At 46.7% G+C, this 143557-nt stretch overlaps 7 protein-coding genes and 1 long non-coding RNA gene across 9 annotated transcripts in view; 4 read left to right on the plus strand and 4 right to left on the minus strand.

The window, feature by feature from the left end:
* The first annotated feature begins 889 nt into the window (after window positions 1–889).
* Window positions 890–13460, plus strand: LOC143153645 (uncharacterized). Its single transcript, XM_076325064.1, has 5 exons — window positions 890–898; window positions 1018–1269; window positions 1476–1817; window positions 3248–3385; window positions 13220–13460. The coding sequence occupies exons 1-5, from the start codon at window positions 890–892 to the stop codon at window positions 13379–13381; spliced, it is 903 nt and encodes a 300-aa protein (XP_076181179.1). The 3' UTR covers window positions 13382–13460.
* Window positions 13461–13468: 8 nt separating this feature from the next.
* Dopecr (G-protein coupled receptor DopEcR) lies at window positions 13469–26069 on the plus strand. The gene is made up of 4 exons (XM_076325048.1): window positions 13469–13619; window positions 14251–14470; window positions 15241–15670; window positions 17579–26069. Exons 1-4 carry the CDS (start codon window positions 13508–13510, stop codon window positions 17756–17758), a joined length of 942 nt encoding a protein of 313 aa, XP_076181163.1. The 5' UTR covers window positions 13469–13507; the 3' UTR covers window positions 17759–26069.
* A 9334-nt stretch (window positions 26070–35403) lies between these two features.
* Dhc1 (dynein axonemal heavy chain 1) lies at window positions 35404–57246 on the plus strand. Its single transcript, XM_076325047.1, has 34 exons — window positions 35404–35549; window positions 36249–36488; window positions 37288–37442; window positions 37514–37737; window positions 38011–38288; window positions 38371–38544; window positions 39133–39362; window positions 39447–39646; window positions 39882–40105; window positions 40213–40388; window positions 40456–40638; window positions 40705–41103; window positions 41390–41640; window positions 41942–42187; window positions 42268–42431; window positions 42618–42872; window positions 42944–43172; window positions 43385–44058; window positions 44553–45358; window positions 45702–45909; window positions 46073–46459; window positions 46755–46927; window positions 46997–47363; window positions 47597–47791; window positions 47858–47996; window positions 48231–48507; window positions 48699–49140; window positions 49206–50560; window positions 50908–54485; window positions 54567–54793; window positions 54863–55174; window positions 55545–55996; window positions 56080–56374; window positions 56854–57246. Exons 1-34 carry the CDS (start codon window positions 35457–35459, stop codon window positions 57238–57240), a joined length of 13995 nt encoding a protein of 4664 aa, XP_076181162.1. The 5' UTR covers window positions 35404–35456; the 3' UTR covers window positions 57241–57246.
* Window positions 57247–57995: 749 nt separating this feature from the next.
* On the minus strand, window positions 57996–59579 carry LOC143153833 (RISC-loading complex subunit TARBP2). Its single transcript, XM_076325430.1, has 2 exons — window positions 58978–59579; window positions 57996–58910 (listed from the first exon to the last, which is right to left on the minus strand). Exons 1-2 carry the CDS (start codon window positions 59320–59322, stop codon window positions 58251–58253), a joined length of 1005 nt encoding a protein of 334 aa, XP_076181545.1. The 5' UTR covers window positions 59323–59579; the 3' UTR covers window positions 57996–58250.
* Window positions 59580–60409: 830 nt separating this feature from the next.
* Window positions 60410–62208, plus strand: Mrrf1 (mitochondrial ribosome recycling factor 1). The gene is made up of 2 exons (XM_076325985.1): window positions 60410–61046; window positions 61178–62208. Exons 1-2 carry the CDS (start codon window positions 60559–60561, stop codon window positions 61419–61421), a joined length of 732 nt encoding a protein of 243 aa, XP_076182100.1. The 5' UTR covers window positions 60410–60558; the 3' UTR covers window positions 61422–62208.
* Window positions 61413–64834, minus strand: LOC143154134 (uncharacterized). The gene is made up of 7 exons (XM_076325984.1): window positions 64281–64834; window positions 63684–63960; window positions 62817–62978; window positions 62492–62744; window positions 62248–62362; window positions 61934–62039; window positions 61413–61856 (listed from the first exon to the last, which is right to left on the minus strand). Exons 1-7 carry the CDS (start codon window positions 64440–64442, stop codon window positions 61663–61665), a joined length of 1269 nt encoding a protein of 422 aa, XP_076182099.1. The 5' UTR covers window positions 64443–64834; the 3' UTR covers window positions 61413–61662.
* A 2735-nt stretch (window positions 64835–67569) lies between these two features.
* Egfr (epidermal growth factor receptor) overlaps window positions 67570–143557 on the minus strand; it is a 209480-nt gene continuing 133492 nt past the window's right edge. Inside the window, exons 2-12 of one of the 2 annotated variants that reach the window (XM_076325981.1) lie at window positions 108027–108358; window positions 75133–75468; window positions 74290–74674; window positions 72784–73460; window positions 72514–72643; window positions 71942–72252; window positions 71330–71631; window positions 69806–71002; window positions 69224–69629; window positions 68801–68980; window positions 67570–68291 (exon numbers count right to left, since the gene is read on the minus strand). In XM_076325981.1, the coding sequence (XP_076182096.1) occupies window positions 67984–68291; window positions 68801–68980; window positions 69224–69629; window positions 69806–71002; window positions 71330–71631; window positions 71942–72252; window positions 72514–72643; window positions 72784–73460; window positions 74290–74674; window positions 75133–75468; window positions 108027–108159 (4365 nt within the window). In that variant the 5' untranslated portion in view covers window positions 108160–108358 and the 3' untranslated portion in view covers window positions 67570–67983. The remainder of the gene's footprint in view (window positions 68292–68800; window positions 68981–69223; window positions 69630–69805; window positions 71003–71329; window positions 71632–71941; window positions 72253–72513; window positions 72644–72783; window positions 73461–74289; window positions 74675–75132; window positions 75469–108026; window positions 108359–143557) is intronic. The other variant, XM_076325982.1, reaches the window with a different exon arrangement.
* On the minus strand, window positions 99790–101178 carry LOC143154136 (uncharacterized). The gene is made up of 2 exons (XR_012993999.1): window positions 101070–101178; window positions 99790–100591 (listed from the first exon to the last, which is right to left on the minus strand). It is a non-coding gene; the product is annotated as an uncharacterized LOC143154136 (long non-coding RNA).

Raw genomic sequence — 143557 nt, forward strand, 5'->3', positions numbered from 1 at the left:
CGGTTCCCGCGGAATTTACAAAAGACAAAGATGAGAATTCTCGCGCGACGACACACCGTACGAGCACTCGAAGAATACCGAATACCGAGTCGCGTTACGATTTCGGATTCGAATACAGCACTCGCGGTATCATAGAATTTCTGCCTGTTCACTCTCGTTGGTTACAAAAATAGAGCCGCGTGTAAAAAGTACCCTTCCCGTTCGATACGTGGCGTGTAAACGATTAATTCATCGTTATTTTCGTTACGTAATACTTCGTTCCACACACTCTTACGTTCCATCGTCGAATAAAACTACTACGTACCGGAAACACACGGTTTGTTCTACCCGATGAAACTTCCGAAACGACTACCCTTCTCGCTTGTATCGTTACCCAAAAATGTCAATCAGCTCCGCGAGAACGTTAACTAAACTTCCACCGAGTGAAAAGCTACTTTCCTCCTGAAAAACAAAAAAAAAAAAGACAACAACCGTACGAGTTTTACAGGAACAAAGAAAAGAAAGAAAAGCTTCGATCCCGACTTTTCGAGCCCGATATATCGATGAAATCCCAATTACGCTCGAAGCGGCCGGTAGTCGCGATCAATCTTTCCCGATCGAGTGTCATGCCGCGCCGAAATATCTGGCTCGGTTTCGCGGAAGCCCCCGACTCCCAGTTTCCGGCGTGTCCCCCGAAAAGACGAGAAACGAGCGGCGAGTGACGCAGCTGCGGCACCGGAGCCACCGAATCGAAAGGGTCGAAAAGCGGGGGTCCCTCCGGAGCCATCCTAGCACCCAAACAGCCCCGTTGACCGAGATCCCCGAGAAACCACGTGCCCGGCCGTAACAACCCCGTCCCGGTACCGTTACGATCGCGGGGCAAGGGACGGGGCGGGAAGAAGAGGAGAAGATGGGGGGTGTAAAAGAGGAAATTTCGACGAAGGGGCCATCCGACGCGCGGTGAATTTGCCCGAAAATCGACTGGCGTATCGGGACGACAACGACGACGACGACGACGACGACGACGACGCGGCATAGGAGAGAGCGTTCGTGCAGGGCGCCGTAGCGTCGCGCCGGCAGGCTTCGAGCCAATGCGCTGTGAAAATGCCCGGGTGGGAAAGGGTGGATCGGGGGAGGCGCGCAAGCGTCGTCGCGGTATCGACGCCTCGGCTCCCGGGCCGAGGGAAAGAAGCGGACTCAGGCGGTAGTAGTAAAGCCCAGCTCGGGTCGGCCGAGCGCAAATGCGCGCTCTACGTGCTGACAGCCGCGTCTCGTACGAGTTGCTCGAGCGTCTCGTTCGCGTCGCGAGCGCGTCACCGTGAACCATCGGAGGAGAGACCACAGTGTCTCCAGCGGGAGATGTGCCCGCCGTGACTCTCGTCCCGTGAAAGAAGAACCGTTTTTTTCCTCTGTCTCTCTCAATCTCTCTCTCTTTCTTTCTCTCTCTCTCCCTCTCTGTCTCTCTATCTTTGGTGCTGTTGTCTCGTTAACGCGAGTTCGGTACACCTCATCTCGTACGTGCGTGTGCTCAGCGTCGAGTCGAGTCGAGTCGAGTCGCGCGTCGTGTGTCCTCGCTGTTTTCTCGCGGTCCTCGCGTCAACTCCTCGTGTCGCGTTGCTTTTCTCCGTCCCTTGACACTCTCGCTCTATCCCTACCTGTCTGTCTTTCTCTCTCGCTCTGTTTCGATCGCTCCGTCTCGTTCTCCCTCTTGTCGCGAGCCAACCAGACCGTGGGGGGTTAAAAGTGGCGCGAGCACGGCCAGACCCAGACCGGAGACTGGCGGCGTTCGAAGCGCTGCTGGCGGAGCTGGTGCACGAGATCAGGATGAAATCGAGGAGGTACGTGTCACCGGACTGTTGGCTAGAATCGCCGAATAAAAACGGGCAAAGATGGCAGTAGCTCGTCCTACGATCTAGGGATGCTGCGGACGTTACGCGTAACACGTCTCAACCGCGTCTCGTTCGTTCGTGAGTTTCGCGGTTCGTTGTTTCGTTTGTTCGTTGTCTGGTACGCGACGTGACGTTTCGCACGACCACGAGGCGATTCGGCGTGTTCGTGAAGGGTTCGGTGTCTCGCGCTGGGCCCACGCGACGGGACCGGTGCGCGGTGGGCATCGAACGGCGGGAACCGCGACTCGTTTGCATTCGGGACCGCGACTCGTTTGCATTCGGGACCACGACTCGTTTGCACCGTGCCGCAGGAGGGGAGCACCATACCTTCCTCGGGAACGTTATACGATAGGGAATCCTCCGAATAATGGAATCCTTCCTCCGTTTGTAATCAAACGTGAATGGACATCTCCTAGAGGGGGGGATCACCGTGGACAATGGGCTCCTTTGACGTTCTTTCTCGCTGTTGCTCTTTCACCCCCGTTTTCGCGTCCTGTCTCGCTCGCGCGAGCTCTCGCCAACGTTTCACCGTCTCTCTTCGTACCGGTTCATTCTTCGCCCGTCTCGCTTTGCATTCGTTTCCTTCTCTTTCTACGGCTGAACCCTTTCAGCCCCCTTTTACAGTGTGGCCCACGTTCGGCTTCCTTTGATATATGCGCGCATACACGTACAGACACACGCTCCTCGCTCGTACGCGCGGGGTTATGGAACACGGTTGGCGCTCGCTCGCTCTCGTACACACACACATACACACGTACACGTATATACGCGCACATGTACACACGGCTGCGCCGCGTTCGAAAATTGATGTCACGAGGCGAGGAGAGCGGAAAATACACAGATACACGTACACCGACGCCGGATGTACATTGACTCGCTGGGGCCTGTATGTGTGCTCCCGTCAGCTTATCACGGCATGCGCATCATTGGGCAAATATTCGGTTAACTAAACAAGAGAGGCCGCCCGATATGTGTGCACGTCACCGTGTGCCGCGGTTATACGCGGTGCGACGCGACGCTGGTTACACGGAGACCGCCGGCGTCAGGACGCTACCCGAAGCTACGCTCGCGGACCCGTGGCGTCATCGGGCCTCCTCTTGCCTCGACGATTATCGAAGTGCTGGAAAAAAGCCACCGACCTCGCGTTTCGTTCGTTCTCTACCACCGACCGCCTTCGTTTTCTTCTCCCTCGTGTTTTTCATTTCGCTCCTTTTTTTTCCACTCTACTTTCGTTGCCCGTTATACACGCCGATCGTCGTCGAGCCGCGAAAGGTATTCGCGTTGCTCATCGTTCGACGCGAAATCAACGCGTTGAGCATCGATCACGGTTCGAGGACGCGTCGAGACGAAATTTCGAAAGTGATTCTTCCTGCGGATAGAAGATAGGGGGCACAGGATCGTCCTGTGAAGGGAAATACCAAGAGACGGGAACGCGAGGATTTAACGAGGATTCGAAAGTAGTTAAAGACGGGAGATCTTCGGATCAGATTCTTGTTAGGAGAGTACCGCGAGCAAGGGTGAGTCGTGACGAGTAAGTTTCAGTCGGTTGATTTACCCTACCATCCTTCGAGTTGTCGTTTAGCTACTTTAACGGGATCTCGCGCCGTTTCACGTTGGATCGGTTGCCTTTTTTGGAATTGTTTTGGATCGCGAGCAGGAACGAAAGGTAACGTTGAAGAATGCCTGGCGAAATTATAGCGTGGAACAGAATTTCGAGAAACGTTTCTACGAAAAGTACGTAAATACGCGAGGGACGAAGAGAAACTGAAGTTAGTATCGTTGAAACCTAACCACGAAATAGGAATTGAAAAAGTTGCGATTCAAATGAAGATGTCGAATGAATAAAAGATGAGCAACTCTTTACGCGTTACCCGTTGAATTATAATTTGCGTTATAGCGTCAAATATTTCACAATATTTAATAATTCAAGTTTCACTCATCGAGTAAACCTTGCGAATAAATTGGTGTACGTTGATACGGTCGTCTTTTGTTCGAATCAAATTTTATCCGCGTCTGTCTCAAATATACGTATTCCGTTCTTAATTAAAAGTAAAAGATAATGGTAAATAGTGGATAAAACGAAAAAAAAAGTTACGACTCGACGAAGATAAGATGAAAACGTTTGGAAGAGTAGTGGAGTAAAAGTTTTAAACAAACTGTACTCTTTGTGAACTTTCGGAGTACGAAAAAACCATAATAACAACAACGATAATAATGTGTTTTTATTGCACGAAGATTATATACGTTGAAAAGTAAAGAAATAATAATACGGTCTCGAGTGAATAACTTGAATCTAAAAATTACATTATTCAATGTATACGTTATCTTTTTAATTGCAATGAATCGTGGCTCGCGTATTAAGGAAATAAAATCTCGTTAATTAGTAGCGACGGGTTTGCACGGAATCTCCCGATACGCGTTCAAAATTATTAAAGTATTTTGTCCGTTCGCGAAGCAGAGTCTGTTCGAGTTTTTGTTCGTTAACGCGTAACTAAATTTTCTCTCGTAATTCGAATTCTTATTCTTGCGTAACGAGCAACGAGTGAAAAATCGTTCATCAGTTACTCGTCGTTCGAAATTTTTCATCCTGATACGAATTTCTTTCGCGACCAACCTTTAAGTATCGCTTCGTAGTCGAATTAGGGGAATCGAACGAAATCGAATGTTCTTTGCGCCCGTTTCCGGTGCAGACTCGCGACAGTATCGGTGAGAGCACTCGAAACAGTTCTGTGCCCTCCCCGTTGTACTAATTTTTCATTTTTCGTTCGACGCCCGTGATTGAAATTGAAACGATGAAATTGCCAACGCGCAACAAAGGAACGGGGCTCGATCGTCGAATAACAAGGTGCAATTTTAATCCGGTGCGCGTTTCCACGTTGCTCGTTTCGTCGTTGTTTCCCTTTCCCCTTTTGTTCCTGTTTGTAGACCTGAAAAAATGTTCGGCTGCTCGTCGCATGGCAGTCCGACGCTTAATTATGCGCTTCAGACGCATTCACGGGAACGAAGAATATCGATAAGCGGACCCCTCCGTGCGGAACTTTTCTCATTAATTGAAGCACACAGTGCAAAACCGGCGTGACGGAGGGCGCGATCACTTTTACTATACAGGGCAAAATTCAGAAAGCGGGACGCCAACGGGGCCGTAACGCGATTTAAAGGTTTAATAAAGCCGGCCGTGTGGATTAATACGCTTTTGAACGACGCGCACGAAAATGATTTGTAGCACGATGGATGGAAATCCACGGGGGGAATTGATTACATTTGGCAATTCGCTTTTATACCGAGTTTCTTGCGGCCCGTGTTATCTCGTGTTGTTACGATTGACCCTGAAACTGCGACGATAAAATTATTGCACGTCGAGCCGTATCCGTGGGAGATACGTACGGTAATGTACGCGATGCGAAGTCCATTCATCTCTGTTACAGAGATATAAAAGGGTTTTGCATTTCGATTAACCGGAAAAATGCTAACAAGCGCTAATGGTCTCGTTGCACGTTGTTGGTAAATCCCGATAAGTAAATTTACCAAGCGTTTAAAGGTTGTGGACGTTTCTCGAAGGAAATCGTGTTTCCCGTGAGCACAAATGGACCGGCGTCGCTTTCGAAACGATCGCTTTTCTCGTTTTGAAGAATGGGAATGTTTTTGTTCGTACGCCGACGAATGTAAAATATCGAACCGATTGTGCGACCATAATTATTCGTGTTTACCGTTATCGATAATTTACAACGAACATTCTTCGCGACTCTCTCGTTTCAAGCAGCAATTAAATTTCAATCGACGTTGAAACTTCTTCGTGGACAAATCTTTTTTAAATAATCCTCGCTGAAACTTCGTTCGTTTTTAAACGGATTTATACCACTTTCGTGACGAGCTGCTCGTCCATCGATACGCGATTACTCCGTTCTTCTTTCGACTTCGAGTTTGCAGTAAGAAAGTAGAATGTTTTCAAACAACTCGATCCAGCGGTGAGCAATAAAAGTGTTTCTTCGTAAATTTCTGTTTGGTCGATACTCCCTGCCCCTGAATGAAAGTATCGTTAATGGCACACGTAATTTTCTCGGGTTCTTGTAATCCGGTCGATCGGTTTTCCGACACTACTCGACTTGCATACGCGCGATAAACGCGCAAGATGCAATTGACTGCATATCGTTTCCACGTAACTTAAAAGTTAAAGTAATTATTTTTACCGTAGCACGATACCATTATTGCGTTACGATGTGCAATTAGTGTAATTATTTTAACTACGATATCATTGAAACTAATATTGGTCAGGTAATGCAAATTGTACCGAAAACGTCAACGTGCAAAGGTCACGAATATCGAAAAACCTTTCCAAAGCTTAGTAGTGGTACATCGAACGATAGGTTTTCAGTTTTGTAAATTTTCTAAAACTCTTTCTTTGGTTCGCTAAATTTGTAAAAATACAATAGCGTTAAACAGCGATTTCAGAAAGATTTGTCAAACCGTCTCTTAGCATTTACACGCGACAGTGTAAAGTATGTTGTAGAGGACAGTATTATTCGACTTAACGAGTTCCTCACAGACGTTTGTTTCTTCAACCCTTTGTGGCTTTCAAATTGAGATACTCGTTAGACTTGAATATCTTCTAAAAGAGCAAACACGAAAAATAGTTTGCACTCGGTCGTTTTCTCTTACATCTACCCCATTGTTCGACTACCAATTACGTTAAATCGATGTTCTTTTATGGAATAGTATCGGTCAGTGCAAACAGGTACGGTGTAAATGAAAATTTCAGAATTGGATTATTGATCGATGGTCGTGGAAGCACGTAAATGAAAGTTATAAGCAATCGAATATTCAACTAAAACTATATAGGCCACTGTTCAAACTTTTTAAATTATGCATGGTGGCCCAATTTAGGATTGGATCCTGCAGCAAAAAATAATGGAAAAAGTTCCAGCGAACGTATGATTTTTTTTTTCACCTTATTTTTAAGTTACAACTATTTTTACGCGCGTTATACAATCTCGACGAACTGCGCTTTTTATTACTGGTTACACGGAATTGTTTGTAACTAACTATTTTGCGGCTCGTTTCTCTTTACTTTGTCATTTCGAGCACTCGATGTAGAGCTAAGTAAGTTCGTGACGATCGAACACAAAAATTTCTACAGCTTGTTATTCTGATCGTTCTTCGGTTTTGAATTTAATCGTAAACTAGGTCTCGTTGACGAGAAAACATCCGGTACACGTATTTGTTAACGAAGTTCAAGTTGCGTTCAATAATTACAGAATGTGTAACGGACAAACGTAGAAATCGTGATATAACCTGCCAGAAAAAAAACCACTTCGCGAAAAGAAAAAAATGGGTCGAAATGACAGAATAAATTTTCCTTTCTACGGGGGGGATTCGTTTTCCGGACAATTGACTTTGAAAAGCTGTCGAGTACGCGTGCACTTGACTAAGGCATGATTTAAAGGATCCTGTTATAGACCTGAAAAAGATCTCGTCTCTTTTTTTTTTCAGTTTGCGTACGCCACCTCTAGAAAATGTTATTTCTATTTTCCCGTGCAATTTTATACTCCGTGGTGTTACAGAGACGTTACGGATTTTTCTAAACAAAATCTCCGGGTTTTCACCTCTCTTCAAACGCTTCAATTAAAGTTGTACCTTAATTGAATACAATTCGTACGCTTTCAGCGAAAAGGATTATATTCTTACGAATCAGTGTTCCCGCAATAAAACTGTACGGCGCGATCTAATAAGTGGAGATTAATTTTGAAGTTAAATCCCCGGAAATGTAAATTCTCTTTCTAAAAGAATTTACTTTCGTGGTGCAATTTATGTTTCCACCAGACGATACCACATAATTGCTACGCCGCATCACTGCGAGGAAATAAAAATTCTCAATTATCGGATTTACGTGGCCATTTTACAGAAAATATGAAACATCATCAAGGGGAAAAAGTACGCCAATATTGTTCACAAATTTCTGGATTAGATAACGAATGTAGAAATCAAATATTTTGAATACCGAAGTATCTTCTTATCGCGAGCAATAAAAATGATTTGTTCAATGTAAAGAAAAGTATAATGCTAAATAGTTTTTCTGTCACTCGTTTAAAATTTACATATTTTGCTTTTTACTTTTCTTTGGGACTATGATATATACAGCCGCTCGAAAGTTTTAAGCACCCTTCAATTTTTATAGAAACAAAAACCTTTTTGCACGTACAAGTACTAGCTTCGTTCAAAATTTTACTCTCGTATAATACGTTTCCGTACAATACAAGATACAAATTGCATACAATTCGTAAAAAGAAATACGAAAACTTTCCAAATTACTCTCTCGAAAAAATTAACATTCTAATCGTTTTCTACCGTTGCGCGGACCTCGACACCAGTCTTTCGTTATCGAGCAACAGTTGTATCGATAAATTGTCACGTTTTCGTTTCATGTCACGACGAGAAATAATTCGTCTCGAATGATTAGTACCCACTCGAAGATCGAGACCGAAAATAATATCGAACGTACGAAAAGAACGTTAAACACTCGAATTAAACATTCAAGGCTGTTTCTTCCATTCGAGTGGCAGTGTACGGCCGTGAAAGATACAATTTCAACGACTTCGTGTTCCCTCTGTGTTCGTTCCGTCCGTAATTGCGTCTACGATGGCGTACGATACGGCATGCGACGATCCGAGGAAAAGAATCGGATTCGTAGCGTTTGATTCCGTCCCGGGAGAAACCACTTTGTAGCCACCGTTGGCGACAGTCGTTTGGAAACAAAAGAAGAAGCAAGGAGCCGTTATGGTCGTGTCACGTGCCCTCGAATACCGCCGGCGATAAGACCGTTACAAGGCAACGGAGGAAGCTGCATTGGAGCGTCGACTCTAACGTAATTTCTAAATCCGAGCGTTACCAGACCGGGGCTTCATTAAGCCCACCATTTTTATGTAAGAGACTCGACCGTCGCACGGTGTTGCGTGTCGATCCGGATCGAGATCTCCTTAACGAGTCGTTATCGTATACCCGTTTGATGCTGTTCAGGGTAGCTACCGACGATAACGTTATCGATAGTACCGGCGATACAGCTTTTTCAACGCGATTCGTCGACAAGATGAATATTAACTCGAAACACCAACGGCGCGAAAGATACCGAGAGACCCTTACGGAATAAACGAGAAGACACCTTGCGCTGTAAATTTTCGTACGAACAATCGGACCTCGTGATACTCGGTACACTTCCAAGCCGGTACAACGTGTACGTATCGTTCCAGCGTTGCGTCGCAGATTCTTAGCACGAGCCGCGTAACTATTTGATATCCAACGTGCTTAAACACGATCACCGTGTAGCTAATTTTATACAAAGTTCCCCGTGGACCACTTTACGCTCTTCCATAATTTACGTCACTTCGGTCGTGAAACACCGAACGTTCGGGACGAAAACTTCGTCTACTTTCGACCGCGGATCTCCGATGATTAAAAGTTCATTCGCGCAACGATAACGCACGGAATTAACGTAACGCGCGACGCGCATCTTCGAAATCGTTTCGAGCTTCTTGAATATTTTCGATGGAGAGTGGTCCTCGATTAGGAGCGGAGACAGATATTCGTGGACGTAGACAATTGATGGAAAATTCCCTGTATCGCTTGATACAAAATAAATCGTCTACTTTCGTGTTTAATTACAGAGCTCCTTTTCCACACGATCGTTACCTGCAAGAAATTCTTCCAATCGTCTGCATCACATTTCTATCCTTCGAGTTCACAATCGAAAGAGAAATCGCCAAACAATAGTACCGATTGAACTCGTCTCGATCCGATTCGATCGATGGAAAATTTACGAAAAATTTTCCTTTCGGATCGTTCTCCTCCGCGAGCGCGGTTCTTCCGGCGCGGTTACGTGACGTTCCCCTCCTATCCGGTTGGAAATCTGTAAAAGTGAAATTTGCTTTAATTTCGCGGCATTGTGCTCCCGCGACACTGATTGAAATGTCACGACAACGCGACCGTTACTTTTTCAATGCCGTGGCAATGAAAGCCGTGGTGGCTTTACGTCACGCGAGGACGAACCTTTTGCCCGTAAAGCGTGTGTCCGTGGGTTACACGACGTTAGCCACGGGAACAAGAACGATTTACACGTCGGGGGTTGATTCTAGATCACCCCGCTGAAAGCCAATCCGATAGAAAGCGCGATAACACGAACGTGGGGGCTGAAGGGAAGACGGAGACGGCCGTGTTTGCAATCTATCCGAATATCAACTTTCGTCGTGGGTTACGGAGAGGTTTACGAGACGCACCGCGTCGACTGTCCGCTTCACGAGACTCTCGTAAACGTTACGGGAACGTTGTCTAACGGTGGTTTCCACGAGTCCACGTCGATTCGATCGACTCTGCGAGCCCGTGCTCGAGAATAATTGACTCGTCGAGAAGCAACGTGGCACGTTTCCGCGGTAAACTTCCGTAAGAAGTGTCCGCGGATACGTACCGGACGAGATTTAATGATCGTCGTGCGCGTTAGCGTCGCTTTGAGCGGTTTTTAACGACGTTTACCTTGGGATCGAGAATCGTAGATTTCGCACGACGTCGATCGATGCGAAATCATTTTTCCCCGAGACCGCGGGCAAGGTCTCGCCAATCTCTTCGCGGTCGTCTGTTATTCGACCTCGTCGCAGCGTAATCGGTCCCGAGTACCCTCGATTTCTTTCTCGACGATTAAAAATACACGCGAACCAACGGACAAATCGCACAACGGGAGAAGAATCGCGCGACAGGTGTTTTCCTTAACGGCGAACATTCGGAACGTCGTCCAGTACACTCGATCCGTAGGAGTTAAAATGTTAACGTTAATTACCTTGAGATATTGGGACGGTGTTACTTTGCGCTATAACCCGCGAATTTAGAGTGTACGAACCGTGGTAACGGCTCGAGAAGATCCTTTTTTGCGTTTCATCGTCGATCTCGGTGAGATCGGTCCTTCTCGTTCCGTGATCTATAGTTACGCGGTGAAAGTTAGATTATTCCGGTGAACGATGAGAAAAAGAAGTTGTTAAAAAGTTATCTTACTTTCAGATTGCCGAGTCGCTCATCGAAACGGAAGCGAACGAACGGTTGCGCCCGTAACTCTTCCGTATTGGCCGCGATTCTCTCGGTGGGATCGTACTTTATTTGAGAACGGTCAAGGGAGGAATTGGGTAAACAATTCGATGGGATTCTATTTTTAGGGAACGCGAACGCATCCTCCCGTGCGCCGTGCTACGGTTCATTTGTTTTCACGTTCGCTCGCAGACTTCCACCGACGAAAATTCGCTCACGGTTGCACCGGTTCTAAATACGGATAAAATACAGAAGCTCCGCTTTAATTCGGCGAGCATGATACACGGAGCGACGCGATGCTACACAATATAGCCCTCCATTCAGGATCGACTCGGCTGAATTATGAATGGCGGTCGATAGCCAGATGGAGGACGCGCGTACCGACCATGCGAGTTTCGACTGGCCGTGGACAGAGCTACGTGGCTCTTGCGAGAAACTTTATAAAAAGGGGAAACACTATGGACAACAGGGTGAGTCGCGGTCGTATTCAACGACGCGATGCACACCCTTCGCGTTATCCCGTCTATCTACCCTCCGGGATTCAATTTTCACGCTCCGCCTCTGAAATACGACGATCCTATCTGCGGGTGTCGTCCGCGAAAGATGGCAGCGAGTGAAATTTCACGACGTAAACCCCGCGTATGTCCTACGAAATCCAACGTGACGGCGTTCGTTCCGCATTTCCACCGATACGAATCGAAAACGATAACATCGAGTCGTTACGCTGGCTATTTCCGGCACGGACGATCGATTTTTCCAAACCGTATCGAAACTAACTACCGAACGTTGACCATCGAGGTCCCGTACGCCAATTCGCAACTCGTTGAGAAATCCAATCGCGAAAAACATTGAAAATAATTACGTACAATGCGTGTTTCCAGTATTCTATGTTTTTCTAATTATTCCAAACAACCGATTTCAACTTTCGTTCAATTTGTACGGGTACGGCTATCGAACGAACCGTAGCAACGAAACAGTGGTCTCTTTAAAAGTGCAAAGGTCAATTTTTAAATTTTGGAAATTTTTACAAGACGTAGGAAAATATTGCATATACCGACACGATTCGATTATTTTATACGCGTACGTGGAGAAAGTCGAGCAAACGGATAATTTCGTAGCCGCGATTGTCGATTTAAGAAATAATATTGCGACGAATTTTCAAGTACTCGAACTTTGTACACGATGATTTAAATATCGATTCTTCGAGCCCTCGGTACGGAATACTTTCGATACGTACAATTTCTTAATGGTTTAAGTTACGTACAGATCGATGCCTTCGAAAGCTCTGAAAAGTTCGTATTTTTACAAATAATATCGTTGCTCGAACATACGACGGTATGTAATGCACAATGTTCCTGTTTGTACCTCGCGAAGGAGGATCCCTTTGATCGCAGAATTATTAATGGATCGTTGGAATATGTATGAAGGAGTATCGGAGCCTGGAGAGAACTTTTATCGTCATTGATTAATCTCATCGGTAATTTCCTTTTCTTTTTTCTTTTTTCGAGTGTCCCGGTTACACGATTTTCGATTCCACGGAACCGTTTATACGAAACGAGTTTAATCGAATAGCTACAATTACGTACGAGCTACACTCTTTGGTAAATTTAGTCGAGAACTCTTGATATTAATTTCAATTCGTTTTTAGACGTTGCTCGTACCATTAATTAGAAAAAAATTTATTTAATTGGAAGGAAGGGAGCCACAGCTGCTCGAGTATTTTAACCTTTTCGAACATACTGGCGCATGCAGGCACGTTTTTTAACTTAAAATATTCCAACACCGAAATAACCGCTAAAAAATGAATAAATATTCCAATCTAAACTTTCCAACGAACACAGCAACATTGTCGCAACGAACATTCCGACATACGTTTAGAATTTCCGTTAATTTTGAAAAAATAATTCGACCCTAAAAAAAATTCATTTATATTATTTTTCCTCGTTCGTGAATCGTACAATTTAAATACTATTTCGAGTGCAATCGGATTGCAGCATTAAGCGCAACACGTGTCAGAGATCGAGAAACAATGCATCGACTCTCTGGCGAAATTCGTGTATATTGACATCGTGCCATTTCGTCCCAACGTGTATCAAAAAAATCACGCCGAACGAACTCCTCCACGTCATCGATCACTTTCGTTCTCTTCGTCGTTGCTCGTTTTCGTCGACGCTCGTATCGACCATTGTCGCGATCGTGGTCTTCTTAACGGTCGTTTCCGGTCGGATCCGCGGCTCGTGACGCGGTCGTAAACTAAACGCGACGTCACCGGTTCTGTTCTATGCTTGCAGCAACGTATCTGTATCGATCCTCCATCAAGATCCTCGAAGTTACGACCTCGTTATCGAAGGCGCGTTCGCCTAGGACACCGTGAAAGTTTGTCGTCGGTGGTCGTGCATCGACAGCTTCCGGCAGGACAGGTATACGAGGAAGACGAGAGAACCAGGAGGTGAAGCCGGACCAGGTGCGTGCTACAAGGAGGGCCTAGCACCTGGCTGTTAGAGGGTCTTGACGAGGAGGGTGACGGGTAACAGCACCTAAGGGCGGGTGGGGGGGATGCAGCTCGAAAGGGTGGCGGCATGGAGGAGCCCTCGCTGGAGGCTCTCATGCAGGCGGGCCTCATCTTCGTGGTCGGTGTCGCCATCATCCTCTCGAATCTCCTCATCATCGCCACCTACCTTAATTTCCGTGGTAAGTACTTCACGGTAACACGAATTCTTCTCACGAACGAACGTTGTAAAGTAGTCGACGTTCGAAATTCAATTCGGAGCGGTTCGGTTGAAATATCGCGCGGAATACTTTTCAACCGCGAAGATCGATTTTGTATAGGAGTTTCTCGTAGATTTTGTGCTCTACTTCTTCGAGTATAATAAATATTTAACTGCCATGAGTCCTTGCTAAGAGCTTAAGAACAATATGTATCTTCGTATTCGAGGAATTAACTGACGTACTTTTATTCCATCGAATTTATTCGTATCGAGACATCGAGTTACGGTATATTATTGCGTACGTTATACTGATAAAGAAATGATTGAACAAGTACCTGCTCTGCCCTCTAAATCCAAATTTATATTACCGTAACCAGTATCGGTGAATAAAAGTTTATTTCGCACCTTGCGCAAAATTTTCACGTTCGCGCGGTGGTTGTTGTTCGCGTACTTTGTCGTCGTGGTTTTTTTTTAAACTTTGTTGCAAATCTCATTCGGAGCGAGGTTTCTCCGATCCGTCGCGGCGGAACGGTTGCAAAAATAAAAAAGAGAACGTAACGTTCGGTGGACAGCGAACCTACTCGATAAATACAAATGACTGTCGCATCGTGTAGGTCCCTCCGAGGTGATAAACTATTACTTGCTGTCTCTCGCATCGGCGGACCTTCTTTGCGGTCTGTTGGTGGTTCCGCTCTCGGTGTATCCGGCGCTGGTACGAAGATGGGTCTACGGGGACATCGTGTGTCGTCTCGTTGGTTATTTGGAGGTTACCCTCTGGGCGGTATCCGTCTACACTTTCATGTGGATCTCCGTGGATCGTTACTTGGCCATCAGGTACGTTTAAGTATGATTGAACCTCGTTACTTCCGATTAGAACAGCCTACAAGTTTCTCCACACGTTGGATGGAGTTTCAAAGTCGAATAAAATACAATCGCCCCTCTCCACGATCCGCGACAACGTTCTCCAACGTCGTTCGTAATTTCGCGTCCGTGGAACAACGTACAAAGCGAACACTAGCGAACAGTTTTAGTTTTTTTCATTTCTGATCGAGTCTCGAGAAGCTGAATCAACGACGGAACACTTCACTCCCAGGGAGCCTCGTATAATACATCTCGAACGTTCGATTTCTGCGAGCACCCCTGCATCGAAAGGAATAAAAACAATAATGCGCGAGTAAATAGAAATTACCACTCGAGACGAATATTAAATACCTTCGATTTCACCGTCAGTCTCTACGACCTAATACTTGCGTCGATCGCCCTATCGTCGGGTAATGCCGTTTCAAAACAAAACCGAACGAAAACGAAAGGTTAGTCGTTTTCGAGATTACAGTCGTCCGGACGTCTATTACGATCTGCCTGGGAACTCGCTTTGTCCATTTGACGCATTATCGACGTTTTACGACACGGTGTGCATACGTTCCAACGCTCGAACAACACGGTCTGGTTATCGGAGAGTCACCAACGATGCTTTCGATCTCCTCGCGTGTGATTTTACCAACCGATCGACCTTTCGTACGACGACGAATGAATTCAAAAGCAATTTCGTCTCGTCGGAACTTCGTTAATCTTCCATCGAGTAATCGAACGATTTCGGTCGGCAGAAAACCATTGCGATACGAGACCGTGCAAACGAAGACCCGATGCCAATGCTGGATGGTCTTCACGTGGATCAGCGTGGCGATGATGTGCTGTCCGCCGTTGCTCGGTTTCCAAAAACCCATTTTCGATCGGGAGGCGTTCATCTGTATGCTGGACTGGGGAAACATGGCTGCGTACACCATCACGTTGTCGATCCTCGTGCTAGGCCCGTCGGTCATCACCATCGTCTACACTTACTGTTACATCTTCACGATGATGAGGCGGCTACGATCCGGTGTACTGATTCACGACAAGGAGTACGCGACTGCGCTCTCGGAGAACTTGAGCAATCCGAGTCACATCATGTCTTTTGTCCTGGTGATGGCTTTCTGGGTGTCCTGGGCACCGTATGCCGGTCTCCGGATATACGCTGTCGTTAACGGACCGCCTCAGGTAAATCGAATCGCCACTTATTGACGGTGATGGTTAGAGGAGGACCGATGTCGTAGAAACGTTGAGATTTTTGGAGATCTACGATCACTGTGAATTTTAAGCACGTCGAATCGCGAGATTCGTCAATCTCGTGTCTCGAGACTCGTGTTCTTCGATAGAGAGAGTAAACTCGCGAAAGATCCGAGTTCGGTAAGTTACTCGGTTTTAGGTTTCCACGTTTAACCTAACGTCGAATCGAGCGACGAGGATGGTACGAATAGAGGTGGTATACGGATCGGTTAGGTTCTTAGTTCCAAAATGAAACTCGATTATTGCTGTACAGCACGAAAGACTTTAGTTGAAAATAGAATTTTGCGTTTTAAAATCGAACTGTCTCTCTTAAATTATTGCACCATCCAGGTACATTTTATGATTTGGTTAAGATGTTGGGTGTCAATGACAAAGTAACCGGAGTTACCGCAAAATGCAAATACGGTTGATACGTGCACAGAAACGTTCGTAGAAAAATAGATTCGCGAAAAGTTTACTCCATCGTACCACGCAATAACGATTTTCTCGACAACTTTCTTCCACCTTCGTTCAAAGTACATTTGCGAGCTGTAGGAACCGTAAAGAATCGATAAAGTACCGAATTAAAATAAATTAACGTACATTCGTGAACTTATCGAGCGCAGAATAATAATAATACGATGCACGTTTGTGTGCATTCGAGTGGGTGCATTTTCTAGGTTGATTTTCGCGGTTCGCGTTCCAACGATGCTCGGAAAACGTCCATTGTCGCTTGTATCGCGTAAATGATGCAACGTATTAAACAGGTCCTCCTAGAAACAAATTGAAGCTATAGGCGTCGTAATATAGAACAATACGGGTAACTCGTGGCTTTGAGTGCCCGAGGAAGCTTTAAGATGTACACGTAGTACCCGCTCTAACTGAACAGGTAGTACGGTATAGCGTAGCTCGGTGCTGTCCAACATAAGCTCCAGGGCTTAAGGTGCTTTCCCTACTCTGTCTCTGTCACCATAGTACAGGTATACACGGCCACAAATCAGAGGAGGGCAAACGTTTCTCTCGACTCCGGTTGGCTAATTTGCCTTTGTAGTTTAAAATTCCGACCGTGTAACGATCAAACGCACCGTTAGATTCGAGCCGATGAAATTAATTCTCGATCGAACTTGCGTCGTTTCGTTCGAACAGAGCTATCATAATTTATTCGCGAACTTCGATCGGATTCGAGTTGGAGTGGATTTTTGATCCGTTAACGAATCGATCGACAGTCGAGAATAATTTGAACGGTGATCGATAATAAATCATTTCCATCGTACGAATTTACGTCGAGTTCGTTAACGATTTATTTTCTCATTTTCATTGTAAGTATGCGAAACGGATATACTCGAATCGATGTACGAATTTTTATTCGTTCGTTACACAGGATAACCTATTACCTCGAGTAACTAGATACATTAGAGTACGAAGAAAAAGAATCCCGTCGACTCGATCGATGCGAATTTCGACCAATCTATTACCCGTCGCTGTTCAATTCTCATTTATCGCGGTAACGTTGATATCGAATCGCATTAACGAACCGTATATACACGGTCTTGGAGCGTAGTGGGAGAAAGTCATCCAAGAGGCTCCATCTGACAGCACCGAGGTGAAAGTCACCCAAGAGGCTCCATCTGACGGCACAGCTGAGAAGTAACTCGTGAGGCTTGCTTATAGTCAAAAAAACAACCTTGGGCAGCCAAGCGAATTTACGTCGAGCGTGCACCGATCGCGTGTAGTCGAACCAATCCAACCCGACCTAGAGACGAACCAAAGTCGAGTTTCGAACAATCGAGACCGAGACAGTGCCGTCTCACGTTTCCTGTCAACGTAAATGATTCACGTTGCTTGTTTTTAACGCTTCAGGTACCGTTTCTGCACTTCGCGGTGGTGTGGCTGGGTGTGACGAACAGTTTCTGGAAAGCGGTGGTCCTTGGAACCCTGAGCCCACAGTTTCGGCTGGCGGCTCGCGTCCTCTGTCTGACGTTGTGCTGCCGGCACAGACGACTTCCGCCGGAGCTGCTCGGCCTCGACGACGACGATTAAAAAGCCAAAGCAGCCTACGAGAACAAGAGGGAGACGCTTATCCTTTGCGCGGGAGCGTATCACACGCGCTCCATTCCTAGAGCATCGCTTCTTTTTTCGTCGCGGTCGTTCGAGGTCGTTCTCGCATCCTCCGCCGCCCGTTCTCTCGGGGGATCTTCTTCGAGGGCTGAGACTGAGATTCATCGTTCCGGGCAAGCGCCACGCGGTTTCTCCTACGGCGATCGAATCGACGACGACACACCACCGTTGAAACGTTCGATCGTCGCGGTCGAGACCGGGGTAAATGTAAAATTAATCCGCGGGCACGATCGAAACGATCGCTCGTCGTACGAGACGGATCGGTTCGATTCGGTGGCGTACGATTTTAAACGCTTCGAGATAGTCTCGCTCCTCGATGAGATTCGCTACTCGAGCCTCGAGAGAGAGAAATAGAACACGCGTTCCTAGCCGAGCGAAATCGATCGGGGTAGTGGGCTGCTCGGCCGAGTACAATAAATCAATCTCCTAATCAACGAGATATCGAACGCTATGATAATAAAATCGAGACCTCAAAGACTAAATTTTAGCGATCGTTCTTGATTCCATTTAGACGAGTTCCAAATCGATTTCTTATCGAACCCACGTCGCGCGTACTCGTCTATAATACCTTTGTCGCTGGGACGACGGGAAAAGAAAAAAGAAAAAAAAAAAAAGAAAAACGGTGAAAAAAGGTACGAAACCGAGAAAGGTAGATCGGACGAGACGCGCCCGATGATAAGGGTGCGTTACTCGCTTCTTTAAACTATTCGAGTCACGTAAACGTATTTAAGTGTAAGAGCATTCCCTTTTCTATACGATTTCAAGTTTAAATATAGTCGAATTGAACACACCTACACACGTACACACGTACACACGTACACACGGAAACACACGTACAAAACACACGCGTTTACAGTCTTATATTAATTAAAGAGTATATTACGATGAGAAGTGACGGTGAAACTGGCACGGCGAACGGTCGAAGGAAAGAATCTCGAAGCTCAGCCGGAGCGGGTCGCGCGTATTAGAATTCCGGCGGCGCGGACGGGAAGACGACGACGACGATCTTCCACGACGAGTCGTCGACCAGAACTTTCGAGGAACGACTTCGAGCTCGTTGACGCGGCGTCGGTGGCGTCTGTCTCCGATCTCGCTTCCCTTCGAAACGAGAATCACCGGTTGAACGAAGGGTTAGGGGGACGAGGGTTTAACGGGTCCGGTCGATCGGAAGGCGCGACGACGCTCTTCTTGTTTCCACTTTTGCTGGTTTTTTTCTCTCTCTCTCTCTCTCTCTTTCACTCTTTCTCTCACTATCTCTTTCTCTCTCTCTCTCCTTCGTCGAACGACGAGACACGTCGCTCGTATCTCGGGACGAGCGTTCGCGGCCCGGGCGTACGCCTATCCGCACACGTCGCGAGATCGCGCTCGATAAGTGTGGTGGCGATTCGCGTACGGCGAAGAACGGAAACGGTGCCGAAGACGGGGTAGCTGGTCGTTCGTTCGTTCGTTCGATGATCGCGGCCGCGGTTCCACCGCGAGAGGCGGCCGCTCGAGGAAGGGGAGAGGAGGTACCGGTGAGCCGAATCGATCGCCAGTGAAAACGGCGAAGAAGCCGACGACACCGACCGAGAACCACGGAAAAGGAAAAAAAACAAACAAACAAACAAACAAACAAACGCGAGACAACCGATGAGAAATAAGGTGGGGAAGAAAAATGAAAACGGTGAACAAAAACGGGAAAACGAACAAAAAAAAAAACACAAAAAAAGAAATACAAAAAACGAGAACACTAGGTCAATTAACGGAGATGCCTCTACGAATGCGACGCCGCGTCGATCCGCGCGCGCCCGTGGTAGAACACGCCGATGATACGAGAATTTTTTCGCCGAAGGGGGTCCCGATCGCGAGGGTCTCACGCTTTTTTTAACGCGCTTCCTCCTCTACTCGCCCGACGCGATCGGTGCCCTTTCGCTCTCTTTCGCTCTCTCTCTCTCAATTTCGCGTAATCTTTCTCGCTTTTTTTCTCTCAATTCTTAACCCGCGAGTCGAAACGAGACTATTCAACCCCGTATAGACACCACGAGACCGGAAATCGAAGAACGTCCCCTGGTCCGTGAGAGAAAGGTACCCGACCACGGTCGAGATCCGATCGTTACCCTCGGTTCGAGATCGATCTCGAGGTCCGAGCGGAGCACCGTCGCTTCTGAGAACGATTTATCGACCGAGCGACGAAATCTGGGTCAAACGTAAAATTTAATGAGCACAGGTGTGCCTCCATTGAGCCCGGGAATGGTATTTCGCTTTGAGCGTCGATGAAACTTTAACGATCATTTTTCACGGTGAGAGTTCGCTCGCGTCTCGCCCGAAAAAGCTTCGATAGGAAGCTCGCGACTCCCCGTGACGAAGTTTCGCGTTACAGGGGACGAACCGGGCCGAAGGATACCGTTCGAAGGTGAACCGTGTAACGAGATGTCGTTTCGCGAATTCCCGCCGGTCGTTGTTCCCTCGTGTTGAGAATCTAATTTAAAACACGGCCCGGTTTCGCGTGTACGGACGGGAATCAACCGGCCGGCGACGCGACGCGATACAAGGGGACAAAAAACTTGGCGAAAACGGTTTTCCATGGGCGGAGGAGAAAGCGGTGCTATAAATAAAACCGCGCGGTTCGTTTATACCCCGGCGTTCTATAGCGAATTAAGTGTTCGCGCAGCGCGCTCGAGAGCGCCGCGCGGCTGCGACTCTTCCACAGGGTGTTTCACGAACGGTGGACGGGTGAGTTGAATTTCACAGATGTATCGTTAGGAACGAACCAATTCTTTTGTCTCTCGTTGCGAGCTTTCGAATAGGAACCTTCTAGATATTTTCGTCAACGTTCTCGTTCCATTGGTACCAATAGCGTGATTCTAGTTTTGAGTTAGCCAGGACTCGCGAAACGTTTACATTGGGAAATAATTTCATCATTTCGTTCTTGGAATCTATAAAAGGAAGGAATCGGTTTCTTTGATGATTTACCTCGTTTAAAGTGAAAGGAATTCGCGCGAGGTACGGTCCTGTTTCCGGTTCGCACGTGTTTGTACTATTCGGAGACGGAACCACCACAAGGGTAAGGAACGTTGATAAAATTGGTCGCGATGGATCGGTTCCATCGATGTACAATTTCAATTGGTGCGTACTATTCCCTGGTCGCTTCTATTGGATCGTTCGAACGAGTTGTTTGAGCAACGAAGAGACTTCTCTCGTCCCTGTGCCGCTCCGCTCGTCTACTTTCCGGTTTCGAACAGTACGCACGATCGTTTCAAATCGAGCTAGTAACCAGAACAATTCTTTATACTCGGACACTCGAGTACTCTCGACACTCGTGCACGATCTGCTCGAGTGGTCTGTAAACGCTTCTAATTTCTTTTTCCGTTATTCTTCCGATAACAGCGATACGCGTCGAACGCTGCCGATAACTGTTTCCGTGAAAACAGGTGTACCGTGATCCAAAGCGTCCAGTGTAAACACCTTTACCGTTTCCCGCGAATTATTTTCCTCGATGACACTTTAGAGAACGCTTGCAAGATAACCGTGCAACGCGAAAACGATCGTGGATCTGCGAAGATAGTACACACGACTTTTCAAATTATTTCTACGCGTTGAATACACGCTCGAGGACACCACCGTTTATGTAACGCCCTGTAGAACGTGTGTCGTGTCGCCCTATTTTAATAGCGACACTTGCACACCTCGGATAACGTTTGTACAACGTTCGTATTTGCACAGCTACTCCGTGGAACCGCGTACAACGTTGCGCGACACCATTTGTCCACAGAATTGTAGATTATCGTCGAAGGATGATCGAAGAAACACGAAAATTAAATTTGTCTCGATGTACACGCTCCTGTAAAACTTTCGTTTCCCGAATACGGTCTCTTTCTGTTAACAAACATCGCGCAACGCGATTTCCATGCGGACGTTGTCGCTCGAAAACCGTGAAACGTAGCTGTTGTTAAAGAATTACGAACTGACGCACGTTGAGAGTATATTTAAAAAATATTATTCACTGACGTCAACCAGAATCGATTATTCGATCGTTAGAATTCCTCTTTGGTGAGTCTCTATAATTTTTCTAGACTTCAAAATTGAATTTTCAATCGTAACTCCGTCTTGGGTGAATATTATTCGAGCTTCGACGAGTCGTTGAAAGATCACGAATTCGTCTCGAGATTTGAGATCTTCTCAGAAGCGAACGCATCGACGATTACAATTCGGGGTACGGTATGCGCTTCCGGTGCTTCGTCGGACAGCTTTCGAGGGACTCTGTCGTCGATTTACGCGAAACGTGTCTCGAGAACGAGAGGAGTAGAACCACCGTGGCCGAATACGCGAAAGGAGAAGCTATTTCCGCGCGGTATCGAGCTTTCGTCGGGTCTCTTGACTTACGAGCTCGCGGTGAGAACATTCGCCATCGACATCGAAACATTCCCCCGTCGAGTTCTCGAGATTGGCATCGGTGGTCTGAATTTTACGACCAGCGAGATTTACTCACGTGTACAAGGTGTACGGTGATGTCCACGGAAAGAGAGCACAATTCGAATAGACGTTCCGCGTCGGCGGAGCGCGAGCCTCGCGTTCAATTGTCTACGACGCGGACGACTGGTAACCGGAAAAAAAAAAAAAAAAAAAATCGAACGAAGAAGAGAAACGAACGGACCGTTTGTTCGCGAATCAAAGCGACGAAGAATAAGAGAATCTCGTACGTCAAAGTCCCGAACGAAAAGCCGACGCTTCGATTGTCCACGTAAATAATGAACACCTCCCGATGAATTTACGCGCGGTTCGATCGCCAGCCAGAAGATTCTCGATGCGTTCGATTCGTTTTACATTCCAGCGACGTCGAACCGATTCGTTCGGTGCGAAAACTTCGTTCTCCTTTTTCGTTTAATTTCGTAGCTGTGCTTGCACACCGGACAGACATTCGACGTTGTTTCTTCATCGTCCACGTTCGTGAAACATTTCCACCTTTCGTGTAATTGTACACATTTTTAGTATTATCCTTTCGGGTAAAACATTTCCGACCTTGATGTGCGATAATTTTAGAAAAAAATTTGTTCTCGATGGTACGACAAAAATATTTTAAAGGAAATGGCTCAAAGTGGTGACCGTAGCTCGGTAAATTTCCAATAGCTTCGGGTACAAATCTGTGAGAAAGAATAATTATTCCCTGTGCGAGAGAATCAACAGTGTACTTAAAATCTTGATAAATACTCGGGAGTTTATTGCAACTGCGAGACTGAAAAAGACTCGGAGGTCTTTTTTCTAATCGCAGCGCGGTAATTTAACACCGTGAGCACGGCTACTGTAAACTGCAAAAATTGCTGCACGAAAGAATCGATAAATAAAGAGAGAGAGAGAGAGGGGAAGGGGGAGAAGCATGGCAAAAATTGCTCCCGCTAAACGCTAAAGCGATGCTCGCGCGAGCACGCGGGCGAATCCTGAGATTTCCGGTTGAAGGAACGTCAATCGACCCTTTAAGGAGAAATCTATACGCAAAAAAGAAAAAAAAAAAAAAATCGGTGTCTAGAAAGTCTCAGCTTCTACTCTATTTTTTACTCTAGACTTCGTGTTTTACTAATCTGTAAGGCTCTTCTGATAAATAAATCCGTAAGAGGGCGCTCCGTTCTGGGGCAAGAAATACCATTAGATGCGCGACGGTAATTTATCGTGCCATTTTGATATAACGAGACAATTGAAGAAGGGTTAAGGTGCCCGGAGGTGCTCTGAAAACGCGGATACTATGGCGCGGGGGTGTCAAACGTTCCCTCGATATGCTTCGTGGTAAATATCGTTGCTACGGATCGTGGAAAATCGATCGTGGAAAATCGATCGCGGATCGAATGAATCGATCGACCCGAATCGTCGTCGGAGAGTAACGAGGGAACGGGTTGACGGGTGTTCTCTGGTGTTACGATGTCTTAACTATAGAACTGAATCAAAGAAGAAAAGAGAAAACAAACTTTTCACTATGTTATAGTTGAAACGTTAGCTATGTAAAATATCACCCCGGCTAAAAACGATTAGAAGAGAGCGGGGAGTACGGACGCGACACAGTCTTCTGTCTGTTTGGAAGTTGTATCGAAGTGATCCAACGAGGGTCGCGATGCGTGTACCATGTTAATTGTTTACCACGAACGAACGGTTGATGTCGCACGAGTTACTCGCCGGTTCGACGAGTCACGGTATCGATGCTTTGTCGTTGTTCGACATGGGGGAACACCGATGAATCGTTTGACCCGATATCGAGGTGTCGTTCCTCCGAGAAATCAAAATTAATATTAATAACTTCGCACACCAAACTCGCAACAACGAAGTCTTTCGTTTCGCAACGATTCGCGGGCGAGAACTTTTTTTTCGCGATCTACAACCGAAAAAAAGAAAAAGAAAAAAAAGAAAAATATTTCTAAGCAATAAGAAGTACAATAATGTTTGTCAACGCGGACGAGTTAAACGTGACGAGGTGAAAGCGTCCAAACCACCGTACCGAAAGAGTAAACGATTCCTGGAAGCGTTCGCGTGATTCATCGAAATTATTCGCACGTAAGAAAACAACAAGTTACCGTCGCTCGTCGTATTGTCGATAATTCCATTGAAATTGTTACGAAAAAGAAGAACAAAGAAAAAGAAAAAAAAAAAAACCCCCCGGAGAAGAGCACGAGCTCTCCTCTTTTTTCCAACGTCTGTCACGGTTTCCTTCGTCCTTGTCGCGGGTTAGGTTTTTAGCCGGGGTCGGACGCGACGCATCAAAAATAATAAAAAGGAAAAAAATGCAAAAACGCTATGATTTCACTCCGAACGTCTCTTCGTTGTGTATGTGTACATATTAGATCGCGCGTGACGCGGTTCTTTCGTCCAGATCCGTCGTCGCAAGCTTTAAACTTCTACGAAACGCAATCTCTCGGGTGCACACCGATTTGGGGCTCGCGTCGAACCGGAAGCGAACCCTCGATACGCGTATCTCGCTTTCGCTTTCGTTGTACCGTAACCCGTATTCATCTTCGAGGTATCGACGACGTGCTCGGGTAAACAGAATCTCGCGAGAGCTTTCCAAGCTTTCGACGTTCCCTTTTCGCGATCGTTTCGATGTTTATTTACCGCGAGGATATACACGGAGTAGTTGTTTCGGTGACCGAGAAGTCGTGGCAGCTGTTTAAAATATTTGTTTACGGATATCGTACCGACAGCTTACGAAGATAGCAACGGTGTTCGGAATTATTTCAATTGCAAATTCCTAGGTTATTGTACGATTAGATATGTACCTGGTTTCGATCCGACGTAATGTTCAAGATAGATCCTACTCGATCGAGTTATGCAATCGTGTTTCGGTACGTAAGATTAAATCGTTGTGTATTTTACGGTACAAACGTCTATATACGACGTGTACGATTTCAACGAACGAGATCGATCGATCGAATCGAAGAAATATTTTAAACGAGTCAGATATCTCGAACAGTACGTAACACCTTGTTATAATATCCAGTACGAGAAAAACGCGAAGAAAATCCCGACATCGTTTTCGATTTACAGCCGTTATTGTGCCAACTTCGTCTCGCAGCAAATGCTACGAGAAATATTCGAATAAAATTTTCTATTTTCCAGCAAAAATTTCGTACACCGATCCTACCGAGAGAACGAATCGAAGCGATCCATAGACCGCTACGATCATCTTTGAGAATAGCAAGAATTGTAAATAATAAAATCAGATAGTTCAGCTCGAAACGACAATAACGACGATACTAAAAATGACTGTAACTCGACGACAAAGATCAAATTCTTCGTCCTCCTCCGTTGAAACAACGAGTACGAATGCGTTTAAAATTACTCCATCGATTCGAACGTTTCGATGATATGCCATTGCAAAGTTATCCAACTGAAAAAAAAATTGAATCGAAGCACCTCCAGCTGAAACACCGAACAATTACTCCGTTATTCCACTCGAGAAACACAATAAAAGTGTCGATGCAACATCGAGACACGTGCGCGAAATTACCCCGATTACCTCGCGCTACTCGATATCGATACAACCGTCTACTCCTCTGTAATACGAATACGTTTTCCCAGCACAAGATCTTTCGATACACGCGTATCGTTTACCTCGAGTTTCGTTTAATATACTATATTGTATATCGTAAACGCCCACGTCTCTGTGCACCCGCGAAACCGCCAAACCGAGCAGTATTAAATTCCTCAGCGATAACGAGATTCTAAATACTTTAAAGTCGCTCAAGGGGAAATAAGGAAAGGGAACGGAGTGTTGGACGGGAGGGGGTGGGACGGGGAGGGGCCGAAAAGCGTTTCGAAACTCGCTGAAGAAGAAAAGGAGGGTAATGGTGCCTGTATTACAAAGAAAGGGTCGAGGCGTTGCTATTTTTCTTTTTCTTTTTTTTTTCTTTTTTCCCTCCAGATGCAACGCGGAATGAAAACGACGAGAACTACGTACGACGACGACGACCACGACGACGAAGACGACGACGACGACGACGACGACGACCAAAAGGGGATGAAAGTGAGGAGTCGAGGGGGGTTTGGAAGTAGAATGTGCGGAGCTGGTCCCTGGCAGTTTTCCGGGCGGCCTCCATTATTAACGGTTAATTACATTTTTGTACCTAGCTGCTAGTTTTGTACTAGTTTTGTAACGTACCTCACCACCGGACGTGCTGTTATTGCATATTTTAAGCGGTTGTTAAAATGGAAGGTTGATCGATCACTAGCGGGTGCTCGCTGTTATGCTGTGGTTGTACGATCGATGATCGTCGCGACGCTAGAGGCTACCTTGTGTGGTAAACACGACCGGAACGCCGTAAATATTTCATTTTCGTTCGAAGGTTACGACCTAGAGATTTCGACGGAGTGGTGGTCGATTATACGGGGAGATCTCCGATGCTTTCTCGGTAATTTCGGGACGGATTTCCGGAGACGAAACGCGCGACAAAATTTCGTCGATCGCGATCATACGAAGATACTCTCCTCGAGAGTAGCGTATCGAACGGCAGAAGATCGAGAAACGTACGCGGAACCGTCTCGGCCACCGAGATGACCATAATTTCGTTACGACGGGTATAATAAAATCGGATCGACGAGAATTACTCTCGTCCCGACCCATTCGATCGCGATTACCACGTTCGGTAGATCGTTTCGCGTAAGCAGCGTTCCGAGGCGTCGCCCGAAAGATCGAGGGTGCTTCAAAGAGCCATTTCAGCGATGAAAATAAAACGCAAATCAATATACAGGGTGTACCGTGTTGGATACAGGCGAACATCGTCCAAATTATCGGTGAATTAATTAATCACGTTTCGAAGTACAAGCGTCTCGAACAATTCGACTATCAACGGAAACGTTTACAGATCAATTTTTCTCCCATCGTGGTTTCGAGAGGAACGTAAACAACGATCGGTATTATTCAAGATTGCACGATATCACGCGTAAGTTGAACCTATTGATCGATAAACATTACGTTTAATCGCAAAAGATAACGACTTCGAATAACACGAAACAAGTCGCGTTTGTCCCTGGAAAAGCTACGCGAAATTTCCACCGAGATTCCATACGATTCGTACGACGAGAGTAACCACGACGATTTCGCGAATCGATCGAACACGCGTACACTCTGTACGCTTCACCGTTACGATAATCGGTTACGCGATGTGAGAAAGTGTCTCGTTAGTTTTCAAATTTGTCGCGAACACGCTTGCGAGGAGCCGAGCGCGGCCATCGTTTGATCTCGCTGAAATGTTCGATCGCGCGTAAGCAATCAAAAACAAAAGAAAAACGAAAAAAAAAACAACAAAAAAAAGAACGCGAGAGAAAAATAAAAATATTTAAAAGAAAAAAAATCAAAAAAAGAAAAAAAGAAAAGAAGAAAGAAGAAGGAACGCACGAGTCGATTCGTGAGGCGGATTGTACAGGATGCGAGCATGCGTCGCGAGCAAAGACGAGTTACCTGTTATATTTTACACGGTGGGAATCGGAGTGTGTGTCGCCTTCGACGCGGCGTATCGTTCACGCTTGTCGTTGTAAATTAAGAGATGCGATTCGACACGGCGACGGCGCGCGTGCTATGTAAATAACGCCCGGTGAGTCCGCGCGCGTTGTAAATAAAGGCGGAACCGCGTGCTTTCATCCTTGATACGTTGTTGCGAAAATCATGTAAAAATCGTGGCGAGCGGGGACTCGGCTCGCGATGGACTACGGAGAGCAATTTCTCGCTGTCCGAGCGCAATGACGGCTGTACTAGATACGTCGTGATACGACTTTGACGATAACGGTACAATATTAACGATTATTGTCCTAGAGCATAGAATAGCAAGATGATATTCCAATAATAAACTGCGAGATCGTAGATATCGCAAATTTCACTCGATGTGTCTGAGTCTCGGTGCTATTGTATTCATTTACTCCCCTGTGTATCCTTGGTGAGACACGAGAACACGCATCGTTACGTCCGGTTCTTGATTCTCGTCGCAAATTTCGCGCAAACTGAGATCCTTGGACCCGACGACGATACGTTTCGTCAGGAATTTGTCAGTCACGGTGTGTGAATTGGCGAAATTATTTTCGAAAGAAAGACGAATAATTTTGTAACGATCGAGAGAACGTGACAAGCATAGGGAGACTGCTCTCCACGATCGAAGAAGAACAAACGAAATATTCTCTCGATTATATTCCAAACGAGCATATGTATTTATACGAGAACGTATAAACGGTACATTCCACGGATTATTTATTTATATACGGGCAGGTAAACACGGTATATTTCTCGGGTAATTATACGCTCCTGTACGGGAACGTATAAACGGTATACTCCTTGAAATAAAAGAAATTCTTTCTTATTGCAATTCACCTCGAAATATCTCAACGATCTTACATCGTTCGATTCTTATTACATAAATTTGTTCGTTTCTTTCGTAGATTCGTTCACCGAGGACGATTCGAAATTACGAGCGAAACGTTTACACGTTCTTAAATAAATGTTACGTTACGTGCTCGTACCAATGATATTTATCATTGCTTTGTATTCGCCGATACCGCTCGCGATTGTGTCGTTGTTCCTCGCGAATAATCTCAACCGTGCATATTTGATTCCACATGCGATACCAATGATTTTACATTTCCTCCGACCACCTTGATCCGCGTGTACCTACGTCCACCGATTCTTTTCTGTCTTACATCGTGTCAAGTGAGCGGAAAACGCGATACCGTGTCGTTCGAAATGGAGTATTACATAACCGTTCGTTGAAAAAATGAACCGCCGTGATCCAGCCGTTTAACTGTGCATTCAATTGGAAAAGCGCGATACCATTCGCGCGTTGTACTATTAGTTACAGCCAGAAGTTCTCATTGTGACACAATCTTGCGTGAATTAATATTCCGCTCATGAATAATTCACGAGCACGCGCGAAAAGTACATTTCTCAAGGAAATATCCGTCGGTTGGATTTGATTTATTTCTTCGATCTTGTTGTCGTCGATCAATCTCGTAAATCTTGCCCAACGTTTCGATGGTATTTATTACGAACGTTGCCGATAATAAATATCGTTTGAACTCTCTCCACGGTTCGCGGCGTACCGATTGATCGATGGAAATTCTAAAATTAACCGCGACGCACCTTTCTTCGTTTATTTTTATTCCGCGGCCATTATCGTTCGATTGTAAGGACGTCGACGCGAGCAACGAAAAGAAAAAGTAAATAAACGAGATGCGGGCAACACGTTTCGTTATCAAGGCCTGACCTAACCTCGCGGTACTAGAGAGTTTCGAAATTCCACACACGAAGTCCCCTCTGGTTTCCTCTTGCCCTTGTTTACTCGGCAAAGAGGAATTACTCGACGCCCACGGTAGATGCTCGTCGACTATCTCCAACGCGAATACGAGTGGTGCGCGACCGAAAAGAAAAATCCTCGACCCTCGTGGTACGACATCTTGATTTCGTGTGGCCGTTCCCCCGAAAATAAAGTTTAAAAATCATCGAGCGCCGGTGGTTCCACCGCACACGCTTCGCCTGTAGGCGTGCGCGCGTTCATGACCCCTTTTTCCCCAGACATTGGCCAGGAAATGTAGGTCGTCCGACGAAGGAGTCCTCAAGCTTCGCGTTACATAAATGCACCTTAACCCCCGTCTTTGCACAGACGCACTGTAAATACAACTGCAGGTCTCTTTCACACTAACGTTTCTCCAAACCGATTAATTTTCATACGTAAATCGGATCGACGATATCGGAGGAATATCGATTGAAACGCATTGAAAAAAGAAAAAATGTTTGCGTCGTTCCGTGTCGACGAGAACCAATGTCTTCTCGAAGCTTCGATTACAAGAACGTGGAAATAAACGGTTCGGTTTGTAAATAGCGATCGAAAATCGACGAATCGGATACGTCGAATGATCGTCGAATACTCGTTTATCTTTGCGTTTTGTTTGCGAATCGTTCTTAAAAATTTCTTTTCGAGATAACGTCAGAGGGTCGAAACGTTCAATGGTAGATTTGCTCGTCGAGCTCCAATTACGTAACTAAAAAAAAATACGCGTCCCTGATTTTTGACCGCTCCACAAAACCAATGAAGTTTCATCAAACTCGGCGCTAGATACGCGCGACACAGAAAATTATGCAAATTGGTTCAACCGGAGTAACGATAGATTATACGCTCGACGGTTCCCGCAATTCGTGTTTCAATTAACACGTGAATTTAAAAGGGTGAAAATAATCGTTCCGTGATCCGATCGAACGACGAAATACATTGAAAAAAAATGAACAAATTTTATTCCAGTAAAACGCTCAATGATACATCCGTAACATTTATACCAACGAATTCGTTCACAGTGGAAAGTAATTTTATTCCACGATTCAAATTCGAATCTCCTATTCAACGAGAAACATTCAACTTCTACATCCAGTTCGTGGTCCAATAAATAAATTTCTCTAATATTTTCGACAAATTCTCTTCAATCTCGTACATCGAGAAGGAGGAAGCTTCTAAAATGAATAAAAAATTTCAACCACAGAAGAGAATTCGTTCAAAATTTTGATCAATTATTTTTATTCGTTGAAAATTCGAATTCGAATCGGAGTTGTGGCTCGTTTCGGAGGTGTCGTCGCTTCAAAGCTTGCCGGACCAGCAAAAGAACGTTAGTGTGAAAGAGGCCTTAGTCTCGACTGTGTCCGTCCTGACACGGAGCGGTACTACTTGCTCGGCGCACCAGCCATTAGTCAATACCCCGACATTAGTCGATACCCGGCTCTGGTCCGCCTTGCAGCCGCCGACACGGGGCTGGAATAGGGTCGAAAACCCCTTCCTTCCATCGACCGGCTTCCTGGAAACGGCGATACTCGCTGGCAAACTTTTGAATTCTTGCCAGCCTCCTCCATTGTTCTCATGGAGCTAATCGATACCATTTTATTGCCGGCGTATGCAAATCTCTTTCGTAACGCGGAGATTTCTTTGCGAACTTTCGAAGGGGGACGCGGAGAATTTCCTGATTTTCAACGTTTCGCCGTTTACACCGTTTCCGAGGACAACATCGAGCAAACGTTTCACGATTCCGTAACGTGACACGCTTCCTCGTACACCACCGCGATGCACGAACATTTACATTTTAGCGAGAAGAATCCAACGAGGGGAGATCACCTTCGTGGATTGGAAAAATAATTAAAAAAGAGAAGTAAGAGATCAGACACGAAGAAGATACGAAGAGATTTACGGAACAAGTATAAACTAGTTGCGCGAGAGAATGTTATTTATTTGTGTTATTGTTGTCCCTTTTTTTGGAAAACATTCGAAACTTACTATTAATTTTGATCCAACAGTCTCGATGCCTTTCTAGGAATTTTAAAAACCGAGTTCCACGGTGTGGAAGTAAGTCGATCGTTTTAGAGGGACTTTCTTTTTCATTGTGCAAATACGATCGATAAAACGTGTAGGAGTATTTAGCGAGAGCCGGAGACGGCAGGTTGTTATTATGATAAAAGAATTATGTATCACCGGTGATACTGTACCAAGCGCTGAGTTAACGATGGTATTGATCGAGCCTCTCGGAAGCCAAACTGTTCAACTTTCTGTAAATTTCACGAATCCGATTAAATTTCAAGAAACGACGCGAGAGGGATCCTTGCAATTTCCTCTGCTTGATACTTTCCAAGCTGCGAGTGAAGAAAGTACGGTAATCGCGAAAAATTTCGGAGCAATTGTTTTGCGACGACTTGATGGTATTTTTACATACGTGCACAAATTTTGTTTTCGAATATGATCAACCGAATGGATCTCAATGAGACTTTATTTATATCAGAGTTTGGTATTCCTGTCTTAAAATCCGACTAAATTTTCAACAAGATCGGTCCACAGATAACGATAATTATCTCCAGAATTTTTAAAATTGTTCCTACATGTACTCGTTATTTGTAAAAATTGAAAAGAATATTCCAAAGAAATCTCACAGGGAATTCGATTTTACGCAAACAAGTTAACCGAACGACTTCTTTATCTTCTCTAACGATAACAAAAATTGAACAATATCCTATTCGATGGATCGTGTGATTAATTTCCTTCTATTTAAATACTAGAATATTAAAACGATCTATTAAAAATGATCGTGCACGTATTCGTCTCTTTTCCACGGAGTCGATCGCATTGACTTTCGAGGCATCGGTACCCTATTCAAACTACGAAACCGTGATCCTAAGAAAATGATTTCTCCGTAAAAAACGAGATTCAACGTTCCTCGGTTGATTCCAGCGTGCAGTACGAAATAGGTCGACCAACGACCCTTTGACAACAAGCAGAGTCGAAACAGAATGCGATAGAACGAACGGCTGTAACTCCACCGTACAAATATTTACAGGTAAAGAGAAATCGAGACTGATTAAAGAGCGCGCGATGGAAGCTTTCACGTGGTTTTGTTTACCGATGTCTCGTTCGTGCACAAGTAACTACCTCTGTGCAAATCAATCAGTACTTCTAGCTTTCACTGTGTGATCGTCCCGTCGGTCGATGCTCGCGCGGAACTTTTTTGACTTGACGCCAGGCCAATCAGTGTAGGTATGCATTAGTTATCGGTGCTCCTTTCCTTATCGCGACAATGGTTCCTCGCTCGATAAAATCGCCTCTGATAAATTCACCGGGGCCCTTGTTCGCTGGGTTGTTTCTCAGCGTCGTTTTCTCTTTGGACGTACCTCGGAAACGGTGACGTTTCACCGTGTCCTAGCAGCCAGGAATTCGACGAATCCTTCGTGAGCTCGGTTCGCCCATTAATACATCGTTAGGCTAAACGGCGCGGGGGAGGTAGAGACAAAGGTAAGACGTGCCAGAAAGAGAACGACCGAGAGAGATGGAGAATGATCGCTGGCTAAAAGACTGGGTAACAGAGTTAATGTCGCATTACGACGTGGACTGCACAAGGACGTGGATTGTTCCAGGGTGTGCCAACGTTGAAAGGAGAAGGTTGTCGGAATGACGGAGACCACCGAGGAAGCCAGAGTAAGCGACGAGCGAAACCAGAAGTCCTTTTGCATTTAATTAGTACTCTCTTGCACGGACCACCGCGATTAGACGATTTGCACCCGACGCGACAACCGTGTCCCGATAACCGGCTGAATTGTCACGAAAGATCGACGATAATCGGACGTGTACACCCCTTTCGTGTGAAACGGCTGAAAGAGAATTTTGGCGAGGTTCCTACGGGCCACCTTTAGATTACGATAAGATAACGGGACACGGTACTCGACGATTTCGTACATCTTGAATCGTTTCACGCGAGTCTCGTTACGAAACTGTCGCGATTTCGAATTACGTTCGCTCGGTTAATCCGGTGGGCTCGAATCCTTGATATACGTTTCGAGCGAAGTGACGCGTCGGTTTCGAATGGGAATCGTTTCGCGATCTGTGATTGTATTTTGGAAAATATTCAAAATGGAATACGGCAGCTATTCGACGAGTATCGGAACGATGCGCCATTCGATTCGCGATGCAACGTCGTATAGTGTTCTTCACGTTCGTGATTCGAGTACGTGCAAAGAGTCGCGTGTCTCAGATCAGTGAGTTATTACCGATTTTACGATACGAATCGTATTTATTAACAATTCGAAACGATACGTTTGTTGAACCACGCGACGTTAATTCGAATAATTAGATTGTATATGCTCATCGACGCGGATCGATTCGCTGTTATATGTTCGGTACACGATACACGAACTACACGGTGTATAGTCTCGTACGCGATTGATTTCTCGGTTGCTTTCAAAGCGTACGAGTGAACTCGTAAGAAAGAAATTATTTGTTTCAGGAGGAAGAATACGATACTCTCTTCGGGAGGTACATTTCTTTTCGGAGCTCCAAGGTCGTCGGTATTTGTCGATCGTAATGATATTTTTATTAGATCGAAAACGCGAATTCAATAGTATTGCAAGGATAATCGAGCGTTTCGTAGAACAATACTTTACGATTTAATTTTCCACAGAACTTCTTCAATCGACAAATATATACTGAGTGATTTGTGTGCATTGTATAAGTTTCGACATTTTATTATTCAAATTTGCAGTTTTATTTAAATTAGGAAACAGTGTCCTCCATACCGTGTACGTCTTATTTTAATCATGAAAAATTTGATTTTCTTTATGTATATAGGTAATTAGGTCAGAATTCGTTCTCGTGGTATGAAATACAATTAATATCGTACAGCTAAATAACTACACACTTATCTAAGACAGATTACAAACAACATATACGTCTACTGTACACGTATCGAGACAAAACAACGTCCATTAGCGGAAAGTAAAACAGTGTAACTCTGCGACGATATAATTTCGATATTACGTAATATTGAATAATAACGTAAAATTGATCTCCGTTAAATGAATCTATAATTCACGATAAATTCACTGCTTGCAGGACTACGATAAGTGAAAACGAACCATGGAAAGTAAAATAAACAAAAGCGTGCATCGAATGAAAGATAATGGATACTTTGGTGCGACGCGAAAGCTCGAAGATCCAAAACAACACTACCGAACAAACAAACGAACATCGATCCTCGAAATGTCAAATACTGTCAAAAAGAAATCTTGAAAACTTTGTAAGCGAATCTCGTGCAAAAATATAAATTAAGAGCAAGCGTATTCAAGCAGCACGTTTACGACCAAAAGTGATCACAAAAGTTCCACGTATATTTATCCAATCCGGAAAAATTGGACGATTGCTCGATGCCTTGGCACCGATACAAAATTTTCACCTTTCGACGACAATTAATGGTGCGAAACGCACCGACCACTAATCGTACCTACACGATCGATCACGATCGTTCTCGAAACGAACACTTGTACGACGTATTACCGTCTTATCGGGGCCAATTCTCGAAACTTGTGAACCGTTCGGTCGTTTCGCGACACCTTCACCGTAAAACGTCGTCCTGGAACAGCGAGAAAAGTGTAGACACCGATGTGATATCGACTGCTGTCGGTGGAATCGCGCGGAAATTCCCACACGACACGAACGATACGTAGAAGGGCGGTACCAGACACGAACCCGTGTGGCACTGGGTATTCTCCCCTTGCACCTCATAGAAGCCCTCTCAGTTTGCGAGTGCAACCCTCGGTGAATCCTGCCTTCCTTGGTATCATCGGTGATTCTCTCGTCTGTTCCCTAAGCACGTTGGTTTCGTCATGTTCGTACAAGCACCGCCTCTGTTGGTCCTGCAAAGATCGGAAAATTCGGAGGAGGACAGCGACGAGGAAGGCACGGGCGATGTCCTCCAGGTTGATCGTTTCTTCGTTTCCTTCGCTCGATTTCACGGTTACTTTCTCTTTGTCCAAGTATTAACTTTTGGTCATTTGTGCGATCGTTTAGGAATATTCTGACCTTCGACTCTGACTTTCCAATCGAAAGAATACAATTCCGAACGTGCGAGTAAATAATAGACACTCGGTCTTTCGGTATTTCGGTATTTCGTCCCTTTTGAATCACGATTCGTTTCATTGCGTATAAAATTGTTAAACGAGGTCCGTAAAATTTGTTTCTTCGTGATATTTTGTAGTTGTCGTAAATAAATATTTTGAAGATAGAAATATCGACTTGTGTGGAACCTTCACAGAAAATGGAGGCAATTTCCGTGGTTCTGGTATTATATCGATGGTAAAATAATTTGCTTAGCACTTTAATTAAAATAGATCCGGTAATAAAACGTCGTTAATAGAACACGTGTTTCGATACTTTTCTTAGAATGTAGTTGTTTCGTTATTATAATTGCCGGTTAAAGTGGTAGTGTTACCGCTTGGAATTATTTAGATAATTCGAAAGAAGTGATTTCAGAGCTGCGAAAAAGGAATGGCACGTGTGAACGTATACCGGTGTCCGACCATTGAAAAGGCGCAACCATTTATTCAGCGATCGCTTTTAAAATGCGTGAATGCAATGACGAAGAAAAGATTAATAGCTGTCGTCGTCCTCTTTTTCAGAAACGCCGCGAAGAATGCGAAAGAAAGGCGAGACGAGGGGAAATGGACCCCCGACTGGAATTTGCTTTCCAGCTCTTAATGGATGCGACGCAGTTGTCGCGTCACGAGGTCATGGACCACGTTTTCGAGGGAGACATGCTTGACGAAATCAATCAACTGTTTCTACCGCACATGAGGTCGACCCTAGTATGGTATTATCAAGAAGTGGAGGAGCCGGACGCTGTACGACCTCCGGAAACGGTAATAATTTATCGTAGTTCTCTTGCGCGAAGAAAAATGAGAAACGAACAAATTTTGCCCGATCGAAAATACTCGGAATGAATAATACTGTAGCTGGTAGAAGAGAAATACAGTTCATTCTGTGAAAACAGCGAAGCGAGAAGACTAAATCAATGAAGTGTCGGTCAAGATCTCAAGGACAGTCTGCGCAGTATCTTTTCAGGTACCATAGTCGGAGCAAATTTAAGTGGTCGTTCAAGGTCAATTTTCCAACTGGGAATCATTGTAAATGTAGCTCCTACTTGGACGTCGTGCGAGTTTGCGCGAATAAACGACAGATGGAGTAGTGGAGAATAGTGATTTGGTGGGGGATATAGATTCAGCGACCTTGAGCGACCGATTAATTGTACTCCAACTTGGGAAATTTTGTTCGAGACTTTTCTAATTATTCTCCAGGCTTTTTCTTCCGATTAGCAATTGCAAATATTTTTTTTGCAAGAAAAACCTTCTCTTTTCGAAACGTTACTTTCGCTCGAAAAGAATCGGGAATATGAAAATAGAATTTTCCGTTTTAAAATTGGATCGTTCGTATTCAATTTTCGAACAGTCAATAGGCGCGGAGTTCTGGAGAATCTTTCGGTGGCCTCGAGCAGCCAATTATTTCCGCCCCGACTTTGGCACAAGGAGAAACCTAAACGCGCAGAATATAATAGGCGTTACACAGACCTCTGTTGTTCCACGTAAAGCTCGAACGTTTCTCGGGGACCCCGGTGAATCTCTTTCGTTCATTGTGCCGCGAATATATTCTTTTATTGCGAAGATACAAACGAAAACGACCAGCGCCAGACCGGGTACGAATGCATCGGCGCCGAAAACTAAGGAGCAGAAAGAAACTAAAGAACCGGCGAAGAAAAAACTGTTTTTGACCGATGGATGGCAAACTCCTTGCACCGGAGTGTGCATTTACATGTTTAGGTGAACTTCGCTGGTAAAATAAGGCGATACTCGGTTTCAAATCGTGTATTCAGAAAAGAACTGGTTTTCAGGATCAGCATCTCGAAACAGTTGCCCGAAGAGGGATTCCAGAAGGATCTTTACACGGGTGTGATCGACACGAAGAAAGTCGGAATAATAACAGCGATACAACGGGTGGTCGAGTACGTTTTCATGGACGCTCTCGCGCATCCTGGCCTCGAAGGCGAGGACGACTGCCCGATGATCAAAGGCCTTTTATTGCCCGGCTTGAGATCTTTCTGCAGTGCCTTGAAAGGTGACGATCGATAAATTCCACGTTGTAAATCATTTTGTTTATTCGTTTGGAATTACCACCATCGTGAACGCCATCCATCATTCACCGATTTTTATTCTCGAACGAATCGACAACCTGGACGAAGATGGTTATCTCACTTAATGTATTATCCGTCACGAGTTCTTACCACGAAACGTTTCTCGATTTTGAATTCTACGCAAAAGTGGTTATCTTTTCATCGAATTTCTCGTTTGCAAAGATATTTTCCAGAAACGATCGCAACGTTTTTCACAGTTTGCGAACAGGTAGCCGACGAGGGACGGATATTCGACGACGATAAAACCTTGATGGGAGAGGTGCACAATTTCGAAGAGGCGAAAGCGTTCGTGGCGAAGGAGAACGCAGTGAATATTACGGAGCAACGAGTGGAAACGTGGATCGAAAGGCTGAAGGACTTCATGGTTGAAAGCAAACAAGTGAAACGGGAGAACGACAATTCCGGACCGCAACAGGAACTGGAGTATTGGAAACGGAGGGGGGCACAGTTCAGTCAACTAGTCAATAGACTTCAGGTTCCATTTTTCTGTCCGCGTCGCGATTATTCCGTTTTTAAAACACGAAAACCCAGCGTTTCCATTTAATGCGCGATTCCAGGATCACGAAATACGTATGTCGCTTTTGTGTCTCCAAGTCGCCCGCTCCAAGCTGATAAAGGACTGGGTCGACGCCGAAAACGAAGTCATGTACTGTTACAACGAAGCCAAGGACAACGCAAAGTTCATCCAGGCGCTCGAGAAATGCTGTCATTGTTTGTACTTGGACGACCCGGTGAGATGATCGACGAATGAAAATAGTTGATCGCGATAGATATCGGAAATTAAAGATTCTTATCATCGATAGAAACGGAAATTACAAAGAAGCGTTTCCCTTTCGCTTGTTCGCGAACTTTCTGAAATATTATAGATACCGAAACGAGAGAAATACTTTTGTTCCTCGTGAAATTGGAATTCAATGAACGAAACTGGTTTAAGTAAAAATAATTGAAAATCGAGTACTCGTACTCGTACTCTGGGTAGAGTAATATTGATAATACGCAAGATATCTCTAAAATTGTTGATCAAATTTTGAAAGTTCATTCAACGTGTTTTGAGGAAGACGAAAAGATAGAGAAATAGTTTCTTTTTAACAGAAGCGATCCATTGAAATACGATATAACAATATCTAACGAAAGTTATAGAAATGTCTTCTTGATACAAGTTCTCTTAAATTTGTCTACAACTGTAAGATACGTTTCTATCCTCCAGATAAATATTACAATGCAAGAATAAAGTTTGGTCGACTATCTCAGAGACATCTTGTATTCCTGAAAATGGAAAGAAGAGCCATAAGATACCAGAAGCTTCGTTTATTTTTCAGGTAAAAATGAGGGACTCACTTGTGTCGTTGTTGCAAACAGTTCGTCTGATATACAGTGTTTCGAGATATTACAACACCTCGGAGCGAACCAGTTCCTTGATGATAAAGATTACGAACCAAATGATCGTGGCGTGTAGGGACTACGTCACGAATAGGGGTCGAGAAACTGTCTGGGGCCAGGATCGAGCCGTAGCCAGATCGAAACTGAAGCACTGTTTGAGACTGAACAAGTAATGGTAAAATTTGAATGTCGAGCTTTTATTCGTTTCGTTGTCAGTATCAGAAGACAGTGACAAAGGTCGTTGCGTTCGAAGGGCTTACAGGGAAACCTACAGACTCGTTCGGTGTTCACCAGCTGTGACTGAACAAGAGTTCTCGTTTTCGGAGACCCACGTATTCGGAAGGTTCGATTCCTTTTGCGACAGAATAAGAAAGATACTGAGCATGTTCGAGCTGATACAGGATTACAAAAGCCTCTTCGAAAGACGAATGGAGGGCTTATTGTTGGGAGAAGGTACGAGCGTACGCGCGTTCAATTTTCTACGCGCGTAGATCGAAATTAAATTTCAGAATCGATACGAGTTTCGATATTTCGACTGTAGATTTTTAACAAATAAATCTCTCTCGTCTCGGATACGTATATTGGTCCGTAATAGTTGCGACAAATTTCGTCCACGTCCCGTGTGTAACAGATTTGAACTCTTCGTTTCCTGCGAGAAGATGAAGAACGAATTTCACTTTTCCAATAGCATTGGACGACGCGATAAGAACTTTCGAGGAAGCCGAGAATATTGCTACGACTAAATCGTACGACTATTTGGATCCGAGAAACGCTGACTTCGATACCGATTACGACGATTTCATGACGAAGACCGACGATCTGAAACAAAATATCGGCGGCATCATTGAAAAAAATTATGCCGACGTTTGGGAGACGCCTCAGGGTATACGATTTTTAACTCGATTCGAAAAAGTGAAGTAACGCATTCAATAATTACCCGATTCTCGGATTATATAGAAATCGTTACAGATTTCTCACCAATCTGTGTTTAAATTTAAAATTATTTTCCATCCTTCAAGGTTAGCGAGAACATACCGTTAACGAAATTGGACGAAAAGTACAACATAGTGGTGAAATATTGCGACCGAGAAATAGATAGAATACTAAAATTGTTCAAAAGGCAAAGAGACGATCCACCGTTGCCTAGACACATGCCAGCCATCGCTGGGAGATTAACTTGGGCCAATTCGTTGAAGTAACCGACGATATAAAATATTCCGAAATTAATTGTATTCGCGATTGTATCCTTGTTTTTTCTTTAGAGTACACCTCGACGAGCTGGCGACATCGGTTTCGAGTCATCCAGTGTTGAAGACGTTACCCCTCACCGTAGAATTGGAGAAAAGATACAATCACGCTCTGAGCGTTCTGTGTCAGTACAAGTCGGACATCGCGGAAGTCTGGACTCATCAAAATTCCTGGGTCATCGAAGACTGCTTGAAACGGTAAATCGTTTATCGATATTTCACTGTTGACTACGAATAAACGTTCTGTTTCGTTGTCACGAACAGATCTTTACTGGTGATAGACGAGAGGACGGGAAAGATTAAAGTGAACTTGGAAGGACGCGTTGTCCTTCTTCTTCGCGAGGCTGACTGCTTGGCCAAGCTCGATCTGGAAATTCCGATCGTCGCGCTAACGATTTTAGCGAAAAAAGATCATTTCACTCTGATCACGGACTCCCTTCAGTTAATGATCGAGAATTTCGTTTGCACGGCCAGACGTGTAAAATTGGAGGTCAGGCCACTCCTATTGCCTCATTTGGTTCGCGTTGCATCGTTATTGGAGCCCGGTTTGGTCTCCCTAACCTGGACCAATCCGGAATGGAAAGAATTTTATCAGGGCACCAAGGAGCAAATCAAAGAGTTCGATATTCTGATCACGAGGGTACACGATGTGTACGATAATAGGTGCGTATACAGAACTGACACGAACGTGTCGCAAATTGAGAGTTTATTAATATCTTCGAGGTTATAAAGTATACAATTTTTACACACTCGCAAACTTTCGAATATTTTTATCTGTGAAATTTACGAACTGCTATTGTATCCTCGAAACGTTGACGAACCCTCGATGTTTGTTCGATACTTGACAGAATAAAATCACGATACTTGTAATATTTCGTCATTCTCTCTGGTGAAATTTATTTCAAGAAAATGTTCAAGCCTAGAGGAAAACCAATCTGTTTGTTGCAAGGATACTCCAAGTACTGACAAGTATGCAAAAGATCACCTTACATTCTCTACCAGAATCTGATCAACCTTGGACGATAGAGGAATTCGTGGAGAAGACCGAGGAAATATGCAGACTCGCAGCGGTAGATTTATATCGTAAGAGTATGATGGTAGAAGAGGCGGTGGAGGAAGTACTGGACCTCGTTAAGAATGCCGCGGAGAACTTCAAAAGCGCCGCTAATTCAAGCCAATTCGATTTTTTCAATAACGAAGGTGACACGAAGGCGACTTTATCGCGTTACTTTTTCATTCTTAATAACATTTTTCAACTTGACGGTAGACACGTCGTTGATCGTGATGAAAAACCGGAACACGAATTCGATCGATATATTAATTCTCGATCGACGAGTGTAAAAATCCCAATTGCTTGAAAAAATAAGAAAAGCTTCGAGTTCGAGTTACACGAAACACCCCGTATTGCTTCTACGTTCTGTATTATTTCTGTACCTTAAATTTTTCAATTGTTATTTCCATCTTCTGCGTTCTCGTGTTATAATTTACGACGAACTTAAAGAAACTGACGAAGACGCGGATCAAGCTGCTCAGCAAGACTGGTCGTTGGTGTGGAATTTGTTCGACGATCCTCATCAACTATTGACGACTCCGGGCAGTCTACCGAACGGAATGCACGACATGGTGCGAAATGCAGTCTCCGAGATGCGGAGGTATTATTCCAGAAAGGTTGTAGATGTTCTTATAAAGGTCACCAGGACCTCGTTGGATGCCATTAGGAAACGATTCGTTCGTGACATCGATCCAGGTACCTTGCTTCGCTAGATAAAACGAGAATCTCTGTAAAATTTCGTGAAGAGTCACATCGGTTTCTAATGTTGAAAACAGAGAAAACACCGAGCCCGATTTTTCTGCTGCACGCAACCTTGATGATACCGGTAGTGACCGTGAAACCAAGCTTGGACGATGTCCAGGAAGTTTTAACATTGGTCGGAAAAACGATAGCTGGTGTCGCAAGGGGAGTTTCCCAATGGAATTTCAGAGTCAACAAGGTAAACTTTTAGACGTTAGATTTTTGAAGAAAGAGTGGAAAATATGAATGCAAAGAACCATTGGAAAATTGAGTGCTACGCGAAACGAGACCGAGTAAAATTATTTATAAGTGTTCTCATGAACACCTGAGGATATTTTCATGAACGAGAGAAAGATTTTCATGGTGAAATAATTTGATCGATCAGAATTCTTGGGGGCACGCTTACCCGAGAAGAAGTTTCGCAGACATCGTGCTGCGAGCTCAAATGCAAGTCGCGAAGAAGAAACAAGAGGAACCGGAGGAACCAAAGATTCGAAGGCGACGATTGTTCAAAATCATCTCCGAGGAGAGACCGATATTTCCGGATCAGGAGAGGAATTTTCACGGGATGGTGATGGACAACAAGGAAATAATGAAACTGTTGTCCATACTGAACACGTGCATGCTGGAATTCAAATCGGTAATCAATTGTGTGTTACATTTATAGGAAATTGAACGACACGATTGAAAGAAATAATATTATTGTCGCAGGATCTTACAGAATTTATCGATCGATGGAAACCTTACAAATTTCTCTGGAAGAACGAACGCAGCATGCGGGAATTGTTGCAAATTTCCCTGCCAGAATTCGAGGCCACTCTCCGAAAACATAGCGAACTGGAGGACCTCTTGGCCACCGAGCCCGACATGATCATCTTCGGAACGTCTATTGCCATTTCCACGGAGAAATTGAAATACGGCCTGTACACGGAAATCAAAGGTGATTCGTCAAATTAAAATCTTGTCTACTTAAACACCTCTCTGAAAATTCGTATAAAAAAAGTTCGTTTCTCAAATCCTCTAAATAAGAGAATGGTGCACGATACAAGTAAGCGTATTCTTCACAAAAAGAAACAGATAACACCAAAGGTGAAATTCTTTTCATTTATTTCTCCTTTAATATATATATTTCACGGTGTTTCGTTTCCTCAGCGTGTACTCATAAAATTGGGCAAGCCATGAAGAAGAAATATCGCCGCGAGATGGAGTACGTTTACGCGTTGATGAACGAAATGGCGCGGAAACTGGACCGTCAGGTCCGTGATCTCGACGATGTGCGTCTGATCATGGACACTCTGAAGAAGATACGCGAACAGGAGGTGGACATGGAACTGAAGATCGATCCGATCGAAGAAGCTTTCAACATCGTCACGAGATACGAGGTCCCGGTGGATCAAGAGTGCCTGGAACAAGTGGACAATTTGCGTTACACTTGGCAACAGTTGCTCAGACGAGCCCAAGAGAGTCACGTGTTGTTGTTGAATCTGCAGCCGCAGTTCGAGGAGGATCTGAGAAACAATCTCGAGAAGTTCCGAATCGACAACGAAATGTACTGCGAAGAGTACAGGTCGTCGGGACCGATGCAACCGGGCCTGAGTCCCAGGGAGGCTTCCGACAGGCAGATTCTGTTTCAGAATCGATTCGACGGCATGTGGAGAAAGCTGCAAACGTACCAAAGCGGTGAGGAACTCTTCGGTTTGGCCATCACCGATTACCCCGAATTGTCGCAGATCAGGAAGGAGTTGAATCTACTTCAAAAGTTGTACAAGTTGTACAACGACGTCATCGACAGAGTCAACAGTTACTACGATATTCCATGGGGCGAGGTAAGTTGTTTCTAAAAGAATTAATCGACTAATATCAAAGCTCGGAAATAGAATTCTTATCTTGTGTAATTTTGAGTATTGTTACGTCGTACGTGGACAAACTAGACAGAGTAAAGTATAATAGTGTTAACAGCTACTTCTATACGATATAAGCGAACCTAGATCTTTGCAATCGAGAAAAAACTTTGAAAATTTACCAAAACCGGTCTATTACCTCCGAACAGAAGCAACTCTTCTTCAATTTAATCCGACGAGATATCTTCGATTTAATCGTTGAGAAAAAAAAAGAAAAGAAATTATGCTCCCTAATAACGCGAAGAACCGTAGACCTTGTGTAACGCCGTGAAAATTCCACAATTTTGTCGGAGAACGACAGGCGTAATCGCGCGTCTCGTACTTATCGTAACGAGGAATCGAGGCTACAAAGTTAGGTGGAAACCAGTTCGGTTGCTCGACGCACCCCGTGTAAAAAGAGACATTGACACGACGCGCAGGTCAACATCGAGGACATAAACAACGAGCTAATGGAATTCCAAAACCGGTGCCGCAAGCTGCCAAAGGGCCTCAAGGAGTGGCCCGCGTTCTTCGCCCTGAAGAAGACAATCGACGACTTCAACGACATGTGCCCCCTGCTAGAATTAATGGCGAACAAGGCCATGAAGCCGCGACACTGGCACCGGATCGTGGAGGTGACCGGTTACTCGTTCGATCTGGACAGCGAGGGTTTCTGTTTGAAGAACATCCTCGAGGCGCCGTTGTTGAGGTTCAAGGAGGACATCGAGGACATCTGCATCTCCGCTATGAAGGAGAAGGACATCGAGGCGAAACTGAGAACCGTGGTGAACGAATGGTCGTCTCACGAGTTGACCTTCATGACGTTCAACAACCGAGGAGAATTGTTGCTCAGGGGAGACACCACTGCCGAAACGATCGGTCAGCTCGAGGACAGTTTGATGATCCTTGGCTCTCTGATGTCCAATCGCTACAATGCACCGTTTCGCAAACAGATACAGCAATGGCTCACCGACCTGTCCAACACCAACGAGGTCCTGGAAAGATGGTTACTGGTGCAGAATATGTGGGTTTACCTCGAGGCGGTGTTCGTCGGCGGTGACATTGCGAAACAGCTACCAAAGGAGGCAAAGAGGTTCAGCAAGATCGACAAAAGCTGGCAAAAAATTATGCAAAGGGCACACGAGACACCGGGGGTGGTGCCCTGCTGCGTGGGGGACGATCTGTTGAAGCAACTTCTACCACATTTGCAAGAACAGTTGGAATTGTGCCAGAAATCTCTGAGCGGGTAGGTACGCGATCGAAGTTGCTACCGTTTTAATTTTATATATAAATATCGTTTCTTTAAACTCGTGTCGTGATTAAAAATGTTGGAATAGCTTACGCGTCTGAAGTCGACGATCGAATTAGGTATTTGCTCGAAATTGATTCGATTGGAAATGTTTCGTCGTGTACAAAATGTAGATATTATAACAGATAAGGCAAAGCTACGAGGTAGAGTGGTGGGGATAAGCCCATCGTGGCTTTGAACAGTCAATTGATTTTATACGAACCGTGGAAAGAACCCTTGTCAGAACGAACGAGCATTAAGAACGAAAGCTCGAGTATTTTATGCGTAAATATAATTGCAGATACTTGGAAAAAAAGCGAATGATGTTCCCAAGATTTTTCTTCGTATCGGATCCCGCTTTATTGGAAATACTCGGTCAAGCATCTGACTCTCACACGATACAGAATCACTTGCTTTCTATTTTCGACAACACTCGTTACGTCAAGTTTCACGATATCGAATATAATAAGATGACCGCCATCGTATCTTCGGAAGGTGAAACCATTTTGGTACGTAATAAATACGTTTACAAAAAAAAGAAAAAAAAATGTGTCAACGTACAAATAAAAATGTAATCGCTCGCGAAGTTAATATTTTTGTCGTCGCGACGTTAAAGTCGCGATAGATGCTTTACAGATTTACATTAATCGATGTTGTTTCTAATTGACATAGCTCGAAAAGGCCGTAAGGGCGGAAGGTTCGGTGGAGGCGTGGTTAACGCAACTTTTGCAAACGTCCCAGCAATCTTTGCACTCGATAATACGACAGTGTTACTCCATGATCAACGACGCGAACTTCAATTTCCTCGGTTTCCTGGATAAAATGCCAGCCCAGATCGGTTTGCTCGGAATACAAATGATCTGGACCAGAGACAGCGAGTTGGCATTGGCGCAAGCTCGCGCCGATAAAAAAATTATGACAGAAACGAACAACCGATTCCTCGATCTACTGAACACGTTGATCGATCAAACGACCAGAGATCTCGCGAAAATCGAGCGAACGAAATTCGAAACTTTGATCACTATACACGTGCATCAACGTGACATCTTTGACATACTGGTGAGTTCTTGAAACAAACGTCTCTAGAATATTGTCAATATTAAGTATCGCTCGAATACTTTTCGATGATAAAGCATACAAGGTGTCTCGTGAAATTGAACAAAGTATAATTCTTAGACAGCGATAGATACAGGAAAATTGTACACTTTTCGTTATTTATTAATTCGTTAGTAGACCCCGGAATATTAGAGACTAGTTACAGAAAGTTACCGGATCAAAGTTAACGTAAAACGTAACGTGAAAAGTTAAATTTTCTTTTCGATACAAGTTCACATTTAAATAATTTCTCGCACAGTGTCGTTTGAACGTACGATCGGTGAACGATTTCGAATGGCTGAAACAATGCAGATTTTACTTCAAGGAAGACCTCGATAAAACGTCTATATGCATAACTGATGTAAATTTCACGTACCAAAATGAATACCTAGGATGCACGGAACGACTCGTTATCACTCCGTTAACGGATAGGTGATTCTGATCTTAGAATTTCGTGAAAATTTAATTGGAGTTTCTTTTTCAATTTATTTATATTCTCAGATGTTACATAACCCTTGCGCAAGCGTTGTCGATGTCGATGGGTGGTTCACCCTGTGGACCAGCTGGTACCGGTAAAACGGAAACCGTGAAAGACATGGGCAAAACTTTAGCCAAGTACGTGGTGGTCTTCAACTGTTCCGACCAGATGGATTACAGAGGATTGGGACGAATTTACAAAGGGTTGGCGCAGAGCGGTTCTTGGGGTTGCTTCGACGAATTCAATAGAATCGAGTTGCCGGTTTTGTCCGTGGCTGCTCAGCAAGTCGCAGTCGTTCTTGCCGCCAAGAAGGAGAAGAAGAAGCAATTCGTTTTCACCGACGGTGATCTGATAGACATGTGTCCCGAGCTGGGAATATTCATAACTATGGTAAAGGAAACTATACTAAAACTAACGAAACTAAACTAAGTATCGCGTATTAGACCCAATCAATTCATACGGTGTATCGAAGTTTCGAAAATATTAAACACCTTACCGGACAATAATCGTGTAAGTGATCCTCTAATTATATTTTGAGCAGAGAAGAAAAGAAAGGGAAAAGATTACGATGATAAAATTGAAAAATATTCGTAGTTGTAAATTAAATAAATGCACGTTTATAGAACCCCGGATACGCCGGCAGAAAAGAGCTACCAGAGAATCTGAAAATACAATTTCGCACCGTCGCCATGATGGTACCCGACAGACAAATCATCATTCGAGTGAAGCTGGCCAGCTGCGGTTTCCTAGAAAATATCACACTCGCCCGAAAATTTTACACGCTGTACAAGCTCTGCGAGGAACAACTCACCAAACAGGTGATTCTCTTTGAAACTTACGAATCGTTGTTTCCATATCAGTTAATGTTTCTTTCTTTCGCGAAGGTTCACTACGACTTTGGTCTGAGGAATATACTGTCCGTACTGAGAACCTTGGGAGCATCGAAAAGGGTGAACTCGAAAGACTCCGAGAGCACGATCGTCATGCGCGTTTTGAGGGACATGAATCTTTCGAAACTCATTGGTGAAGTTGCTAGTGTCGTTGGATCGAAATCTACCGGTCGCTCGAAGCTACGGAGAAGGTTTTCGTGTCTGCGGTCACGCGATCTTGGCCACTTAAAAAGAGAGAACTTGACAACCGTGAACGTCACCGATTCCGTGTTGGTCAAGTAGCCCCGAGCGACCAATTGAATTCGATCTGCAATTCCAAAGGAACGTCTCAAAGTGAACCACACGAATCGTGCATTAATAATTTCAGACGAGGACGAACCACTGTTCATCTCTTTGGTGGCGGATTTGTTCCCGAATCAAGCACTCGAAAAGACCGCCTACCCGGAACTAGAAGCTGCGATCGATCAACAAGTGGAAGAGGCTGGATTGATCTATCATCCGCCATGGGTGCTGAAATTGATCCAGTTGTACGAGACCCAGAGAGTGAGACACGGGATAATGACACTGGGACCCACAGGAGCTGGGAAAACAACGTGTATACACACTCTGATGAAAGCCTTAACGGTGTGCGGTGATTTCCACAGGTGATCGAATTTATGAATATTCAACAATTTTTGAAAAGTAATTTTATCTCGAATATATTTTCGAGAAGCTTGAAATCGTGGTAGTTTTCCTAGATCCTGTCCAACTTGGAATCATAAGAAAGAACTAATAGAAAACATAAGAAACAAATTTTCTTCGATTTATCGATCAACGGTCAATAAAAATTTTTCAGAGAAATGAGGATGAATCCAAAAAGCATAACAGCCGCTCAAATGTTCGGTCGACTGGACGTAGCGACCAACGATTGGACAGATGGAATATTCTCGGCCCTGTGGCGTAAAACATTGAAGTTGAAAGAAGGTGAGCACGTATGGATGGTCCTCGATGGGCCCGTCGATAGTATTTGGATCGAAAACTTGAATTCCGTGTTGGACGACAACAAAACCCTAACTCTGGCTAACGGTGATCGTTTACCGATGGCCTCTACGTGTAAGATCATCTTCGAACCCCATAACATCGACAACGCGAGTCCCGCGACGGTGTCTCGTAACGGGATGGTGTACATGAGCTCGTCAGGTCTGGATTGGAATCCTGTGGTGACCGCCTGGTTGAAAACTCGGACACCTTTGGAGCAGGAAGTGTTCGAACGATGTTTCGCAGATTCGTTCGGTCAGGTAAGAACCTGCGTGAATTCGTGTTCGATAGATCTCTGAACCCTGTCGCGCGAACCATTTTACAGATCTACTCGTGGAGTACTCAAACTCTAACGTTGACCATCGAGGTTCTGCAATGCAATACAGTGCGACAAATGTTGTGCCTCCTGGAGGGTTTAGTTCCTCCCGAGATCCCCGTAGAGGACGAAGAGGACGACGAAGCGGAAGAGAAACGGCAACCGATGACGGTGGATCATCTGAAACGTTTTTACATCTTCGCTTTGGTGTGGGGTCTAGGAGCACTGTTAGATACACCCGACAGAGAAAAATACGATTCGTATCTACGTGAAAACTTCGGAAGCCTAGATTTGCCAGTCTCGAACAAGTACCCGGAAGCGAAGGTGTTCGATTTTTATGTAACCGAGAAGGGTAAATGGGACACGTGGACGAGCATGGTGACCAACTACGTTTACCCGGAATACTCGACGCCCGACTACAGCAGCGTGTTGATCCCTATTCCCGATAACGTGAGGATACAGTACTTGATCGATTTGATCGGCCAACAGGACAAAGCCGTTTTACTGATCGGCGAACAAGGCTCCGCGAAAACGGTCATGATGAAATCGTACATGAAGAAGGCGAATCCGGAAACAACGTTGAATCGTTCCTTTAACTTCAGCTCGGCAACGAGCCCCCACCAGTTTCAGAAAACTATCGAAAGTTACGTCGAGAAACGTCTAGGGAACACGTTCGGTCCGCCGGGTGGCAAGAAGATGATGATATTCATCGACGACGTTAACTTGCCGCAAATAAACGAATGGGGGGATCAAGTAACCAACGAGATCGTGCGTCAGACGATGGACATGAAGGGATTCTACTCCCTCGAGAAACCCGGGGATTTCACCAGCATCGTGGACGTCACCTTCCTCGCTGCGATGTGCCAACCCGGTGGTGGAAGAAACGATATCCCGTCGAGATTGAAGAGGCAATTTTGCATCTTCAATTGCACGTTACCCGACGAGTCGTCGATCGATCGTATCTTCGGTACCCTCGGCGAGGGGCATTACAACGTTAAAAGAGGATTTTCGGCGGAAGTTAGGAACCTCGTGAGAAAAATGGTACCGTTGACGAGGATACTCTGGGAGAGAACCAGAGCCAATTTGCTACCCACACCGGCCAAGTTCCATTACATTTTCAGCCTTCGAGATTTGTCGAGAGTCTGGCAGGGCATGGTCGGCACACTGTCGACCGTCATCGATCAGGAAAGCGTTCTGATGTTGTTGTGGAAACACGAATGCAGCCGCGTTTTCAGCGACCGATTCACCTTGCGAGCCGATAAACAATGGTTCGAGGATGAAATAGTACAGGTCACGAGGGACATGCTGGGAGAAAAATACGTGACTATGCTTAATCAGAATCCTGCTTTCGTCGACTTTATGAGGTACGCGATCACGTATTTAAAGAAACATTCGCGTTCTACGATAGAAGCTGTTTTCTAAGGGGAAGGGGAAAAGTAACCAGTGTTTCTATCGTATCGATACACCAGGTACAGGGTACAACACGGTATACCTAACTGCAATGCGATAGATACATCCGTTACTTTTCCCACCCCGTCCGTGCAGCCTTTGCCCCGCTCCTTGCACACTTCCGTATTCAAAAATACATTAATTATATTCGATACTCGCAGCACTGTTCACCGAACGTTTGCGAAAACGAACCCAAGATTCCTAACGCGTTCTCCTTTTGTTTCGCGTCTATCCGGGTCACCATTTTGATTGTAATTCTCAGAGACGCACCGGAACCTACCGGGGAAGAAAGCGAAGACGCGGATGTGGAATTACCGAAAGTATACGAACCGGTTTACGACGATCAAATCCTCCGGGACCGACTGGACATGTTTCTGTCGCAATTCAACGAGATGCAACGGGGCTCCGGCATGGACCTGGTCTTCTTTCCCGATGCGATGCTGCACTTGGTCAAAATATCCAGAGTCATCAGACACCCCAAAGGGAACGTAATGCTGGTGGGTGTCGGCGGATCGGGCAAACAGAGCCTCACGAAACTGTCCTCGTTCATCGCTGGCTACAAAACGTACCAGATCACTTTGACCAGATCTTACAACGTGGCAAACTTCTTGGAAGATCTGAGATACCTCTATCGAACGTGCGGGGCCCAAGGCAAAGGTACCACGTTCATTTTCACCGATCTGGACATCAAGGAGGAAGGTTTCCTGGAATACTTAAACAACATCCTCAGTTCCGGGGTTATCAGCAATTTGTTCACCCGCGACGAACAACAGGAGATCATCTCCGAATTGACGCCAATTTTGAGACGCGAGAATCCGAAACGGTCGATCAATAACGAACTGGTGATGGATTATTTCCTTCAGAGGACCTGTCAGAATCTACACGTGGTGTTCTGCTTCTCCCCGGTGGGGGAAAAGTTCAGAAATCGTGCCCAACGTTTCCCGGCCCTCATATCCGGTTGCACCATCGATTGGTTCCAACCTTGGCCCAAAGACGCTCTGATATTGGTCGCTAAACACTTCCTGCACGACTTCGACATCGCTTGCACCGGCGAGGTGAAGGCCGAGCTGGTCAACGCCCTGGGTTCTATACAAGACATCGTTTCCGTGACGTCCACGGAGTACTTCCAGAGATTTCGTCGAGCTACTCACGTCACGCCAAAGTCCTATCTGAACTTCATCGGCGGCTATAAGAACATTTATCGCAACAAGCAACACGAACTCGCAGAGGGAGCCAAGAGAATGGACACAGGCTTGGCGAAGCTCGAGGAAGCTTCGATATCGGTGGAGATATTGAAGAGGGATCTCGCTGTGATGGAGAAGGAACTGGTTCAAGCTTCCGAGAAAGCGGAAACCGTTCTGTTGGAAGTAACGGAAAGAGCGATGCAGGCGGAAGCGTTCAAAAATCAAGTGCAAAAAGTGAAAGAGAAAGCCGAACAATTGGTGGGCTGTATAGCCGAAGAGAAAGGACTGGCCGAACAAAAACTGGAAGCTGCGAAACCAGCGTTGGAGGAAGCGGAGGCTGCTTTGAACACAATTAAACCGGCTCACATAGCTACCGTTAGAAAGCTGGGCAGACCACCGCACCTGATCATGAGAATCATGGATTGTGTGTTGATTTTGTTTCAACGTAAGATCGGACCGGTCGTTCCGGACACCGCTGCACCCTGTCCGAAACCATCCTGGTCGGAATCGTTGAAACTGATGGCCAGCACCACGTTTCTCCTTCAACTGCAAAATTATCCGAAGGACATTATAAACAACGAGATGGTCGAGCTGCTGCAGCCTTATTTTCGAATGGAAGACTACAACATGGAAACCGCCAGACGGGTCTGCGGTGACGTAGCAGGGCTACTGTCCTGGACGAAGGCAATGGCTTTCTTCCATTCGGTCAATAAAGAGGTTCTACCGCTAAAAGCTAATTTAGCCTTGCAGGAAGCCCGACTGAAGGTGGCGATGGAAGATTTGGCAAACGCCGAAAGGGAATTATCGGAGAGGGAAATGGCTCTGCAAGCGGTGAAAGAGCAATACGATTCGGCAGTTTCGGAGAAACAGAGGCTGACGGATGCTGCGAACGTTTGCTTTAGGAAAATGACAGCCGCGACCGCGTTGATCAACGGACTCGGCGGAGAAAAGATACGCTGGACCGAGCAAAGTAGCGAATTCAAGGTTCAGCTTGGACGTTTGGTCGGCGATGTTCTATTAGCCACGGGCTTTCTGTCGTATTGCGGGCCCTACAATCAACAATACAGAGCCAGTTTGGTGTCCGCCTGGATGAACATTTTGGCGACGAAATTCATTCCCTTCACCGCAAATCTGAACATTACGAACATGCTCGTTGACAGCGCGACCATGTCCGAATGGACGCTCCAAGGTTTACCCAACGATGAGCTCTCCGTGCAGAACGCGCTCATCGTAACGAAATCCTCGTCGTATCCGTTGTTGGTGGATCCTCAAAACCAGGGGAAAATGTGGATCAAGAACAAGGAGTGCATGAACGAGCTGCAGATCACGTCTCTCAATCACAAATACTTCAGGACACATCTCGAGGACAGCCTCTCCTTGGGCAGACCGTTATTGATAGAAGACATAGCGGAGGAGCTGGATCCGGTTCTCGATAACGTGCTCGAGAAAAATTTCATCAAATCCGGCTCGATCGAGAAAGTGATCGTCGGGGACAAGGAGTGCGACGTGATGCCGGGGTTCATGTTGTACATCACCACGAAATTACCAAACCCGGCGTACAGCCCGGAGATATCGGCGAAAACTTCGATAATCGACTTCACCGTGACCATGTTGGGCTTGGAAGATCAGTTGCTGGGCAGAGTGATCCTGATGGAGAAAGCGGACTTGGAGGCCGAAAGGGTGGCTCTCTTCGAATCCGTCATGACGAATCAAAGATCGATGAAGGAACTCGAGAGCACGCTTTTGCACCGGCTCACGTCTTCCGAGGGTTCGTTGGTGGACGACGAGGCGTTGATAAACGTGCTCAGGGAGACCAAGACCACGGCGGAGTCGGTAAACGAGAAGCTGAAAGTGTCCGCCTTGACGGAGAAGAAGATCACCCTGGCACGTGAGGAATTCCGCGCGGTCGCTTCGAGGGGATCCATCTTGTACTTCCTTATCGTCGAGATGAGCAACGTGAACGCGATGTACCAGAACTCGTTGAGGCAATTTCTGACGATATTCGACAACTCGATCACGAAATCCGTGAAGAGCCCCATCACGAACGAGCGAATAAATATAATCCTTCGTCATCTCACCTACGAGGTGTGGGCGTTCACTTTGAGGAGTCTGTACGAGAGGCACAAATCGTTGTTCACGTTGATGCTGGCGATGAAGATTGACTGCCATCGGGGCGTCATTTCTCACGCGGAGTTCAACGCGTTCATAAAAGGTGGCGCGTCTCTCGATCTGAACGCTGTGGCTCCGAAACCGTTCAAATGGATCCTGGACATCACTTGGTTGAATTTGGTCGAGATCAGCAAACTGGAAACGTTCTCGGACGTTTTGGCGAAGATCGAGTTCAGCGAGAAAGAGTGGCAAGCGTGGTACGAGAGAGACAAGCCCGAGGAGGAAGAACTTCCTTGCGGGTATCAAAAGAAACTGGACGTGTTCAGGAAGCTGCTTCTGATCAGGTCGTGGAGTCCCGACAGAACTTTGTCCCAGGCCAGGAGATACGTGATCGAATCGTTGGGAAAGGAGTACGGTGAAGCCAAGATTCTGGATCTGGAGGCCACTTGGTTGGAATCGGAAGTCAGGACTCCGCTCGTATGCATATTATCGATCGGCTCGGACCCCAGCCCTCAAATAACGGCACTGGCGAAGCAAAAATCTATCCGTGAGCATCTTCGCGACGACGTGGATGCATTTCGACGCGTCGAAACGGATGGAAACGATTTATCGTCGTTTGTCTGCGCAGAGTTGAGATCCGTGTCCATGGGTCAGGGTCAAGAGTTTCATGCACGACGGTTGATCTCGGACGCTATGAACGCTGGCGGTTGGGTGTTGCTGCAAAATATTCACTTATCGTTGCCCTTTTGCACGGAAGTGATGGACGCCCTCGTTGAAACGGAAACTATCCACGAGGCGTTCAGACTTTGGATGACCACCGAAGTGCACGCCCAATTCCCAATTGGCTTGCTGCAGGTTCCGTTCGTGCGTTAGTATTATCGAAGAAAAATTCGTGTCAACGGGTAACGTTCGACTTTATCCCAGATGGCGATCAAATTCACCAACGAACCACCGCAAGGTATCAGAGCCAGCTTGAAGAGGACGTATCAAGGTGTGACGCAAGACTTGTTGGATTACAGCACCCAGTCCCAATGGCCCCCTTTGCTCTACGCTGTTGCGTTTCTTCATACCGTGGTCCAAGAGCGTCGAAAATTTGGACCACTCGGCTGGAACATACCGTACGAGTTCAATCAGGCTGACTTTGCCGCGTCGGTTCAATTTATACAGAATCATTTGGACGACATGGACCCAAAGAGAGGGGTGTCGTGGCCAACCGTTTGCTACATGCTTGGAGAGGTTCGAATGTCTCTTGCGTTAAACGATTTACAGTGGTCGTTGTAATCGATATCGAACTTTTAATTTGCATCGAATCGATCACCGATCACCGAATCCTATTTCAAACGATACGTTGCTTGCCATCGACCGAACAACGTACAATCCGAAAGATCGTAAAGTTTGCATCGATTGGTCTCGACTCGTCGTGTTCAAGATCGTTTCAAGGTCGTATTATCGTTTCGATATCGAATACACCGTGCAAAGTATTCAAGTACGTAGTTCATTGGTTCTCACTTTCATTCTTTGTACGACTCGTTCGGTACAAAGTCGAAAGAAGGATGATAAAGATCCACGTTTATCGGTTTTGGTGTTGTCGGTTCGACGAGTACAGGTTCAATACGGCGGCCGTGTCACGGACGACTTCGACAAACGATTGTTAACCACGTTTACACACGTCTGGTTCTGCGACGTATTGCTACGACCCGGCTTCGAGTTTTATCGCGGATACAAGGTACCGCTGACCAGAAACCTTCAAGGATACTTGGACTACATGGACAGCCTGCCTGCCACGGATACACCGGAGGTTTTCGGGCTTCATCCAAACGCGGATATCACCTACCAAATAAACACGGCGAAAGGAATACTCGACACGATCCTAAGCGTGCAACCTAAAGAGGGAGGTGCCCAGGGTGGCGAAACCCGTGAAAACGTAGTGTACAAACTGGCCAACGATATGTTAGCGAAATTACCGAAACAGTACAACTCTTTCGAAGTGAAGGAAGCGCTCCAACGAATGGGAGCATTGCTACCGATGAACATATTCTTGAGACAAGAAGTCGACAGGCACGGTTCTCCGTTCTTTCGTTTTTAAATTTCTTTCATCCTTGCGACGATCGATTTGATCGATCGTAACATTTCTCTTTCAGAATTACGAGAGTCATCAAAGAGGTACGCACCACCTTGACGGACTTGAAGCTGGCTATCGAGGGTACCATTGTGATGAGTCAAGGATTGCGTAAATCATTGGACGCGATGTACGATGCCCGCATACCGGAGAAATGGCTAAAAATATCGTGGGAATCGGCGACACTTGGATTTTGGTACACAGAACTTTTGGAACGGGATCACCAGTTCAGACAATGGTGCACTCATGGCCGGCCCAAGGTTTTCTGGATGACCGGTTTCTTCAATCCTCAAGGATTTTTAACCGCTATGCGTCAAGTTAGTTAAAACAGCATTTTCTAATACCGATCTTAAGTAGCGTTACCACGATCGGGATGAAATTAACCGACTGCTCGAGGTCTTTCTTAATAGTGGATAGTTCCAAGTTCGTAAGTGTACCATGCCAATTGGAGATCTCTGTTCGAGAAACAGAGCGCTCGTAGCTGAATGTTTGAACATAGAGCAATACGAGCTATAATTTCTTTCGGCAACTGTTCTTGAGAATCGCATATTGCTCTTACAACTTATATACTTATTATATGCACTTTTATAAAAAGGCTAAGCGTACTATCGAAAATTGTCATTCGATAAGAGTACCACTTGGTTGAAAGCCTGATATTTAATTTATTTTTCAGAATTTCCTTAAGATACGATTTGTCAATTCCTTTAGCCAGTATACTTAGCAACAGCGTCACTAGTTTAAAAGAATACTATATATGCCTTTCAAATAAAAACCTAAAACGAATCGCATGGTACAGGAGGTAACTCGAGCGCACAAAGGATGGGCCCTTGACTCCGTTGTTTTGCAAAATTTGATCACGAGATTCAATAAGGAAGACATTAAGAACCAGCCTCAGGAAGGAGTCTACGTTCACGGTCTATTCCTGGAAGGTGCTTCGCTTGATCGTAAAACGGGCAAGTTGGTGGAAAGTAAACCGAAGGTCCTATACGAACAGATGCCCGTGATTTACATTTACGCAATAAACACAACTGCGGGCAAGGATCCAAAGCTTTACGAGTGTCCTATATATAGGAAACCACAGAGGACAGATACAAAGTACGTAGGATCGATCGATTTCGAGACCGATCATAATCCTCGACATTGGACGCTGCGTGGTGTAGCACTTTTATGCGACATAAAATAAAATAAAGTAAAATATTTCATAAGCGATATTAATTTTTTCTCGTTTCATTTAATTTCACATTGTCGTTCGTTTTAAATTGGATAACATTTCAATCTATTGTAGAGCAATATCAAAATAAATATACAAAGCAATATATTGAAAGAAAAGTATGCAGTTAAATACATATAAGACGATTAAACGAACCAGTAAAACACTACTTAAAAAAATTCATGTAGTATTATCATTGGCTTTATAAAACTGATTTTATATTACAAGAAAGTGAACTTTGCGGAAGTTGAAAAAGAAAATTGTTGATTGTGCTCTGTATTTTGTTGCATTTTTGAAGGAAACAAAAGATACAAAAATAGATAAATATTTGTTTTCATTCGATACTTTTTAAATTTTATTACAAATTAACAAACATAAAAGTTGCATTAACAATCTTAACATTATATACATTTCTTTACTCTTTGCCCACTATCCATCACGGAACATGAACCATTTAAAATTCTTAAACGAAATAACTATATCACGATCTTAACAAAATAAAATAAAATAAATACTTTCTAATATCGAGAATTCCTACGATATGATTAATAATAGTTAACTTTTACTTATTTAGTTTCCAATTTAGAAATTTATTACAAAAATCAGTGTACATTTAAATCAAAGCCGATAATACTTCAATTACAAAAAAAAAGTAAATTTACAAATAGCTATTATCGCTTATTAATATTTTAACGTATAACATATTTGTGTATGTACAGTGTTGAAGACAATGTCATTTTTTAACATTTATACTTCTTCGTCCATTTATTTAGTTTAAAATTAAAATTATACGAACAGAATGATTTGTTTTATTGACTCTACTTGAAACTTACAATACTATTTTTTGAATCATTTTGTATGATATATGGAAACAATATTTCGGCATAATACGCACAAATCTCTCGACGAAAAGTTTTTTTTAACAAACATTTACATCAAATGTTTTTAGTTTATTTTATAAACTCCAATCACATCTGTTATCTTTACTGCAAAAGAAATATCATAGAATTTATTAATTTTAGCAGTGTGTGAAATTTAGCTTCTGCTTCCGTTTTTCCTGTTGCAATTTGCACAATATCAGGGCAAGTGTTTATTCTCATTGCTGTGATGTGAATATCTTCATTTGTAGATGATAAATACATAAACAAAATATCTAACTCTATGGTTAATAAAAATTTCTTAACTTTAAAAAAAAAATCTTCTACAAATTCGTCAGAAATATTACTATGGTCTTGGGGTATAAAAGATTCTAAGTTTTTGATAATGTCTTTAGATACGTCTGTACTAAAACAATTCTTTACCTTTATATGATAATCCGATAATTTAAAACCCAAGTTAACTTTTTTTGCTGTACTTAATGAAATATAACTTTTTAGAATGTTAGCCTGTTCAATTTTTCTTTTCTTTTCATTGATTTCCAAAGAACACAAATCCTTATCTTTAATATCAGCTACTAAGTCAGTTATTTTATGTAACATCTTTTTGGCAGCATCTTGTTTAGCTTGCTTTTTCGTTTTTGCAACACCAACTTCTTTAAAGGTTGCTACTATACATTGTATGGTAAAAATTTTTGCATGAGGTGGTCCAATGTCACTAATTAATACATATTCAGGTTCGTTTAACTTGTTCTCGACACATACGTCCTACAACAATGTGTATATAATTACTTTTGCTCTAATTCACTGAACAAAGTATAGGAGCATTACTTACTTGTAAAACACCTATGGCATTAACAAAGGGAACATTTGGTGGAAGTTTTTCCGATTCTGGAATTGTAGGAGGTAAGGGTGTTCTTACGGGTGATTGTGTTGGTGTTGCTGTCAATTGTGGATAACCTTTATCCACTGCAATAGCTTCCAACATTGCTTTCGCAGCTTCGTGCTTTGCATCTTTCTTAGAACGTCCAGTACCATTTGCACTAAGCCCATCGCATGTAACTTTGTAGGTAAAGGTATTTATATGTGTTCCACCTCCATCATGTACAAGTTCATAGTCAGGCACTATTTGTTTTTTTACCATCATTTCTTGCAGAATAGATACAGGTGTTTTATTCATATTGTATTACAATATTACGTAAAATTCCTGCTTTTGTGTGAATTTAACTAGTGAATTTCAGGATAGTTGATACATTTATTAGTAAAAGAATCAAAACAAAATATAAGTACGTATGTTTTAAACTTTATTTAGCGATAACTTGAGTAAATAAAATCACATAACCGCGATAAAATATAATTTGTCCACTGTTTTCGGTATGAACGTATCGTAAATTTGACAAGTGGAAAAACTATCGATAGTACTATCGAAACTATCGATGGTTTCTGACCATTGAACGAATTTCGATTAACAATCTCTACTTTCGATAGTATCCAACTATCCAACTTTTTTTATATCAATACGTTTTATCATTGTTTTAAAATAGAATGGAAAACTGTTTTATCAAAAAGATATAGAATAAAGAATAAAGAAAACGAATGTTGATATTCTTATAGTTGTGAATAAAAATAAATGGTTACTTCAAAATTAATCGTCCTCGAAATATACAAGAATTTTTCGAGCTATTTCAAATTTAAATAAAATACTATCGAAAATTATCGATAGTTTATTCAAAACTATCAGAAATTATTGGATTAAAAATTGTATGAAAAAGCGAGATTCTGATGTAACCATCTAAGTATGCAACTTACGATATATCTATGTATATCTATAGTAGATTAAATAAATATTATATAGAACACTATTTATGTACAATTACTGTTTTACAGTGAAAGAATCAGTGAGAGAAAATACATAACGATATGAAACAAAATACTGTAAATAAAAATAATTTTGAAAACGAAACTTAAATAATTACTATACATAATTTAATAATTATTGCAATAAAAATGTTATGTAACGCAACAGAAAAATAGTGAAATCGTATTAAAAAGATAACGTCGATTTTCTAATCGTTTATGAAATCTTTTCGTATTTTGGCACAAAGTGTCGCATCTACAATATATATATTTCTGGACAGATATACCAGACCAATGAGATTTTATCGTAACTCATATAGTTTTTTTTACTTCTATACTTTGTCTCTCTGGATGAAGTATATTAATCTGAAGTTTGTGAAACACTAGAAATCTGTACAAGATTAGGTACTTAAATCTGAAGGAGAATAATTTTATAGTGTTGGTTTGAAAAGATCTAATCTTATCGAAGCACTTTTATTTAAAAAATATGCATATATTGTGTGGAATGAAGAGATAAAAAAAATCTGTTCTTTATGAATTTAGTGTTACACAGTTAAACATGAATTTACAACAAATCTTAAAACTTCGTATTTTAGGATTAAATAATTGTTTAAGGAATTTAAACAATTGTTCTAATTTGAGTAGTATTAACTATTTTTCAACCACGCACACCTTTTTAAAAAATAAAGATCAATGTAAAGTACAAAAATCAAAGTCTGTGAATTTAAATGAATTGGCTGAGGTTGTAAATACAGATCGTATGATGTTAGAATTTGACAAAGTAGTTGACGACTTTAAAAAAGCGATGGTAAAACATGTGGGTGTACGTACGAGTATAGGTGCTATCGAAGAACTAATTGTAAAATTTGATGGAGACGAATATAAACTTCAAGAACTTGCAGAAATTGTACGGAAACCTAAACTGATAGTATTGAATCTATCTGCATTTCCACAAACAATTCCAAGTATTCTTGAAATGCTATTAAAGTCTCAAATGAATTTAAACCCGCAACAAGAGGGTACAACGCTTTATATTCCATTACCTAGGTAAGTATTGTTAATATTAGTCAAGTTATATAACAATGTAAAGTATAATAAAAATAAAATAAAGTATATTTAAATTTAGAATTACCGTTATTATTTATGAAATGTATTAACTTCATTTAATAATTAAACAGAATTACAAGAGAATACAGAGAACGTTTATCAAAGGCATCAAAATCGTATTTTGTCACCTGCAAAGATAATATTACCAATATACGGAATAAACATATAAAGAATGTGAAACAGAAAAAAGATTTATCCGAGGATGTCATTTTTAGAGTCGAAGGCTATATAAGTACTATAAGTAAGAATTATATTAACGAGGTACAAATATTATTGGATATAAAACAAAAAGAACTTTTAGGTGAATCTGAATAATTTCTTTTATTTTTCACACATTAAAGGTATTCCATTGCATATAGACATGTTAAGAAGTCTATATTTACATTAATAGTAATACAATATGTTTTCTTGTGTTTATAATAAACTACATACATTATTCTTTAATAATACCTTGATTACCTTTCACAATTGCTATTATAATTTGAATGCATACAAAATTTTCTGTGGTTAAAGTTGAATATTAAGGACTAATAAAGTTAATGTACACGCAGAACAGTTATTTAGTTATGTAATCTGTTAAAGCTTTGCAAAGAGTTTCGGAGGAAGTTCTTAAAATCTCTTTCCTGTGAAAAGCTATACTGAGTCGTAAAAAGTTATTACATTTTCCTGTGTATGAAAATCGTGTCCCTGGTATAGCGGATACTTGATATATGTTCTGACACCATTTAATGAAATCACTACCATTTACTTCTACGAAAAACATTGGATATTTCTTTGTTACAATGAATAATTTTAAATAAAATAGATACAGTTAATGCTTTATGTACCTGGTGGAAGATGAATCCATACAAAGTAACCACCGCTAGGTCGTCGATACGAACAACATTTTGGTAAATAGTGATCCAACGTATCGCATAATACTGATAGTCTTTCCTGTACAAAAAATATTTATATATAAATACATAAATTGATAACTTTGAACAAATTTTTTAATTGTATATATTATTTCTTAGCAAAAGTAATTTTATTCGCGCAGTTATTACTGTATTAAAAACTTTATAAAAAATATAATATTATTGTCTGGATGTAAATATGATTAATATAATCATAATACAAAACAACATTCGTGAAATTCACTTACCGTATAAATATTGATAATGTTATCTAGATACTCGTCTTCGATCTTTAGATGTAGTAGACTTGTAATAACACCGGAAATGTAGTGATTAACTGCGCCACCGCTGCATAAAATTCCTCTGTAAATTGTAAAATTTTTGTGAAAATGTAACAAAGTAGCAAGATCTAACGAGTTTGTGACAAACTGTTACTGTGATACTGTTGAAATTTCTACACTAAACCAAAGAATAATCTAAAGATTTGCTTACGATGATCTAAGGATCTTGGCTATCCGCGGTGGGCATTCAATCCATCCAAAACGGATTGCCGGTGAAAGAATCTTTGAAAATGAACCGTTCGATACAATATTACCATATTTGTAATTGGGATCTATTGGGTCATCATAAAAAAACAGTCGTTGCGGTGGAGAACCATTTCCGTAATAAAGTAAATTGTACACGTCGTCGCAAGTAACCATTATAGAATTATTTCGTGCTATATTGACCAAACGCTTGCAACTTGCTATTGCAAAGTAACGAAATGTACAATTAGTCGATTGCGTTTTAATCCATTGAATTGTAATTTATGGTTTACCTGGCGGCAATGTTGTTCCAGTCGGGTTGTGGAAAGTAGGAATAGTGTAAAACATGGCCCAGAATATTTTCTCGTCGTTGAGAAGGAAGTCACCATTTTTTTTCTCCTCTGCTACTATTTTCTCAAACGCGTCTACGTCTACGGTATCGTTTTTCATCGGTACTGTGTCAAGGAAAATTTTCATTATTTACATGCCAGTTATTGAAATAATATATTTTTGCATGTTCTCGTAACGAGAATTCTGATCTTAAGTCGATACGAAATGCTGCCGAACTTGTATCGATGAATCAGTGTTTTAATTTTATTCGAAACTTTCAATTTCAAATCCAATGTGCTAGACCTAACGCCATTATTTTTACCGAAATCGTATATTTATCGTATATTTGGCATACTTGAGCCTGTTAACACGAAGTCAACGATTTTTCCGCTTCGCGACCTTAACGCAGGATTTATCGATTCGTTGACGATCAATTACTTTTGCGCAGTGTGAATAAGAGACGTTGCGGAGAGTAAAGTTTTGTCGCGATTTTGATCAAGAATAGTCAACGTTCCGATGCTCTTGCGCAAACGAAATTTATCGACGTAAATAGTCTTTTATCGTACATTTGAAAATTCAAGTTCATTTTTAAACGTTTTGTACATTTTTGCTTCCTCGTTGGGAAACTTTTCGATCGATATTTATACCTAGCGGTAAGCTTAGGTTTCGATTTAATGCACGGGTCGCATTTTAATTCGATTCTGGAACAATGTCCGTTAGCAACGAAGATCGAGGCATCCGAAAAGGAATTTACGTTTATCAAAATTCTTTCGTAACGCTTCTTAACGATACTTTATTAAAAATACGAAAAAGGAATGCGATGTTTGTACCGGTTACTACTTTCATCAAGGGAAATTGCTTGAAGGTATCCAATGCTATCATGTAAGTGACCTCTTCTACGAAAATTATTCCATTTGGCGAAACAACGGTGTTTAATAATAGCTGAAGACCGTGCGAGGCTCCGCAAGTCAAGATTAAATTTTCTCGTTTTACCGGATCACCGTATCGCCTGGTGAGAAAGCCTGCCAATTCTTCACGGCATTCCCACAGGCCCGCTGTCGTGCCATATTGAAAAAGATAATAATTCCCTTCCTTCTTCTCTTCTTCCTAAGACGTAGTATACGTTCAGTACGATATATTTCTCCTGGATAAAATTACGCGAAATTCTAATCCCGTGGTAAACGCTGCGTAGACAACGATGCCCATTTACATCCAAACAATAGTATTATACTTTTCGTGAAGTTCATTAAAACGGGCAACGATGCAACGAAAGATTTGCAATTTGGTCGTAGATACGGGTGGGTTTTTAATTTAACAACATAGGCGTTTACCGTTTCAATATTTCTATCGATCTATCGAATTGGCGATAAACTTACAGACCTTACGGGACCCGCGAGAGGAAGTTTATAATTTCTTTAACGTTTTACCAGTCTATGATCCGTTGCTTTTTTTATCATTTCCACGCAGTGTTGTAATAGGTCAGGACCGGGTGCACCGACCGACAAATTCGTAATATTTTCTTCGTAAACATTAAACGTGGAACCATTATCAAAAAGATGTCTCTGATACGGATCGTCGATCGCGTCCATATTGAAGGAAATTCGCGTCCGCGGTTACCGCTCGAAGAAGTCTTATTAAATTTACAATTATCGACGAACAGCCCGATCGAATTTCCAAGGTTTCCTTAAGGGAATCGACGAATCGTTTCACGGTGAACTGGTGTCAAGAAACTCGCGAATTATTATAAAATCGTCGACGCAAAGTACGACAAAAACCGTTGCGAAACTGGTATTACACGTTTACGCTTTCGAGAGTGTAAGAGTCACTGTATCGTGTGAATTTGCATGATATAATTCAGCCATAGATAAATATCATATTTATCAATGTATATGTATATGTTTTTCAATGCACTTCGTACTTTATACAGTTTGTGCAAACCATCGATATTTTATCCGTACTACGCAACAATCGGTGCGTAACTAGCGACACTGCCGGACGAATCTGAGCGGGGCAAGTTGTAATCAACCATCGTCCAATCGTTGCGCGGTTGGGCAATAGTATTTACTTACGTACGTTTGTTATCCAAATTCGTGTTGCATAATCGATCGTTGCCTCGTTCACTCAGCATTCTGCGTGTCTACGTCTTGGTAACGTCGATTATCGAATAGTGTTTATTTGTTCTCCTTTTTTCCCCTATCGATTCGTTCGCAATAATATCGACTACGCAACTTTTGCATCGCGATACGTTCATTAACGCGAGTTCAACTCCGAATGCATATTTTAATTAAACTTCACTTTTGGGCGCTTTCAAGCGATATAAATGGATGGAACGATGTAAATCAACGCGAACCAGACGATTGATAAATAACTATTGCCGCTTAACGTATTCACAAGTTCGATTACACGTTCGTTCTAAGAACGAATTGAATATTTGATTTCGAATGGTGAACCGAACGTCAAAATGTAAACAATGCTACCACTTCGAAGATCGTACCTGTTTCGTTGTTACAATACGAAAGAAGTAAAATAATATCTATTAACTTTTTAGAGAAAATCACGACCGTCTTTTGGAACCGTTTGAAAAGTCTCCCGCACGTTTGTTTTTCTTATTTTCTAAATAAGAAAATGAGTCGTAAACCACGTAAGAATGATGGTGGTTCTTTATTACAATAATTTCTTTACGATAATATAATGATATTATAAAGTTTTATAAGTTCTATGTCCACAACCGAATGGCAAATGCAATTCCTCGCAGCTATTTATCCCGGCGATCAAACGTATTGTACAATTTCTAAATTCACACTCACGGTTTCTGTCGGGTTAACAATCGAAGTAATAAAAACGGGGATAAGTCGGGGCGAGGGGGACAGGGGAATCGAGGAAAGACATCATACGTTCAACGTTACACATTTTTCTTTCATTTTTTGTTTCATCTCTCGCGTTTTCATCGGGGAACATCGACTCGGTGCGCGTTACGCGGGTCCCCCGGTGATTGTACACGCCGATCCGCGCTGGCGACGCGACGAATGGATACATTATTATACATAGAGGAGAGAAATCGCTAAAAACCGTTAAACGAACGCTTGACGCTCGCGTTGTTCGTAAAACGAGACGCCCGGCGCCACGGGTGCGACGAGATTGGGAATCCGTGCGATCGTTCCGTTCTCGCGACGAACATAAACGAAACACCGCGTTAAAAAAAAAAAAAAAAAAAAAAAACAAACAATTTTCACCGAAGGTCGTTTCCTCCATTTTATCACAGAAGAGCGCGCGGCGTTTGAATTCTATTTTCCCTCTGATGCTTCAGCATCGCGAACGAGATGGTCGATCTGGCGCAGGCTCGTGCGCGGAGCGTCTTTCGCGTAAATTGAAACGATCGGGAAAGAGGGGACGGATCGAGGAACGGGTTGAGAGAGGAAGAGAAGAGAAGAGAAGAGGAGGAGGGAAGGTGCGATCCGTTTTTCAGCGTCGCGCGCGAAATATGATCGGTGAACACGTGTGCGTTAGCGAACACACGCGGGGAGAACGTGCGTTCCCCGTTTCTCGCGTTCCCTGTACATACACAAACAATCATGGCACGTCCTAATCCTAGCGATCGCTCGACGCGATGCAACAGTGGTGCGGTCCACGCGTTCGTCCTCCCACGTCGCACCGCGCCCCCATTTTTCATCTTTTTTTCCGTTTAAAAACAGTTTGCTACAAGTTTCTTCCTTTTTTTCACATTTTTTTTTTCTCCTTTGTTACCGCTTAGTTTACTCAAGTACATTTTCCGTTCTCTACCGTACGTAGAAGTCTTAACCGCGCTATAACCGCTAATCGATATTTACAGTTTCGCGTTCCTATAATTATAAAAAAGAAGTCGAGATGCTTCCGTTGCGCCACGGCCGAGGCCAATTTCATTGGTCCCTTTTGCGTAAGGCGATGGCATAAAAATATATACGTATACAATATATGTATATATGTATACACGTATCGTTTAAGTCGAGTCGCGAGACGAGAACGTCGTAGACGTGGTTCGGGAGGAGGAAAGAGGGGGAGTGGGCATTGGATCTCGTTCTCGTGGGTCTCTCGTTTGACCTTCGCGTCGCGACTCGGAAACTCTTTACATTTCGGGGCCAGGGAGAGGAGAAGGGCGGAGGGAGCGGTAAATTAGGACAATTCGTTGTAGGGTCGTAGCTTACTGCGACGCGGGTTGGGGTTCGGGTCAGGAGGGGGGCAAGAAAGGATCGATCAACGGGCGAGACGTTTCAAGTGTCTTCGAGAAGCGGAGCGGAACGTTTCTTTATCACAGTCAACGGCGAACCACGCGGATGCATCGCACCGCAGGATAGAAACGGTTAGAAACTATCGTCGAAGATTCCTCCGTATAGATCCTCCGTAGCCCGCGGGTACGATTTTTCATTGTCTCCTCGATTGGTGACCGGAACGCGCGAAACGGGGCAGATCTCCGTTTGACTCGGTGGGCAACGAAGTGAATTCGAGGAGACGAGAGCGGTGGTTACGGTGGTCTCGATTTTTGAAAGACGGGGAGGTCCACGCTCGCCATCGGAACGATTCTTTTCGTCGGCAGTTCGACACTGTCCCTGTGGAAGAAACTAAGGAACGGGGAGGGGGGTGGGGGAGAACACGGGAGGGGTTGCAACGAACATGGACCGTCGTGGTCGGAAGGGGTGAGAATTTTCTACGCCATTTGCTGCGCGTCGATCCTTGCAACTCTCGGTGTAGCTACCGCGGTAGCGGTAGACAGTACGTTTATTTACAAGCCACGGCGAATGGCACATTAAGATTATCTTTGCACTACTTGTTCGTCGTACGCAGGCGCAACAACGGTCCATCGATGCGCGAGTATACATACGCGTTGTATTCCCCACGACTTTCCTGCCGGGAAATTAGCACGGTTCGCGCGTTTTACGTTCTAATCACAATCGAACACGGCACTCGGGCGTAAAGTGTCCTCTCTAAGTACTCTGAAGTTTCACCGGTACAAGGAATACCCGGTATCCCGTGTACGTAACGGCGGGTCCCCGCTAGTTTGAATCTCTTCGTTCGTCGAGCTCGGTAACCGAGCCCTCTCGGAACAACGTAACGACAGTCGACTTGTTTCGGCGTTCCTCGCGAATCCTGGGCGAATCAGACGGTCGTCTCGTTCTTCCTGAAGGGTTTCAGCGGCTGCAACTCCCGTTCCAGGCGATCGAAATCGTTGTAGTACTCGTGGTCGGACTCTTCCTCGGAACTTCTTTGTCTCACCTGAGACCCGAACGTACCATTCGTCAGGACCTTCTCGAGATCCGGCGTTGGGATACCCAAAGTCTGCGGGGTCAACGGTCCTTCGTCCTGGGACATTATGTACTCGGGATTGTCCAACGACGTTTTACCCTGGATGGTCAGGAATTCCGGGTACTTCCGGTAACCGTTGTTAACTCGCTTTGGTTCCAATTCTGGAAACGATCGAGAGAGTATTGTCGTTGTTTCGGTTAACGATTGCTTGCGAATCGCGAGTTAAATTAAAGCGAAACGATGCAGCGAAATGTTGACAAGAGTCGATGAGAACTGCTTTTTTAAAATGTGCATCGATTCGATCGAGAAACGTGTCGCACGAAGTGCATCGTATTCGAGGGGACCCATCGAACAAATACCTTTGAAAGTTTTTGCGTTTTATGTTTCTCGAGGTATCTAGGCGATCTCGAGTTCTTTAAACGACGCTGTATATTTTTTCAAGATCATCTTATTGCCGATCACTGATCTCGTTTCATCGGTGCTGAGAAAAGATGTGCAGCGTCGTTTGAAAAACTCAAGGTCGTTTCGATATCTCCGAAAATACGAGATACGAAGAATTGAAAAGGTCCTCGCAATGCAACGTACTTCGTGAATGAATTTAAGATCGAGCAGTTCTAATAGACGTTCTTGATCATCTCTGCTGCAATTTTACAAGGCATTCTTCTCTTACCCGTGGGTTTCGAGTCCCCTATGAGATCCATGTACTGCGTCGTGTTTGTCGGCAATTGCGGCGATGGCATCAAATAATCGTCTTCGTCCAATGGCAAGTCTAACTTCAGGTTACCCACTTGAGCTTGCTGATGCGCGGAGTTCACCTCACCGTCGAAACAATCGTCCGTCACGTCGCAATCTGAACAAACGGTAACGAACTCGTTACAATTTCCGTAACATTTTTATCACCTATGATGCACCTTGCTCGTACGTTCCACTCTATACAATCGATATCTGCTCATTGTACGAGTAATATAATTTTGTTCAATTTTATTCGCAACATTCGAGAAAAAAACTACGCACACAAGGGTTGAACTTTTCAATGTATTACAATAACTATATATAAATCGTTCGTAGCAATAACGAACCTCCGTGAACTCACCTCTGACACCGATCATCTTCAACGGATCCGAACAGTATCTCGAACTGGAACTGTCCGAACCTACGGGGTGTCCACAATGACCGTTCGGCGCCGCGAAATGCGGATGTTGGCCAGAGTTTCCAGGTTCGTGCGACGCGTTTCCGTTTCTGTGATTCGCGCCGTACCTCAACAACTCCCTGTCCCAGTTCTGTTGGTTCTGTGGCGTGGGAGAGTCGGCGGCGAGCGGTTTACCGTTGGGCCAACAAGTTTTCACGGGTGTGTTCGGCGGTGAGCCGGAAGTACTGGACGCCGAGAGTCCAGGTGGAATCGGTGCCCTGGATTTCGGCTGAAGGTACTCGTCGGCGTCCACCAACGCCTCGGGACCGTCCATGGCCGATGCGAGATTTCGTATCATCTCCTTTTCGTCCTGTAAAGGTGAAAAATCGTTCATCTCCGAGAATGGTATGCATATCCGCGAGGAATCCTATCCGGAGGAACGTAACCGCGTTAAGAGGCGTATCGAGACCCTCGATAAACGAAACGAAGAAAGCGACGAGACAAATTTGATCGCAAGGGACAAAGAATAGAGAAAGTATCACCAACCTGCAGTGTATACGAAGGTAATCTCATGTATTTGTCGCCCTTGATGGCAAGATATCGACCAGGATCTCTGGACATCTTCGCAAAGTCCTCCGCGAGCTCCTTGAAGCTGGGCCTGGACTCGGCGTCCAACATCCAACACTTGATCATGATCATGTACACGTCGATCGTGCAGATCGTCGGTTGCGGTAACCTTTCGCCTTTCTCCAACAACTCCGGCACGTTTCTCGCGGGCACGTTCTCGTACGGTCTGCCACCGTAAGTGAGAACCTCCCATATGGTCACCCCGAACGCCCAAACGTCCGACTTGTGCGTGAACACGCGATGCTGAATGCACTCGAGTGCCAGCCACTTGATCGGCATTTTGCCACCGGCGGCCTTGTACTGTTCCTCGTTGATGTCCAGAAGCTTGGCCAGACCGAAATCGGTGATCTTCACGCAATTGGGCGTTTGCACGAGAACGTTCCGCGCCGCGAGATCGCGATGGACCAATCTCCTCTCCTCCAAGTAGGCCATCCCCCTGGCGATCTGTGTGCACCAATTCAGGAGGGCTTTCGAGCCGATTTTGTCCTTGAACGTGCGCACAAAGTCGAGCAAACAACCCAACGGCATCAACTGAGTCACGAGCATCATCTGCGAGGTCATGCAGACGGCCAGCAACTGGAGCAAATTCGGATGTTCCACGCTGGCCATAATGTACGCCTCGTCGAGAAACTCCTTCGACGTGTTCGCTCCCGTCCCGTCGTGGAGGACTTTAATGGCTACCGGTATCTTCACGTTCTCTCCTTCCGGTACCCAGACACCCTTGTAGACGTTCCCGAATGCACCGTAACCCAGGATCCCGCCCTTTCTCATCTCCTCCTCCTTAATGATGCGCAATTTCGCCAAGTTCGGTTTCACCCCGGTCGGACGCAACGGTTCGTTGTCGTCCAAACCGGTGAACGCTATCGCCATCTTCACAGTGTTCTCCTCGGCCTTTGCTCGTACGCGCCAGAAGTACATGATCACGGCCGCAACCACGAGGAACACCAACGTGAACACCACGACACCTGCCAGTATCGCGGGCTGAAGCTCGTTTTCCATTTGGAATCGATGACCACCAGGTTCTATGGAGCAGTACGGTTCGCTGTCCGGAGGGAAGATCTTGTGAGGGTACTCGGGGGGGCATATTTCCGTGCAGTTGAACGACGTGGCGTTTACCTGAAACGAGACGAAACGTGCGTTGAGCACGAAAGCTTGAAGTCGACGTGCAGCTGGAAGCAACAGAGCTAACGACGAATTTTCTTTGTACGATGGATAGACAAATTCCAATCGATGGAATCTATCTACTCGATAAAATTCTATCTACTCGATAGAAATATTTTCTCGAAAGTTATATCTGATCGCGAGTTCCGTGGCGTAGAGCCGAATTCCTATAATCTGTAGATAAATATATATACACTTCGGTCCCATGTAATCGCAAGGATGTTCAATATCGAGTCATCTTTGTTACCGGGGTTTAATGAAATGTCAAGATACGTTGCTCACCACGTTGATTTTATAATTCCGACATTTGTGGCATTGATTCTGGCCCGGTCCGAAGCATCCTCGACACTCGCTGAAACACGGAATGCAGAGCTGCGTGTCCGCGTCCGCGAAGTGATCCGCGGGGCACTCCTCTTCGCACTGTTCGCCCCTCTTGTATTTCGTGCACTCCTGGCACACGTGCTCGTGGAAACCGTATCCGGTGCATTTTTTGCAACGAGGGTGACACTTGCGACAGACCGCCTTCCCAGCTAGAGGTTTCAGGGCTCCTTGTTCTTGAGGACTCACCCACTCGTAGTAATGCCCTGTAACGAGAACTCGTTGCGTTCACTTCGTCACCGGATCTCGATCCGTTGAATTTCATTCGCAGAAAATAGGAAACAATCATCGGAGAGTTTCCTGATACATCGATCGATATTTCCAGAGACTCGTTCGCGTTGGAGGATACTCTGATACTCTTTCTCGCTCGTAATTTACAGCACTCCTGTATACAGGAAACTTTTGTCACGTGTTCAAATCGACGAATTATTGTACGATCGCGAGCGTACAATTACGAGTGATTTGCAACGAGTCGAGAAAAGATCGAATTGGTCTAAGGGCGGTAGTGTCGCTTACCGTCCGGACAGGGTTCTCCTTTCTGCAAACATCCTTCAGGTACATGTCCGTTCATGATCGCCTTATCGCAGCTGTGGCATCCATTAGGGCCTATGTTGTTCTCGGGTCCCTCGCAACCACCCACGCAGTTCTCGTGACAGTCCTTGCACACACCGTTGTCGTTATACTTGGAGGACGGGCATTCGGGCACGCAGAACGGGCCGTCGCGAGCGTGTTTGCATTTTGTGCAGTGCTCCGCGTTCGGTCCCGAGCAAGAACCGTCGCACTCGTCGTGGCACAGCTTGCAGGTCTTCTCGTCCGCTCGGTAAATTCTAGAAAAGAGCGAAACGGACACGTGAGCCCTCGACTACGAATCTTTGGTGGAAACAACGAAAGCGACGAGTATAGTGCGAGGCTACGCGCAACGTGAGATGCAGAAAGCAGGAAAATCTCCTGGGGTTAATGTGGTTTACCTTCGATCCGCAATCTGAGGTGGGCAAATTTGAACACAACAGAAGGAACAGGTGTTATTACGAGGTTCGTACATGTGTCGCGAATTTTGATCGTTCGTTTCGATCGATTGGTATCCTTACCCTGGCGCGGTGCAGTCTTGAAGACAATCGTTCCCCAGAATGAAGTTCTTGCAGGAGAGACATTGCGCCGGACCGGATCCCCAACAACCCTCGTCGGAACACTGTTCGTCGCATACCAGTCCATCTTTTACTACGATCGAGAAGGAAACGTTGACGTTAGTTCTCGGAACGATTTACGTTCGAAACGAAACACGGAGAATAGAGAAAACTCACGTATCGAATCAAAGTAAAAGTAAAGGTAATCGAAAATATCGTTGCTACGGTACTCACTGCATTCGCTCTCGTTCCGATTGTTCGACAGCAAACTCTCGTGCTCCGAGGACTTCTTGATCCTCGTCCAATTGATACTCTGCGCGTAACAGAGATTCTTGTTCTCCAAGATGGCGATGGAGCCCGAGTAGATTTTCTTCAACGAGCTGAGCCCGAACGAGACCAACGACGTCTTCACGATGTACAACGACGCGAAATACTCGGTCAGGGTTCTTCCTCCGATCACCTCGAGGTTCCGGAAGTACGACAGATTTCTGAAGTCCTTGTGATCGCCCTGGATGTTCAGGAAACCGGTGATCTCCTTCAGAGTGCCGAACACCTCCAGCTTGTCGGGATGCATTTTCTCGTAACGTTTGCCGAAACTGAAGTTCTGATAGACGTGTTGGAAACCTTGGAAACTTTGGTCGAGGATCGTGATCGAGCCCTCGATGATCGTGCAGTCCTTGAAGCTGTCTATGTTCCCGGAGTGGACCTTCTCGACGCCCTTGCAGGTTTTCGGGCACGGTCCGTCGCAGGGCACGCATTCGCCGTGTAACGCTTTCTTCTTCGGCGGACAGGACCTTACGCAAGCTCCGTTGTCTTTCAGGAGATGTTCCGGACACCTTCTCACGCAGGTTGCACCATACGCGTACTTCCCGTCGGGATTAGCCTCCCACGAGTACGTGGTAGGATTGTACCTGAAACGGTCGTCGTTGTCGTTTCGATGCTTGGCTCGTAAACTGTACGGGATATACGAACGCCCGGCGTGTATTTCCGCGCGACTCGGGCCCCGAGACACCGATACTCCCGCGTAGTACAGATTTATCGACGATAAGGTTACTATTGTCAAACGTTTTATTATTCTCGAAACGCACCCGTTAAGCTCGAGAAATATGTATATATCGACATCGTTCGATGGACCGTTTCCATAGTGTACTTTTACCTTTCGATCGCCTCCGAGAGTGTTTTTAGTACTGTATGAAAATTTCACGTTGTTGCGTTTCAATTTTACGCGCGGTGTAACGCGTCCGTCCCCGCGCAACGTCTTTCGGTATAGAAACAATACCATTTGAAGTACGATCGCAACTCAAAATACGATAACGTCACCAAAGCTGCGCGGAACTGTGCCTTCGAGTTTAAATCGACAATCTGTACTTCGAGGGAACTGTAAAATTTCGAATCGAGGAACATGACCGTAACCGAAAGGTCGACGAACGCTCGCGGTGACGTACTTCGTCTACGCGTATCGTCTTGCTCGAAAGTTTGGAGCATTTTTCGAAACGAACGAACCTTTTTGCGCGGGTATTCGAACGTTTCACCGAAAATATCCTCGCGTATCGATCGAGTACTTTGTACGCGCGATTTAAACGCGTTAACTCTGCCAATTCGTCTCTCTGACGATATTTCTTTCTCGAAAGATACCAGTGCGCTCGAAACTTTCGTGGATCGCCTAGAAATATTTGTAAAAATCCGTCCACGAACGAGACACGAACGATAGTCTCTTTAACTATGCGACGATTTACTTACTTTTGCATGGGCGGACATTCCTGTGTGCACACACCGTCGTCGAAAAAGTTCTTGCAGGCTAGACAGTCGCTCTGTTTCGGACCCATGCAGCCACCGGCGCAAAAAAGATGGCAACACTCCCGCGGATTGGGCCCGAAGCACCTGCCCTGCCAGCACTGAGGCGAACAGTTCGTCTTCGAGTACCTTTGACAATTCTCCGGTCCCTCGCCCCAACAACCTTGCTCGCAGCTCTTATCGCACGGTGGACAGATGCGTTCCGGTGACGTGAAATTGTACACGTACGAGTACGTCCCCGTCTGACCGGTGATTATTTCGTCCCAGTTGATCGATCGGATGTGGCAGAGGTTGTAATTGTTGTACATGCCCACGCTGCCGTTGAGAATATCTGGGAACCGTACGCGAAATTTGGTCCAATTTCTTTGGAAGCGTTCGATCAAAGGTGAGAGACTAATATCGAGGTAGAGGGTTACTCTACGTCGACGTACGAGTGTCTTTTAACACGGTGTTACAGACACTGCGCTTTAAAAGGATTTGAGAAAAATCTTCGAAAGATTTGCGTTTACGGATTTTGTTTTGGATCGACTCCCGTTCTTTGACGCTTCGAATCGCGCGACAGTACTTTGCAGAGCATTGAAATCTATATCCGAACATTTTTATTTCCTCGTAAAATGTCACGAGGGACTAGAATTTTAAGACCCCTTTACATAAGGATTTCGAAATGTCTACCGACAAAGAACGAGTCGTCTACGACAGCGTAGGGGTGTTGAAATCTTCGTTGTTTTTCTCTCCCTTCTTGAGGTATTTTTAAGTATCGTCGAGAACGAGCAAAGAAACGTATCTTACCTCTGAGCGCCGGCATCTCCAAGTTCTGCATCTGACACATCGTAACGAACAGGGCGAACTCGGTTTCGTGGATATTGAGCTTGAAGAGAGTCCTGCCGCGTATGATTTGCAACCGCGGCAGAACGATCTTCCGTACGTCCACGTGGCTGATGAGGACGTAGCCGGTGACCTCCCGTATATACTGGAGGAAGCTGAGGTCGAATGTCTCGTTCTGGAGCCATGTGATCTCCAAGTTCCCGTCGACATAAGTACAGTTGGTGTACCGGTCTCGAAGATTCCGGTAGTGGTGCTGCTTGTTGGACGGAACGGAGAGTCGGCCATTGGTTCCGATACAAACTGCAACAAGAGAGAGGAGACGTTCGAGATAAAGTCCTGGACGCGAGAAGAACCGTTCACTTTTACCATTATTCTAGAAACTACGCGAGCATCTTGAAATAGTGACTTTTTGTCAAGAAAAATCGCGTCGAGAGCAATGTTTCTTGCCAACTTCGGCTTGCGTCAAAAGGTGAAAAATACATTGGAATACGTAATTTCAATTCGATGAAACCACGTTTCTGTCGAAAACTCGTTAAAAGTGCGTCGACATCGCAAGACATAGCGTTTTTCCAAGTTGAAAGGCTCGAACGCGTCATTTCGTTTGGAAAAGTCACGGTTGGTTAGCAAGTGGCGCGATTACGGTCGCGTTGTTATCGTTCGCGGCGCAGGGATATTTCGTAAATGATTCCGGAATATAAACACTGGTCGCGCGACTTCCGTGCGTCGACGGCCCTCTCTGTTCGTAGAATCACCAAGTGGAACGAGCTGAGGTCGCCACCCACATCGTCGAAAGCGCTTCCCCGATCTATAGATAGCTTTCTAAGCTTTGAAAGCGTGCCGTGCCGGTGGGCGAACCACTTCCATAACACGCGAGCGAGCGAGCGAGCGCATGCGCGCGCCCGGTTTCGTTGTGTAACCGCGCACGTACCCCGTAACGCGTTCGAATAGTTCGCGGTTACGTTTACGCGCGTACCGATAACGTGCGTAAAACTAACCCCGAGCGATCGGGGACCGGCGTACACTTTACAACAAAACCGTTCCTCCTCGTGGATGCACTCGATCGTTAATCTTCGATGCGCCGCATTGGAAACGAACCCATTTACGAACGATCCCATTTATCAACGATCGAAGGTTACGGTTTACGAATCTCGATACGGAGATAAGGGAACACCTTGTTCCCAATCGTTTCGTTTTCGATCGATAACGCGTTTTTAACCCCCCGTTCAATCGGAGAACCGTCATCCAATGATCCGTTAATTTCTAATCGTTTCAGAAACATTTTTGTTTCGCTTTCGAGCAGCACCTCGAAATTAATAACGTACCGACGGTTTTTACGAAACATCGCGGTTCTTCTTCGATTTATTTACCACCTGCTTAACAATTTCCCCGACCAACCGTTAGCAAGACACGCGAGGCGGAATATTCGATCTCGTCCGCTACGTCGAGGTTAGGCTTAATAACAGCAATTTCAGCTGCACCTCGCCTCTTACGCACTTGTGCATTCCCCGTTTCGTTTGTTTTACATTCGCGCGTCGGTATCCTTTCGCTCGCGTGCAAAGATAAATATTGCGAAGGGTTCGAAACGAACCGCAAACGATCTCCACGAGCTCGGTCGATTCTCACGAGAGAATCTTAAGTTCCCGGGTCAATATGTGTATACTTTCGCCCGGATTCTCGCAACGTTGAACACGCCGGGGCGAAAAATGATTTTAACGCGATCGTTCTCGCGTCCAGAGAAGAATCATCTGCTTTCGAAGTTTTTGCACGGGAAGGATGCGAACGTACTCCCACGGTATGGGAACAATTCACTCGTGAACGTCGTAGAAAAGTCGTAGACGATATTAATGAAAATGTAACATCGGGATAAAAATATAAAAGACGCGTGCTCGGGACTCGTAAGAAATGTACACGGACTCTTCCGATCAATTCGACCGCCTCGACCGACTTCTTTCGACGACAGAAAGAAACGTCGGGAATAAATATACGATAAATCAAGTATTGTTCTCAAGCTTGTGTTTTCCAAGATTTCAAAGCCGTTCGTATTTCTTGTTCAATCGGGCTGCGCAATATTTCTATCCTCGCAACAATCGAGATCAAAATCGATTCAACGCGCCAACTTGACCGATTCCGAAAGACGTTGTTTATCGACCGGTCGGGTTTAAGCATTTGCAAAATAAATATTGTTTCTCCGGAGCGATGCTTTCCTACGACATTCTTCCTGTCACCGAGAACAAGCTAGCTCCTCGTCGAACTAGTTTAGACGAGACACTCCGGTGTCTAACCTGAAATATTAATTAAACACGGTGAACGTGCGCGCGAAAACCAACTTTCTCGGAAAGAAGAGAGTCGAAGCGAACGAAATCGATGCAAAAACAGAGTCGAGGAATCGTTCGGTCGTTACGGGGTGAAAAACGTAATTGGATCAATTATGATTCGCGCCGGGAACGACGTAGCCAGCGATATCGACGCAATATCATTCATAACTTCGCTAATAACCGGAACATCGATCGACAGGGACGCGGTTGCTTGCTCGCTCGCTCGCGCCCAATCGCAAAAACGATCACCGATGATCGACGTCCGTCGAAAGCGAGGTGTCCCCTCTCCCCTCTCACCCCTTTGGCTCGTTCCCATCGCCGGTCCTCGCGGTCCGAACTTCTTCATCGGTTTACGTCTTCGTCCGCGGCGCAAGCCGGTACACCCTGGGGGCCCGCGAAGGGAACGGGGCACCCGTGCGTCCGCGTCGAGCCGCGTCGCGGCGCATACTCTCACGTACGCATTGTCTCTCGGAATTCGGTTTTGCTGCGTAACGCGGACTCGCAAACGAACGGCGGCGTTTGCGTTCCATCGCCGGGAACCGTGGTCCCTCTTGGCGAAAAGGGCGGTCTTAATCTGCCCCGGCGATCGGAATCATGCGAAAATAATTGCGCAACGACATCCTTCTTGCGCGCACCGCGCCAAAAGAAGACCGGGTACAGGGCGCCGCCTCGTCATCGAACGGGGACACTCACCCCCCTCTTTCACCAACGAAACGAGCAACGGGGCCCCCGTGGAAAGAAGCCACCGAACGAGAGGGAACTCGGGGGGCCCTGGCATCCGGTGCACGACCAGATGCTGCCGGTGCACCGCTGCATCGCTGCACCGCTGCACCGCCGCGACGCATCCCCTCGAGGAGAGACCAATGCAGAACGCGCGCACCGGCCCACGGCGCCACGTACCCAGGGAATGCGGATCGATCCGTGGATCTGCATCGCTACGAGATTCTCCTCGTCGACCGGACCATCCCCGGACACCCCGGGCCTCGCTCTCGCGGCGTTTTCTCTCCGTTCGGGGCCCCCGAGGCCCGAAGATTAATGTCCTAATCGGCCCGCGGTAGATAAGAAAGATACTCGACCGCGCCGCGCCGCGCCGCGCCGCGCCACGCCGTTTCTTGCGCGCGGAAATCGCGGCTTAGGTCCTCGATCGCGACGTTCGCGAGCCATGTTCCGGCTACGGGGGAATAAAAAAAAAGATTCACCGGAGTTATGGGTTGACCGTGCATTCTGGCATTCCGTGAGGAAATAGGGAGAACGCACTGGTTACCGAGAGCTTCTTTTGTCCTAATTTCTCTACACGAGTTCTGCGTTGCAACGAAAGGATCGCTGCATAGGAGAGGAAATGTAGAAGAGGAAATATAACAGAGGAAATATAGCAGAGGAAATATAGCAGAGGAAATATAGCAGAGGAAGTTGGTCAGCGCGGTACAAAGAGATTCTTTTTCGTAATTTTTGCTTCTCGACTTCCCCGTTCGCCGATAATCAAGGATACCGGTTATCGGGGTACGAGAGGATTTTTATCGTAATTTTTGTGTACCGTTTCTGCGTAACGACGAAAGGATTGCGAGATAGGAGAGGAATGTGCAAGAGGAACGTTAGTTATCGCGGCAAGGAGGCAATTTTTTTCTCGTAATTATTTTGCTTTTCGAATTCTCCGTTCGCGGACAACGAGGAGATTACGCGTCCCTTGTATATGGAGAAGACGCGAATAGGAAGAACGCTAATTATCGCGGTACGCCGAGGGTTTTTATCGTAATTTTTACTAACCCGTTCTTCGTTGCGACGAAGGGATTGCGTTTCTCTCGTAAGACGAGAGAATACGACGAAAAAAGATGCAGCGAAAATCAGCGGGAAAGTTTCCAAGTTAGTGGGCGACCACGCGATTATAATTCCATTAGCCAGACGTACACTGGCATTCTCTTCGAGAGGAAAACGTGTAGCTAGAACGCTAGTTACAGCGGTACGGGAGTATTTTTATCGTAATTTTTCCCCGTAGGTTCTTCGTTGCAACAGATTGCGTTCGTCTCGTATATGGAGAGAACACGACGAGAAGAAACGAGGTGAAAATCAACAGAAGAGTTTCCGAGTTAGTGGGCGACGACGACGCGATTATAGTTCCATTAGTTAGCCATACACTGGCATTCCATCCGTATGGAAAGCACCTCATCTTCCCATCATCGTCACTGTGTTTCCTTTCTCGTTAATTTTCCCTGTCGTATCTTCTCGACGTTCGTAAGAAATATCATCGTCCATCTGTATTGGAACACCCCCTTATATTTCGTAAAAGAGAGAGGACAACACTTTCGAGAAAAATACGATTCTCTTTGTGGGAATCTCGTAACCTTTTTTGTATTATTTTCAAGAATTTCAATTATCATTTTGTACGGGAAAAATATCTCGTTCGAATAGGTTCCGCTCGGTGTATGAATTTAAACTCCGTTCCGAGGCTGCGGAAGCGTTTCGTAAGATACCGCACGCGCAGAAACGGTTCGAAAAATTTCCTTCTCGAGACGAATCACCCGGAAGACGCAACGCGATCGGGAAGACCATCCATCATTGATAACGACGAGTTACGCATACGTCGGGACCAGTACCCCGAAAGTTTCACACGTTACCGAGGAAAGAGATTCGTCGACGCCTCCGCGACGACTCGAAAAAAAACTACTCGGATCGTGGACCTCGAAGGGCGAAGGTTCGTTCCGTTTGCTTTCTTTTGTGCGTCGCGATCGTAGCGTTTTCGCGGTGAAAAGTGGATCTCGAGTCGCAACAAGGAACGACCTTGTCATTGGCTATCGGAAGATCCGGTACCGCGTGTTACGAAGCCGCAGCTTCGTCCGCAGAGGATCGTGCTTTGTTCGCGGTGGACTACAACCGGTATGGTCGGGTATTAATTTCTCGCTACGAGCCGAACGATGCAGAAAACTCATCTTTAATCGATAATGAACGCGAACGGTCTGCGGATTTCCATTCCTCGTTCCTATATAAGGGAGCACGGCTCGTTCGGTGTTAAAAGCTTCCTCGTCTTTTCTCCGCGACGAATGAAAGTTAACGTTCACCTTGTAACATTGCTTTCATTATGATCGAGCACGTTCTCCCAATCCTTCGAAGATTCCAATCGTTACCTTTTTTGCGAGTTGCATTGAGTATTTTTGGGCCCTGCTACCTCGAACTTGACGCGCGTTTACGAGACCTCCGCGTCCTTTGAACCGCATCGAAACGCGAACGCGGAAAGAATTTCATTTCGAGCGATTTACAAACGCATCGTGTCTCTCGTGGTCGCGAGGAAAGGACCGATTAGCCGCTCGGATGGTGTTTCTTCGAAAATTCCAACGCGTTCACATACCAACGGACTAATTAGCAGGGTTCGCGCGTATATGAGCTTCGTCTATCACGGGCTGGCCGCCGCGATCGTTGGTCGTTCACCAAGACGCGGGCAACGTGTAAAACTAGTCGAAGGGCGACTTCCGCTAACCGGAGGCGCCGTCGGTTTCCTTTTCAGGCAACGCCACGGTCTGAACTCTCGTACGTCTCTCGGCTCGTCCGTCCGTCTGTTCGTTGGCTATTTTACAACAGAAATCGTTCCACCTCCCGTTCTTCCCTTTTATATTCCCCGGGACGTACGCGTTTCTCGTTCCACTTTGCTCCGTGACGAGCAAAACGGCGATACGATGGAAATTCTACGGGAGGGAGAATATAAGGAGCGCTCGTTCCGAACCCTCCGGGGACGCGTCGATCCCGTTCCTCTTCTTCTCCCTCGTTTCTTCGTAACTTTTCACCGCCTCGGCGTACCGCGGCACCGACTCCCGCTTCGCTCTCGACGATGAAAACTTACCAACGATTTCTGCGAGCGACGAACCCGCGACGGCAAAGTTCGATCCCCCCGGTTGATAATCGTCATTCTCTCGGTCGAATTTAAAAGAAACCACCGATAACGGGATACACCTGTACCGTGTGCGTCGATAACGACCACCGCCCGATCCAACTCGTTATGGAAATCTTTTTCTACGCGCTATCTAATCGTCCGTGTACCCGCGCCTAGATAAAATACGTTTACCATTCGCTCGCGCTCGAAATCGTGAATACATCGGGAAAATTCTAACATAGAGATTCACCGCCGCGTTCGAGCAACGTGACTTCTTGGTACAATGTTCCGAACGACTTTTTCATCCGTTCCGATTTCTTTGCGCTCGTGGTCTCTTCGATGCTACTTTGTAACCATTAAGAAGACGACTTCGACGACCTGTAACGCGACGAGTTTCCATCAATTGCGAAACTCGAAACGAAGCGTACGGCAATCATTTCTTCTCCAAAAAGAATTCCCTTCGTACGAACACAAAATCGCAAAATGTAAACGATCGTTTCCAATGAATTCAATGCTCACCGAGTACAGTCGCGAACGATATCTTCGCGAAATGAGAAACGATGGAAATAAAACGTTTCGCGGTAAACCCCGGCGAGTTCGAAGAACCGTAAATTATTTCAGTGTCCAATGTCGTTACAACGAACCGAAAATTACCAAACGGGATAACGTCGGAGAAACGTCGGCGAGAAACACGACCGGCGTAGTGGCCCTCGCAACGTTTCGGGGGTAACTGAATTACGAGACACTCGATGCAACCGCATCGCGGTGCATCGTGGTACACAGGGAGGAGAGTTACGACGACGTCGCGATAAAACGAAGGTGAATTCGCGCGTTAACCGTATGGGCGTACGAACGGGGGAGAAAAGTGGTGGTTTCGGGATCCAGAAGTGTCGGTCGAGGTCGGCGAGGCAACACGTTCGAGGTTCCAGCGAGCCGGGGCTGCTACGAAATTCATCGGCAATTTCCTAGCCCCGAGGTGGGGCGTGTAGAGGGTCTATAGAAACGTGGCAATTATCGTCGACAACGGGGTTACGAAAATTACCGGTGCCGAGGCCCTCGTACGAGATTAAAATTCTCCTAAATTTACCAAGCCGATGCACGCTTCCGAAAGACAATGACGATATCGATTACGGGTTACGGGCGCGAATTCGACCGTTCTCCAATTACACGGGAGATTCTAGGAACGTTTCCCGAGACGTTGAGTTTCGCGCGTCTTGAGAAACGAGATCCACGAACCGCGTAGCTTGCGATATTGAAAGCGTTCGCAAGCTGGTATTCTTGGAAACTGTGAATGTACGTTGCGTTCTTGAAAATCGGCCGGTGAACTTTCGGGAGATTGATCTTATCTCGAAGTAAGTAGAGGATTTTTACTCGGTTCTCGGAGTAAGTGGAACGCTTGGATTTTCTATCGTCGAAGTGGAACACTTTTACTCACTTGTCCTCTAAAATAAATAGAACGCTTGTATTTGTTCTCGAAAGTAAATAGAACACTTTTATACGTTCTTGAAAGTAAGTGGAATACTTCTGTTGGTCTCGAGACTAAGTAGAACAAGCTCCCAATATTGGACCAATTTCTAGAATCCTCCGCGTGTCCGCAACTTTTCGGATAGATGTGTCTCGCGCGATCGTGATAAAATCGTGATATTTTTCGTTTACGATAACTGTACTTGTACCTTGAACCAGGAAAGGAAGTGTTTCCATACGCACGATCGTATCGTGTTTTCTCACCGACGCGAGCGAAACAAGCGTCCGATGTTCGGTCGTTCGTTTCTGGAACACCTTGTAGAGACTCGATTTCCACTCCTGGCAAACACTTAGTTAGTCCCAATCTCGCGTAAACTAACATTACCGCAATTTAAGGCCGTTTCGGGGACAATTTTCCGAAAGATCCTCGTTCAATTTATGTACATATATTTCACGCTGGTCGTCGCAAATTGGTTAACCGCGTCGTACATCGAAGACAAAACGCGTAAAGTTTGCGCATAACTGGTAATTCGTTTAGCGTGTATCGGGTTTCATCGAACGCGACACTGTTCCCTTGTTTCTCGCAGCAGCGATTAATTACGATACGTTCGACACGACGCGGAAGGATGGATCACGTTGAAAACAAAAAAAAAATTTTAATAGAAACGGGTAACACCGAACGCATAACCTTAACGATCTCCGACGTACGAGGTATTTTATACAGGGTTGTTCTCAACGTTTGCAAACATTGTATAGTACTTGTAAAGACATAATTTCGTGACGATACAAATTTTTTTCCAACAGAATCGATAAGTGTTTTACGAAAGAACTCGATAAAGTAACTTTCGAGAATAAAAATACAAGGGTTTTAATTAATCTTAAAATCGACAAAGCTTCGGAAAAGTTTACCTACCGGAGTATCAAAATTGTGATCTCCGATCGTTTCAACGATAGATCGTATTCGTTTTAATTTAAAAAATCGAGTATTTCGCAACGAATTAATTTCCAAACGAGACACCCGGTACGATCGTCCGAATCGGTAAATTGAACAATTTAACCCGAAAGTGTTGCATTGTTGAAAGGAGCACGACGGTGGTTGGCAACGGTGCGCTCAAGATGCAGAATAATTATGCAAATTTTTGCGATTGGCTCCCATTAGCTTCCCGAGTATAAGCATCCACAATGTGTCCGGTTTAAATATGTACGATCGATTACATTTCACGCTATTCGAGCTACGAAGACTCGTTTGCGAAAATGTTACACGCCTTCGAAGCGGGAATACGAACACGTTCGGTCGTCCTTTGCGTTTCTTTTTTTTTTTTTCGGTCGGTGGCATTGTTCGCTGCGATCGTTTCGCCGCGTTAAAAAAAGTATGCATACAACACAGCTTTTCGTAACCATCGGTGGCCAAAGTATACGTTCGAGTGGAACTTGCCGCGAGCGAATTTCGAATGTATACCGATTATCGATCTATTATCAACGACCGGAAATTATAATAAATTTCGCCGGCAAGCGTCGGTACAATTTGCTCCCATTTCGTCCGGATGTTTAAGAGGATCACTTTCGAAGACCGTAAAAAGATACTTCTTTTTGAATTTGTTCCTCGAAACGCTATCGATACTAGCTTCCTTTCTGCATATTTATTTATGCGCGTATCGAGCAAACGTACCGTTTCTTTCGTAAAGAAACACGATGTTCGAAGTGCTTCGATGGAAAAAAGCTGACGTCCCTGATCGGTTTAATTCTATCGATACGAAACGAAACAAAAAACATCGCCTCGCGTTACGCATCGAGTACACCTTTGACTGGAAAAACGAGACGAAAGAAAAAATACTATAACGCCATTATACGCTACCGTAATTCAATGATTAATTTAATAAAAGTCGCGACGAACATACGATAAACTTCGTCGCTCCGTTTCGATGTCCACTTTCGCGATCAACGTTCGTTTCACGCAAGCTCGTCGAACCTTCGCGAAGAAAATCGTGAAAAAGAATTTTCTCGGGGAAAAGACATCCACTCTATCATCATAAAATACACCCCGAAAATTGTTTCGAATTTTCCCCAGTCCCGTACGAATTTCATCGCGACGATCCTCCCACTTCTGAAAAGACCTTCCTCTAGGGTACGAATCACGCGATCGCGATCTCCGAGGCCATGCATAATGTATCGTCGCGCGCGGAAACCATCGTCGTCGTCGTCGTCGTCGTTGACGGTCGATTCGCGAACCCTGGAAGAAAGCCATCGTCACGCGGACTCGCCAATGAGCGGATGAGCAACCTGCCGACAAAAAAGCACCGGGAGTGAGGCCCCCGCGCGTGGAGACGCCGAGCGGACGAAGAAAGGGGGGACGCGACGAGGAGACAGACGCGAAACCGAAATCCCGCGGCGAGAGTTCTTTTGTGGGGTGAGCGAGAGTTGTGCGTTCGCCGTGGGTCTCCGGCGACCACCTTCTAGGAGAGGACGAGCGTCGATTTTTATGCGGCACTTTAGGACGCCATTAAAGGGCCAAAGTAATACGAAATAACCGCACGCCCGATGGCAGCGGACCGCGGCGGTGGCGGCGGTGGCGGCGGTGGCGGCGGTGGCGGCGGTGGCGGCGGCGGCAACGGCGGCGCCGCCGTCGCCGTTTATTTCGCCTCGTAAACATCGATACGCACCGTGGAGCCTCTCTCCCGTGTCTCTCTCTTTCCCTCGGGTCCTCTCCCTTTCTCTATTCGCCCCTCGCTTCACGGTCTGCCCCTCTCCGCACGGTTCCTCGGGGCCCGCTCGATTGGTGGGATCTCTCGTTGGCCCCCACGGCCGAATCTCCGGGACGGAATAAAGACCGGGTATCGTAAACGCGCGAAATAACCATCGAGGGGGCCCCGACGTTCCTTCCGAGGCGGACTGGGGCCTCCGTGAAAAAAGTCGGTGGTGAGAAGAGACGCCGGAATGGGCGAACGAGCAGCGGGTGTAAGGAGTAGGGGGGTGGGGGTGGGGGGTCTCGCGCGGCCGGCCGAGACTTGGAAGCTCCAAGGGGAAACAATAATTTAGGAACACCGGTCCAAGAGGCGAGAGCCCTCTCGCCCGTGGAACAATGGGGCGCTCCTTCCACATCCACGAAGCTGAAGCCTTCGTCGTACTGCACCGAACACCGAGACACTGATTCTCTAATAAAAGTCACGATGTAAACACGAGTTTGCCATCCTCCTCCCCCGGGGTTGGAGCGTTACGAGCAACCGCTGACTCCTGACACCGATGGCGGCGGGGTGAGTATACACATATAGAGAGAGAGAGAGAGAAAAAGAGGGTACATAACGCTTTGTTGCGGCTTTATTTAGCTCTCCGCGTTGCCGCGTGAATTAATGCGACGCGACTATGGCGGTGCCGGCGGTGGTGGCTTCTTTGTTCGCCGAACGAACGAACGAACTTTTTACGAGCAACGGAGCGATACCTTCGCCAGCGGGGATGAGACGGTGGCTCCTCGATCGTCGATGGTGAACAATTTCGACGATAGAATTGGTTACCGGCGAGCCCGCGCGAGTGATTTCAACGCCGTAGAGAAGAGAATTTGCGCTGGTAGCGTAGAAAGTGTTTCGGTTCTCCCCTCTCTTGACAGTGGCGCGCGAGAGAGTTCGATGCCGGGTGGATCGAGAGAGAACGCGTATCGGGTCTGGTGAAATTTTGTTTTAATTTTCTCTTTAGAAGAGCGATTACGGTATTATAGTTATTACGTTCGAGATAAGAATCGAAGTGCACGTAGCCTCGCGAGACATTCCTCGATACACACGTAATTCGGGTTAGCCTTGTAATAGCGGCAATTTTACCCGCGTTTAATCTCTCGTTTTACTTATCTCGTTTTCGTGGAAGTATTTACATTCCTACGCTCGTATAAGGATCTCGCAACACCGTGTACGCGAAACTACACCTCTTTCCTGGATTTCGTGTAAACGAGCGTCCGACCGTGGATAAAAGGAAGGTTCAACCAGGCGCGTTCCGATCTCTCACAAATGTCAGCGACGCGTGAAAGTCGCCAGGTCGAACGTAGGTTTACCTGGTTTAGTCTCGTTTCGTTTCGCGATGCATCGGGATCATCGGCGAGCGAACGAAATTTGTCGGAATGGAGCGTGCACGAAGCGTTTCTTCTCTTTTCGTACAAATTTCGAAACTTTTACTTTCTTTCGAATCACTTCTCAGCGGAGAATTAACAAAAGTTCGCGCAAGAGCACCGTGTACACGGACGCGTTGGTCCTGCGAGGTCTCGTCTCGCGAAAAACATTCCCCCGGTTTCGCCTCGATAACTTCTCATCCCTCCTCGTAAAAATTCAGCGGTTTGAAAGACGCGGAGAGAAAGGAACGATCGGTTCCCTGAGCCCCGATACTCTGGTACCCTCGACCTCTTTCCCGTTCGCGAAGCTATCGTTCGTTCCGCGAAGAAACGCGAAACAACAACTCGAGGATCGCGCGATTTCCGCGAGCGAACGAACGACCGTGTTTCCCCTTGCTCGCGGTTTCGAGCGCGCGTTCGAAAATAACTTCGATCGCGAAGCAAAACACGCCGATTGTTCGTTTCGCGATAAGGAAAATCGCGAGCGGATCCCGTAGCAACCGGTTCCCGATATCCCGCGGTCTTCCTCGATCGGCTACGTCACTTCTCGCCGGCGCATAATGACGTTGCTCTCCTCCTCCTCCTCCTCCCCTTATCCCTTCGCGTTCGTTTTTTTCTCGCTCCGTGGTCCCCGCGAGCACGCGAACCTCCATTATCGCTCTCCGTCCTTTCTCTCTGGTTTCGCGAGCCGAGAGGATCGATCGGGCAACGAAAGCAACGCGGAAAATTATTGCGAACACGCACAGTTGTTTCGATCAGCCCCGGCCTTCCATTCGGCCCTGGATCGGAACAGCGGAGAAAAGAAGGCCGAAGAGAGCAACAGCAGCCGGTCCGGATAGAGTACAACCTCGAGGATGTATAAGTGGCGCGTATACGTTATAACCGTGGCATAACCATCCCAGGGCGTAACATTAATAGCTTTATGGTTTATTGCTTTCGAGTCTGCGGTTAAGGCTTCTCTCTCTCTCTCTCTTTCTCTCTGTCTCTGTTTGCTCCCTGCGGGGCAGATACGCGCCACGAAGTTACAGTACAGGCGAAGGCTATACGACGCGCGGCACCGTCTATCGTCCTCGAGATCGCGCTCCTTTATTTTCGATTTCGTTACGTCGCTCGACCGAGCCCTCCCCCTCGAAGATCGTAGCCGCGATTCGGTTTCTCTTCTTTTCGTGAGAGGGCTCCTCCGCCGATTCTTCCTCACCGGGGGGATTTTTTTTCCCCCATTGCCCGCTCGAACGTCGATCCCTGCTCGGGAAATCGGCTGCGAGAAGAAACCGGTGAGAGACTTTAACATTTTTTCAGCGCCTGGAATTATTCCCGGTAACGATACTTCGATGTCGACGCGACAACAGCGATCGAGAAGTCGATCGATACGTTAATTTTCCCCGTGGACTTTCCGAGTCGAGAGATCTTTATACATTGCAATTTTGCGTACGTGGTAAACAGGATACTTTTAAGATACGGTTGGTGAATTTCGAAATGCTAGAAAAATGATCAAGGTGTTCTTTTAGGGTACCCACGCACCAGCGGTGACGTCGATGATGTTGAGAAACCATGGTTTCTGTAAACGGTCGATATTATTGAGACAATACTTTCGATTCTTCTCGCGTAAAATATACGTAAGATACATTCTTGGTATATTACGCGGTACTGCCTACACGCGTCTCGATATATCGACAGGGTTTCGATAATATCGAACGCTTTTTGATTGTTTCTGTCTGTAATATTCGATACTCGATGTTGCAAAATAATACTGACCGTGCGCGGACACCTTAAAAAAGTTATCCAGACAGGATGGAAAGGCAGAAGGAAGCTATTTAATTATTTAATTGGAAAAAGATTAGGAACTGTAGCGATCGATGATTATTTATTTTGAAACAAAAAAATACGTTGAAGATGAGTAATGAAAAATTATTTCACGCGCGATAATATTTATATATTAATATATCTATCTCGCGCAATAATATTCACCGTGTGTAGGTACCTTTAGTACGTAACGAAGGTTCAACGAAGTATGCGCTCGCATAAACGAAATACGATACGGGGCGTATTATGTCCCGTACCGCAATGCACGTGTTAAGTACATAAACGGTAGAAAATATATGTTAAATCATCTACCTTCTCAAGGAGGGTTATTTGCGGAATCTATCCGGATCGTTAAAAACGATACTGCCGGCGGCCAACCGAACAGAACACCAATGGACTTTGCGAAGATTTAATTTTCATGTTTTCCTGGCTGAACTCACGTGGTTCTCTGCTTCGCTTGTTGCACGATCTTGGAATAATTGTAGCGTCAATTACTGGTATACCGGTGCACTGATTCGATGCAACAGCTTGAACAAATATGTGTCTCCTCGCGCCTAAAAATTTGAATATCAAGGTTTGTCGAAGTCTATTGTGCTCTCATCGATCTTGTCGTTGCTACTGTTCCTTTTTAGAGAATAAAAAAATTTTAATCTTGGCACAACGATCAATAGAGGACCGAGAAAGAAAACTTTCCGATCTCGAATATTTTTATTTATTATTATTTCGATTCGTAAAATATAGGTCCATCGATAATCGAAAGCCTGGTTCGATATTTTCCACGTTCGAGCAATTAACATTCCGCTTCGTTTGAAACTCGATTGTACCGGTGTCAACTGCAATCGTTGAACGAAAAAATCGTTACGAACTCGGAACGTCACGGTTCCGCGACTTCGAATCCCGTTTGTATTATAGTAATTCCATTTAGTGCCTCTGGACAACCGTTTCTGTCTCGTGTCCAGCATTGTCTCGTTACAGTTTCGATACGCGACAGTTACGTGGATTTTAATCGATCGTTAGATTTTTTCGTCTTTGTTTCGATCGCCTTTTTCGCGTTGTCGCTCGATATCCTCGGGGAAGTTCGATTCGGTCGTTATTCGACACGATCGACGCGTTAAATACGATCGAGTAAATGGATGGAGTGTCATAATTAGCACTTGACGCGCTTCGTTGCTTATATTTTTTTTTCTTTTTTTTTCGCAAGAAAATTACCAGGTAGAAAAGGAATACATCACCGTGACAGGTGTTTCGATCTAGCGATCTCGTCGTTGTCGTTACGTTAATTGCACGGTTTATGGAGTACGAAGCCTTTCGATCGGCGCGTTTTAAAAATCACGGCCCGGTGAATTCATTGTGCGCGTGCATAATAGATACAAACCGGGCAGATTGTAAAATTCGAGCGGAAATTATCCTTAATGATACGATTCGTGCGGCGAAAGGGAACACTCGACGCATAATACCCGATCTATAATCGTTTTACGTAAACAATTTTTGTACACCGGTTGCGCAAGAATTCTCGACTCTTCTGGTGCGTGTCAGCGCCACGGAATCGATGGTTGACGTGCTTTACACGCGAACGGTGTAAAAACGAGACTCCTATTATGCTCTCGGTTAACGATGGATTGTTGATAAATTTTTTACGCGTCTAAGAAACATCGTTTTGTGCCGCGCACAGGTTAATTCGAACGAGTTGGCACGATCGTTCGTGGTTTCGCGAAAGAGAATGCGTTCGTTCCATCGTATCGGTCTTCTGTTCTGGTTATGCAACGGGTAAATAAGAATCGAAGTTTATTTACGACGACAACGTTGCGTAACGACGAGATAAAAATAACGGTCCGATTTTTTAATCACCGCGACGCGTGTATTTGAAAAAGATAGAGCGACCCCGGGGATATTCGAAAAGAAAATAGAACTCGAGGCCTGCACTCGAGTGTTAATTTTCAGTTAGGTTAGTCGCTGCCACTCGTACTTAATCCTCTGTATCGAAACACGACTAACGCGTTACGTATTAAGATTAACACAATTTTCTATTATTTTTCTTCTTAATTTTTCTGCAAAAACAGACAAATTTTCTGTATTAACGGTAATATTTGGAAAACAGTTCCTGTTAACGCGGAAAGAAAGTAAAACGCGTTCCTTTCATTTTGAAGGAATGTTCTCCTTCCGCTATGGGGTTAGAAAAGAAATCGTTCGGGAGGTTTTACACGCCACCGTATAAGTGTAATTCATACCTGTCGTCGCGGCTGGGTACGTATCAAATTACACGTAATAACAGGAATTAGAGGAGTGCTAACGAGACGTTTGTAAATTACAAATTTATAAATCGGCGAATGGCGAATAAATTGCACTCTCGATAAGAAGAGCGTATATCGTTACAAACTACCGTGTACAACGTCGCGAGATCCATCTACGAACCTTCTGGTGTTAGATTCGTTAATGGAATATTTTCGAACTTTACACCGTCGCTAATTTAATACGACATTATTACAGTCTCGTAAAATAAAGTCCTCGAAGAAGGCAAACTTCCTTCTCCCAATTTAATGCGACTTTATTATATTCGAATAAAGCACTCGAGGAAGAAAACCTTTAATCTATCACCTTAATACCGTAATATTATATTTTTAAATTGCTCGAAGAAGAGAAACCTCCTTCTCTATTTGTCGCACTTTGCGCTACTATCGGTTTATTATATTTTCGCGAAGAAAATACCTATTCCAAGAAGAACAAATTTGAACAAGTTCGGTGTACGCGATGGTCCAAGATCCTTTGAGAAGAATTCTGTCGTTTCATCTTCTATACTCGCCCTTTAAACTACTATCGATTTATAACGCTACGTTACTGCGTTCTCGTAAACGAAGCACACGAGAAAGAAAACTTCCTTCCTCCAATTCGTCGCTCTTTGCACCGTTCTCGGTTTAACGCAACGTTATTACATCCGCGCGAATACAGCAGCTACTCGATGAAGAAGAAACTCGGCGCGAGAATTTGAAAACGACACGATACACGCGATGATCTCGCGTAACGTCGTTTCGAGATTCGTTTCGTTTCTCTGTCTTCGCGTTCGTCGCTGATCGCGCCGCTCTCGATTCAACGCGACGTTATTGTATTCTCGCGAACAAAGTACCAGCTGAAAAAAGAATCTCGTCGCGAGAATTTGAAAGCGGACGCGAGAGCTCCCTCGTAGCGTCGGTAGGAGAAGATTCGTTTCGTTGGTTCTACCGGTTCGTATCGTCGGCCGTTTCGCGTTTTAATACGGCCGGGGCAGAGGCGAGGAAGTAATGACGAATCGAAATGAAGTACGGAGGGCAACGTGGACAAGGAACGAACGACGGTACGCGGAATGCGCTTTGTTCGAGCTTCTCTCTCGCGTGGACGGTTCGAGCGTTCCTCGTGTCTCGTTCCATCGTCCTCTCCCGTTCCAGCGGTAGCGTAGCTTCTCGGTCCTTCTCGTTCTCATCTCACCTCGGCAACCTCAGCAGCCGCCGGCCCGAACCGCGCGCCTACCGAGGGCACGCGAACCCGCGTTTGCCCTCCGAGAGGGTATTAACTCCCAGCCACCGCTCGCAGACATCGTTTCGAACCGACGCCGCTGTCTTTTGCCCCATCGCGAATCAACGGGGCCCGCTTTTACCCGCTTGCAGCTGGAACATCGTCCCCGGGATCTCCCGGCCTCTCGTCCACGGTATTATTTTAACCCTTCGAGAGCAATGTTCGACGACCTCGGATACAGCGCGGTCAGAATTATTGCGGACCGAGCCGAGACGAGGGGGGACACGTTTATCGTACTTGTTCGTACACGGTGAAATATCACGGGGTAACAACGTGTTTTTCGGCAAAATGTTACTTACACTCGCGGACCGTAAGTCACGGGTAACGTTGACGTGTATCGGTTGGAAGTCCGTGGTACTTACGAAACGCTGCAACGTTGCTTTTTCTTCTTTTTTTTCAGTAACTAATGATATCGCTTCTGGGTAATTGATCGTTCTAATTTGTAGACGGCCTTGTACGAGTACTTTTAACGTAACATAGAAAGGTAAAGTAATAATTCTCCAGGTATGAAAATACATTCGCGAGGACTCGTGTTCGTGGTACAGGAATCGTTCTGTGGGCGACTTCCGATGCAATTATCCGGGTTGGTGGTAACACTCTATATTACGAAATATCGAGAGAGGAATACTTTGGCTCTCGAAATACAAATACACTCGAGACGATCATCTCGAAACGACTATCAATGACTTTTACACGTCGTGCGAAACGTACGCGATAAAAATTTCGTTACTGGTTGTTCGTTTCTCGAATGGACCTCTGAACCGTTAGAGTCGCGAAGGTGTAATTATTCGATTCGTGGAACGAGGGTAATCCACGTTGAACTTCGAGCAAGGATGGTCCAGGCGGACTGAGATCGCTCTTCGCTCGTATTTGCATGCCGTTCGAAGACAAAGAACAGATAAGGCGAACTAGTCCGCGGTCAACACGGTGAAACATTGACCCGTGTTAACAATAGAAGTAGATGCATATCTAACTTGGTTTCACGGTCGAAGGTCGCGCGCGAACATCCCACCTGAATCATCACGGTCAAGGTCATCGCGTTTCACCTTTCGCGAATCCGTCACCCCGATTCACCGAACCGTGCCATTTTTACAATCGCGCGGAACGACCACTTATTTTCAGGTTTTTTCGTACCCCGTTCGGGTTCGAACAGCCTCGTTGTCTCGCGCGGAGGTGAGAACGATTCTTCGTGACCTCAAGATTTCAAACGACGCCTGAATTTCAAGGTTACCGCGCTTTGTAACACATACGATGCAAGAATGTTAATTTACAATACCGGATACCGTGGTTTCTCACGAGTTGTGCCAGCGGAAAGAAAAGAATTAGGATATCGCAACGTAGGTACGCATTATGTAGATAACGTTGTGGGAACGGGCATCGGTCGCACGATTTTTACACCCAAATTCAGACTCGAAACGCTAGATTTTCGCCGGAAGAGTCGTCGGTGTTCCAGCCGTATGCAAATTCATGCTCCGTTTTCTCCACGAATGCGTGCTAATACGCTGAAACACAATTGAAGAAATGTGCTTCTAATTATACGATTATTCACAGATCGGTGAAGTCATCGTATTTTGTATCTTTGGTGAAATATATATAGTTCAAATTTATCGACACGGACAATTCGTGTAACAGTTGTATCTTAAACGCGATATTAACACAGTGGTTCCAGTGATCGGAACACTGGAAAGATTTGAAACAATTTGTATTCATCTTTGGAACAATTGTCGAAAAAGAACACTCGTGCATCGATAACTCGGATTTATGATTTGTTCTTTACAAATTTGATCCTTTGCAAAAGACTATTGTGCTCTGTAAAATGTCCCATCGTTTCATCAACAACACCCAGAATGTTCAATTATAATTCTCGTTCATCTTACTAGTCGAAAAGTACAATTTAGCTAGACGTACGGAGAATAATTCTACTACGTCGAAACCTCAGCGTCGTACACATCCAATTTGCAACATTCTTCGGGCAGTCGAGACGTCTCTTGTGCAACTTTAGCTCGATCCTTCCGAAGCGCACATCTCGATCGCTAATTCCCGTTTCGATTGCGCAACGAGAGTCGAAGTTCGCAACGTTCGCATCGAATAAATCGTCTGGCTGCCTTTCCCGGCGCTCGGGACGATTTTTCGGGGCAGAAAACGCGATTAGGCGCCGCGACCGTAAATCAAGCAGCGAAAGTTACTTTCACCCCTGGAAGGATTCTAGAATCCTGTATTATCGATGTACAACGCTCGTAAATCATTCGGTTGGACGTCTCGCGGGTTAAATCGCGGATTCACAATCCCCGGGCGTACGCGTATACCTTGCACCTTGGATAACAATCTCTTTCTCCCTTTCGAGCGGTTTCGCCAGCTGGGACGCGAGGGGAGATTTTAATATACGAGCGTGCCGAGAGAGCCGCTAAGAAGTCATACCCCATGGAATCGCTGAACCGCAGATAAACACGCAGATAGGAAAAACTCGACGCGTTTGTACCGGGCCGTCCCTTTTGAAAATCGCGATCCGCACCCCATAGATTTTCGTCGGGATATTTTAATTGCCGCGACGAGGCGTTTCGTTCGCGATACGGCGCCTGGATTTGTCACCGAGATCCTATCTGGGGTAATTGTTAATTTCGAGCGTTAATAGGGGGTACGGAGACAGCTCGGTATCGAATCGGGATTGTAATATCGACGTTGGACTTGTTTCGATGGACAGAGATCGTTTTGGGAGTATGGCATATCGTCGAGTTTGAAACGCGCGTTGTTTGGTACGAATGTCGTGTAAGAAGTGTATCTCGACGTTAAATGGTAAAAGTGGTAAGTTTACGAAGAAAGGGGAATGTGGAATATGAAATGTAAGAAGTATATCTGGATATTAAAAAGTAAGTGTTAGCAGATTATGAAAATAGAACGTCGAATACGAAATGTAAGAAGTATATCTCGATATTAAAAAGTAAAAGTGTTAGCAGATTTTGAAAAAAGAAGAATGTAGCCGAGTATTACTTCCGCTAAGATTAATGAATACGTTTTAGGGTAATTTAACGATCGTATTTATGTTTCTTGAAGCGTATGACAAGGTTGAGGTTTTGGATCGCAACTGTCGGAAAATATTGCGACAATGGCGCAATTTATAACGCTATCGTAGGCGTTTCTTCTAAAACTTTGTGACTTTGCGACGTAACGTTCGAGTCGTTCGAATTGAAGGTGTTGGATGGCGCGCGGACAAAAAAGTATACAGAACGGGTTCGATGCTTTGCGCGTTAAAAGCGAGCGGAACTGATCGTTGGTATCGGTTATGAGTAAGCGTTTCTGGGTACGATGACGGGCTAACGAGGAAGTCTTTCCAAATACGACGAATAAGTAAAAGGAACGTGGAAAAAGCGATTACGCGAACGTTTAATTTTATCCTGGACAAAAATACGCGTTGCATTGTTTCCGTTTCGTTGGGTAACGGAAAGAATCGAGAAATTGTTTGGTTTTACGGAGAAATGTGTTTCCGTGTCGATCGTCGCTTCTTTGACAGAATGGAGAACATTCGAATCGTTTTGCATGGAAAAAATTCAACGACCGAGAGAAAAAGTTCATCTTGCACCCAATTCTTTCTATACATCCGTAACAAAAAATATGCAACGTTAAGTTTCTCGAGCGATTTGATACGTTCTACGTAGCACATGTATCCGTATGCTTTAGATGCAATGTCCATTCTCCCGGACGAAAGGTGACAGTGAACTTCATCGAAATCAGAGTTGCCAGAAATAGAATATATAATCACCTAGATTCGATGAAGAAAAAGACCAGCGTTGAAATTCTCCGATCCGTTCCCCGTTACTCTGAATTTCATTCGATACACTCGATCGCCGATCGTTTCCCCGACTCTTCGAGATTCCTGCACGCGACACGTGCGGTAACTCGTAAAACTATGTAACCGTGCGTTGCAAAATTACCATAAGCGACTCGTCCAGTTGCCTCTGTAAAACTACTGTTTGGTTCTACCGTACTGCTCCTTTACACGTGTAGAACGTGAATCTCTCGTTGTACCTGCGCCGCGTTACCACCACAGATTTTAATATTCTCGATCGTTTCCCCGCCTCGCGGAGTTTCCAATACGCGTCCCTCTTATACCAATCTCGAGAGAGGAGTCCCGTTAGCGGCGCATCTCAGCTCGCGAGAAACCGTGCCATCCGGTTCGCTCGGTTTCACGAGGAGTCGAACGTTTGACATTTAACACGCGGCGCGGCGGATCGAGCAGGCGCCTACAAAGGGAATCGCTCCGGTGGATCCGGAACGCGAGTCCCTCGCGATCGATCTATCGCGCGTGAATCGCGTATCGGGCGTCGACCACCCCCGAAGAGACGTACGTCTTCCTCCTTACCCTCGCCCTTCTCTCCTCCTCGCCGTTTCTGGTTCCCTCGGTGAACTGGAAGCTGGAAGGGGGACAACCGATCGCGCGTCAGCCACCGTGGAAGCGATCGAGGCGCCGTGGATCGACGATCGCGCAACACATGCTAATTCAACGGCTCGTGGGAATCCACCGCGAGATCGCGACCGATCTTCCGTGTCTCGATCGCGATCCAAGGTTAGCGAGGCGTTCCCGGTTTTTCGCGATCGATCTGGACGTCCATTTCGATTCGTGCACGCTCGGTAACCGCGCGAGATGATTCCGTGCCGCGAATACGAGACCAACGGAACTCGATCGGAACTAACGACGTATGGCAATTCGCGAGGATCATTCGAACGGTTTCTCTCCATTGGCTCGACGTGGAATATTTCATCGGGATCTCAAGAGTATTCGTACTCGTGTAGTTTTCTTTCTCGATCGTTCTTTCGCGTCTTAACGGGGTTTAGCGCGCCTTGAGTGGATTCTTTCGGAATTCGAACAATCGACCGTGTCGCAAGAAAGTGTAACAACAGTCGCAAAGTAAGGTAAACGATGCTACTTAATTGTATTCGTAAGAAACGATATCGAGGGAAGGTTAGGGTGTAACGCGATAGACTTGCTCCGAAAGGATCGCGTCGAAAAAGACTATTCGCTCGTTCAACTTCGAATTCGGATCTGTTATACCCCGCGATAGAATTCCTTTGTTCCTCGATTGAACGTAAATTTCCAACGATCGAGGAAACGATGCTTCGAACTTTTTCACGGTTCTCTGAGAAAACGAATTATAAAGAGAACGAACGACGTTGCGGTACAGTCTCGTAAATACAAAATTCCATCGATACCATTACCGAGAAAAAAATCTCTTCGTCGTATCGGTGCATTCTCAGCGGCTGTCTCAGAATCCTCGCGGTCGTTCGTTCGCGATACCGACGCGAAATCGAAGCGAAATTAATACAAAGGTACGAAGCGAGCGAGGTACGGTAAACGGGAGACGACCGAGTGGAAATTGCGAACAGTCTCTCCCCTTTTTATCCAAATATAATTCAAGTTAATGGCTTCTTAAGGCGCGCAAAGAAAACGCGTCGGCTCGGTTCGCCGCGGAAAGAATTTCAATAGCCCCCCTCGGTCTCGAGACCGAGGCGAAAAAAACCCGACTTATCGGAGGCCAGCTGTCGGTTAAAGGCGGCGAGTTATTGCTCAATTGAATATGGCACCGTGCAATAACAATTTAGCGTAATCCGAAAAGCGACTACCGCGACGTGATTCTCTTTATCGTCGCGTTCGCCTCGTTATCCCCGCGTCATCTGCCGTAAATACGTTCGCCACCACCGTGCCCGATCGTAAAAACACGCCCGTACCGTGACTATGCACCTGCCATATCGAAGACGCGCGAGATCGCTCGCCTTTTATCGACGCGCTTTATCTCGACACGGTCCGACGGCTGATTTAAGTCGGAGCACGCCTCCGATCGTGCACGACGAACTGCGCGCCGAAAGCTCGACGACGAGCGGATCGAGGAGTTACAGACCGGAGATCTAGCGTATCTACGTTTTGCGGTACCAGATCGCGAGGATCGAGCCTCGTTAGCGGCCACGGTGCCGCTGGACGAGAGAAACACGATTCGATAAACCGTCGCGAATAAACGGATCCGTCAGCTGTTCCACGTATTGCCTCTCGAATCGAGAGAAGAGACGCGAGTTGCCACGAGCTGCACTCTTCCATTGTTCCCTCCATTAGTGGGAGGGAAATCCGAATCGGACCTCAGTCGGAGGGAGTCCGAAATTGCCTCCCGGTGAACCCGTGGAACTCCGTGGAAACGAAAAGGAGAGATTTGTACGATTCGGGACCCGCGACCGACTTGTCACAGTTGAGATTGTGTAGCACGAATCATTTCCTCGGTGAAAGTTTTGCATCGCGCGTACCGGGTAATTCGAATTTCCGCGGTACGTCGTGCCCCGATATTAGAAACGAACGTACAACGAGAAGATTTCGAAATCATTGGAGATTACCGAGATACGACGATCGAGGGAATATCTAAACGGAATCGTACGGTTAAGTACACTATTTTCTTCGATGTATCGCTGTTTCGATTTCTTCGTTCAATATCTGAATAAGAATCTTAGAAAGTGGATGAAATTTTCCGTTTTCTACGTCGAAACGAATTTCTCCTCTTCGTTCGCAAACCGTAAATAGTCGCCGGGTCCATTACGCATCCGATACGGATACTCCATTTTTCCATTGAATTCAGAATTCAGAATTTCATCCAGAATCGAACAGCTATGGTAATAAATTACTCTCGAAGCGAAAGAAACACTCGTGGGCGTCGAAAATTGAGCAAACCACCGCTCGTCAGGTTAAGGGTTATATTTTTGACGAGCGTTCGAAGACGAGGAGGATCGTTTCGGGCAGTGTCCCGCGAAAGAAGAGAACGGGGAACCACCGTTCCGTGCGCGCAACCCCCGCGCAAGAAACACAACGTACCGCATCGTGTGAATTCTTGAAAGCTAGGTCTGAATGCAAACCGCGCGGTACCTCGGGGCCCTGGAATTCCGTTTCCGCCATCGAGGACATCTGTCGACCTTGTTGGGCTTGCGCGCAACCGCATCGCTAGTCCCGGAATGCGAGCGGCGGATTTCAGCGACAGAGGCGATTACGGAGCAATTAAAGTCCCGAGACGCGCGAGTGTATCGCTGGCAAGAACACGGGATTGATACGAACGACGTTTATCCCCTGAGCAAGAAATTCGATTTCCCACGTGCGAGTACCGGGACCCCTCCTTCTGCTTTCCCGCGACCGTTTCGCGTTTCCCCCCGTGAAACCAGCCGAACGACGAAAAAACACTCGGTAGATCCGTATACCTCTTTGTAGTGAAATTTCTTAGACACCGTTTCGGGAAAAGGAACTTTAAGTGCTCCATAGTGGCGGTGTTGCTCCATCGAACACGGAGCGTTCGTAAATACGATCCTCGACTCGAAGGAAGTTTCAAAGCAGAGGTTAAGTCGTCTTTGTTTATTTTCAAACCGGGCGTACATCGACGTGTCGAGAAACTGTAACGGATGGTCTGTGGTAGATACTAGGGTGGAATCTTTACGAACATAATTATCGAAACGAACAATCGGGGGATTTACTATCTCGTTCTTTAGAAGATAGATCAAGAAATAAAAATACATTCGAGTTCGATGACGCGATATTTTTCTTGCCAAATAAAAATTTATTTTCCGTCCAACGTATATGGAATAGTTCTCGGCGGGTTTACACTTTTGTTATTACTTTCGCGCGTCGAATCCACCGCGAGCTTTATGCCCACGTATCGGAAAACACTCGGCGCGTTTGTTCGAGTATTCGAGTATTTGCTGTCAGTATTTCGTTACACGGAGTATGTACGTTGGACAGAACCGTGCAGTCTCGTAGGAAAGCTAGACGTGTTTACAATGTATTCTTTTATCTCGCGTTGGGGGGATGTTGGCCGAGACTTCGCTCGGTTCGCTCGCTCGCTCGACTCCCTCGTCTCGCTAGCGCGTATCCATTTCCCGTTCGCTTGCTCAATCTCTTTATGGCTCTTCTCGATTTGCGATCGATGAAAAATTCCACCCACTCTCGCCTCTCTCCCTCGTCGGCGTCCACCCACATTTCGTTCCTAGACCTGCCGGTGCCTGGCCGGGGAACGACTGCTGTTCACCATCCGTCAAGCGGTCGAGCAATGGCGAAAGAGAATCGAGAGAAGTTCCCGACTTCACTTTCCGAAAGCCCCACCTTTTGACCCGCGTGACGCGCGGCGAAAGATCCATTCTTCGCGGACGATCGCCGGCTAACGAATACTCCGAGACGGGATCGATGGATCATTTTACGCTCGGCGAATCGTTCGGTTTTATCTACCATCGGATCCGTTCGATGGATTCGACGCTGTCCGCTTCGAAGGACGATCGTTCCATCGTTAAGGCGGTAGCTTCTGCGCGGCTACCGATCTTGCGGTTTTCCAGGTGCTAAAATACACGACGTGGATCACGCTCGAACGAATCTCCGATCGCTTCGCATCGATTACCGAAACCGACTACGATACGAATTTACTCGACAGGTAAAATAACTAGTTATCGAAGTAAATCGAAATACAGCACGTGATAATACGTTCGCGTATATTCGACAGGATATTTACGCGAAAGGTGGACATTTTCGTTCGAAATAATTCTATTTCGTTGAAGCTACGAGACACGCTGCAATTTGATAACCTTTACTTTATATACACCGGGTCGGGGGATTTTTGAGTAAATCCAACGCCGAACGTTTTCGAAACTCTATAGATCGTTCCGTGTTCAATGTCTCGAGATTTTAGTCTTCAAGATCCCCGCCAAAAAAATTAATAACGAAACGATCGGGCGTTCCCCGAACGTGGCAACGTGCCCGTGGTGAAATTGAACGCTTCCCGGGGTGAATCTATTAAACAATTCCGGGAAGCTTTATTACCTCGGTTATCGAGATTTTCGAAGGTTCCCCTTGCGTTCCACAACGGCAATCTCCGCCATTAACGCGGTCACAATGCCATCCCCCCTTGTTCTTCTCCCTGGTAGTCAATTTCTTCGTCGATGAACGGTCTTCGGGACAGAGGGAGGTAAAAGAAACGAACGAGGCGATTTTATCCATTATTAGTACGCACCTGTGAAGGAGAGGGCACCTGTTACCATCGGAATCGGGGCTATCGTTCCAGGTATGCCGTTTAACCTCCCTCCCCCCACCCCTTCGGGGCAAATTGCGAAAGAGCATCGGGTGAAAATAATTAATAAGACTCGCCTCGTCCGTTATACGATCGGCTTCGTGGAATTCGATTTTAATTGAATCGACTTTACGAACCCATTTGCGCAACGCGCGTGTCCGCTCACCCGATCCGGCCGATTCGATTAACTAATTCTGTCAACACGGTGTATATACCCTCGGTGGTTTTAACGGCGAGCAACGATCCGAGGATACTCCGAGAAAATAATAGAGAAGAGACTCTCGACGTTGGACGTTTATTGCCCCGCATGGAAATACCTCGATCCTGTAATCGACGCGATTAAACTTTGAATGGCATTTACGCGATAGCCGAGCGACCACGCTCGATGGCGGCTCGGGTTTTAACGACGATTATCGTCGGGTTCGGTGTTCCTTCGTCGAACGGTAGGGATCGTCGCGGCGCGGGTTACTCCCGACAAATCGACGCGAACCGGTTGCTCGTCCACAAACGCGAACTTCGACGCGGTTCTGTCTTCGGTTCGAGGTGGTTACTCCTCGTCCCTCGAGAGAACGATCGATTCTCTTCTCGACGTATCGAAACGTAAAAGGTTCTACGTCGAATCGTGGCTATCGAAAAATACATAGATGGGAAAAGTATCGAAACTTGAACCCGATTACGAGCGACGTCTTCGAGACGAAAAGTCCTCGAGACTTTGAAAACGTGAAGAGAGTTTCTAAACGCGTCGAGTTGAAATACATCGAACGTATAAATTAAGAATAATATTTTGAAACACGATTCAATTTTTATGTACGCAGAGTGTACGAGATTGACTCCGAAGGGAAGGCTTCTATACTTTTTAAAGGCTCTGAAGAGTTCTTATACGGATATCGGAGACGAGGCGAAACTTGTCTCCGTGTAAATACACCGAGCTATTCACGATTGAATATTTCCAATGAGAACGTCTTCGAAATACGATAAATGAAAATCGAACAACGCGTCGGCGCTCCCTCAGGAGAGTCGCGATCGATCGTACGAACTGGTTCCAGGTGGTGGTAGCTCGCGCGAAAATTAATTCGATCGGATTTCGTCGCGCGCGTCACGAGAATAGGTGCTCGCGTTCGACGCGCGTTCTCGAGACGTCGCGAGAGAGCATTCGCCAGATAACCGTGGAGAGACGAACAGCGGACCGTTCTCCGGGGATCCTGTCCGGGGGACGCTTAAAAAGCGATGGGAAAAAATAAAAAGAACGCTCTCTACTGTCCGAACCTGTCCCTACCCGATCTCTTCGGGATCCCTGCATCGCGGCGCAATCCCACGAGTACATAAATATCTGCCTAGCATATTGAACGGTCATATTTCATGGCTGGCAAAAAAAGTCGAGCGTCCCTTGGAAATTCAACGTCTCAATCCGTCTCTGGGATCTCGTCAATATTCCGAGCGGTCAATTAAGGCATGCCTCCCAGATGTCCCTACCACCGTATCCTGCGCATACACGTTCGATAGAGTTGTCCCACGCGGTACCGGCACATTGCACACGAACTTATGCTACGTCGCGTTTACGCTTCCGAATCCCGTGTACCCTTCTTTATCCACTCGTCCGGTTCACGGTGTTCGTGCGCAGCAACCGGAAGGATCGCGTTCTCCAATACGGGAGAGACCGCGTTGGATTACCGCGAGAACGAAAACAGGGCTCGTGGAACGAAAACAGGGTTCGTGGAACGAAAACAGGGTTCGTGGAACGAAAACCACCCAAGATGAAGCAAATCGATAAACTCGGGAACCCGTTCTAGACGCGGGTCAACGGGAGGGAGGACTTTCGCGGGTGAGTCGTCGATTCCGAGCGTAATGTCACAGGTCAGAAGTGAAATTAGCGCGACTCGCGTGGTCGAATCGCCCGAAGTAAAAGGCGACGGAGTTTATTACGGCGCTGCTGCTCGGCGAATTATGGCGAATCGCTTCGATAAAGAAGCCTCGTTTCGTCTAGGCTCGATTAATCGCCGACGGCTACCCGAAGCTTGCGCAATTTGTACGAAACAGGCGAGATGGTGGACGATATTTATTTTTTTTTTTTCAATTCGGAGTGATCTGTTATTCGTGGTACAATTGAAAAGTTTACTCTCGGTATTGGTCGCTACGATGTACATTAAACATTTATATTTCTCGAGAAAGTACGTCTTACAATTAGGATAAAGTTTCGATAAAGTTTCGGTAAGTTTCCAATTGGAATGTACTCCGAGTGTAATACAGTTTTAGATGTGTAACATTGTAACGTAAGTTGAAGGAAATTGAACACTTTGGCTCGTACTTTGTTACGTTCGATTTTTATAAAACGTGAAATCACTTATCAACGATAATAAGTGTCGTTGCACACCGTTCGCTCGTTGCAAAGGGCGTAACTGCTCCAAGTTTTGATAAGTGTGCATGGTATCCTCGCGCCGAAATCCTTGGATGTTTCTTCACTTTCTTCGTCCTCGTAGCTTAAACATCGAACACGTTCTTCTAATATCGATTACAATTACCGGAGTACCGACACGGAGGATCTTTTTCATCCGTTCGAGTTCAATTTCATGGTTGCATCGATTTCTCGTCCGAGAGCGACGATAAAGTTTCGTAGAAGGGGACCAACGTACACGTACGATTTATCGGGCGCTAGGAAATTTTAATAGCTAATTCGTACGAGATGTTAGCTGGTAGCCGTAAAATCAGCGACGTAAAAAGATGTAAATTTCTCGAGGAGCGAGATGAACGTTGAGTCGCGCGCCTCGCGGTGAACGTTTCGTAGCTCGTACGATTATCCGCGCGATAATAAATATCGGTAGGCAGCGGCGCTGTTACCGGACACGTGTTTTCCTTCTTTGGGACGATACGCGAGGCTTAACGGGTAATCCGGAAGATCGACGGTGTATCGAGCACCTACTTAAGGGGAAAGTTGAGCCCGGGTCGATAGAATTAATGCGCCGCGATCAAAGGCGAACCGCCACCGTAAAAACCGAGCCAACGAATTTCGTTTAATGTAAAAGCGAACGTGACTGAAAGCGCCACGGAATCGATCGCCCTGAGACAAAAAACCACTTCCGACGACCGTGACTGGTTTTTATCGGACGTGGAAACGATGTCTTCGTTAACTCGAAAATGGCATTCGTGAACGGCCAATGAAAAGAACGGGGAACAAATCCGCTCGAGATTCTCCTTTAATCCTTGAAATCAACGCCACCGCCGGAGGTTGGTAGATTTTTTCCTTTCGATTTTGCACGGAGATGTAAAAATCGGTGAAATTATCCGTCCCACGGTCCTCGCGACGGTGTACATTTTTTTTTTTTAACGTTAACGTTGCCCAAAAAAATACAGCGACTGGGGAAATGATACGCGACGGTGTTCGGTCGAGATATATATTTTTTAATTCGAATTTTTCACGAATATCGAAACTGGCCCAAGCGTTCATCGACTCGAAGCAAAAAGGCGAGTTCGACGATCTCTGGGAGGTCGTTGAATGTCGCGAACAGGTAGGAAAGGTCGTCACCGAACGCACGCACGCTCGTATACGTTCCGGACCAAATTGAAAATAGAAATCGCAAAAAGTAGCAACGAAAGATTTCGAGATTTGTCGCGAATTCGCGACCTTCGCCGACCTTGGACGTGTTTGCGTCGTTGGATCCAAAAAATGGCTATCGGCTCGTGGAATAAGGAGCCGTGGGTTCTATTTAAAGACACGTGGCCGACCTTGAGACGTACTTAACACTTTGCATACAAAACAATTCGTCGTACTACGTTCTGTCCGAAATAGGACTCTGTACCGTATACGCGCGATAATTACGAAAGTGGACCGAGTAAAAAGTTGAAAGAATTGAACGAAATTGAATATCTTACTCTACCGTGCACCAACACGGTATGGATGAAAAAATATCGAATTAACTACGGATCAGTTAAGAATATCGAATACGTACGGATCGTTTTGTACACCGAGGGCAAAATCATCGAGTAACTCTCGACGATCGACAGGGAACGATCAATTTCGATAGATCGGAGCGATGTTCTCGATAATTTGAAAATTACCGAACGTTTCGATCTCGAGGTTTCGTCGCGCGAGAGGATCGCGATCGTTTGGAGTCGCGCGCGAAACACCGTATTCCCACGTTCTTACCGTAGACAGATGCCGTATCTTCGGTGTTAATTGACGCTTCATTCCGAAACGCGATACGCGTTAAAAGCTCGAAACGATAAAGTGCAACGATTAACCGACCACGGAGTTTAATCCTTCGCGGGAAAAATGCTCCGCCTTCGTCGAATATCGTTTGGCAATAACGTCGAACGTATCTTCTCGCTCGGTCGCTCGAACGAGAGAAGAAGAAGAGGACAAAATAAAAAAAGAAGAAAAAAAAAGAAAAAGAAAAAGGATCGAAGGGAATCGAGACTGCAGCGCGACACGACGTAAGTTACCGTCGCTTAATGGCCACGAAGGTATCAACCTCCTCTTATCGTGTTAATGGAAACCATTATGGAGACCACTTTGGGCGATATCTCTTTGAATTGCGGCGCCTCGAAGGATCCTGGGTGGTTATCTACGTGATAAGTCGAGTCTTTACGTTCCGGGATGAGCTCCGAGACTTTCTAACTCGAGCATTCGACGAAAATCGCTGTTCAGCGTCTTCGGTCGGGGTTAGAGAATCTCGGTAGAATTGAAACGTTCAGGGGTGGGAACATTGTCCTCCCTATCGATAACAAACTACTTAACGGTTGCGTACACATTGTCTACCCTTTCTCGCAAATTTCTTATTAAAGCGTGTATAGAAAATTACACTTTGAGGTTGAACTTTCATAATAATACCGTTGCACGAACAAAGGATTTCGGAGTTAAACGGAACCCAAGAGGTTGCTACATTTTCCTCCCGCTTAAAAACACCTACATCCTGTCAAAACACATCACTACTTGATGTCGCAAGTTGGGTCACTTTTAACCGTGTCTCCTCTTCGTGCTTAGAAACCCCTCGACGACTAAAAATTGTGTATTTTGTATAAACACGTAGACCTATCCCCCCAAATGGTTACAATTACCAAGATACCTTAGCAAAGTCGTATCGTTTCTCGTTTCCTCGGGGACCATTTTTCATATTATCTCCGGTGAACCTTACCTATATACACTTATCCCATAAATAACGCTCGGGATGCCACGTGGTGTCCCTAACCCGCTTCTCCGGAGTTTCTTTCTCTCGGTTGGTCCAATAGTCTCTTATCCCTGTCCTTCTTCGCCGTACGAGCCGATCTCGACGAAACGTTGTAAACCTCGAAACGCGTACAGTGTCGAGGTTCCGGTCGTATATCACGCGGGTGATCACGCGTGTGGTCCGGGAAACCGAGTTACCGAGATGAAACGAGCCACGCTGTTAAGGGCAACGTGTAAGTAAGTTTTCGACGCGCGACAGAAGCGTCGGTAACGTCGTCGTCGGTGGATGTGGGTCAGGCGTCGAGTGGCATCGTGAACGCGCGAGATCCTGTTGCACGCGCGTTCCCGAAACCAGCCTCGCGCGAGCTACGCTGAAAATATTTCACCTAGCGGAGCGAGAGACGCTGGAACGGGCCGAGATTCAGAGTTTCCTCCTCCTCCTTCACCTTCTTCTCCTCCGATGTGGGAAGAACGGTACTTTCCAGATACCTCGAGCAAAAGGTAACCCTTCTGCTAGGCGAACGGCAACCCACGCGGCCGTAAACCCGGCGCAACGCTTTACTTTCTACTTTTCTAGACAGCCTCGACGATACACGCGCGATTCAACGTGTTCGGGACCGAGATCTCGGTTCGAACGTTTATCCTAACCGCAAAGAACGCTTCCTCGTCGGTGAACGATGGATTCCCAGGCTAATATTCAACGGAAAGTGCGATCGTGACGCATCGGGGGAAATATCGAGTACTTTCGAAAGGTGAAACAACATCGTTCGAGATATCACGGATCGAACGATTCTCGGTTAACGATGATTTCTTCGATGTCACTGTTACAGAGTGTTCGGAGCGTAACTTCGGAAGAGAATTCGACGGTAAAGAACACGTTCGTGTAAGCGTGCGTTTGGTGTAAGTTTTTTTTTAGAATTATAGTTGTTTTTGTACCGTAACGGTTCGACTTCGTGGAAATTGTTCGAGGCAGGTACCTTCGAATCGAACACATGTTTCCGAAGGTGTCTTATGGCAGACCTCTGAGTTCGTTCAAAAGTACGAGGTTCGAATTGGCAATTCACCGACAGCAAAGTCGTACACGAGACGAGACACATTATTTGTAAATAGTAAAAGGAAGAGTTTAACGTAAAGATTACAGAAAGACCAAACCTGGTGTAATTGGAACACAAGGTCATTTTCGGGTACACGTCTATACGAACTTATGTTTTCATTTTAGCAAGCTCAATTCCCTTTCGAAGTTACGGTTGTACGTTTCGAAACACTCTGTACATCGAAGATGCTTTGGAACTTAGATAACAGGTTAACGGAACGGAAAGATATCGAGAAGTGTTAAAAAACTTGCTAGAATCCACTTTCGTGGAAATTTCTTTTTCGAATACAACCGATAAGTTTGCAAGTACAGTTCCAGAACATCTTGCGATATTTTTTGACGCAGGTTGAAAAAAACATCGATACTGTGTTTATAATAGATGGTAAGGATTTTTGATGCATTTTATCGCGGAAAAACGAGCGAATTTTTACCGCGCTGCGAACCTAAGCAACTCACTTTTCCCTTTGACAAACTCGGAGCTGAGATCCGCTGACACATCGTAGCTACCGGCGACGATCAGTAGGAGAAGAATCACGCCGAAGAGGTTGCAGGTCGACAGCGTTCGTGGCCCGTGTCGGTGTTCGAACATGATGAGCTCTCATGCCCTCTACGAACCCATGGACCTTGCCCAGGTGATCTCGAGAACGATTCCCACTTCTTCGTGCTCCCTTCGACTGTCACGAGCAAGGAGAAGATCCGAAGAACCTCGAAGATGCGTTTCCGCTGCTGCCATCGCGGTCTCTTCACCGTGTCCCTTGCATGGTTCGTCTCGCGAGGATGTTTCGCATCTGAAAATCAAAGGGACGTGTCGTTAGAAACGTTAGAAGGGTGTAATCGATCGTTGGCTGTTATCGTTTGGTCAGTCTTTCAATTCGTCAAACTTTCGATTCGTTTTGTATTCTTTCGTATAATTGCCAAAGAAAACTGGCGTTTTCTGAGAGATCTATTGTTTCTTTCTTACGGGTACCTCGTACAACTATTAATGTCATTTAAGGGAACGATATTCTGGTCACCCGAATAATGGGGGTTACAAATGACCTCGGGATACCAGGTGCACGAGACGTCACCGTGTCAACTACGGGTGAATGATCTTGAAAGTTTCGTTTTCGCGAGGAGAGTGACGTTGTTCGATCGTCGAAGGAACCACTCGTTTCCAAGTGGTTAGAAACGTCCATCTGGTTCAGTAAAGTTCGAAGAAATTCGCAACTTAACGGCGGTAGGGAATCTTTATCGCTCCCAATTTCGCTTTCTCGTTTCTTGTTGATCGGTCGCGACTTTCCCAGAGGATCCTTCCTCCCAGGACATCGCGCTTGGACCCGTGGTTCGATACCCATACACGGGAATCGTCGTTGCGCCTCGATTTGGAAATAGAGCGCCCGATCGCGAAAAAACCACTATTCCCCTTTTACGCTCGCAATTGTTTTGTCGTCGCCTCGGCCAACGGCTCACCTACATTCCCGACCAGAAGGGTCTCTCGCGGGTTCTTCGGAACGGATCTTCAAAGAAGACGACAACGAACGAGAAGACGAAGAAGTAGAAGAAGAAGAAGAAGAAGACGAAGATAACGACGAAGAAATCGAAGAAGAAGAAGAAGACGAAGATAACGACGAAGAAACCGAAGAAGCAGAAGACGAAGAAAGGAGGAACGATAAAGAGACGAGAGAGCGTGTACTCTCCTTCGGAGAGGAAAGAGAGGATGACAATGCGGCGAACAGCAGGTGTCTGCACTCTTCCCAGTCCCCTCGCACATCCCTCTGTTTCTCTCTGTTGCTCGATCTTCCTCCCCGTGGCACGATTCTCATCCCGGAGGGCCTCCGGGCCGCCTCACGGCTCCTTCTTTGTTCTTTCGCACTCCCCGCGGAGTGGCGAACACGGGTTGCCTTATTCGGACCGCGACGGCCGACGATCAACTTAAACAAATGACGTCGAGCAGGGTTTCGTCGAGTATCCCTCCCTTCGGAGTAGCGGGGGCCTGATTACGTCCGCCTCGTCGGGGTCATCCCTTACAGGTCCCCCGTCTATTAATTACGATCGTTTCGTGCCGTGAGGTTCAGGTCTCCCCCGACGACTCGAACCGCTCCGATCGTGTCGATCGTGATTGTCGAGCATTCCTCGCGCTTCGTCCCCGCTTATTGCCCTCGGTCCTCGTGTTTCTTACACACGGGGGAACTCCCCTCTCCCGTCGTTCCTCCTCTCCGTCGCGCGATACTCGTCGTGGTACCATGCTGTCTGCAACCGGTGAGAAAGACGTGTGGGACGCCACGGTGAAAAGGACTCGGTACACGACGACCGGTAACGACGCTACGATCAACCGAACGTGAATATTTAATATTCATCGGCTCGATCCGGATACGATGAAGAGCGACCCGAGGTGGCGAACGAACCCTCTCGACGAAGAGTCGGGTGAGCGAAATTTTGCGAATAGCCCGAGTAACGTCCAGACTAGGTACTCGAACTTGAACCCGGTAACCTGGTCTCGTGAAACGATCCTCGATGCAAAAATAATTTATGAAAACGTGACGCCACCATCTACTTTCGAATCTCCTCGAATTCCTCTATCTAGAAAATTGGCAAGAAATCGAATCTCAGGATCACCGATGTAGACTCTTGCCGGGTCTTCGATGTCCAACCAATCCTGACGATCCACGATTAGAAATTCGAGACCGTTCCGTACAGCATCGAGATCGTGGTCTCGCGAGAAAGGACCCTTTGCTCCCATTACCGTTGGTTCGTCGGAAATTTTACGAGGCAAAACTTCAGGAGGCTCTCCGGTGAGCACGCTTTGCGAATCTTCCGCTTCGAACGAGTCGTTCCAGTTCGCGGGGATACGAGCGGTAAAAAGCGCGTACGCGTGGAGAGTTTGCTCGTTGATCTATTCCCTTTTCGTTGGAACGAGCGTGTATACAACGATTTCGACACCGGTGGTAATAAGCAGCGTGGCGCAACGAAGGAGATTGAGAATTCGTGCACGGGTCGGGTGCGTTAACCTGATCGCGTGGCGGGGATTTTGCACCGTGGTCCCATAAGAATGTCCTTTCTGTTGCGTTCAAGGAGGTGCAGCTCGATCCGCCAAGTGTATCGAGAAATACGTGTCCGAACGCTTTTGGCAAAAATCGAACGAATATACGGGAAACGAACCGGTTTCTGGGTATACCGTTCCGCTCGACGGGATTAACTACTGATCGATAGAAGGGCGCGTTATCGACGCGTCACTTGCACACTTTGTCCGCGATGTTCGATCCCTCGTGTCCGTGAGTGTTTTTTACGCGTCGTCTCCATTGTATTCTCGACGAAGTTGTATCGAATTCCAACAGGATAAATTACTCGAGAGAAAATTTCTTTGAAATTGTCGCCGAGTGAAAGAATCATCCGTATCTGACCTCGACTATTCGAATACGACGAAAGGACTAGTTTTATTTCGAGTTAGAGCCCCTGGCAGAGCGTAGTTTCCGAGGATTAGATAATTCTGTTGGCGATTTTCGTATAATTCGGTGACAAGCGGAAACTTCTGGACCCGGGAGCACTATACCCGAAACACGATATAAACGTCGGTAAGAGGTACGGACTCGTGCAACTGACTGCTTACCTTTACTTCGTGCAGATACAAACAGCGATATCGTAACAGGGATTCGTGTATTTCGTTGACCTTTAAACGCAGTTGCAGAACCGCGACGTATTTATTTTTCGTTTATAGAGATGTTATTAGGTACCAGTGTTTCTCACCGACCATTGCATCTCTACAACGTATTTTCATCGATTTGAATTTATTCGATATCTACTCACTGCAACGAGGGAAATAATTTTGTTCAATTCGATTGGAACGGGGATCGGGGAATGTTCGTTACCGATCACGAATATGGTCTAATTATGTACAAACTCGATCTATTGTCGCCCGAGTCGAGAAAAAACCACGGCCGATTTACTTTTCCTTTTCGAGATAATTAATGGCATTGTTCGTTGCCCTCGACTCCCCGAGACGATAAATCTCTACGTCTTGCGAGATGGTTTAGGTACCTACGGATATTCCGTTACATCGCTGTACATCCTCGCGCGACAATTCGGATCCGGTAAACCGTACACGTAACACCGTAAATTCGTATCGTACCCTTTCAGATTCCTCGTAGACAGTAATCGATCGCTGCACGATACGATAATAATTCCAATCACGAGTAGCCGTTACAGGATAATAAGAATCGTACAAACCCTGAGTAACTTTAAAGACGCGTCGTAGTTATTAACGTTAAATACTATTCGAGTAGCTTATAGAAATCTATAATTGTTTACGATCTTCCCGGTACAGAAGGGAATCTTCCGATAGAGAATCACGTCTAACGTCGACCGTGATGCACTTATTATTCTCTAACAAAATCTTGTATTCTTTAACAAAAAAAAATAACGTTCGAATGATTATTCGTGCGCAAAGGTAACGGAGATAAATTCGTTCGGTTTGAAAAATAGGAAGAAAAGCCGGCTTGTTCGAACAATAACGAGCGGTGGTGTATCTACGTCGAGTGTCGCTCGCGTACAAAGCTTTACGTTGGTTTCTAATCGCGCGGTTCGTTGCTTGTCGCCGAGCGGACAGAAGGCAGCGAGGTCCGCTCGAGCACGGTGTTCGCTCGCGGCGTTATCGTTCCGGTGACATCGAAAGAATCGAATCGATAAAATTTCTTTCTTTCCCGTGCGTCTCGAGCGAAGCGCATTTATCATTGTTACATCGACCGAATTGACACGTCGGTTCTTTCCGCGGTGACTAATCGGCGGGGTGTGTCCGCCGTGATCTCGTTAACTTGTCCCTCCCGAGTTCGATTCGCGCTGGTATCGTTCACCGAATGGAAATACACGTGGTCGTGCATACGGAACGATACCGGGAGCCTTTCTCTCGTAATTACTCCGAAGAGAAAAGGTATCGATAGACCGAGCTTCGAGTTTCGGTAGCGATCGATTCGCTTCGATAAATCCGTTCGTAAAACCGAGCGAAGATAAGACCGAGACGCGTCGCGATTTACTTTTTTTTTTTTTTTCATCCTCGAGCGAGAGAACGCGGTCGGGCATCGATTACGGTATTTAAAGTCCGTACGTGGGGATTTCGAGACGTGGAGGATTTTTTTGCAAATATTTGAAAAGGTAATCTACGGTTAATCTATATAGATCGTACCGTTACATCGATATTCGTCCACTCCTTTGGACGATTACACGGGAACATCGAGAAAGTCGTCGTTTTATTTATTTATTTTTTTTTTCCTTTTTTTTTCTCTCTCTCTTTCTCAATATTCTCCGTATCTCCGCGCACGATACGCGTCGTCGTGCTCCGTGGTCGATAAACGGGGAACACCGATGGATCGCGATCAAGATCCATGGGAGATGACCAGGGCGCGAGCCGGTATCGTTCGGCCGACTGTTTTATTACTGTCAACGGGCCGAGATTAAGAGGCGTGGTTCTCCGACTTGCCAAAATAAAGATATCGCGAGGAAGATAAACCGCGCGTACGGTGCGACGGTTATACCATCGTACGAACCGTATATTCCAACTGCGAGCGGTTGGCGAGTCTCGGGGCAACTTTCTCGGAATGCTTCAGATTTTAGCCGGAACGACGGTTGCTCTTCCACGAATTCGATAAGAGATTCAATTTTAACGCGATATTCTCCTTGTTATTGTCGAACGTCTTTATTAGCGACGCGGTTCCAAGAGAGGTAAATACACGGCGATTCGAACGACTCTGTCCTTCCGTTATCGCTACACCCGACTCCGTTCCGTCTCTTTCGCAAGCGTAAACACCGAAATTGCATTCGGTACGTGCCAAACGAAATAATATATACAATTGTGGAGTAATAAAATTGTTGAACACGAGAGAAAAGTGAATAGAACGTTTGTTTAAATAGTAGAAGATAATAGAGTGATGCGGTGGGGCATGGCGATGAACGATCGACTAGATCGTAATGTCGGGACACCGATTGAGAAATATCCAAGTTGGTAACGACCTCTACCCCCGTATCTTGACTTCTCAAGGGCTGCATCGGAGGAAGTGGTCGTATTCCAACAACAATATTCGGTATAGATGATAAGACGAGTGTTGCAACCTTTCCGCAATAATGTATACCGCGAAGTGTCGCAAAAAGTGACCTCCGATGGCTCGAAAGCACGACGCGACGCGAAACGAGTGAACGAAAGAACAAAAGTAAAGAATTTTAAAAGAACCGATGAAAAACGATACACAACGTCGCGATAATCGACGAGAAGGAGACTTGGAACGAGAGGTTTCGAAGGACGCCCGAAAGTCCCGGTAAATGTGTGTCCTCCTCCCCGATAATTGTCTCGCTTCCCCCTCCCCTGCCACGGTTCTAAAATCGGCTCTCCCTGGACTCGAGCGAACCGAATCGCGGGATTGAATCTCGGAGGCCACATATCGACTCCCCCTCTCCGTGGTTTCGAGGGGTACCGGTCGTTGACAAATGGACGCGAGTTGTCCCGGGGCCGTCCGCGTCATCGTCGATAATAAACGGCGATAAGGGGCCCGTTTGGGGCGTAGGCGACGGAAACGGGCGAGGACAGCGCGTGCGCGCGAGAGCGCGAGACCGCGTACGACTCTTCGACGAGACGGGGGACGAGGAGAAAAGTTGGCGTATCCAGCTCGGCGTAAAAACTCGCGGAATCTTCCTCGTGGTACGAGGGGAATCCTCGGTGGAGCTCGGTCGGTCGTTCGTTCGGTTAGTCGCGGAGTGCCGCGGATGCCGGAGCCGAGTTCGCAAAATGACGACGGGCGAAAGAAGGAAAGAGGAAAAAAGAAAAAAAAATGGCCAGCTAAGCGCTCGGGACGTGGAGCACGGTATACGGGGGACGTCGTCGCTCGTATTTATCGACGCGAGTCGTCCACCTATGTTCCGCCTCCTCTTCCATCCCTGGTCCCGTCCTTCGTCCCCTCTTCTCCCCTTCACCGGGGGCCGTCCCGCCGCCTCGGCCGTGGAGCATAAAAGCGGCGTCTTTTGAGGGAGAGAAACCGTGGCAAAAAAAGGGCCCGGGGAACACGGCGAGCAACCGTGTTAACTGCGCTGCTTATGCATTCATATCCTTGTTTCGCGACAACCTGCTGATTGTTTCCACAAAACGCGACGAACCCCTTGTACAACCGTGTCCGCAGGCCGGTTTTTCGGCGGGGGACCACGGGACACGCTAGGTGCCGCTTCGAAACGCGAAACGCCGGGCACACCGCGACGTGGGCAAAAAGGATCAATTTGTATGCGGGTGAACGCGCATCCGACGCTCGCTTTCTCTCCCCCTTGGTCTCGGGGACGGTCCACGGGACCGTGTAACCGTCCCCCACGACAATGGGACCGTCCGGGATGCCGTAGGACGACAAGAACTCGCGCGAACGCGACCGAGACGATCGATCCCTTCCCGTGAACGTCCACGGGGAACCAGGAAGCGCGAGACTCACGGTGTACGGGGTGAAGGCTAGGGGATTTGTGTCCTCGCGGATTCGAGAGGTTTCCGGTACGGTTCGGAACCATCCGACGGGGACATCGAGCCGCTTTTCGAAACCGGCGCGAGTTTTCGAACGAAAACTCGTTTGCACGAGGGTCGTTCGATAGGTGCGAGCTCACGCGACGCGAAACTGCTCATGAGGAGATTCTGGGTTACTTTCACGGGGGACTGTACCGTCCAGGAGTCGCATTGTGTAGCGAGTTTCGGGCAACGAGACGGTGTATACGGTAGATCGAGCGCGAAGGATCGTACAGGACACTCGTCGGTGGAATATTACGTTAGGAACAGTCTTTGCTGCGGTAGTCGTCGTCGACTAAACGATGACGCAACGAGGACATCGGTCACTTTATCGTCGTGCGCAAACACGGGATCGTCGTTGGGTCGTCTAGGCGGTGTACTTCCAGAGAGAGAATCGGATCGATTCCGGAACGTTCGAGAGTGGAAATAAATTAGAGATTTCTTTTCTCACCGGAGCGGAACGACGGTAGAAAAACTGAGGATTACGATTCTTAATAAAGAAGGATTCTTAATAAAGATGAAGAAGGAAACGTTCGTTGGGTTCTCGGGGAGGACTTTCGGTCCTCGTTGATCTTGGTCACGGCGGAACGAATTTTTCGACAACGGTCGATGTAAATGGAATCGTCGACCGCGATGGAACCATCGTGGTAAAAAAGCTCTACGATTTAATACTCGTGGTACTTGGAGAAGGACGAAACCCGAGAGGAGCTTCTTCGACATTCCGGGATTAGGCAGGTACCGCGGTTACCTTTATCGTGGCAAAAAAATCGACCGTATCGGTTTCCGTCTCGTTGGCCAACGGGTGGGGGAAGCGAGGAGGGGGCAGGGTAGGGGGCAGATGGATGGATCGAGATCCGAGAATCCCGAGCGTATCGCCGAGTCGGATCGTCGGGGCAAACAGGAATTCCCTGCGCGCGAGCGTGGCAATAAACGAGCGTAAAGTACGGGCCGGCGATTAACATAAATTAACGTTGTTTACCCGTACGTAATATTTCTTCGCGGCGTATCGCGAGCGTGATTTATCGTATACGAGAGATCGCGCGGGACGCGCGTCGCCGCGCGGCCCGAGCTGGTTCCCCGCTGAAGAAAACAAAGAGTACAAGGTGGAGAAAACTGCCGGATGAAATATGGCGGCGACTTCTGCCGCGTTAGAATCTCTCCGCGCGAGGCGTGTTCGCGCGCGCGCTCCAGCTAACGGTACCGACTCCTCTCTCTCTCTCTCTCTTTGATTCTTTATCTGTCTCTTTCGATCTCGCGTCAGCCCTTTCGTCGACGTTTCGAGGCGCAGTCACGTCCCGTCTCGTCGTCGCGTCGTCTCGGTCGCGTTATCTCGTCCAGACCGTAGGAAAGTACGATTACGGTACCCGTGCGCGATAACGCCCGCGACGAAGTTTCGCTTTCCTGTACGTCGCGGGGCGGGGAGTACACACGAACGAGTCTCGAGCTCGACTCGTCGAAACGCGACACCGGGGAACCCCACCCAGGTGTACCGCGAAATGGATTGCCGCGCCCGCTCGAACCGAGAGCCGAATCGATCGTCGATCAAGGCCCGGGGGCCCCAGCGATAATTGACCGAAGAAGAAGGGTGGCGCGAGCCAGAAGAACGATCGGAAAAAATTAAGGAGACGCGAGTAACAGACGGGCGACGAAGATGATGAAGAAAAATAAAGAGCGGTCCCCGGGTGGAAAAAGGGAGGGAAGAAGCGGGCTGGGACGTACGGGCCCAACGGCGCAGAAGAAGAAGAGGAATATAAACCCGGTGCCTAACGGTAAAGCGGAACGTGAGCGCGATTCCCGATGCTTTCGGGGACCAACGAGGACGCATTAAGGTGTATCTCTCCGGTGGACCCGGTCCGAGATACCTTCCAGGGTACCCGGACCGTCCGCCTCGCTCGTGGGCCCGCTCGTGGGGCCCCCGGTCGGCCTTTTCCCTCTTTCTCCCGCGTGTTTCGCGGTATCTGCCTCCGCGGGACCGGGTTTGATTTAGAACACGGCACGGTTGCCGGCGTCGGGCCCGCTGCCACGGCAAAAACGGCCTCTGCTTAACCAACCGAGAGAGGCGGACCGCCGCGCGGTCCCACCGCCGACTCGCTTTCCCACTGGCCCGTATATGGCGCAACATTTTATTTTCTACGGCCCTCTCGTAGCCAGGGATTGCACGATCGGGCCCCGTAAAGGCGAACCCCGACCGGACCCTTGCCCCCTCCCTCTCTCTCTCTCTCTCTCTCTCTCTCTTTATTCCTCTCTTTCTCGCGAGCCACCTTGCTTTTCGATGCAAATCCTCGCCACGGACCAATTGCGCGTTACGCAATTTATACCGACTCGATAGATCGGATTTATGGTATCGTTGGTTCGTCGATCGAGAATTTCCGTGCGTGGCGGGGGGGCCGCGTTGGGTGGCGCCGATTGGGAAATCGGATTTAAAAGCTTCCGAGCAACGTTCGGCCCGTGGAATAACGCGATCGGTATGCTTTTGTTCCGAGCAACGTGTACGCTCGATCGAAGTATTCTTTCGATTGCTCCGATCGACGGATCGACGAAAGATATTCGAAGAATTCGGGTCACTCGACGATATTCCTTTGCGCGTTAACAATAACGTTCGTTCACCGACGAAGGAAGAATAAATCAAGACGAACGAAATACCAGAAGAATGTATTTCTCCAGTAGAGAAAATACCTTAAAAATCCACGCAGACTGTTCGAAACAACATCGAACGCCGCGATGGCTCGTAAATTTGCAATAGAAATTAACGCGGAACGTTCCACCGGTCCAAGGTGATCGTCCGATGTAAAAACTCGCAACCGTAAACGTTCAATTATATCGCAATACGCAACTCCCTCTAACGTTTCACCGTGCGATTCGAATGCGAAATCGACCGACACCGAGTGGGGGAAAGAAAAAAAAAAGAAAAAAAGAAAAATTACGAGCATTTGCATTCGCGAAACTCGTACCGCGATCGAAGGAAAAAAAAAAAAGCGAAATTCACGCGTTGCGCAAATTTTCCCGCGTAATTGGCCACGGTGAGCGTCCGAGCGCCGCGAGAAAAACGGTGCGCGCGTTCGAAAACACGAGTCGCCGTTTGTTAACCGACGCCGGTTCCCCTGTTTATTTACGGAAAGGTCCGGTTCTCGCGGATCGGTTTGCTAATAACGCTCGTGACTTCGTGACGGCTTTCTACGTTCGGACTACCGAGAACGAGGAGCAGGGTCCCGCGTGGGGCGAGGAAAACGAGGAAAGGACGCGAAAGGGAGAGGAACGAGGAGGGGTGCAGGCCAAGAGGGCCTAAAAATCTCGCGGATCGACGCTCACGATCGCTCGGTTCGTCTCGCGGTACGGGGAGAGGGCTAGGGGGAGGGCACGGGAGACGCTCGTTCCGGCCGAACACCGCGATGGAATTTCAAGCCACGAAGTTGAGTTCTCTCCCCGCGTTGCTCGACCTCTGCACTTCGTGCAGCTCCAGATCGTGACTCCCGGCGCGCTCACGGCCGGAACGATGCCGTGGCCCTTCGTGTTCGCGCGTATCTGCCACCGCGAATCTCCCTCGAGAACCGGTCAATCCCGCGCTGGAACACTTTCGAATTTCCGAGAACACAGGGCTTCGCGGGAGCGTTTCTCGGCTCAGAAAATCCGTGTTCCACCAATGCGTTCCAACGTTCCCTCGACCCGCGAAACTCGAATCGTATCCGAGACCAGACGAGGAATATCGTAACACCTACCACGCGTTCGTTACACAATGATCGATACACCGGGTACTCGTACCCGCGAGGAAAAGCGACTCGTCTTTCCTGTACTTGCTTTCGGTAATGTAATCTGCTACGATCGCGTTGTAACTTTCACAGCTTTTCTCTCTTACGTGCTCTCGATACACCAGAGAAACGTAATCCCTTTGTTGTCCACCGATAGAACATTTGTATGGAAAGATTGTCGATAAAATTCCTTCGGTACCGTACCGAGTAGAGTTCTTACAGCGCGGAAAGCGTGAATTCGCTCGATCTCTTCGGGGACGATGTTTCGAATAAAGACTCGTACATCGATTCGTAACGAGTGGCAATTTTTCCGAAAGATATTGTCTCGTATTATTGGAAAATTTAATCACGGATTGATTGCCTCGTTACGGTGATCGATTTAAAAAATAAACGCCTACGTATCAGTGTATTGGTGTACTCGAAACGGTGAAGAGCGAACGCGGACAATATTCTTCGCGATGATGCAACGATGATAATAAAAGCTCGCTCTCGTGGTCTCGTTCGCGCGTGACACGCGCCTCGGTTTTAAATCGCTACCTTCTTGCTTTTCGAGCGTATCGGACCAATTTTGTAAACTCGAAAGCGCGAATCATCGTCGCCGGCGGTGAACACTCGTTTGAAATCTCTCGTTCGCCGAAAGCTCGAACCAGTTGCGAATCGAGACGGAGGAAAGTTTCTCTTCCGTCGGGTTTAATATTCCAGAAGGTGGATCGTTCGTATATCAACGTGGCCAGCAGCAGAGACACTTTGGACACGCAGAGTACATAAATACCGCAAAGTCGTAAGCGGGACGAGACGATCCGTGGAGAACGATCGCGAAACATCGGACCGTGGCTCGGTAATTAGTCAAACGAGCAAACGTCCCGACCACCTGCGGGGAACGACGTCCCGAAATTATTGCGCAACTCGTAAACCAGCACGCGATAAAACCGCGTAATGATAGCAATTATTATTATTATTGTTTCGTCGCGCGTGAGCGATCGAGGCGGACGAACCAACCGCTCCCTCGTGGCCGATGGGGTGGGGGAGATTTTTACGAAGACACGCTAATTACCGCGCGTTCGTGCGGCCAAGGTTGTACATTTTGTAACTCCTCGAAGGCGCCAATTTCGTCGTTGTCGGTTATTGAACATCCACAATGAACGACGTGCCGCTCGAACTTCCTTGTAAAACGTGCCGCGCAATTTTTGCGATCCATCTTCGGATAATGAGCGAAGGTAGAGGGAGGAAAGGGTCCCCGAGCTGCGTCGAGTTCGTGGCTCGAATTTTCTCGATATTTAAATCCGCCTCGGGTACGAAACTGGCGAAATTTCGTCCGTTGAAAGACCGAGGGAACGAGGAACGCGCAACACTCGAGCTACGAGGATAAAAATTCTATCGAAGATCACGGTTCGTCGTCGGGTTCGCTCGATTTTCTTTCCAACCGACGGGATCGGTTATCGGTAAATATTATCGAACCGTCGTAAGTACGAGTAACGTGACGCAATTTGACGTTTACGCGCGATAAGAGAAGCACGGTCGAGCTAACGTCCGTTTAAGTCTCGCACACAACGTTTCGTTCTTATCGCAGCGAAATGGAAACACCTGAAAGGAAATCTACGCGTACTCGAATCTGGATACGCTCCATTATTTAGTAGTCGATTTATTAGTCGATTATTCGGAAATTTCGAGCCTGGAATGAATCGAGATCTCCCGGAACGATTCGTTCACGGTTTGGATATAATTATCGAGAATTAAAAAACGATTCGATCGGAAAGCGATCGCTTCGCGAAAGAACGAGCGATTTCTCGAAGACGTTCTTCACGAAGGTCGTTCTATCGCTCGATCGATCGCGAATTCCGGCGAAATTTCACGACGAATCGGATGAATTATTATTTTTCTCGTGTAGCCCGCGCTTCGAGGTCGACGACAAATTGCTGGTAACGTCGCGATACCATCAACGACTCCGCGAATGCCGTCTCGACTTTGCGGAAGATCGAGCAACTCTCTACTTCGCAGGTAGATTTACATCCAAGGACCGATCGATGCTTTCACCTTTCCGGGTGCATCGAGCGTCGTGCGTACCCGCTTCGATCGTAAATTACAATAATAATAAATTATTTCCCGCGTACGGTATAAATTCGCGTGTAAACGAAGCGCGCGGAGACGATGTATGTATCGACAGAAAATTATAATAATAGTAATTAATAATTTAATAATAATTTATTAAGGACCTATCGATGCTTTCACCTCTCTATGTGCATCGTACAGCATTCCCGTTTCGATCGCGAATAATAATAATTTATTTCCCACGGAGCCAAGTTCGGTGCACCGAGCAGAGAAATTAGCTGCACGATACGCAAAGTATACAAAGCAAATGACATACGTGTGTACGCGAAAGGTAACGAGATACTATGCAACGAAGAGACAGGAGAGAGTCGAGCGCGGCAATAACGGGGCAAACACAAATACAAAACGATACAAATCACCGTGGGTTTACAACTCTCGAAACTTTGTTCGTTCGATTGGCAATGGAGACAGATTCGATTCGGGATGCCGTTTACGAGAGTACAAATTGCCGGCTTCGTGCAAACGCGTGTACGAACACCTAAAAAAATAAAAATATCGGCAAAGCGGTGCTCGCCGATCATTTATTTCGAAGTCGAGCTAATCGATCTCGGGGCAATCGATACGAGTTCGCGCGGCGCGTATACGTGTAATCGGCGATTCGATTTTTCCGTCAACGTGCATACGTGTCGGATAACTTCGCGATAAGTTCCAGACGCTCCGTTATAAATACTGGCTTTTTCCAAATGGAGTCAACGTCTCGGATATTAATTATTCGGAACGTGATGCACCTAGCTATCTCGCTAGCGGTACGGATATTAATCCATTCTGCAATCCATCGATGTATTTTTTCATTTTTTTATTATCAAAAGTGATTAGCATGGATCAGTTAAGTTTAGGTTTGCCTGTATAAAGCTGTGGTTATCTTGTCGGAACGAAACGTGACGGAAATTAAATTAAATCGAGCGGGGGTAACTTATATAGAGAAAAGCTGTTCGATGACCTCGAAAGTGTATTTCAAGGTGGTGGAAATTGACGGGGAAATAATTTAGAATCGAGTTTCATCGCGATAATTTACCGAAAATATTTGTCCGGTTGATTGGTCCAAGGAAAAAAAATTTTAATTAAAGAACACACTGTGCGAGTTACTCTTCAGCGATCGCTCGACTTGAAGTCACTCGAGGTGCGAAATCGACGTTTACCTCGCGTTTGTTTAATGGATGTTTCGTACAACCCGATTTACGTTTCGACACGATGCGTCGCCCTCGATAGGATCGTTCTCTCGACGAGTTAAATTGTCTTTGGTCCGTTCTCAAAATTAATCGAGTAGACCTTGATCGATGAAACGATCTGTTCGATTCTTGGACCCTCGAAGGCCGAAGAAAGGTTTCGTCGTTCGAGAATCTTGTACCATGAGTGCGAGACGATGAATCGTTTGAAATACGTGCTGGGGATCAACGTTCCCTGTCCATTTCCATCTAGTAAGACACCTGGCAATTTATCTACTATTATTACGACAATTTATTCACATTGCGCCCCGTATTCGATGTTAAACGATTAACCCCTTTGCACCAAGAAGCGAAATATTCCACCAGTAACGGTAAAGTTACAATAAAATGATGAATTATAACAAAATTTTATATTACCATTGATATCGACCGATTGCCAATCGAATATCGATATTGTACGTAGTTCGAGGCACATTTAGGTTACTATATGCAATCATTTCTAAACTGTTCCTTTAAACCAATTCATTTCTCGATGCAAAACGCAATCTTTTTAAAGTTCCAGTTCCATAATTCGAGAATCGAATGCTCGTAAAAGTACAGTTACTTCTGTAATTTTTTTGTAACGTATCGTTAACGAAAAAAAAAAAAAAAAATAAATTTCATGATACTAATCTATCGACATTTCCAAGACATCTGCAAGAAACGCCACTCGGACATCCGACTGTCGAAGTCCAACCGGTTGATATTGTCCCGTTCGAGGAAAATCGATCTCCGGAGCGTTCAATTCGCGAGTTCGCGGGAAAAGATATGTAGACAGCAACGTAAGGTACCAAAATTGGTATTCTTGTTGGAGAAACCACCGTTGGAGAACGTTCTGTTCAATGGCGGTCCGAGGCGTCGAAAATCATCCACGTGCGAGATCGCGAAAGTAAATACGCGTCGCGTGGAACGAAACGACGTTCAGAGGACGCCACGATTCGCAAGGGTCGAGAACAATTGTGCGACGAACGTGGAGACCCGATCGTACGCGGAGATGATAACCAGGTACAACGAGTCGGGTTTGGGACGCTTGACGGACACGGTGAGCACCACAGCGATCAACAGGATCAAGCGAAGCCCTTTCAGCACAGCGTCCGTGACATCGTTGATCCGAGACAAGAAAGCCAAACCGACGAAACGCGTGACTTATCGAGCTGCACCGAGTATTCGTCACCAGGAAGCAAAGTTCAGCATCGAAGCCGCGGTATCGTGTCGCGATTGTCGAGCACCAGGAGGCGCGGTAAAATCGGTGAACCAGCTGGGGAGGATCTCGTCGTACGCTCGTATGATCGAGAAATACGCGAACGATGCTCTGGAATCGTGGAGCGGCGATCGCGTACCCAGACGCAACGCGTCCACGAAATTGGACGCGAAGAAGGACGATGGTGTTCCATCCGGCGTCACGACTATCAACGAGAACGATAGTACCAACGGTGTCCCCGATACTTTCACCAAAGCTGGTAGGATCGAGAAGGAACAGAACCGGGACGGCTGGATGATAAAAATCGAGGACGTGATAAAGGATCTGAAGCGAATCACCGCGAAGAAGGACGAGGCGGACGCGAAATCGCACGAGAAGCTAATGCTGCGCGCGATGAGCGAACGGGCTCACTGGTTGGACCGGGTGGTCAACGCGCACAAGAAACGTCTCGAAGAAAGGAGGACAGCGGTCGGAAAAACGACGCCGAACGCCGACGGTGGCGTCCAGACGAAGAACCTCGCCTCGAGCGGGACCACCGTTTCAACCGCGTCGAACTTGGAATATTCTCCGTCCGTCGCGACCAAACCACCACGGATGACTACCGGTAACAAGCCTACCGATCCGATATCCGACTACGCGAAACGTGGTCCCGTTGAATCTCACCCGAAGAGCACAGCAACCAAGTCGCCGACGACCACCGCAGCGACTGCCGCGAAACAACCGAAAATCGAGCTCAGGATGACTCCCACGCGGAACGAGTCGGTGGTATCCATCAACGTCGACGAGGCGGCAAAAACCGGCGCCAAGGATCGCCTCTCGGTGGTAATTTCCTCCGAGAGGAACGACACCGGCGCGGACACGGCCAACCGGAACACGAGGAACGATTTCGGCACGATGCAGATCTCCATCAGCGAGAACACCGTACCGGTGAAGCAGATCGAGTTCTCGATCAACGGGAGACCGGTATCCGAGCTGAAGACCATCGTCGCCAGGGCCGAACAGCTGGACGTCGTCGGTTCGATGGACAAGGTGGAGATACGGATACCGTCCAACTCAAAGGCCAATCCTGAGAAGCCGAAGAACTCTGTACCGGTATTGAATCTCAACATAGCAGCGACCTTTAACGAGCCACGACGAGAGACTCCGAAAGAGACGAGCGCGAAACCCGAACGAACGATCGCGAATACGGACCCGTCGACATCGCGTGTCCAGGCGTCGAAGTCTCCGGACGCGAGCTCGTCGAGCAACTCGAACCAGACGAGTCTCGAGTGTTCCAAAGAAATCGATCGACAGATCCACGGACCAGTGTCTATTCCCGGAGTGTCCAAAGAGAAATCTAGCGACCCAGTGGATAAGCCAATGGTAAAGATCGACGATCAACACTTTGCTTCGGAGATCTCGCCCAAAGACTCCTCTATGGAACAATCGTCGACGAAGAATCTCGATAGCTCGATAGAGGATAAGATTCCTTCGAACACGATCCCGTGGTGGTCCTCGGAGGACTCGTTCAAGAAGATCAAGAAGAAGAACAACGATCACGTGGACTCAACGCAGAAGCAATCGACGGACGTTCGTATCGTTCCGGGAACCGAGAACTCGCGTCCAGAGGTTTCCAGTGGGGAACCAGGTGATCCTGCGAAGGTATCCGAGGTCGTTACGTTAGGTAAGGATTCAGAGGTCGAGGAATCGACGGAGACGAAGGAGAAACTGGAGAACATCCGCGTTGTACGCGTGCGAAGTCCTCGTTGGTCGACGGCCGGGAGACACGCGAAGCAGAAGTCCGCGTCGAGCGGGAAAGGTACGAGGCAACGAGTCTCGAGTACTTCTGTTGACAAAGAGGAGGAGACGCCGAGCGTCTCCACGGCGCGTTTGCCGAAAGTTGTGAGATACGCGGTGGTGAATCCGCGTTCGATGGACGCGGTGGATCGGAGACCAGCGAAGAAGGATTCGTCGAACGAGGGAGTCGAGGCTGGGAACATCGAACGAGAACCGAAGAGATACGAGGAGAGCCGAACGAGATACGAGGAGCTAGGAAACGTAGAGAATTCAAAACCTGTGGATGAGGAGAGGAAGGCTAATAAGTCACCCGATGTTTCAGCCGAGCCTGTGAGAGGATCCAACGTCGAGCGCGAGAAAGCTAGAGAAGAGGAGAAAGCGGACATCGAGAGCGGAAAGGATCGTAAGGAAGGCTCGGATCGCGGGATCGACGCGATCCTGAAGGGCATGAAACCGATCGAGAAGAGAAAGGACGGTACTTTGATCGATTACGGGGTAACTGTCCCCTCAAGAGCCACGGGAGGAGGAAAATTCGGGACGACTTCCAGAACGAAAAGAAAACCCGTCGATAACGATCGAAACGTCGTCGCGTTACTTCCGGACAAGTCGAATGTCGTCGATCGCCGGGAAACGTCCACCACGAAGAAGCAAACCACTACGGAGACGAACGTTTCATCGAATAGTTCCTCGAAACTCCACGGGCAAGAAATTAACGAGAACGTTGCAACGATTGGGGAGAAAATCGTTGAATCTACGGAGAAGCAAACACCGACGGAGACTCGCGCGAAAATACTCGAAGAGAAGCTATCTTCCGAGAAACGAACGTCTGAGGTTCAGAGCGCAAGTGTTCGAGCGAGGGTAGAAGAGGAATCTTCGAAGGAGAAGCAAACGACGAAGGAGTCGAAAGAAATTCGGTCAAAAATCGTCGAAGAATTATTCTCGACTAAGAAACAAACGTCAGAGGTTAAGAACGCAACTGTACGATCGAGAGTAGAGGAGGAATCTTCGAAGGAGAAGCAAACGAGGGAGTCCAATGGTGGAGTGATTCGGTCAAAAATAGTGGAAGAATTATTTTCGACGAAGAAGCCAACGGAGGTGAAGAGCGCAACGATCAAGTCGAGAATTACCGAAGAGAAATTGTCCTCGACGGAGAGACAAACGCCGATAAAGGTGAAAGGTACGGAGACTCGTTCGAAAATCGTCGAAGAGAAAGCGTCGTTCAGCGCGAAGAGGCAAACGGAAACCGAGAACGCGAGTACGCTCGATCGAAAAATCGTCGTCGAATCGGAGAAAATAGTATCGACGAATCGACAACTCACCGCGAAGACCAACGGTGGTGCGAATCGAGTGACGATCGTCCAAGCGGAGAAAACAATTTCGGCGAAGAAACAAACGTTAACGGAGCCCAAGACCGCGACCAATGGACGAAAAATTGTCCACCGAGAGGAAACACCCGTGGCGAAGGAAGAAGCGACAACGGAGCCTGAAAGCGCGTCCAATCGGCCAAAAATCGTCGCCCGGGAGAAAATATTAGCGACGAACGAGCGATCGTTAGCGGAGCCCGACGGTGTACCGAATCGTCCGAAGATCATCGAACCGGAGAAAATAATTTCGCCGAACAGAGAACACTCGACGGAGTCAAAGGCAGCGGCGAATCCATCGAAGATCGCCGAGCCGTGGAAACATCATTCGTGGAAACGAACGCAGACGAAGTCGAAAAGTGCGTCGAGTCGACCGAGAACCGAACCGGAGAAGATAATTCCAGGATCGAAAGATACGAAAACGGAATCGGGGCAAATATCTAAAGGACACGCGTTAGAGTCCTCTGTCGAATGTACAACACAGAATCGTGATAAAAGTATCGAATTAGAGAAAACAACGAAGAAACAAACCGAAACGGAGAACGTCGGAGGGAAGAAATTGACCGAAATCGAATCGAAGCCGCGATTTACGATCAACGACGAGAAGAAAACATCGAAGGTGGACACGATCGAGGAACCAGGCGAAAAATTGGCCACCGTAACGATCCCGAGAACGAAAAACGGTGGAACGAAGACTGAAAACGCGTCACGGAAAGAGACGGGTGCTCGAGTGGAAAAAGGTTTAAGAAATACAGGACTCGCGCCTCTCGAAGGTACCATTGGACGTCGATCTTCGAGCAACGAGATCGCGACTTTTGGCGCTGTTGACGAAGATTCGAAAACGAGCGCGAAGACGTCCGACAACGGAAGAAAACAACGTTCGGGGGAAAGTAAGAGTCGAACTGGGTCCGATGGTCCCGCCAACGGACTCGTGGGACCTGCGGGATTACCGACGCCGAGATCGTTCGCGACGATCCGGAAAACCATGATCGATCAAGTCACTGTACGAACGAGAGGATCGAGCTCGCGAGAATTGCTCGGAAAATTCACCGTTGGGACCGAGAGGAGCCCCGCGACTTTCGACCGGAAACCAAAGTGTACATTTGTCTCAAACGGGATCGATAGTGAGGAGAAACACATCTTGCACTCGTTGTGGTTGCAGCGTTTCAAGAACAAGGTTGACGACGATACTATAATACCTTCTGACGAATGTGAACTGTAACTATGCTTCTCTCGATAGACTCTCAAATTCTCGTGTAAATATTTCGCGCGTATTTTCGCAGCGGTACTCCTAGTTTTTTTTTTTTTTTTTTTTTTTTTTTTTGTTTTGTTTTATATCACTTTGTACTTTCGTGCGTAAATATCGCGTCCATTTCGTTACGTCCCGACCGTTCGTCCGATAGTTTCGTGCGCAATTGTTCGTTTTGTAGACACGGTGTAACTCGAAAGGATCGCGCGTGACGGAATTGTGGGAAATCGATGTTTCGTCGTGCCTCGATAAGCGAAAACGTTTCGAACTCTCGTGTCTCGCCGAGAAAAAAAAAGAAAAGAAAAGAATACGTCGAACACGTTCGTGAAACGCCCGTTAAAATTGGATCGCAATTTACTCGAGGCGAAGATACGGCTTTCTTCGCGCGTTATCCACGGTAATAAAGATTCGAAACCGGCGAGCGAGTGGCAAGGTAACATTGTTCCTCGTATCCTTGAAATCGATCGATCGATCGATCGTTCGTTCGAGAGAGAGAGATCTCCGAGCGTCGCGCAAAGCCGAAGGGCAAGCTCGCGATTCGCCCGGGCGCAATTTACTCGCGTGTTCGCGTAATCGACACCCTTGGATCGTTGCGAGATCAACGGGTGAACGACGCGGCACGAGTTTTCGATGTTGTTTGCGCAAGAGTGATCGGCCGACTCGGTCCCCGAGCGTTTTACAAGAGGGCCTCGGGAACCGAGCGAGCGAGGGGGGAGGAGGCCCCACGGCGAAGAGCGGTCCGGGATTGGGTAATTAAAATTCTCATTAAAGCCAGCGGCGGCATCTTAAAACGCGCCGCGGACAATGGTCTCGGAACGAGGCCGCGGGGCCCCGGGAGTAAAATGGGACCGAAGGAACGGAGGCGTGGAGAGAACGGGCGAGAAGCAGCCCGGTGAGAGGCAGAATGGAACGAAGCTAACAGGCCATGAAGAAAGAGGAAACCCGTGCCGAAGTCTCGTTTACAATCGAGGTATCCCGGAGGAGCCGAAACTCCGACGGACCCCGTGTATCGAGCTTGTTCCTCTACACCTCGTAAAATTCCCGATGTCCTCGCCCGCATTTTTCAAACGGTCCTCGATCTACGGTTATCGAGCACCGATTACGCAACCTTTACCCAACGTCGCGTGACCACTGATACAAGAAACCGTTACCGCTAATCGTCGATATTGTTCGTCGGACGTAACGATAATCGTGTACGTCCACCTACATTTTTGTCGACGAAACTTAAATATAGATGCGTGAAATTGATTAAAATTTGTCGAAATTGATCTCGTTTATTTTTCCACCTTTGGAATCGCAAGGATGACGACGTAATGTTAATTTCTTTTCGATTTTTGATCAGTGTATTGTACAGCTTGGAAAGGTTACGGAGGGGAGAAGAAACCAGGGTATTATTGAAAAAAGTATTTGGAATATTTCGAACGAGTATTGCGCTTTTGTATGCAGCGTAAATGTACGTTAAGTGCACCTCGATAAGAGTCTCTTCGCGCAAGGCAAGTGAACGTCGATTGAAATTTCGATAAGGCGTGTCTCCATCAACAGCAAGTTTCTGCTGTCCTCCTGAACGCTAAATTTTCTTTTCGAAGACGTTACGCGAGTGTTCTTTTCTAATATTCTTAAGAAAATATATATTCGGACACACGAATGTGACCAAAACTCACTACTGATTCGTATGTTCGGCCCGATTTTCTTACCACTCGTCTCGCGTTCGGGAAATGCAACGATCTCGAAGAAATTCTTTCAGCATCGCGAACATTTCTGACTGCTCAAAATCCATTTCGCACAATTCGAGAGGGAATCGTCGAAATTGCAGCCGGTGCGGATAAATAACGTTTGAAATAAAACTCGGTAATGGCAAGTTACGTCTGTACGGTGGATACTTATTTCGATTTGCGAAATCCCCTCGCGGAAGTATCCTCTCATCGGAGCCTATCGATGCTGGACGAGCCTCGATAAAAGAAAGAAAATCGAATGGAACGTTTCGATGTTTCTCATTGCGATAGTTTCGCGCGCGTACGATCAAAGCGGTGCGCGTCGAACGGTGGAGTCGAAGAGATCGTGGCGATACCGGTCATTAGAGGAATTCGCAGCGGGCACCAATTTCGGCCCTCCAACGCGAAAAGCGCTCCGTATTGGGTGGAGCGGTGCCATCATTGAGGGCGCCGTTGGTTCGTGCCGCGTTCCGAAACCCGTCATTACACGCGCGTTTACCGAGCGCATAACCCCGTTCTGGCAGGTTGCCAGTCATTCGAAGTAATGCGTCCCGACAGGCCGAGGTTAAGCGAAGCTTTATCGATGCTTACACGCCCGATGCGTTCCGTTGCCGATTCCGCGAGGAGTCACCGTCAACCGAGGCGGATCGACGTGGACGCGAGTCGCTCGAAAATCGATCGAGTACCGACGTACCAAAAATCCACGATTTCTGAACGATTCCCGTATCGTTGCGTCGTTCGATCCAACGAGAACAGAGAGATCCACCGTGACGGTGAGTTTCGACGAAAATTGCCATCCATCGAAGTTAATCGCGTTCGAGGGAGAGCTCTTTGCGGTCTGACGATGAAAATTCGAAGAAAGATGGTGTTTCGAGCGTCGTCGATTCGATCGACGAACGATAATTATTCATCGCAGGTAATTACCGTTCCGATACGCGCTTTTAATTCGAGCTTCGAAACTACCGAAAGGCGAGGACGTGTCGCCGCTAATTGTTCCGCGTTCGCCTGCCACGTGATCGCTGGATCTACGTTCCGCGTACCCGTAACCGGCAAATTGCTCGAATTAGCGTTTAAAATTAACCTACACGGGTAGAACTCTCTCTCTCTGTTGGGAAGGGAGTCTCGCGACTTTCGCGAGACACGCTCTGCCGGATACAATCTCGAACGAAAATTAACACCTGCGTGTACCTACACGGTGTACGTAAGACAAAAAAAAATAAGAAAAGAAAGTGGAGGAAGGTATTGAGCACTGTACGATCGATCGAATTACTCGAGACGTTCTCGAGTGGTAGGCGATAACGACCAGCCTCGAACGACATCGGATGGCAAACGTATCGTCGAGCAACGATGAAACTCACCGCGGTACGATAAGACGCGTCGACGACGAGCGTCGCCGGTTATCGAGATCGGCGTCGTTCTCGTATTCAGGAATGTAGATGAGCCCGGGTTCTTTTCGCCCGGCATTCATCACGGCCCTGAGCGTCCTTCTGCCCGGTCCAGCTTCTTCTTCTTCTTCTTCTTCGTCTTCTTCTTCGTGGATTCTTTTTGCTTACCTCGAGGGGCCCCTCTCTCCTTTTGCGTCGTAACGAAAGCCGATCTGACCCCACGAGGGGCCGGTTCGTTCCCGGGCCCGGTTCGGGCCTTGGTTTGATTTATCGCGGCGTTGCTCGCGGTCTGTTATAAATATCCGGGAATAGCTCCCTCCTCGTTCGTCCATCGGTCATCCAGTCGACGGAAGGGATGCCCCGCTGGCTTTTCCCGCGCGGCCTTGGACATCGTTCCAAGCTTTCCCCCTTGGTGCTACGAAAGATCGAGGGTAGAGGAAGATCGATCGATCGTTCGACCCGCGTTCCGTAGTACGAGCTGGCCACGTCTCGTGACAAGTGTGGACAATTTCGCGACGCCTGGCATTCACCTCGTGGAATTTCGTACGCGACCAAAGGTGATTCCAACGACGTTGTCGAGAATCCAGGGAGGATTTCTCGCCCGGAACTTTCGAAATTGAAATACGTCGTGGAGGGAACTGTCGCTACTTTCCACGATCGGGGAAAACTCTGAGATTCCTGGAAGCACGGAAGAAATATGAATTTCCGCGTCGAATCTGTTCACGAATTCGCAATTCGATGACTCCCTCGCCGAGACCTCCCTCCGTTAATGACTCTCATCTACGGTTTCGAACCGTGCGTGAAAAAGTACGCGCGAGCGATCTGCATAATACCACCGTTCGTATGTACCGATCGTAACGGGAACAACGAGAAAATACCGCGCAAAGCCGGATTATATTGTAATCGTAAAAGCGTTCGAGTTACGATCACCGAAGGGACCCGGATCCACGTACACGTATCGAGCACGATACGCGTCATCGATGATAACGTTCCAGTGTTCCCGCGTTCGTCGCGAACACGACACCGATCCCATCGAAACGGATCGAGAATCGACTACGCGTACAAATCGCAATTTTTCCTCCCGAGGATTCAATTTCTCGCGCAACGATCGACGCTGATTGCCTAGCGCGAAATTTAAAAAATGTGGAACCACTTCGAACACGAGATAGCGTAATTCGTAAAAATTTGTACAATATTCGCATCGTAGCACTTCTGTGCGTTTTCTACCAAAAGAATTGAATTCTTGTAGTTGGGTAAATAATAATAATAATAATAGGGTATAAACTTCTGCATAAGTTTTACCCCTGTTTGTACATTCAATTTCATTGCTTCGATATCCTATTCTCTCTTAGATTTCTTTATTTTTCTTTAGGAGAAATCTTTTCTCGATTTTAGTTTCACTTCGCAATATTTCCTACTTCCTTTTAGAAAAATCTCTACCATTTCTTTCTTTCGTTATCGTGCGAAATTACAAATTTTATATTCCATTTTCGCGCGAAACGTTCTCGATCTTTCGTTAATTCTCGTCGAAAGAAATTCACCTTCCTCGAACCGTCGCCGTTGTTTGTCGACGAAACGACCGCGCGAGAAGAAAACCACGCGCGCAACGGTTTCGTTCGTGTACGCGTACGAGATTCAGGGTCCGTGCTGCAAGGACGCCTGGGCCCCACCACCGACCGATTCTGCGCTTCCGAGCATTCTTTGTTTGTTTTAATTATGCACCGTACCACCTCGCCGTCGCGTCTTTTGTTTTATTCACCTCGCGCGCGTCGACGACCTCTCGTAGCTATCGCGAAACCTCGATTCCCGTTCGAGGGATCGTACATCGACGAACGTTCAACGATCGTACACGCGCGATATCCGGAATCCGGTAGCGCATCGCTGTTCTCCCATCGAGAGCATCCAGATACCACGCGCGATAAATTATTTACGAGAATAACATCGACCTTGGTTATCCGCCAGGGATTTTCCTCGTTGTTGCGCGTAGCTACCGATTTGGAGCGTTGTCAACGAACGGAATTAAAAAACGATCACGGATTCCAGCTTTTACGTCCTCACGGTTCTTGGACGCGTATCGCGTGATTCACGGATTCCCGATTACGCATCCAGGTGAGAGAATTCTCTTCGAGAGAAGAGAACACCGTAACTTGCTCGTTATCCGGGAACAGAGTCGATCGTCGAAACTTTTAACGAGTGTATCCTATACAATCTCCGTAGACGGTTGTAAATTGAACCGAACGAGCATCGAATAATTTTATTTCGAGTAGCTTCGATCCGGAACGAGAGTAGCGAAATTTCGAATCCCGAGGAACAACTCTGTTCCCCACCGAGACGTAAATTCTACTATATGGAATTAATCCGGACTGAAATGTTTCGCACAAGTTCCAACGTAGAACGCTCGAACACGCGAGACGCTTCAGAGTATCCCCGAACGTCCGACACGCTCGAATTTATTCAGATCGCGGTACCAAGAATTTTAAACGAACGTCCACTCGTTTGGTGGCTCGAAGTTTCCTTCCAGGAAACGCGTTCGATTTTCCAAATGGTCCAATCGATGGAAAACGTACCGCGAACTCTCGTTTTTTATCGACGGTTGGCAACGACCGGTGCCGATCGTCGCTCGAAACGATTTCTCAAGAACGCTTCGCGAGAGAGCGTGAAATAATACGACAAATATCTCGGCGGTATTTGCCCGCGCTGTACAAACAACTCCGGTACCCTCGTTCGTCCCCCGTTCCCCGAGTCCGTATTCCACGATTTGTTGCGCATTGCGGCGCGAACGACCGATCGATCACGCTCGCTTTTTACGAGGCCTTTATTAATCGAAGATTATAATCCCGGTGGACGTTCCTGGCGCGATCCCTCCGAAGCCCTCGGCCCTTTTCTTCCTACCTCCCCCCGGTACGCTCCTTTCTCCTGCACGTTCGTAATCCTCTCTCGTTTCTGCTCGCGCGAGCAACGCCGGATTAATTATTTTTCTGCGGCCCGCGGCGCCGTCGAGTTCACGGTCGTTCCCGTCGATCTTCGCGGTACCCCGGGGCCCGTAATCCCCTCGAATATCCACGAAACACACGCGCGAGGACCCGCTCGAGACAAGAAGGGGACATCTTGCGACGATGCGCGCGACCAAATCCGCTCACGGTTACCGAGACCGTTTCCTCTTCGGGGGCCCACCTTGTCGAGGACTCGTTCTCTTCTCCCCCTGTTCGCGACGTAATCCGATCGAACGAAAAGAATCCGCAACGGCTTTGAAAAAACTGACTGTCCGTGAGAGGAGAGGATCGTGGAGGGACGAAGCGGAGTACAAAGGGGGGAAAAAGGGACCACGAACCAGCGAGCGAGATAAAGTCCCGCGGAATCGCGACGCTCGGGGAGACCTAATCCGCTTAGGGCGCGGAACCGTGGAATGCCAACGCGCACACTCGCCGTAGTGCCTACGACGAAACGGATTTCTCCGAGCTCGCGAGCGTAAGTCGCAAAATTATAGAAATATCAAGCAGCTTCGAGAAGCTTCGAGGAGCTCCGATCCGCGTCTATCTCGGAAGCTGGTTTAATCTACGGAGATCCCGTGCGCCCTTTTCTTAATGGGTTTGTTCGGGCTCGAACCGGTGAACGGTGCACCGACGTTAAGAAGAAATTGTTATCGCGCGCGAGCGCGCGAGCACGCGCACAGCACGGAAACTCAATACGTGCGCGTGACAGAATGTGCGTTTATAAGGTACACCAGCGAGTGGGGGGAAGCGGATTATACGCGGGATTTTAATACGTCCGGGGGCCGTTGAGAATTTTATTGGAATTGTTTGGACTCCGGGCACGCCGAATGGTGATCCAAGCGGCGGACTAAGTTCAAGAAAAATGCGCGTTTCGATGCGCGCGACGGATATCGTTGACGCGCGTCGAACGGAAGATGGGATTAGGGGTTGAAATGGGTAACCTGCGAGTGAACTGCGGAATTGAGTCTTGAAAGGTGAGGTCTTTTATCGAGGAAGAAAAATGAACGAGAGAAGCTTCGGTCGCGAAAGTTTCTGGTAATCGTCGAGAACGAAATCTTTCCCAAAGATTTGGAAAGAGGGCAACGACTATTGGTCGCAAACCGGTGGAAAGAAGACGCGCCCTTAACGATGCTCCGCGGCGCGCTAATTGAGCTCGCATTGATACGTCGCTCCGTTGTAAATCGATTACTCGGTAGGGAGCGATGCAGGCCCTCCCCCGCGTCTCGATCAAGGGCGGGGTGTCTCCGCGGCGAACGCGTGGTCGATATATTAGCGTAATTCGCCCCGTTCACCGCGGGGTAATGGGGTAATTGCTTTCCGAGTCCCTGGGACCGCCGACGGACCGTGTCCCGGCTGTCTCGTTCTCTTCGTCGTTTATACGTCTTGCGGCCTGTTCACCGCAAACACCGACAAGCGTTACCACCGATAGACATTCTACTCTCGGAACGCTTTACACCCGTTAAGTCGCGGCCGCGAAACTCGCTTCCAGGGGACGCGAGTCCCGCTTTCCACGCACAGTCTCCACTCTTTCCTCGTTAGAGATTCCCTTACCAGAGAACGCGTGCACTTTTCGGTGTTCTATGGTTTCCTCGTTGGTAGTTACGGGTTCGATGGACGTGTCGAAATTCGATCGAGTTTTTACAATCGTCGATCAGGGGAAAGTTGTGGTCGATTAAATGGGGTACAGAGTTCTAGTGACCTCGAAGGTCACTTCGAGAGGTTGGAAATAATCTCGGTTGGGTTACGAATTTTCCTGAGTTCTGCGTCGATGGTTTTCACGAAGTCTCTCCTCTTTTTTCCAACGAAGGTCACCCGTTCACCGAACGCGTTCGGGTTAGGTCCAGTAGGTTACGAATTGTTCGTTATCGGGGTACTTTGTTAGCTTAAACGGTCCCCGAGTTCCGCGTCGACGATTTCGCGGGGAACGGGGCTCACGATGGACGCGTAGGCCAGAAACGGTACGGGTTACGTGTGGGTTATAAATTGCTCGTTCTCGGGGAACTCTGCCCGATCGAACGGTCCCGTGTTCCGCGTCGACGGTTTTACGAGGATCCGAGTACCCGTGTCTTCGAAAGAAGGTCATCGACGGCCGTGTGGACCGAAAATTTTACGGATGAGCGTGAATCACAAGGTGGCTCGTTATCGAGGGATTTCGCGCTGGTTTATCCCGTGGAAGTTTAAGTATGCGCGGTCCGTGAACGAAGGGATCGAGTTTGGATTACAAAATTGCTCGTTATCAAGGACTTCGTTCGACCGAGGGGTTTCCACGTTCCTCAAGGGCCTGAGTCTTCATGCTTCCGAAAAAAGATCACCAATAGACACTCAGACCAGAAATAAATTCGATCGTAAGTTTGTATCGAGTCTAAATTACAAAAATACTTATTATCGAAAGACTTTGTTCGACCAAGTTGTCCACGCGTTCCTTCTCAACGGTCCCCAAGGGCCTGAACCTTCATACTTCCGAAAGAAGATCACCAATAGACACTCAGCCCAGAAATACAGAAATAAATTCGATCGTAAGTCTGCATCGAGTCTAGATTACAAAAATACTCGTTAACGAAAGACTTTGTTCGACCAAGTTGTCCAGGCCCCCGATGCCCCCAGGTGAAGACCAACGACGAACCCCTAAGCCAGAAATCGTCTCTCCTCGAGCCCATATTTTTTCACGGTTCGTTTCTCCGTACACAGGGTAACCGTTCTCCGCGGCGAAGCGAAACGCAACGTCGGCGTATGCCGTTTCCGCGGAGACAAATGGAGCGTGCACGGGCATCCCGTATCGCGGATCGCGCGTCGCCCGTTTCCCGACTCGCGTCCCGTGGCCTCACCACCTCCGCCTTCTGTGTCTCTGCTGGAGGCTGCCGAGTGCGAAGTAACGAATCGACCATTGTCGCGTCAACGGCAGTCGCGGTGGCTGTCCGCGTTTCTCGCCGCGGACGAGCGGGCTGATGCGCGCGATCCAGCCGACAGCAACGGACAGGAGAATGCAAACGCGGGGCCGACTGTTGCCCGAGCGAGCCCGTTAACAGCGAAACAACCGCTAAGGGAGCGAGCGAGTTTGCGAAAAAAGATCGGGCCCCGCGTGGGAAATTTGCAGCTCGCGGCGTCTCAAACGCGCCGAGAAATTGATCGATATCGACGCGTAACCGGGAACGAGTAACGAACTCGACGACTCGCGAGACTCGAGATTCGGTACGATTCGCGGTTGTTTCACCGCTCGATTCGAAATACAACGAGAAACGTCTCGCGGGCACGATAACGCTTCTATTCGCGACGTCGAATAGAATCCAAAGGGGGAGAGTTTCTTCTACGATACTCTGCAGCGGAGAACGCGAGACGAGGGTCGAGATTCGAATGGCCTCCTCTCGAATCTTTGTAATCGGATCGAAATTGCTCCGACTCGAGAATATTACGAACGCAAACATTATCGCGGAGTTCGAGTTCGGGTGTACGTTACACGGATTACACCGGTACACGATCCAAGCACGAGAAACGATGTTTGCATCGATGCGGGTATATTTTCGTCGGCTGTGTATTTTACGATCTAATTTGTAAGGAAAAAAGAGAGGAAAGTCGAGAATTTCAGGGCTCGCGCTTACCTACAAATAACGCGGCACCGTTATCTTAGACAGCGAGCATACATCAGGAACCGGTTTCGAAGGCGCAACCGGCTCTACAAACTATATCGATCTTCCCGAGGGGTTAATAGGAGCAATAATTACGATCGATTCTCGCCTTACGGTGTCCGCGATCGTATCGTCGCCCGTTTTTACACCGAGAATCTCTTCCCTGGTCCACTCCGCCCGCTTTCTCGATTTTTTTCCCCGTCGTCGATCGGTGCGGGTTTCGCGCGTGGTTTTTCTACGACGAAACATAATCGAAGCTCCATTAAAGTTCCAATCGTCCCGTTCGACGATCCCGTATCTGTAATGAGAATCGAAATTCTCCCTTCTCCCTACCATGGGTTCCATTTGACGCCTCTACTCCGGAGGAGCTTCTTTTTTTTCTTTTCCATTCTTACCCGGGTAGCGCGCGTGACACGCGATTAATAACGCGCGAACGCGCGTTTACGAGCCGATGGCTCGACGCATCCGTCCGTTTTGATACGTCGACGACGTATCTCGTACAGAGACGTACACTCGTCCGCGTTCGTTTCACCGTGAAATATTCGCGTTCCCCGCGCGACATCGAACTTGACATTGGACGCGTTCGTTCTTCCGCGAAAACGAATCGGCGAACAATATTCGGGTCGATGGAGGCCGTGAAAACAATCGATAACGCGATCAAAGTCCGAGCAAAGGGACTGCCAATTACCGATACCGGCCACGAGGCTCGATCGCGACCGATCGAGCGTGATCCCTGCGAAGATCGATCGATCGTTTCGTTCGAACGACCCTTGGAAAAATCTACTTACAGATTACTTATTCGAATAAACCGTAACGCGACTCTGTCCACACCCAGTGTTTGCGATAATCTTCTCGAACGATGTTCGAGCGTTTCTCGTTGAACTAGCATGGAGAATATTGAACCTGTTTTTGATCAAGAAAAATAGCAACGCAACTTGCGTTTCACTCGTTCGGTGGTTTATTCGACCACCTTGAAACAACTCTATCGACGATGCGATTCTAATTGTTCGTGCTGTTAGCTACGCTCGTTTCATCGATTGCCAAAGCACAGCCACGATCGAATACCAATCTCGTTGGTAGGTATCTGTACTAATTGCGAGCGAGGAATTCTTATGAAATTGCACAATTCGTTTCTCGATTAGTCTCGTTTGTACCAGAATCGGTCCGCGATTGAAAAGGCGGCACGACGATCTCGATTCCGTTTCGCGTTTCGTTCAGAAAATATGGACAACGTAGAAATACGTGTTCGAATATTTTACGAATATTTTACAATCGAGAACTTCACGTATGGGACAAGTAAATATATGCTTCGATATTGTTCGAGGATTTCTCATCGAACGAAAATTACGAATAGCGTAATTATGCATATAACGCGTACATATTATAATTTACAGAGCGTAAATGGCTTACGTTCTGCCATTTGTCGAAACTCGTTGTGTCTGTCGAAAAATAATTTCCATGAAAAATGATCGATAATGAACGAAAACCCCGAAAAGAATACGGTGGAAATGAACGCGCAGATACGTGTAACGCGGATCGAAAATTGAACGTAAGTGCTCCCCGTTAAACGTTAGAAGCGAACGTATGCATATTTCGTCCAGATACGTTTGCATATTTCGTGCAAACGCCTTCGTCGTTGATTCTAACCTCGAGTTTGCTTCATTAACGCGAACGAGCTCGGGCGTTCAAGGCAGATCGGTCCGAGATTCGCGACGGCGTGAGAACCGAGCATCGGCAACGATCCCTCGATTCGCGGTATGGAAAACCTTGATTCGATATAACTAATTGTCATTCACCGCGTTCGTCGCGCAAATGAGTCACGACGAGCGAAAGGCGGTAACCGCGTGACGCTATACGGAGTAACGTCGTCGACGTCGCTGGACTTTTCCAAGCTTGAACACGCTTAGAACGACGCAACGTTAACGTCGTTGTAATTAAAATCGTGGAACCGTTTCGAGTAACCAACCGATGGGAACGAAAAACTTCTGTCTCATCGTGAAACGTTTCAGGATCGCGTTCAATCGTTGACGATTAGTTCCGGCAAACGCTCTGTTAATTTATACAGTTTTTTGCGTTTCGATAGATCGATTTTTGAAAGTAATTGGTACGAATGTTTGCGCAACGTTCTGTAAAAAATGAACACGCTTCTTTCGGAGTAAATGACGCTCTGTTAATTTATACAGTTCGCATACGCGTTTCGATAGATCGATTTTTGAAAGTAATTGGTACGAATGTTTGCGCAACGTTCTCTAAAAAATAAACACACTTCTTTCGGAGCAAATGACGCTTCGAACCGTATCGAAATTTATCCAATGCGTCTACCGAGGGTTACACCAAACTGTACGCTACAATCGTCCACTTCCAGAGAAGACAATCATCGTCGATCGGTTCATCGCCGACCCTCACCCCTCGACGAGACCTCTAACGACGTGATTCAAAATTTCGAACGATTCCACCCCACGGTTGCACGTGAAAAGTTACGAGGGCGAAACTGAATCGGTCGACGCACCTGTCGAGGAGCAACGCGCCGGAAATTCAGGTGAATCGACGAAACACCCGCACCCCTTGCGACAGAGAGAAATAAAGGAGGCCCGATCTCCGTCCCCTGATTAGATCATCAAGAATCGTCCATCGGGGAGCCGGCAAATGGCGACGCAGCGGGCAATGAAATGCAATTTATTCAGGTTAGGGATCACTCCCCGCGAAGATACAATTCGCCTGACGCGTGGAACACCCAGGAGCGCCGAGAGAGAGGCGGAGAGAGAGCGGAGCTGGGAGCGCGCGCCCCGAGAGCTCGTTATACGGGCAATGGGGAATGCGACGGAACGGCGAGCGCTGCTCCGCGATGGACCACCCTGTTCGATACCGGCGGAGAGGGATCGAAGGACAATGTCTCACTTGAATTTACTATCGGCCCTGTATTCTCCGTACCCGGGCGGCTTTCTTGCGACAAGATTCGCCGTAGGTCCGTCCTGGCCCGCTCCGCGGCTAACGGTTCGTGAGACCGAGGATCGAGCGAGTTCGGGGCAACCTGACGTTAGAAATCGTCGCGGGGCCGAGTCGTCGAGAAATCGTTCAAGTTCGAGGAGGATTCGAGGAGAATTCGAGGAGGATTCGAGGATCCACGTGGATCGTTGTCGCAGCAAGAAAGGACGCGTAAAGGAATCGTAGGTACGACTGGTTTCGTATATTAGGATTTTATTCGTATCCGCTGCATTTACTTCACCGGTTTATTACAGTTCGTTACGCGCGTGTTCGCATGTTCTTATCAATCGGCTACGCGCAACGCTCATCCTCGTACACTCACGTGCTACAGGATAGTCTAGATCGGAGCGTCACCGATGTACGCTCGATTGCTTCTGTTCACGGAATTAATTTCGTCTAGCCTCGTGTGTCTAAAGTGTGTCCACCTGGAGGATGGTTGTTCTCGCGTGATACACAAGCTGAGAAAATTCGGGTCGTCGATCGCGGGATATCGAAAATACGAGATCGAAGAGGAAACTGTGCGATGGAACGCGGAGTTAACTTCGTCCAATGGAGAATTGCCGAGAATTCGTCGAACCTCTACGGTTCGAACTACCCACGCGGATGATAATCGTTGCAACGAACGCTAAGGCCGAAGAAATTAGCATCATCGATGGCGAGGAATCTAGAAAAGGAAGTATGCGCGCGACGTAGTTGGAACGCAGAGTTCGTTCGAATCTCGTGGGTTTGAACTCTGTCCAGGTGGATCGTAATTGTCGGCGAACGTTCCAGCCGAGGAACCGATCGCCGATGGTTAGTCATCGAGATACAATAGAGCGTAGAAAGAATTGCGCGCGCGCGTTGTTCGCCGGAACGTGGAGTGAAATTCGTCGAACCTCGTGGGTACGAACACTGTCCACGTGGACGATTATTGTGGTACGTCGGAGCTGAGGAATCCTCGCACCGATTGCGAAACGCATCTATGTGCAATAGAGAGCGGAAGCAATACCGTGAACGCGAGGATCGTTTCGTAGAAGCAAGTGGATTCGAATTGGGTCCACGTGGACGATAATTGCTACGACGGGAGCCAAAGTTCGAGAAGTTTACGTCACGTGCACGCGCATGCGCGCGAGCGAGCGTGAGCGAGACGTCGCTCGCGACAAGTTGGAGAAGAAACTACGCGCGTGCGCTCTCGGTGGAACGTGGAGTTAATGCGAAGACTGTTGCGCAACGAACGAGTATCGCGTTACGATTGTTCGCCGTTTCTAGAGGGTTAAACGCGAAGTTAACGCGAACCGCGAACGTTTCGTACGAGCGTTCGCGGAGGCGCGGAGTTCTCCGCGGCAGGAAAGCCATCTACGACTCGGAGCGGAAAATCTACGCGCCGGTGCAACATAGTCGGCATACTAAAACGCGTCGCATAGCTCTACGTAGCGAACGCGACGCGTGTCGTTCGGTAGAAACGCACCGTTGACGCAATCTTTCTAGAATGCCGCGCGGAGAATCGCACCGCGGGACAAAAGGGCACGGAAGTTGCATCGAATCGCTTCCCGAACGCACTATGGTGCAAGGATCGTTGCGTCAGGCGCGTCCCTGGCCCACCAACGCGTTATCCGACGAGCGGAAAAAACACGCGCTCGCCTCGGGGGGGCTGGCTGGCCGGCCGCCGTCCGATCGCGCTAAGGTCGACATCCGTTCGACCATCGAGGCCGTATCCGCGCGAACGGAGTCGTTAATAGTTATGCGGACAACGGATAATTATGCGGCGCACTTTTCTCCGTTCTTTCGCTCCATCTAAGTCGAGTCAGCTGACTACGCGAACGATGATGTCACCGTTGCAGCGTACTCCTCGACGCGTATCCCCGGAGAAACGACACCCACTTGGTCCCGGACACCTACTTGGCCGCGCGCGACGTCACGATTCGAGTACTCCTCGTTTCGAATACACTCTTCTCTCTTCTTTTTGCGATCCAGCCTCCCATCCGTCTTCTCTCTTCCTCCGTTGCTTTTCCTTCCCGACGACTCTTTGCGCGTCTCTCTCTCTCTTTCTCTTTCTCTTCGTCTCTCTTCCAGCCCCCTCTCGTGTTATCCCCCCATCCAGGTTTCCTCCCCTCCAGCCCTACGCTCCGTTTCCCCATCCGTCTTTCTCTTTCTCCCACGCGCGAAACGGTCATGAGCCTCTCGCGGTTGTACGCTCGACGAGAGCTTATTAGAACACGCGTTGCTAGAATCCATCGGATCCGTAAACGGCAGGATTCGCCCACGTGGGCAGCGCCTTCAAAGGTATACCTGTCCGTCGTCTTCGAGCGCGCCTCTTTCGAGTCATTAACGAGTTCTGTCCCGCGAGCTCGAGCTAGCCGCCGAAGAGAGGACTCTTTGTTCGGGTGGATCAAGGTGACGAGCGACGCGCGGCTCCACCCTGCGACTCGGCTCGAATGAAGTCGTCGTTGCTCCAACAAATGGCCCGCTGCGAATTCGTCGCTTTTCACCGTTTAATGGCCCCTCGCGTGGAATTTATACGTATCGTTCCTCACCCCCTCGAGATTTACTCTCGTCGTAAGCGGGACCAACTCCACAGGTATGCTGGAATCGGAGTAGACGCGATTTCTCGCACCTTACCGTTACGAATCGACGTGTATCGATTCGGGACGATGATACCGAAGGCGCGATATCGATCATTGCACGATTCGACAGTCACGGCGAATAATTGCGCCATAATCTCGCGCACCGACTCTACTTTGTATCGGAAGAACGGGTTGCAAACGGTGAAAGCAATTCCGAGCGTTAAGGCTCTAACGTGCAACCTATTGCTCAAAGTACGTTAAATCGAGAACGAGTCGAGTATCGAAAATGAGCAACGGTAGAATATTTTCGAGAGATCGTTCTCAACGTTGAGGGTCCGTCGATTCGATTTGGGAGAAGTTTCCTCAAGGTCGAGAGTCGCTCCGTAAACGTGCGATCGATCCACGTCGAGAGACGCGCAAAAGAATAAGTCGTACGCGAGCGGTTCGAAATTCCGTATCGAGAATCACCGTTGGATCGTCAAGAACGATACAGGGCCGCGACGATTTATCGCGCCGTAAGTGGTACAACTATGCTCGATAAGACTGTTCGAACATTAATTGTAAAGTACACGGCGTTGTTGTACAACCTGTCGTGCAGCAC

The sequence above is a fragment of the Ptiloglossa arizonensis genome, chromosome 13 (genome assembly GCF_051014685.1).
Source record: "Ptiloglossa arizonensis isolate GNS036 chromosome 13, iyPtiAriz1_principal, whole genome shotgun sequence".
In the NCBI taxonomy this organism is placed as follows: Eukaryota; Metazoa; Arthropoda; class Insecta; order Hymenoptera; family Colletidae; genus Ptiloglossa; species Ptiloglossa arizonensis.

What these genes read in the sequence shown, in the direction of transcription:
- LOC143154134 (XM_076325984.1), bottom strand. Translation starts at nt 64,442, where the DNA reads ATGGACGCGATCGACGATCCGTATCAGAGACATCTTTTTGATAATGGT. An exon ending in AAGCAACGGATCATAGACTG is followed by an intron (nt 63,961 to 64,280) that starts GTAAAACGTTAA and finishes ACTACGTCTTAG; the next exon opens with GAAGAAGAGAAGAAGGAAGG. An exon ending in ACATTATCAATATTTATACG is followed by an intron (nt 62,040 to 62,247) that starts GTAAGTGAATTT and finishes TTTTTTGTACAG; the next exon opens with GAAAGACTATCAGTATTATG.
- LOC143153833 (XM_076325430.1), bottom strand. Translation starts at nt 59,322, where the DNA reads ATGAATAAAACACCTGTATCTATTCTGCAAGAAATGATGGTAAAAAAA. An exon ending in ATGCCATAGGTGTTTTACAA is followed by an intron (nt 58,911 to 58,977) that starts GTAAGTAATGCT and finishes ACATTGTTGTAG; the next exon opens with GACGTATGTGTCGAGAACAA.
- Mrrf1 (XM_076325985.1), top strand. Translation starts at nt 60,559, where the DNA reads ATGAATTTACAACAAATCTTAAAACTTCGTATTTTAGGATTAAATAAT. An exon ending in CTTTATATTCCATTACCTAG is followed by an intron (nt 61,047 to 61,177) that starts GTAAGTATTGTT and finishes ATAATTAAACAG; the next exon opens with AATTACAAGAGAATACAGAG.
- Dhc1 (XM_076325047.1), top strand. Translation starts at nt 35,457, where the DNA reads ATGTTCGTACAAGCACCGCCTCTGTTGGTCCTGCAAAGATCGGAAAAT. An exon ending in TTTCTGCAGTGCCTTGAAAG is followed by an intron (nt 37,738 to 38,010) that starts GTGACGATCGAT and finishes CGTTTTTCACAG; the next exon opens with TTTGCGAACAGGTAGCCGAC. An exon ending in CACGATGTGTACGATAATAG is followed by an intron (nt 41,104 to 41,389) that starts GTGCGTATACAG and finishes GTTTGTTGCAAG; the next exon opens with GATACTCCAAGTACTGACAA.
- LOC143153645 (XM_076325064.1), top strand. An exon ending in CTCGTACGAGTTGCTCGAGC is followed by an intron (nt 1,270 to 1,475) that starts GTCTCGTTCGCG and finishes CGTTAACGCGAG; the next exon opens with TTCGGTACACCTCATCTCGT. An exon ending in GGAGAGTACCGCGAGCAAGG is followed by an intron (nt 3,386 to 13,219) that starts GTGAGTCGTGAC and finishes CTATGCTTGCAG; the next exon opens with CAACGTATCTGTATCGATCC.
- Dopecr (XM_076325048.1), top strand. Translation starts at nt 13,508, where the DNA reads ATGGAGGAGCCCTCGCTGGAGGCTCTCATGCAGGCGGGCCTCATCTTC. An exon ending in CACCTACCTTAATTTCCGTG is followed by an intron (nt 13,620 to 14,250) that starts GTAAGTACTTCA and finishes CGCATCGTGTAG; the next exon opens with GTCCCTCCGAGGTGATAAAC. An exon ending in TCGTTAACGGACCGCCTCAG is followed by an intron (nt 15,671 to 17,578) that starts GTAAATCGAATC and finishes TTAACGCTTCAG; the next exon opens with GTACCGTTTCTGCACTTCGC.